General features: G+C 41.5%; 3 protein-coding genes and 1 long non-coding RNA gene across 7 annotated transcripts; 1 reads left to right on the plus strand and 3 right to left on the minus strand.

Annotated features, from left to right (window-relative positions):
* Positions 1–20,767: 20,767 nt before the first annotated feature.
* klf4 (Kruppel like factor 4) lies at positions 20,768–25,111 on the plus strand. Its single transcript, XM_026173638.2, has 5 exons — positions 20,768–21,074; positions 21,205–21,316; positions 22,017–22,872; positions 23,439–23,609; positions 23,991–25,111. The coding sequence occupies exons 1-5, from the start codon at positions 21,070–21,072 to the stop codon at positions 24,164–24,166; spliced, it is 1,320 nt and encodes a 439-aa protein (XP_026029423.1). The 5' UTR covers positions 20,768–21,069; the 3' UTR covers positions 24,167–25,111.
* A 2,077-nt stretch (positions 25,112–27,188) lies between these two features.
* On the minus strand, positions 27,189–39,867 carry rad23b (RAD23 homolog B, nucleotide excision repair protein). Its single transcript, XM_026173639.2, has 10 exons — positions 39,664–39,867; positions 38,733–38,814; positions 36,465–36,544; positions 34,770–34,951; positions 34,628–34,677; positions 32,117–32,244; positions 31,889–32,024; positions 31,616–31,743; positions 27,947–28,123; positions 27,189–27,719 (listed from the first exon to the last, which is right to left on the minus strand). The coding sequence occupies exons 1-10, from the start codon at positions 39,727–39,729 to the stop codon at positions 27,606–27,608; spliced, it is 1,143 nt and encodes a 380-aa protein (XP_026029424.2). The 5' UTR covers positions 39,730–39,867; the 3' UTR covers positions 27,189–27,605.
* A 7,986-nt stretch (positions 39,868–47,853) lies between these two features.
* znf462 (zinc finger protein 462) lies at positions 47,854–102,955 on the minus strand. 4 transcript variants are annotated; one of them, XM_080304199.1, is made up of 13 exons: positions 102,593–102,955; positions 73,829–74,079; positions 68,379–73,576; positions 67,596–67,730; positions 64,299–64,699; positions 62,236–62,354; positions 59,950–60,147; positions 56,535–56,790; positions 55,995–56,134; positions 54,571–54,794; positions 51,262–51,622; positions 50,584–50,725; positions 47,854–49,043 (listed from the first exon to the last, which is right to left on the minus strand). In XM_080304199.1, the coding sequence occupies exons 2-13, from the start codon at positions 74,037–74,039 to the stop codon at positions 48,824–48,826; spliced, it is 7,605 nt and encodes a 2,534-aa protein (XP_080160325.1). In that variant the 5' UTR covers positions 74,040–74,079; positions 102,593–102,955; the 3' UTR covers positions 47,854–48,823. The 4 variants fall into 4 exon arrangements, with proteins under 4 accessions (XP_080160325.1, XP_026029426.2, XP_026029428.2 ...); XM_026173641.2 differs by having other exon boundaries at positions 64,299–64,702; XM_026173643.2 differs by lacking the exon at positions 102,593–102,955 and adding an exon at positions 97,744–98,212 and having other exon boundaries at positions 64,299–64,702.
* Positions 102,956–110,748: 7,793 nt separating this feature from the next.
* On the minus strand, positions 110,749–111,355 carry LOC145429857 (uncharacterized). Its single transcript, XR_013910190.1, has 2 exons — positions 111,028–111,355; positions 110,749–110,945 (listed from the first exon to the last, which is right to left on the minus strand). It is a non-coding gene; the product is annotated as an uncharacterized LOC145429857 (long non-coding RNA).
* Positions 111,356–117,332: the final 5,977 nt, after the last annotated feature.

The following is a 117,332-nucleotide window of genomic DNA, read 5'->3' on the forward strand; positions in this document are numbered from 1 at the left end:
CAGCCACTATTTGACAGATCAGTGTGAAATGTAGTACATGCATAATGCACAGCATTTAAGAATGATGATGGTAGAGTTATTCAGTAGCACCATAGTGATGATGATTTATAGCCTGTGCTGCGGACATTACTTTAAAAAGTATTGTATTACACATTACACATTAGTTTTCTTAAAAGTAACGCAGTGCATTACGTAGGACCACTACTTGTCACATTACTATAACATTACTGAATAACAAGAGCGGAAATACACTGTCGCATGATTGTCAGTCAACAAAATACCTGAGGCTATAGTCCCAAGCACCAACACATAACAACACATCAAAAGTTGTTGATTCTTTTCCTCCTCCCTGCATATGAACCAAAATCAGCTAATTGTAGTGCAAGTGTGGATTAATAAAAACACATATTTTATGTTTCTTTAATGAGTGTTATGCAGATAACTTAAGAATCCTTGTGACGCAAGTTAAAATATAATTATGATATTGAGTTCGATTGTGAATTACATTAGAGCATCACTGATGCAAAATTGTAATATGATTACAGTAACATGGACATGTTACCCCAAACACTACTTATAGCTGTACAGAGTTAAATATACAAAATTATTTTTATTCAGCTTGCAGAATGCTATAAGGGCAGACCTGTCCTTTCCATTCAAGATTTTAAAAAGATTCGTGTAGCCATCGTGACATCACGCACCGGTTCATGATGTCATGCTGCATTTTAAAGGCTATAAAAAAAAAAAGAAAATGCATGACATATGAATAGACTGGATTGGCACACTGCACGGTAACAAACCAGCTTCCTAATCAGCATTAGTATATAGCCTAATTCGTTAGCTTTATGCTATAACAACATTTTTGGTGGGCATTTTAACATTGAAGTCAGCGCACTTGGTATAAACACGCTATGCCTTTAGAAGTAGTTAGATTTTGTTTCAGGCATACTTACTTGTGTTACTGAGTGCTTTTGCCTTAATGGATGCCTTGATTCTCTCGAACAGTGTTTTGAACTACACTCACGTCTGGCTCAAATGGGCCTACATGAACAAAAATTACATTATGACACCTTCCAGCTTCAACTTCTCTACTTTTAGACTGGTGCCTGCAATCGGCGATAATATGAGAGTGTGTCTTTGTGCTTATCAGTGGAAGCATCAGTGAACTCAAACAGGAAATGTCTTTTTAATGACCACGCTGTCCTTGTACCGTAACGCTATGCTAGCCAATTAGTTGCCAATAATTGCGTGCTTGTGTGTGTTTAAGAAATGGACCTTAGCTCTGAGCACATTTATTCGTTTTGTTTAGACAGTGAAGTCACAAACAGTCCCTTTGAGAAGCTCCTCAGGTGTATTCTGTCACTGTGGTCTGTGAGGCCAGCTTTCTGTGGTTGACTTTAATGTTTCCTATTGCAAAATTGTAACATTTTGTGCCGTAGCTGGCCACGACATAGAGTGGAGACCAAGTGGCGCACTGAAATTGCGATAAGCATCAAATTGCTCCCGTCAGTGACAAAAAACGCCTCTGTTTCTCAACTTTTGCGGCTCGGGCAATGATCCTTAGAAAAAGGACGCCCTTTGAAAAGGAGCTGAATAACATATTATGGAGGAGTGAATAGAAAAGGAGAGCTATTTCAGCGTCTAGTTAGGGAATGACAAGTGGCTGAACCCTGTAGCATGTATATTAATGTTTATATCAACATTTTTCAGACAGGCAGCACAGCTAGAGCACTTGACATGCGATGCAGTCTGGCCTTAAATGCATATTTATTTACCATTTTATTCATTTTTAAAACTTTCCGTGTTCACTAAAGATGCTCCATCAGCAGTTTCTCATTGCTCTGTGCTGTTAGTTTTCTGTCTGGTCACCATTACAGAGCCTGTGTGTGTATAGTTTAAGATAAAAGGCTCCTCCTATCTGTGGGCAGAGGGTGTGTACTCCAGATCAGCACGCACGCCATCGTCAAGTGGATATTTACCCTCTGGCACGGTTCCCTAGCGTTTTTCTCACAATGGCATGTGACGTGGTTTCTGTGCCTTCGTGCTTGCTGAGCATGTCCCAACAGTGGCCGGTGCCACACTTTGATCCGTGCTCAAGCAAATTTTCACATTCGTATATGCCATTTTTCCTCTCGGTTTCAGACACTGACCAGAGCTGTGTCTAATATTGTCATACAGAAAAGCTGATACAGTGACAGGTTTGATATTTTATGAAGCCAAGTGTAATAGTATTGCTGGCAGTAGCCACTGTGACATTATAATTTAGGTAACACCCTCATTATAGCTTAATGGAGCTGTAAGAGTGACATAATACTACAGAGACCCTAAACTTCACTGGAAAATCCCCCTGACGCAGTCTTTCTTTGACCCAGAGTAGAGTTTCTTCGTCCTCGGCACCTGCTGATTGCCTTCGCTGGCTTTCTCCTGGACTTCACATCTTCACATCCTCACTCTTTCACTCCAAATATCCCTCTCTGCTTTCACATACTTTTGCCGCTTGTCACTATGTAGTTAGTGGATTGTTTTACTACCCAGACTTAGCAGTCCAATCTTAAATTGCACTTTAAGAAAAAGAAACAAATTCAACAGCTGAACATTTCTATGAAGGTGCAACCTAACCCGACTGCTACATCTTTTTGCATAGCTGTCAGTTACAGCAGCTTGGCTCGGGGACCCGGCACTACAGCAACACCAACCATGATGATGATGCCGGTGAAGACGACATGACGGTAGTAGATAATGGCAGGAGTCATGGAATACTACTCTATGGCATGTAGCGGCTGCTTACGCTCTTATGAGAATGAGTCACAGGGAGGGGAGGGTCCTTCCTCCCTCTGCAGCTTTGTGGTTTGGTATTTAAGTAGTGAGGAGAAAAAAAACTGGTTTGACAGACGGTTACACAATCAGGATTCTTCTGTTATGGAACGAGGGAAAGTAATTGTTGATGTGCTGGTGAGAGGCAACCGTGCACATGCCTGTGCTGTAAATGCGAGGACAAACAAGGCGACGTGCAAGTATTGTTTAAAGGAGAAAAATAAAAAGACAAAAAAGTCAGTGTGGTATTTGAAACAGATCACATTTTTTATTACATCCTCCGTCCTCCACTTTACCTTAAGGGAGCCAAACTGGAACCTAAAAATGACTTTGGTGGGAACATTTAGGACAAATATGTCTTGGCATAATGTAACCTGCATGTGTGAGCAACTAAATACATTTCGGTGTCACTGTATATGCAGAGTAGTTTGGTGTAAGAAAATAGTGAAGTCTGCAACTTGATGTTTAGAGTAAACATCTTGGGGTAAATCTTTACTGCTTGCTTTTATTTTTTCAAACAATTCGAACCCTAGACTTTGTTTAAAATCACCATTGTCAAAAGCATTGTCTGTCTTGACCCATAATGCTTCTTTTAAGCAGTGCTACTGGCAAGGATTGGTCATTTGAAGGAGGCTGCCTATTCCCAGATTGGAGCAAATAACTTGATATGTATAATTCGATTATTACTTTGGATGGTTCTGAGCCCAAGCTATGTTTAAAATCCTTTGGGGGAGTACTGAAGCCTCTGACTGGTCTGTTTGCCTGCATAGAGTAGCAGCACACACCCTTTGAATCAGGTTGCATGTGCCAGCTTTCATTGACAATTGGGTTAAAATTGCATGTAGTGCATGGACTGTGCATGTAGACTCCACTTTATTTACAATTTGTCAGCTTAGATAACATTAAACAACAACACAAGGCTTGCAGATGGATTCTTTTCCCCAATTTTTCATAATAAAATGTGAGGGTCACACTTTAAGTTATGGGATTTGCCTAAGAAAAAAAGGCAAAAATACTGGAGAAACCATGGACGGACAGGAGTGTTGGCAGGTATAACACAAATGAAGTGAAGACCTCTTTGACATGCAGTACCATTCGGGAGACAATGTTATTCATTAAACAACTCTATTACAATACTCTAAAAACTAGAACGCAGCAGAGGCTTCAATTTCAGCGCCTCCATTAAGAGCAGAAGAGTCGTGGCAGATGCTGATTGGCTGCGTCTAACTGAAAACCTCTCCCTTGAAGCAGCCATTCCTCTTATGCAACCCTATTCACCCCCTATGGACACATTATGAAGGGGAAAATAGGGGAAAAGCCAAAGCGTTTTTTATACCAGGATGTAAACATCCATTTTAATGTTGTAAAGCTAGACATTTTAATATAGGAGTCTTTTTTGGGCTAGCTTACTTTTCTAGCCAGCCTCAGGTGGCCACTAGAGAAACTTTCCAACTTTTTTTGGTGCTGTATTGGCTTCTTTTTTAACTCCCCAGAGTCTGATGCTTGAGTGAAACCACATATCGCATATAAATGTGGATTTAGCCTTAATGATACACAGTGGATGACTGGCCCTGCCTAAGGTTCTGTCAGGGGGGTTTTCCTGTTGAAATGGGATTTTCCTTCCCTCTGTCACTACGTGCTTGCTCATAGGGCATTGCATAATTGTTGGGGTCTCTTTAATTTAAAGAAATACCTTCAAAAAGTAAGAAATTAGCTATTTATACAACCTATCCAAATCCGTTTTGGAGGGCCTTTCCCCAGCAATCTCTTCCAGCACATTTGAGGGTGCACTGAGGAATTCCCAAGCCAGCAAGAGGTATAATCTCTCCATCATGTCCCAGGTCTGACTCTGGACCTCCTCCCAGTAGGACATGCCAGAAGTATCTTAGCTGCTTCTATTCAATGTGGAGGAAAAGTGGCTCCCTGTATCTGTGACCTCGATCTTTTGGTCACTACCCAGAGCTCATGGTCATATGTGATTGTGAATATGTTAATACAATAATACCTTTAATTAACAAATAGATTGTAACCAAAATACATCTCAAAATCTGTATACCTGCATATGAAATGCTGACTCACATCATTGCGTAACATTTTTCTCAGATGAAGTTCTGCCCACTTGTCACCTGACCTGTGTAAACTTTTTGACCCCCTAAAAAATGTTTCACTTCAACAGCTACTGAAAGTCAAACACAGCCAGAGGGACTGAATGGTGACTGCTGTGTTTACTGCTGTGTTTCCTACACAGGATTCACTTTTGCCAGTTATATTTAAGCTATTTTTAAAGTTTATTTGTAATTTATCTTTATCAAGAGCATCCATGACCAATGAACAGACTCTGAACATCTGTCTCTTGGTCACTCTGTTATTATATTAGAAGACATGGACACTCCACATGGAGTGTCCATGTCTTGACATGGAGCTCCATGGAGCTCCACCACAACCAGAACCTCCAGTGTGAGCTCTGAGGTCACAGATGCCTCAGAGTGGGATGAGATGCTCGCCAGTCATGCAGCTACCCCAGGGACCACACCTCTGCCACAGTGATACTCCACCAATCCAAGTCTAGTGTGTCAACTTGAGATCAGACTCCCAGGACCTCTGCCCCTGAGTGCCAACTGGTCTACAAAGCACCGAACGCCTACAGTCCTTTCAGTGAGGGAGTCACTGGAAGGGCGGGCCCATTTAGCGCTTTCAGGCCATGCCTGAACTGGAACGATGGGCTAAGGACCCAGCCACGGGCTGGTCTCCTGCAAGCACCCCCCTCTGCCCTATCCTGGGCATTGTCCCTTGGTTTTCTTAAGCAATTAGACACTGAAACCAACAGTTTTATTTATATTAGGCTGTAAAAATGTTTATATCTGCTATACAGTTGGCATTTTAACATGGGAGTCTATAGGGATTGATCCACTTTTGGAGCCAGCCTGAGCTGGCCAACCAATGAACATTTAGCTTTTGGCACATGGACCTTGGCTTCATTTTTCAGCCCTGGAGGTTGCCACTTCACCGAAACTGATGGTGTAATCATTTTAAGTCCATACAGTTGTCTTCTTTAAGGATTGTTTTCAGACACACACAACCACATGTAGAAACAGAAAATGAGGATAGTCATAGCTCCTGGCTAACTCTGAGCATAAGAACACCACCGTTTAGTCTCAGTGACCTCTCCGTCACAACAGGTACACAAACTGCTGATTGTTCCTGTCTTCACGTCATTCTGCAGACTGTGGAGCCAGCTCATGCACTTATTTGCTCTAGTCAGGAAGGAGTCCCTAACCTATTTAATAGGAAAATACACAGGTGCACTTTAAATAGCAGCATGACTTTCGTGCAGTATGTGAATGTGGCGAAACAGGTGCTGAAGCCTCCAAGGCAAACAAAAGTTGTATTTTTCCTAAAGCACACAGAGTCGAGGTGTGTGAAAGTGTGTGAAGGAATATGCTTACATGGCGTTTGCATGCTCACGTCATACTGGCTTTTTGTTAAGTTCCTTAATGTTGACAGCACAGACCCTGCATCAATTTTTCCCTGCTACAGATGTAACTAGCTCATGTCTGCCATGTATGTGAGCAGGCATACATACTGTATCTTGGCATAATGGAATAAGTCCACACGCTCTCACACCATCAACAAGCTGGAGAGCTTCCACTCTGACTGTAAGGGCTATAAACCAGTGCAGGGGCAACAAGGTCACGTAGCTTGAAAAAACCACAGAGTGAGTCTCCCAGTCCTCTTAAAGAGGTCGGTGACTGTATTGTTGGAAAAGCATTTAAGGTAAATTGTGCTAAAGTACTAAAGAACTAAATATGTTCAAGGAAAGACATCTGAACTGTAATACATATGCACTGTATACAGTAGCTGAAAAATATGTTTGAAAAATGACAACTGATTATCTGCCTTCCATTTGTGCTCAAAGCAGACCAAGAAAGAAAACTGGCTTAAAGCACAGTAAATAAATAATACCATTAAGTGTAAGTTGTTTTGCTGTAGTGAAATCTCTTTAGCTCTTTCTCAGTGTGCACCCCTAACAGTGTTCTTGTACGAGCAGCTGACGCTAATGGGATCAGTGCTTTATCTTATAAGTTCCATCAGTTCCAGTGGTTTAATGAGTGCTTTTTGCAGTGTTTCCTATACAGTAATGAACACTGATGTGGATTTTTTTTTCTAATCCATCTTTCTTATTAAACATCAATAAAATCTGTGCGCAAAAAATACTGTTCAGAGTGACAAAATGGCCAAACTTTAATGAGTGCCATGCTTTTGTCATCTTTATGGCCATTTATGTGGAAGGTTCTGCCAGGGAAACCCTAATTTAATTCTTAAGGACGTCTCAGTGTTTTTTCTTCTTCTATTTGCTCACAGTGCCATATAGTCTCCATGCTGTGTCATAAATGTCATTAGCAGCTGGTGAATTTACTTTAATGCCTTCTAAGTGCACAATTGATCACAGTTGGTATAAAATCACAAAGCCTCTGATGTCTTTTCAAAAATGTCTGCAAATGAAAGTGCTTTGCTAATGTGGCAAATTTCCCATTTTGGTTCTAAAGAAATTCATGTGAACCTACTAATTTAGTGCACTTCTAACATCCAGTTTTCTCTTCAGACTCATTAAATCCATGTGTCTAATGAACAGCCTATGCAATAGTTCTCTCTCTTCCTCTCTAACAGTGCATGCACATGTATACTTTTACTTTGGGCTCAAAGAAGAACTTTGACAGTTTGACATTTGGAGAAATGCACTTATTTTCTGTTGTGCTGAAAAGACTGACACCACCCCTGAGACTGTCTAACAAATAGACAGCGGAAACCAGAGGAACCAGTTAGCTTAGCAAAACAGAATGAAATCATGAGAAAAGAGTTAGCCTCAGTGCAGATGCATAAAGTACAGTGCAAAAATCTGGAGCCACCCCACATTTTGTTATATATTTATATTTTCTTTTATAAAGTGGTGTTCTCCAGGCTCCCCTAAGGTTTTCCAATTGTTTCTATAGACACTGGCTGTGTTTTTGTTCATTTCTAATCCAGTCCTTGTACCTGACCATTTTCAGAGAAAAGGCACCTAATATGAGGAATGAACCAGTCTACACATGACAGTCACCTTAGCAAGGAACCAGTTTTAAATTGTGTCTTTAGGCACTTTGTTACCATCAGCCTGTTGCACAACATCACATATTTGCACTTCCTTGGTTGAATCTACAAAAAATGTCAAAAATAATATAGTTTGGCAGGCATGCAACAGAATTTAAACACCAACGAGGTTATTCCAAAAGAGCTACTAGGCAACCTGGCATATCTCGGTATGCTGTGCAGTGTATCATTAAAAAACTGGACAAGTGGAGAACAAAAGAAGAAGTGGGAGGCCTAAAACTATCTACAGCATATAAAAAAATTACAGAAAGTCATAATCTTAAGGAATTGGGGGGGGGGGAGTCCAGCAAAGACCTGACGCAGGACCTGAGAGGTTCATCTGGCTCTTCAGTTGATCCATCTACTGTTCCTTTAAGAGTGGCTTCTTGACAGCCAACCTTCCACTTATGCCAGTTCTGACGAGGCTTTGGCAAACAAGGAGAAAACACTGATGCACATAAATTACTGCAAAATAACAACTGGACTGTGTTATGGAGTGATGAATCCAAATTTAGAATTTCTGGTTCAAATCCAATCTCAGCATGACAATGATCCCAGACACACTGTCAATGCAGTAAAAACATACCTGGATAGAAAAATACAGAGTTGAACACCATCAGTCATGGATTGGCCTCCCCAGAACTTAGACATTATCAAAGCAGTTCAGGATTGTCTTCACAGAGAAGGAAAAAAAAGGCACCAATCCAAAATAGAGATTTAAATGTCTTTTAAGAAACCTGAAGAACTATTCCTGCAGAATACTAAATTATTTTAAGAAGGTTTGCTTCACCTAGTTACCATTTTCCTAGTGAAATATAAAGAAATTAGGGGTAGCTCGAGAATTTTCAACAGTACATCCCCCCAAGTTTGTTGTGAGACATCAAGGGGACCATCTACATGTATACTGGAAAAACAAATGCACTGTAATAATGCATTAAGAGCTGGTCTTTATATAATGTTCCCAGACTTTCAAAAAAATAATACAGTGCTTTCTGATAGACTGCAATCTCCTGAACACACCCTCCGAGCAAACTTGAAAGTAGCAGGCTAAGAGCGAGCTACATGTTTATGGTTCCCTCAGTAGTCTGTTTGTGTGTCCACCACTAAAGTTAACACATTAACATATTATACCTGGTTTATCCTACAACCAGGTCAGCATATAGCCATAAATTAGTCATAACATCATATTTAGAGATGCTGGTACATTTATTTCACAGAGCCAGGCTAGATGATTCTTGGCTTTTCCAATTTAGAGAGTTAAGCTAAGCTAATGGCTATAGGAGCTATAGCTCCAGCTATATTTACCATATGGTTATGTGATTGGTATCTAACTGTTGGCAAGAAAACAAAATGTCAGACTATTCCCTCAAGGGGATTCATTAGTCTATCCTGGCTGTTCCAACAAGAAAATCTGATGTAAAATCAGAGGATTTTAAGATGAAAAGACAGTACTTTCGCCATTTACCCTGCCATAGCGTCTTTATGATAAATGGCATAGTATCAAATTCCTACAATCAGTACAAATAGGTCAGTTTTACGACATTTTATTTCATAGTTAAGTATTTCATTGAGCCAGAGTAGCCCTGTAAGTGTAAGAGAAAGAGAAAGCCAGCGAGAGAGAGTAGAGTTGGGGAGGGGGGCTTTAAGTTCATGAGCTGGTGGCCCATCTGGTTTGAGTTACAGAAACCCCCCTTCTCAATTAGAGGCAGCATGATGTCAATAAAACGTCAGACTGGAGAAGCCATCACTTAAATTGTGCCTGTCAAGTTTTGTTCTTTCTTCAGCATTCCAGCCGGGCCGATGGGTCTGAAATGATTTGTAGTTTGATTAAGGTTACCACAATGTGCCATTTCTGATTTGATTTGGGTGCTTGCCTCACAAAAGTTGCCACAAAAGTTGTTTGCCTGTTACTGGAGATGCATGCACAGAGCAAAGTGAGGAAGGAAGGTGGCTTCCCCAGTCAACGTGCTTTTTGAGCAAGAAATCAGCTTTTGCTTTTAACTTTTAATTAGTTTTCCAACTCTAATTTTTCCATGTCTTTGCTCTTCACAACAGTTGTCTTTTTTCCAACTGTTACAGAGTTCTGCCCTGCACCTCTTAGATTTATGCTTGAATATTAAACCATGGGGAGGTTTGGAGACGCAGTCGTGACATTTATGTTTCTCCTCTCTTATTGCACATAAAATTTATTAGGAGTTCCCTGGTTTTTCAATGGGGCTTTCCCACCAAGACAGTTTTCTCTCTTCTACAAACCATGGATCATCCAGCAGTATGTACGTGCTGATATTTTGGATTATTAGTGTCATTTTAATTCTCAGAACGTTACTCACTTGCAGGTATGTTTCCAGCACGACAATCTGAAAAACCTGAAAAACAGCAATACACAAAAGGGGTCAAACATTCCCAACCACTCCCAGTGGGAAAACTTGGTGCACAAGGAACCCAGGAGCCTGCTACCCTCAAATCTGAAAACAATTATCATATGAATTTCAGGACTTTATAACACTAGAGAGTAAACCTGTAGCCAAAGGTGTTCATCCAGTCTGGAGATCATCAGGATGTGATGTGTTGGCAGTTTAGCAGTTTTACATGTAAAGCTTGTGCATTCAAATATTTAGCCCTCAACCACTCTTGAATTTAATCCACATCATAAAAGCTTTAAAATTCCAAGTGCAATAGCATGCAAGCTCTAAGCCGTGTAAATCACAAACTTTTGGCCCCATTTCTATGTCGCTGAACCGCTGAGCGTCTATCACATTGCATCTTAGATTCCTGTAAGCCTCACAAACATAAAGATTTAATCAAGCGATGTAAAAATATGACAGGTCTGGTTTAACAGCACTGCATCAAGAGGATCGACGACCTGTTAGCTGCCTTTGAGTCAATGCCAGTGTTCTTCTTAAGCATTTGAAAAGTGCTTGTGATTGGCATATTAGCTGCGCAGGGTCTGATGCACTCATACAGTGAAACAGAAAACTTTAATACTCATATGGAACCTCTCTAACATTGTAAAGATCCTGGTTTACTCACTGAACTGTACACTTAGCTTTTATGGTACAAGCATGACTGAAATTCCTCGTGTTAAATTAGACTGTTTTGTATAGCTCATGTTCCCCTGGCCTGTACTTTAAAAATCATAGTTACAGGTTGGACAAAATAAAGAGAACCTTTTCAGAAAGATGCATGGCTACAGATGTGTACAGATGTGTGTTTCTGGTTATGAAACAATGCATCAATGTCTTTGTAAACATGCTATAGTTTGTGCTCTATAGTTTGTGCTCGTGCACTGAAGACTTGGCCACTCTGGCTTGGTTAACTAACTGCATCCTGTTGTCTACATGCTGTGGACAATGTGTGTGCCTAGCCACAAACAGTGTGTGTGTGTCTGCCTATTTTTTTTTTTATAGACTTTGCCTTGTTTATGCAGACAACTCAACCCAAGAGTGACCCTCAGCAATGCAAAATGACCATCATGTGACTATTTAACAATTTTTTGACTATTCTATTAATCCTAAACCATATACGCACGATTTAACTTGATGCCATTTCAAAAATCATAGTGACACTAACAGTATTAAAAACATTGTATTTAAGTCTGATATTAAATGGATTCAAGGAACCTACAGCACTGTGCAGAACTTTTGAGTCACCCTTCATTTCTTTAGATTTTGCTTCCAAGGAGCCAGACTTTTTAAAGTGCTCTTGAGCAATAGTTGTCCAGGCTTTCTGAAAGCCTTTCAAAGTTTTTCTTTGAACACTGGCTGCTCTCTCACTCATCTTCATTCCACTCCATGTCGTCTGGCAATTTTCAGAGGAATGGGTTTTTTATTTGTTTGTTTGTTTGTTGAACCACTTAAAACCGACCGGTCTAACAGAAGGGATGAACCAGTGTATTTTAGGCACTTTGTTGTTCTAAAAACTCACAGTTGAATGTGTGATAACACATTTTGACAGAAATAAAATTGTGTTTTTCCACCAAAAAGGTGATTCCCAAAGAGCCAGTGGCTGAAAACCTTGCATATCTGAGCATGGCGTCCAGTACGTCCATATAAAAAAAAAAAAAAAAGAGGAACATGTACAAGTGAAGGAAAAAAGAAAAAGTGGCAGGCCTAGAATTTTTAAAAAGGACCCAAGAGATGCATCTGGCCCAGTTGATCCAGCTACTGTTCAGTGAAGCCTCATCAAAAATGGTCTTGATCGGTGCTCGAAAAGAAGACATTCTTAAGGAAGGGGAAAAAAAACCTTAAGAGAATCCAAAATTGGACAAAAACTGCCCTGAAAGTCAGTAGCAACAGGTCTCATGAAAAATATAAAATTTTTGGTTCAAATCAACATTGGAGTGTATGGAGGAAGTCAGGAGTACAGAGAGGTTCAACAGTGAGTGTTCACAGCCATCTGTGAAACAGAATGGAGGCTCTGCCAAGGTTTGGATCTGCATTTCAGCCAGTGGTGGTGGGGAGCTTGTCAAAACTGATGGAGTTATAAACACAGAAAAGTACCACTATCAGATTTTAATGTGAAAAGTATCAGATTAGAAACAGCTTCATTTTTTTTATGCATGACAGTGATGTTGATGACAATGCAGTAAGCATACCTGGATGGAAAAACACACGTTGGAACACTATAAGTCATGGATTAACCTCCCCACAGCCTGAACATCAACATTACAACATCCAACAGTATGGGATTGTCGTGACAAAGAATGTAACAAAAGGTCAAAGGAGCTTGCAAAGAAAAGCGTCTGGACTTCTTTAAGTTGCTTGAAGACGTTTCACCTCTCATCCGAGAAGCTTCTTCAGTTCTAAGGTCAAATGGTGGAGAGTCCCAGATATAAACCTAGTGGGAGTGACCCCCCACAGAGGGACAAAAGGACCCCCTGATGATCCTCTAATCACCTGAGCCAAGGTGGGAAACTGCGTGGGTCCCAATCAACCAGAGTTTCGGGTGAGTTCATTGTGAAACCTGGCCCTACCTTATCATGCGAATTCCTGAGGTCAGATGACCCAGGATGTGAGTGGGCGTTAAGGCGTCTGGGAAGGGATCTCAAAACTGGATTATAGATGGCAGAGAGTTGGTGTCGTAAACCCCCGCCTCTATTCAAAGATGGTCGCTCACAGTGGACATAGATGGCTTCTTTCACTCCTCTTTCAAACCATCTGTCCTCTCTGTCCAAAATGTGATCATTGGCATCCTCGAAAGAGTGTCAAGCAACTTAAAGAAGTCCAGACGCTTTTCTTTGCAAGCTCCTTTGACTACGATGACCTGGATGACTGAGAACCTTCACAGACAATGTAACAAAAGGCAGCCAGCAGCCAAAATAGAGCTGTGAATGTCCTTCAGGAAGCCCGGAAAACTATTCCCTACGTCTATTTAAAGAAATGACAAGAAGGCTTGTCTGAGAGGTGAGGCTATTCTGAAGAATAAAGGTGGTCACACCAAATATTGACTTTTCCCATTTTCCGAGCAAAAACTGAAGAAATTAAGCGTCTCTTGACTTTGTGCAGTACTGTACTTCCAAACAAAATGCCTTCATTTGCACTTTATATAATTACAGTACTCAAGGATGTCATTCATTTCTAAACGAAAATCCCTATTTTCCTGCCATTCACAAAGTTTATTGGAAGCTATGCAAACACCTTTAGGGGCTTTAAACTTTAAACAGAGTCAAATGTACACAGATTGGCCAGATCATTGAGTCACTAAGCAAACCTAAGATAACTGGCTTAAAAACAAGAAAGAAAGCCAAGCAAGCATGGGCAGATATTTGAGTTAGTCCTCATGCTCAACTGATGTTAATCCCAAACAAGCTAAATCGTTGTTATAGTTGGAAAATGTTCCCACTTGAAAGGACCTGCTTGAAGGACACTCCCATTAACGATCGGAAGCAAAAAGTGATGTCTAAACTGAAACTATGTGGGTGCTCAACAGAAAGGTTCACAGTAAAACCCTGTATTGGCCTACATTTCATGCTGGACAAATATTAAACTGTATTATATCGAGTGACTGGAAAATTAAAAACCAAACATAAGGCCCAGGGGCCAGAATCGGCCTGGCAAAGACTCAAATCCGGCCCACTGGGTGGCCTTGGAAAATGTGAAGGAGAACATCAATTTTGGACTTTTAACTGTATTTTCATAATTTTCCAGCTTTTCCTGAGATAAAGATCTCCCCTCATGGTCATTCATTTTAGGTCAAAGTAATTAATATATAGATTTCTGTAATTTCACGCATTTAATTCTTACAATTTAAGCCTAGACAATTTTCTTTCCAGCCCACATAATATCCAAGTGGGTTGTATATGCCTGCAACGTAAAATTAGTTTTAAGCAGAAACCCAAAGATCACCTACAGGTCACATGACCAATCTTGTCAGTGTTTGAAAGAAAGCCTTATGAGTCTGTCTTTTACTGGCTCACTAACTCACAAATATCCTGCAGTCAACCTGACTACAATCTAGACTCAGGTAGTTTCTGGCTGGTCACAGTTACAGCAGTCCCATTTATGTCTCACTGGCCATACTTGATCAGGGAAGCTGTTTTTAAATCTCAAAGAATGAGCAGATAAGAGAACAGATGTGTGCAGGGAGGGAAGTGAACTTAAGTGTGTGTTTCCTACATGGGAAATGTTCACCACAGGCAAAATGTTTGTAACATCATGCCACTAATTATATGTATTTACATTAAATTAAGGCAGACATATTTTATATTATCATCTAATTAACTGAGCCCCATTTGGATGAGACACAATATAAATCTGACAAACATCACCGGCTGTAATGTGAGGTTGGTAATGATTTCAGATTCCAGATTGAGACTCGAAGCGGTCCAAGTTCTCCATATGTCAACAAGGTGAGCTCATGGTAAGTCCCTGATTCTCCCATGTCAAACACAGAAACACATTCTCTCCAGCTCTGGCAGCCCAGTCCCAGGCCTTTTCTTTTTAGAGGCTTCTAATCCTGGTGGGTCCCTGGCCTGACGTCACACGGCCCTCTCCCCACCCCTCTGTCTGCTGATGTGCTGTACCCACGCTCTCATTTCCTTTGCAGCTCACGAACACCAATCACTGCCCCGGTCCTTTTGACTTCTTACGTCTGAGCATCTGATTAAAACAGACTGCCTCATCCGACGCCTCATTTGGCCAGCTGAGGCGTTTAAACCTTACAGAAAGGAGGCGCTGAGCGCTGATTCTGTGGGCTGGTGTGAGTACAAAGTAGCCAACCAGGCTCCCTCTCCTTCCCTCACTCGCCCTTCCCCACTCCTGTTGCATGTTCAGCTTCTTAGGCTTGATCACGTGACCAGGAAGTGTGGCTCTCTTCCATTTCCCCTCCTGAAGGAAAGAAAATATTTAAAAGGGGGCTGGCGCTAGGCTCTGTTACGTGGGCCTGGTTAAAAATAACTTAGATATTTAAGGCTGGAATCCCAGGGCAGGCAAAGGCTGGACAGCTTGCCGCCCGACAGGAGCTCTCGCCTCCCTCTCACTCTGTTTCTTGCTAACTTCTTCCTAACAGTGCTCCGTCGTCTGAAGCCATTTCGCCTTACCCACGATCAACACCCTGCACCTCAGAAACATTTTCCTACAACCAGTGGATGCTCAGGTCTACATTATTAAATGTTATGAAAATTCAGTTGGTGCTTCTCAGCCCAGCCGCAACTTTGTTTGGCTACTGAGGTTTGGCCGGAAACGTCCAAACAAAGCAGCCGGACAAACCCAGACTTCATCCATTTGCATACCATGACAGAACTGTAAACCAACAACTATCCATCAACTATCAAAAATTTTCACCACTGCAGTGATTTACATACAAGGCCACAGCACCACATGTGATATACTGTTGATCTAAAATAAGTACTGAACTGGACACCAAATCTAAATCCTTCAATAATTTGATTTAGCTTTAGATGATTAGAAAATGAATGCAACTCATCAGATCTGCCCCTAACCTAAGGTTATTTGAAAGAAGCACATCCAGTGAAAAGATGCTATATTGCATATTATTATAATATTTTAAACTGTAAACATATATTTTAATTTGGGAACAACTATTTGAAACAATGTTAACACCCATAAACTAATATATTAAGTACATTACATAATAATAATATTACTCACATAATATTTCAGTCAAATAACTAATAACAATTAGCCAGCTAGCAGAATAGCAATGCCTCAATTCCTTTTTCAGCTACAACTGCATAAAATTAACTGAAAATGTTTACGGTAATTTATTATTGTCCTTTCTTTCAGGTCTTTTCCACATTTGGGTTTTGGGCTGTAGGTCAGCAATTTAAATATAATCATTAGTGACATTTTTCTGTAAACCTGAAATGCTCAAAGAGCAGTTTGGGATTTTTGAACAGATGCTGTTGTCAAATAGTGCGCTGTAAGGGTAAGTTTAGCTGCGAATGTTACAAACATTTGCTGCTTTTGTGCCGCTTTTTTTCTTTTGTGCAGCACCAGTGAAGGAATTGAGACTCGTAGCTGTCTGAGTGCTACAAACCACAGCGATAGGGGAAATAATTTGATTACAGCCACAGTCAGTACCTCGTTGCTCGTGCTGTTCGAAAGCAAATAATCAGAAAGTCATCTGAACTTGAGTTCCTCTCTGGCTTTGCACTGGCTTTGCAAAACAAAAAGTTCCTACATATATAATTGTATTAAACCTAATGCGAGGTGGAGTAGTGGGGAAAGTACAGCGCTGAGATTCAACAAAGCTTGACTCAGCTTTCAAGAATTAGGGAAAGAATGAAAGCTATTTTTTAATTACTGAACAGCATCTGGAAGAGAGCACAGCAAACCTCAATATCTGGAGTTATGATCCGCTGATACTCATATGCACTTGGGCGCTTTCCAGGAGGGGGAACTTGACTGAGGGACACCAGTGGAAACAATGCCAGAAAAGCTCAAATTCTCCAGTGATAGGCAGTTAAGCGTTTTGTTATTCAGTGTTCACAAGTGTGTTGTTAGACTATAAAATACGTTTTTTTTATTTGAATAGCCACAGATTATGTCAGCAAACATTTTAGAAACAAAACCAAAAAGAACCCCCTCTCAGCACAGCCAACAACAACACCCCCGTTCTTCTTCAGGTAGGCATCATAGCACTCACACTTTATCCATGTTGATAAGCAGAAACAATACCAGGACACTTGTTGAAGTTAATCAGAGGGAAATATTACACCGTACAGATACTAAACAGTTATGCTTGCTCATACAAAAACATTACCTCAGTCTCACCACCTCCGATTCTTATGTCATCAATGCCTTGCAAAAAAAAAAAGTCTAAAACTGGGTATTGCAGATTTGTCTTTCATATTCTCAGCCGATACTGTGAGTGTTACATTAACATGTTCTATACAAGCGTCTGGTGTGAGTTACTAAATCACCACGACTTCATTGTGTCAGAAAAAGAACACAGCCTACAGTGGTGTCACCTTCTCCTCCTTTATCTCTTTCCTCTGTTCCTCCTCTGCCTGTCATTATTGCAAAAGCAACTCAGTTGTCAAAGCCAGGCCTTTGTTTTCAGGATCACTTTCACCACCATTATCTTCCATCATAAAGAATATGGCTATATTCACACAGGTTCCTTTATCTTCCTACCTGCTGTAGGAAGCAGGTCTTGAAGAACAAAAGATGTAGTGCAAACGTTGTTGGTGTGAAGCCATCACTTCCCACCGCACATTTACAGGCGTTAAAAGACAACGCAGGTTCGGATTTTAAGTCTCATAGTATTAGTATATCAAATTATTGCAGTGAGCTAACCAACAGGATACACTTGCTATTTACCAAAGAATATTTACATTTTAGTCTGCAATTTTCCCACGAGACTTGTTTGCCAGCCCAAGCGCTGTGCATTTGTGCAATTTCAAACGGTGAATGAAGATATTCACTGAGATGTGTCCTGTTGAAATGACGGCACATTTGTTGACATGCCTAACAGACAAGATCCTGATGCAGCAGGATCAGCAGCGAGCGCTTTGTTTGCTCTTGCATTGAACTCTTGATTCAATGTGTCTAATTATGCTGGATAGAGAGGTCTGTGTTAGTTCTCCTGTTCTGTGCAAACACTGCTGAGCCCAGTTCAAACGCAGCTCAAATGAGAAGTGTACTTTAATGCTTGCAGGAAAGGTTAAGTTTACAGTGCTGTTTATAGTTTTTCATGTGTTTTTTTTATGGGTTAAAAGTGACAGCAAGATAATTATTATGTGTCGTTTCTTGAAGAAACGTAGTAAAATGTTAAAAGGGATTTAATTCTAGTTGCCTATATTTCAAGCACACCACATAGCATTTGTTTCAGAATGATAACATATTTTGTATGTTGAAGGCCCATTTAAGGATAAGCATTGCACGTTACCTTTGGCTTTGGTGTGTAGCATGGCTAGCTCTCAGAATTTTGGCCATGCATAAACTGCAGTGTGTTTGCAATACAGTGTAAACATTCTAAATAATTATTAAAAATATTGTCCTAACATAATCATATTATTTTATAAATAATAAAATGATACATTTTGCAGAGCAGTGGGAACATTTGTTGCATGAAGGCTGGCCATAGACTGTATATAAAAGACAGGCATAGTCACCGTGGTCTCATTGATTTGTGGAGTGCCATTTTTTAAGTTTTTTTGTTTGGTTCTTTGATGTAAACCAGACGTCATAATTTAGAAAGGGAACTGAACATACCAGATGCTCATATAGTAGTGATCTGTCAGTGTCAGCCACGCCCTAAGGCAGGTCACAGGTACGTCACAGTTCACACTGATTCACGTCAGGCTTCAGTGCTCTCTCTTCGCAATCATTTTGAGTTGGGCAGTGTCACGTGGATCTATTTCTTTGTTCTTCATGAATAAAAAACAGAACAAAACGTACTTTTATATAGTGCTTAGACAGTCATTAGCCACCCAGTCAAATCAGTTTAATCAAATGCTCCAGCCAATGAAATCATGAAAAATATTCCTGAGAGAGTGAGATGGTTGCAGGTCAGAATGAAATTTAAAAGAAGATGGCTGTTACTTAGCTTTTTATATACAGTGTCGTGTGTAACATGTTACAAAGTAACGTCTTACATGTTTCAGTAACACAGTAGTGTAACGTGTCACTGTAGTAATTCAGTAACTACACTACATTTAATACTATGTCGTTACTTGTGTTGCAAGTGTTCTTTAGACATCTGTGTGCTGGGCGAAAAAAAACACATCCTGCACAATCCTGCTAGAAGATTATAGCTATAGGTTTATATTACTGGTGATAATATGACAGAGCATTTCCGGTCATTTGATCTCTTAATAAATTAGTAATGCAAGAAGTAGTGCAACAAATTACTTTCTCAATTTAGAAATCAAGTAATATATTTCATTACTTAATACATTACCTTTTCTTGAGTAACAACTCAGATGCTGGTTATGTATGAAAAAGCTTTGTAACAGCTAGATGGTCTCATGGTAACTGCTAATTAAAGATATGTTAACTTGATTTGTGAGTGATTGATGGTTGGTGCTCCAAAAATTCCTCTTGAAGACACGTCGATAAGTAACAGGAGTATATCCTACCCATGGCATACTGTCTTTTCATCTATTTTAACTTAGACTAATTTATCTTAAACTATAATTTACAAATAATTTACAAAATGAAACCTGAGTTGGATTAAATACGATGTTTCACTAAGGATTAAGACCATGCACTGAATAAGAAGGTGTCTACTGAGATTATAAATCAGGTGAGCAAGATAAAATCTGACATATTTTTTAAAAACAGAAGAGTCGCCTGCAGGACTTTGGAAAGACAGCAGGGTGCAACATTGGATTTACTTGCTTCCAGCATTTCCGTCATTTATATACAGGCTGTGTGAAGCAACTCAGTACTCAGTATGTCCAGGACTAGATAGTGTTTTCACTGCCTTACAGGTCTGTCCGAAAGCAAAGTATTCAACCCTCAGTATTGTCTGTGATTTATTTTTTGTGTTCAATAAAGCACTTTTTAATTATGTTTTTAAAGTGCTATACAAATGAAGGTTTGCATTATTAATTATTATTATTTCACAAACTATAAAGCCATCATGCATTATTCTGAAGATGAAAAAAACGACCACAAAGTTGATTAATTTGGAAGAAAAGCACTCAGCATAATATTTGCTTTAATTGCGTGACACAAATTAGATATTTAATGGGGGATATGAAACGACTCCCTATGCGGTCCTTTACACAGAGCTCCCTATTTCACAGTGAGTGGGGAGTAGTGAGTGGCCGAATGATTTCCAACACAGGGTCCTTGTCCCGGCTCGTGATGTAACATAGATAAACATAATGTTTACCCACAATAATTTGCATATTTACCTGTCATGGGATAGGCCACCGCTTTTGGCACTACTCTGTGCCACTAAATAACAAATCCACAATTACGACGGGAAACAAACGCAGCAATGACAAACACAAATAGAGTTGTTGTTATTGGATAAATACGCCAAAAGCAGAGGTACCTGGTGTTTTTACAACTCAGGGTTAGCTAATGAAACTAGGCCCTAATATCACCTGCTCACGTCAGGTGACTCTCCAGTCGTTATTAACGAAAGTCTCAGGTATTCCCATGTCAGCCGTGTGCAGAATTTAGAACAACGCGGTTCTTCAACCACATTTCGCACGACTAACAAAAAGTAAGGAGAGTCACGGTTGCTATGAATACAAACAAACTTCTCTCTCCAATCTTTCGCTCTCCTTGCCTCTCCCTCCAGTCCCCTCCCCTCCTCCCCCTTCCGCTAATGTTTTGTTGCCGGGGCGACAGAGGCGGTTCCCTTCGCTCCAGTGATTTAAGACGAATACCTCTCACGCGCTTCCCTCAGTTCAGACTGCCGGTCCCTGCATGGCAACAGGAGCAAGGGATTCCCCCCCTGCCCCGTCGCCCCAGTCTATCTTCCCGTTTAGCATCGTTTCAGCTTTAAAAATGCAGCAGCCCGGCAGCTTTTAACCCGTTCGCGGTGGCATGTCCTGGAACCAAAGTGTAATGCGCGACGCGGAGCAGAAACTTTAAAATCCGGGGGATATTCAAAGCAGTGCAGCCGCATCCTCAGAAGAATCTTTTCAAACGGGACTCCGCATATATATACATTTATATATATGTGTGTATATATAAACTCTAAGCGATGAGGTGTGGACCTGACAAACTTTTAATGACAACATCTGACTGACTAACATCTCCTTGTTGGACTACAACAGCCTGCGCTCGCCCCAGGGATCAGCCCGCGAGGATTTACGTTATTTTTCTGTTTAAATTTCAGGCAGCCTCCAAATGACGTCGAGATGGCATTAGGTGGAACCCTTCTGCCCTCCATATCCACCTTTGCCAGCGGCCCCACTATCAAGAGTAAATCTATAGGAAACGCCAATTTAGTGAGTATCCTGTGGTCACTTCATATTATGCGCGCATGCCAAAAAAAATAGCACTGTGTGGGGTAAAAAACAAAAATAAAAAAAGCATCAAAGAATTGGGTGCAGTGTATTTCTAGCGTGTTTGTTTTTCCAATGTGTCTCTCCCATGTTGTTACACTACAGCCAGGGCTTGACACCACGCTCCAATGGGGCGTGCACCAGTTTACACAGGCTGCTTTAGCGTGGAGACAGTGAGACATGCACGGGAAGCGCACATGGGCTACTGTATTGCTCCGTGGAGAGCATCCAGCTCGATTAGCTTTCCAATTAAATGCAGTTCAAATTCAAAATATTGAAAGGAAGATTATTCTGAGTCTGATCATTAAAAAAAGGGCCCACTCTTTATTCACCAGATATACCTGTGCCTCTTCTCGTGCTTTCAGCTACAAATCAGTATTCTTGGGAAGTGCTTACAGCCAAGGACACTTTCTGCACCACACTCAGCTCTGTAGCTAAGCTGTCATAATAATCAGTCTCCATACTGCAGATCCAGGTTCCCTTCACTCTAAATTACCCTGTTTTAGGGCTGTTTTCAAGCAGGACAGACAGGATAAAACCCTAGTGTGATTTTCTCGACTCTGTGCCTGTAAAAACAGCAACATGACACAAATGATCAAATTGTGCCAGCACACTCATAATTGCCTCTATAACTTTCCCGTAGAGATGGAAGGAGGAGTTGTCCCATCTTAAGAGATCCAGCGTGCCAGACGAAAGCAGCTGCCCCGACCCAGACCATCCCACTGCCACCAGCATGTCCAAGAAAGACACAGAGCTGGACCTGGACTTAGACTATGACTTTATTTTGTCCAACTCTATTCTGCAGCAGCAACAACTGCAGCAGCAACAGCAGGAGGATGCCATGGCATGCACCTCTGCCCAGGGACTGTCTCCTTCCCCTGGGTCTTTCACCTCATCTTACCCTCTCCCTTCCCCTCAGGGAACTGCCAGCGAGCTGCTCTACACCATTCCAGACATCAACGATGTTTCGCCCTCTGGAGGCTTCGTGGCCGAGCTCATGAGACCCGAGCTGGATCCGGCTTACCTCCAACCCACAAGCCTCCATGGGAAGTTTGTAGTCAAGACAACAATGGACATGGGAGATTACAACCAAAGCATGAATGTTAGCAAGGCCTGTGTTAACGCTGTGTCAGACCCGACTCCCTCACGTGCCTCGACGACCTTCGCGTGCCACAGGATAAAGCAGGAAAACCCCAGTAATTGCACCATCTCACAACCCATGGACCTACACCTGGCTGGAGTAAACTCCCATGGACGAGGAAGCCAGCAGCAGCAGCGTCCCAGCCACTTGGATCTTGGGTTCCATGGCAGAGGGCGCTCCATGACAAACAGCAGGTTATCCTCATCCTCTTCCCTCTCCCCGGACCACCCCTTGAGCCGGGAACACCAGGTGTTGGGCCATTCCCACTCTCAGATCCCTCTTCCTCCCCAGGGATACCACCATAGTTCGCCACCGGGATACACGTCCTACGCCCAGACATCATCCATGCAGTACCAAGGTTAGAGAGCATTTATTATAATAGAGAGTTCTTAAAACTGTGTTTTCTTAAAATCTGTCTAAGAACACAACTTATACAGAGTCAATGGTTTTAAACGAGCCATTGGTTCAAAGTATTGCACTTAAAAGGATCTTGTCCTCGTAAAACTCTTTAAAAGTCTAGCCCGCATACAGAATTTGAATTTCTATAGAATCTGTGTTGTTTGTTACTTTAAAACATTAAAACGAACCACTTCTCTGTTGTGGTGGGTTTTTTTTAATTAATTGTGGCACTGTGCAGTGTTTTGCAGAGAAGTATTAAAGCTTTTAGAATAGCAGCTTTATTTTGCACAAGCCTTTTATATGATTTAAGAGAGGCTGATGTTTTCTGAGTCCCTTCAAAGTTCGAGACAGAAGATACATTCTTTTTAAACAAATATTGAATTTTTATGCCTCTGTTATATCGGCTATAAGCCTACCCCACTGTTCAGTGACCTCTGATATAGTTATAAGTTTTCTCTGCTCATGTGGAGTATGATTAGGGACCATGATAACAGTTATTGTCACCTCTGTTTTTTGACTCCACAGAACCCCTCATGATATCTACTGGTGACTGCATGCCGGAGGAGCCAAAGCCTAAACGTGGTCGACGGTCCTGGCCGAGGAAGAGAGTGGCGACACACACGTGTGACTTTGTCGGCTGCGGGAAGACATACACAAAGAGCTCGCACCTTAAAGCGCACCATCGTACACACACAGGTATGCAGATGGGTGTTTGACGCTTCTGGCGTCCGCTTACACTAGTGTTAGCTTTTAGCCTTAGCACGCTCTCATTAAGCTTATTCTCTTATTTTCGTGATAGTTTCCTTGTTGAACATCACTTGCTCATTATGGACAAACATGTTTGAATAGGGGCTGGAAGGGTGGGGGCTGGGAGGGGGACTTGTTTAGCAGGTGCAGTAAAACAGGTTGATACTGATCCCTTTTCAAATACAAACCCCAGGCCGGATGGTTTGGCCTTTACACACTAGCTGCAGGACAGGATGGACCTCTTTTTCTCCTGAATGTGGGGAAGGCTGGGCCATTTTTAACCTCAGGGCCAGTGCTAACCGCTCTGTGTGTATTGTGTTTCCATCAAAGGGGAGAAGCCTTACCACTGCGACTGGGAGGGCTGTGGCTGGAAGTTTGCGCGTTCGGATGAGCTCACCCGCCACTACAGGAAACACACAGGCCACCGGCCGTTCCAGTGCCAGAAATGCGACCGGGCGTTTTCAAGGTCAGATCACCTAGCTCTCCACATGAAGAGACACTTATGAGACTTGGATGGTCGGTGGATGAAGGCTCCAGTGGGCGGGGAAGGGGACATATATGTACGTTAGCAGAACCCTGAACAAACCTGTGACCTACAGTTTTTTTTTTCTTTTAAACCACGATTTGCCTTCAAACTGGCGTCAAGCAACAAGACAAGCTGTGGTGTTCATGGCAAGAAACAAAAATGAAAGAGCGCTGGATCTTTAAGAGCCAAGAATTTCTCTCAAGACTGATCCCGTGCTCGCATGTTGTGCAGGTGACTCGACAAGACCTCTCAGCCAGGGTTGTAAACTTTTTTATGAAAGGGACCAAACTGGAATTTGTGTTATTTAACCGACAAAACTTGGAGGACCAGGTGCCAACTGTTTTTTTGGGGGTTTTTTCGAACTGGAAGTGTATTTTTGTCAGGGAAACCAGGAGCAACAGAAAAAACATCTCCAGAGGCCTTTACCAGCAACATGTCTTCATAGGCCCTGTAAACGACACACTGTACAATTAAATACATATATATTTATATACACATTTCACCTGCAATGCCATTGATTTCAGGTACAATGTTAATTTATACAGAATGGTGCTCAGTGACTCTGAAGGGTTTTTTTGTAATAAAAGGTACCAAAGATTATACAAAAAGGGTGAAATGAAAAAGTGCCATATGGTTTTTGTGTTTCTTGGAAACCTCTCTTCCGCAATCTGACTTAAATCAGGTAAACACTTCATTTTTTTTAAAGGTGATGGCAATCTTCAATGCACTGCAGCTGCAAAGTGCAATAATTTATATGAGACGCTTGTATTTTTGTATTGAATGAATAACTCTGAACAAATATTTGTTTGTTTATAGCCAAAATATGTAATATAATCTTGAACTTTGTACATTTGTAAATAATAATTCTTTGTTATTGTTTTGTATTTTACATTATAATAAAATGTATTTGGTATAAGAAGAAAAATCTTTATGACCTTTATGCCATTTCATTGACAACCTTTGATATCTAAAGACATGAACAGTTGGCAGGATGAAAGACATTAGTCCTATAAAAAAAAGTTTTACAGTAGGTTGAAGATTACTGCACTGACCTCTGTGGTAATGGTGAGATCACTCCAGGCGACCTAACACAATGTTGCCGTTAAAAAAGGTTTTCCAAAGAAAATTCACTCCTACAATGTCGCACTTCCATGGAGTTCTCTTTCCACCTGTCAGGCGGATGAATTGGGAGGACAACTGAGTTGGTGGCTGACGTTCAAGGGTGACACCAAATCTGACACCGATGTGCACAATAGGAGTACAAGCACTCAGATATGCTGCGGTGAGATAGATGACCTGAGACTTACAGCACTGAAAAGAGCTCAGTAGAAAGGTGATGTTGCTGAGCCGTTAAGGCTCTATACCTATACTGTGCAGGCCTCACAGTGTGACCTCGTAGAGATTTGGACTATAATAACCGTACTTATTTTTATGTATGTCAAATAAGTTTAAAATACAGATGGTGATCATTTTTAGATATTTAAATAGCCCTTCATTTTGACAGGGGATGTCAAAATGTAATAAATCTACCACTGTATCTAACACTGGGTTTGCAACAGCTGTGTTATTTATCACTAAGTATTTGGATTTGTAGCGTGATGACATTATAGCACCTTGCAAAGAATTGTATTAAATTTATCAAGAAAGAAAAAAGTAATTTACATCCTGATAAGAAAGAAAAGGGTAAAAACATAAGAACCCATGTATGAGTATTTACTTGTGTATTTAGATGTTGACACATTTGCTGTATAGTTACATTTATTAAAGTGGCACTTGGCAGGTGGGTGAAGCCTGAGATCAGATGTTGTGGTGAAGCAACGATAATAACAAAAACCCATAGAGACTCACCTTAAATTAAATCCTGAGTGAATTTGTACTGTGGCCTCCATTGGATTTGTTTTCTTTGAGGATTACGTGATCGCCTGAGTGGTGCTGCTGTGTCTCTGAGGTTTACTGCTCTTTGAGAGTGTACAGCCTTTGAATAATACAAAATTTTTATTATAATTTTTTAACAATATGAATTTATAAGATGATTCAAAACATCACATACTGATTACAGGGAAAAAGCATCCTATAGTTAGGACATTACAGCATTCTTTAGAGACTTAAGTACCACAGCACAGGGATGACAAGGGGAAAAGAAGGATGTGGACCATGCAGGTAGCATTGCTTTCCATTTGTTGTGAGTAGTAGCCCCCAGTCACACATCTTCAGGCTTGGAAGTTGGAAATATATTGTGGTCTATGTTGCCCCCTATAGGTTTATTTGGTTCAAGCACAGCACGATCCCTTCAGAATCTCCCTTTTAATTAAGAATTACACTTCTTAAACCAGACGGCTATAATTGCAGGTGTCATTTGTAGTGCTTGTTGCTACAGAAAGAATATGCTAATTTTCAATGTCTTTTAATTCAGCATTTTAATGACTAAAGTGTCAGACGGATTGTGGATTTCTTGTGTATGTGTGTTTATTTATTTTTTTACATATAGATGTAAAAGTGAGTATACACATTTATTAACAGCAAAAAAAAAAAAAAAAAGCACTGTATTACTTCTCCCAAAGCTTTGACCCTCTTTATACAGTGCTCTGAAAAATCATCTCCTCCAAATGTGGTACAACTGGTTTTCAGGCGTTTTCCTACACCAGGCCTGGCAAGTTTGGGAACATTAACATTTTCACATTAATAAATGAAAAACTGGATTTTGTATTTATTCAAGTTACCTCTAATATTACATTTGTTTGATTATTTGAAAATAAAAAAATAAAAAAAATAAATCAGGAAGAAGGCTAATACTTCTCCATAGCACCACACATGTTAAAATGCATGCATATCTATCCATCTATGCGTATTGCAGATTCACCAGTTTAGTGTACCCTACTGGGACAGGCTCCAGATCCACCTCCGAAACACAACACTAACTCAGATAAGCAGTTAATCGTGGTGTTTTTTCATGCTGAAAAACAAAGATGAATAAAAAAAATAAATACAAACAAAACTCCACATTGCTTGTGTTGAACACTTTAATTTTTCAAATCTCCATTTTAAGTCAACTCCAAAAATCAAATAAGAGTGCATGAATACTGTCAGAACCTTTCAGATGAACCCAGAACTCATCTCACATAACAGAAAAAAAACTTAACATAAAACATACTGGTCTTAAGTATAACAAATAATAAACAGATTATTTCTGATGCAAAATTATTGTAATTTAATTTTTACTTCATTTTTAACCAATAACAAACAAAATCCTCCCCTCGTACAGCAGCCACCAGCTGATAAAGATCCAGTGTTACAAAGAAAGTAGAACGTGGAAGTGGTGAATAAAATAGTTTTTTTGGAAACTAAAAGGCTTATTGTGCACATTTATCAAAAAAAAACTGCAATCAAAACATAGAGAAAGTGGTATGAAGATGGCTTGTTTAATCCTCATCAAAGTTCTGTTGTAAAAGGAAGTTGGCAGCCAAGTTCTCATTCTTCTCACAAGCAAAGTAGGCTTGTATAACAAGTCCCTCTGGAAATCCTAAGGCTTTTAGCTGGAATCAGAGAGTCATAGCTTAAAGTTAGTCAATCAATACGTTAATACATACTCCCCAGTCAGTAATATCCCTTCATTTGACATTTTGTTGAGTAAATGTTGCACAAATGTGACATGTAAGGGAAACTGGTTCACATAGATAGTCCACCATGTTTGGTAAAGGAGCCTTGAGCTTTGCAATTATGGAAAATGTGTCATGTGTCATCCATGTGTCGTTCTCCTCACCCTCTCAATGGCCTCCTTCTCCTGTGGTGTGACCTGGATATAGTTCATTTGATTTCCGCCGCCGCCGCCACCACCTCCTCCTCCTCCTCCTGCTCCACTGCTGCCACCTCCTGGCACTGGCTCTGGGACGGGTTCATTTAACATCTGAATGAACTGCTCTTGGTGGCTGCTGATCTCCTAGTGTGGTAGATAAAAAGAAGACTCCATAGCAATGGAAACTCTCTACTGCAGAAATAAATAATACATTAAAAATAAAGACTACAAACGATAATTTTATAATTAGAAAAAAATAGGTGATTAGGTATAGTAGTTTCCTAGAGTCACAAGACTCGCAAACACCAAGGGTCTAAAGGTTTATTTGCACAAAGCAGCTGGAATCTCATGAATTTGCTGTGCAGTCACACAACTCAACACAACATGAAGCCAGAAAGTTTCACTTCTAAAATAAACAAATTCAAAAAAAATACATATTTTCTGACTTAAAGTCAATTTGTCTGCGCTCCCCTTATAAGTAGTCTCCTCATGGCAGCACTCCACTACTTCCAGCGCTTTTGCTACTACAGCCCGTGTCACAGTTTAGGTGGTTTGAGTTTAATGTTCTTCCTCAGACACCCCTTTATGCTACAGGCTACAGCAGAGCTGTATGTTTATAGTTTATAGTTAGAGACAAATTCATGCCGTAAACTCTTTGTTGCATTCTTAACTCGATGAACTGACTCAGACCTTGGTCATCCATGGTGAAGTGGTGCAAGTAATCAGATTTGGAGTCCTAGGACGCGTACTAAAAACAGAAACTACTCTGGAAACGGTCCAGAGGTGCCTAAGGAGACAACCTGGAAGGGGAGACAATCACTCTACAATTTGCTCTCAATGTAGAGCAATTTTGATATAATTTTTTTTCTAATCTTATGGTTAAACTTGTTAATATGCCAAGTTAGGAATGAACTGATCTGATATATGGACAGTATATCAGACTATTCCCCACTTGAAAAGCCAGATTAGATATGCTCACAACAGGCTGAAGCAATTCTTCATTTCTGTGTTCCTTGCCAACTGTGAGTCAGCAGCAGTGTAACAGTTGCTGGCAGGAGTGATACTGGCAGCACCGGAAACGTGCTCGTCATCTCCGAGCATGATGTGAGGAGAGCCTTCAAGAGAGTGAACACCAGGAAAGCAGCAGGACCAGACCCCCAGGTCGTATCCTCAGAGACTGCGCATACCAGCTAGCTCCTGTGTTCACTGAGATATTCAACATCTCTTTATCTCAGTCAGTGATCCCCACATGCTTCAAAGAGTCCATCATTGTTCCTGGCCCAAAGAAACCCCACCCTGCTTCTCTCAATGACTATCGCCCTGTAGCCCTCACCTCAGTAGTGATGAAGTGCTTTGAACGCCTGGTCAGAGACTTCATCATTTCTTCACTACCAGACACACTGGACCCACTACAGTTCGCTTACCGTCCAAATCGTTCCACAGACGATGCCATCTCTCATCTCCTCCACACATCACTCACTCACTTGGACACTAGAAGGGGGAATTATGTTAAAATGCTCTTCATAGACTACAGCTCTGCATTTAATACCATAATTCCCTCCACACTCACCACCAAGCTGGAGCATCTGGGACTCAGGTCATTTATGTGTCAGTGGATCTCCAACTTCCTAACTGGTAGACCACAGGCAGTAAGGATGGGCGGACATGTCTCAGCCTCCACCACTCTCAGCACTGGAGCCCCCCAGGGGTGTGTTCTGAGCCCCCTGCTGTACTCTCTGTACACATATGACTGTGTGGCCACTACCAGCTCCACCACCATCATCAAGTTTGCTGACGACACCGTCGTGGTGGGCCTGATCTCTGATAACAACGAGACGGCCTACCTGAAGGAGATTAGGAATCTGGAGAACTGGTGCCAGATAAACAACCTCCTAAACGTCAGTAAGACAAAGGAGCTGATAGTGGACTTCAGCACTAAGCAGGAGAGGAACTACCAGACCCCCGTCATCAACGAGTGCCCAGTGGAGAGAGTGGACAGCTTCAAATACCTCGGAGTTCACATCACGCAGGACCTGTCATGGTCCTGTCACATCAACACCGTGGTGAAAAAGGCCCGACAGCGTCTCTACCACCTCAGACGCTTGAGAGACTTCCAACTGCCCTCCAAGGTGCTCAGGAACTTTTACTCGTGCACCATAGAGAGCATCCTGGCGGGAAACATCTTAACCTGGTTCGGGAACAGCACCATGCAGGACAGACGAGCTCTACAGAGGGTTGTGCGGTCAGCTGAGCTCACCATCCGCTCCGAGCTCCCTGACCTGCACTCAATCTACAGCAGGCGGTGCTGGACCAAGGCCAGGAAGATCGTGAAGGACCTCAGCCATCCCAACAACAGACTGTTCTCTCTGTTGAGGTCAGGAAAGCGATTCCGCTCCCTGAAGACCAACACAGAGAGACTGAGGAGGAGCTTCTTCCCGCAGGCGATACGGTCTCTCAATCACACCACCACACAGTACTGACCCACACATATGGTTCATACACACACACTGAACATTCTGGACATTGTTTTCACTTCATCACTTAAAGCATATTTGCACTGCACAAGACATAATGTGGAGTGCACAACTCTGGTCACTATATTCTTCATTTCCAGTTAATACTTGTACAGCTGCTGTTATTGTGTGTGTGTGTGTGTGTGTGTGTGTGTGTGTGTGTGTGTATGTATGTATGTATGTATGTATGTATGTATGTATGTATGTATTTTTTTATTTTTTTATATTACTTCATACATTCTTATATAGTTCTATACTGTGTATTTTGTTGTACAGTTGTTTCATTTTTAACCTTAATTTATATTTTATTCCTTCCTAGTTAAATTTACCCTTTTTAATTTTTCATATTTATTTCCTATCTTATTCATAGCCTTTTCCTTTTTTTTTTTTTTTCCCCCCCTTTAGGTCACGAGCAGTTGTCTAAGCATTTCACTGCATATCGTACTGTGTATGACTGTGTACGTGACAAATAAAATTTGAATTTTGAATTTGAGTGCTAACAGCATAGCAGAAGCTAACAGCAAAGTGTGAGCAGTTTGAGCAGAGGTATTTCACATCTGCCATAACTGAAAATCTCCAGTCATGGTGCTTTTCAAATTCCCATTATGTAAGCTTGAGGACTCATCTTCTTCAACTTATACGATTTCGGTTTCACGGTAAAGATGTGCACTTGTGATAGTGATTCCCAACTAGCTAAAAGAAAGCAATGCAAATACATACATTTGAACTGAGCAACGCAAAAAAAAATGTTAAAAATACCACTTCACTAAATTAGAATTATTTCATTAAATTATTTGTTGTAACGCTTAAATTCAGTCTGATGCTTCCTCAAATATAAAAGAGTGATTCTCTGAGCCCCTCCTTCAGAGTAAGGGATATAGCTTATCAACTTAACACTGATATCAGGCCTTCCAAAGGGAAGGTGTATTCTATCCAAACTGGAAAAACAGTTAATCTTGCATTGAGTAAGTAGAAGTATGAACTGGTCAAGTGACCTGTTAAGTGAAATGTGACTTTTTAACCCCTTAATTATATTAAATAAGAATTATGTTAAAAGCCTTTACTACATCCATGTTTCCAACAACATTTTTATTTTTTGACACATAAGGCTCTGTCCTGTCACCTGCAGCAGCTCTGGATTTTCCCTGCCGATCTCTTGCAGCAGGGCGGGAAGAAGGGCTGCGTTCTGCTGGATCAGCTGTCGCATCACCTGGAATTGGGGCTGATTTCTTAGGAAGTTCAGTGGATTGCCTACAAGTATGAGTCACACAGCGCAGGCAAAAAATTGAAAGAAAAAAGACACAAAGACAAGGGAAAAAAAAAAAAGAGCCACAGGAAGAAGAACAAAGAAAAACATTTTTTCATTGAAGCTGCAGAACAATATAAGGCCATTTACCTCCCCCAGCACTTGGTGAAGACCTAGTATTGGCAGGAGCACTAGCATTGCCTGCAGGTACAGCTGGAGCTCCACTCGCTGGAGGCGCCGCTGCATCACGACCTGATGCATTACCCTGATTTCTGCTTGGGATACCCTGTGGGGAAAATTGATGACATACACCTGTTTGTTTGCTATGACACAGTTACTGAATATACAATACTCTGTTAAAAATTTCACTGCTCTTACTGTGAGGAGGTATTCCATAGCTCTGTCGGGGTTGTTAAAGCTTGCTCTCAGAGCAGCCACCACCTGCTCCCTCTCGTAACCCATGAGCATCATCTCATTCACCATGGCATCATATGAAGAGCCTGTCACTGTACGGATACAAACACAAAGACGGAACATTTCGTTATTACAAACTGAAAGTCAAGTTTTGCTTTCCGACATTTAGTACGTCATCAGCCACTTCTAGAAGAATGTAGTAAACTTAGGAACTTCTGCTCAATGGTGCAACATTGTAATGACCCAATATCTGCATATATGTTCGGTTTCAACAGGGACATGGGCTGTGCGATATAGAGATGGACCGATCCGATATTACGTATCGGTATCGGTCCGATACTGACCTAAATTACTGGATCGGATATCGGAGAAAAATAAAAAATGTAATCCGATCCATTAAATATCACGAAAGCACCTCACAAAACTTGCAACACGCCGTAACTCGCGTCAGAACGTTAGCACGTCGGAGCAGTATGCATCACGTGATAGAGCGGCTGTGGCATGCGGGACCTGTCAGTGGTCTGGATAGCATGTGGAGCTTCGCTAGCAACCCGGCATTTCATCTCCGACAAAGTTATCCCGAGAGAAGTAAAGCAAGTTTGTAAGTCCATCTCTGAATGTTTGCAAAGCATTCCTGCGTTAAGCTTAACAAGCGACTGCCTCTTCTTGCTGCTACTTCAATCATGAAACTGCTTAATGATCAGCTGATCGGCTTTTCTGTCGCGAGTCCGTGTCTCTAGTTTGCTTTTGGCACACTTTGCACCAGAAAGAGGAAACCAGCGGCTGAGCAACAGCAGCACGTTTAAGCTTGATAAGCTGTTGTTAGAATTTATTTAATATTACTTTCTACTCCAGGATCTTTTTCTACGTAGCTGACGCTGGTAACTGTGCAGGGGCGGATCTAGCAAAGTTTAGCCAGGGGGGCCGATAGGGCATTAACAGGGAAAAGGGGGCACAAAGACATACTTTTCTTTCTTATTCTCATTTAAAATGTCTAGCTTTTAATAAATAATTATCTGACACCCAAAGTTTTAATTTGATGCAAAATGTATAGAAGTCCATTATTGTATATAGTAACTGTTAAGTCTAATATACCCTAGTAAGCTATAGTACTTTTTCCTTTGGGAAGGTACCATCTGTGCAGTCTGCAATTTTGTTGAAGAAAGATGTTGAATCTATTTAATATTTCTTGAAAAATAATTGATTTCTGTGTATTTTTTTTCACACTGCATCAAATTAAGGTTGATTACGTCGATTAAGCATCATGAGGTGGAGCGTGAGGGGTGGTTCCCTATTTTTTATTTATTTATTTTTGTTGTTGCTGGGAGTTGCAACCCTATTAGTTAGGTTGCTTAATATTTATGCTAAGTACTCTTTAAAATACCAGAATAAGGAGGATGGTGTAGGTTTAAGTTTATTAGATTGATCAGTATTGCTGAACTATGAAATATTTTTTTTTGCATACAGGTATAACAGAATAGCTTTAGTGTAGTTGTTGTTTTAAACTTGAGTATGAACTTATACAAAATGCAGCAAGATATTTAAAAAAACAGTTTTGTTGATTAAAAAACACTATATCGGATTCATATCGGTATCGGCAGATATCCAAATTTATGATATCGGTATCGGACATAAAAAAGTGGTATCGTGCCATCTCTAGTGCGATATGACCAAAATCTCATATCCTGATATAAGACATCTATCGATAACGATATTAAAAAATAAAAAATAAAAAAAAAATAAAAAATTAACATTTTAAATTCTGTGAATCTCGGGCAGCTCGACTTGCGTGAAGTGTTTCCAGCTGCGCGTCATGTAGCTGGAGTCGAGTGTTTTAACCGATGCATGAAACGATACATTTTTAGACATAAGTTGTAACAGCCGCTATTTTCTTTGTGAATATTTATTGCACGGCGTGCTGCGGGGAAAAGCCCGTTCCAACGTTTGAGTCTAGGGTTTATTTTTTAGCACCTGGCGGCTCTTTTTTGCTTCTCATCCGTAAACACTGCATACTCTTTCATGTGAATTAGTTTATTTTGAAAAGTCTCAACAGTATCTTGAACTTTATTGTGAAAGCTTTATGTGGAAAATAAAAAAGCGGACACGCGATGGTTTTACCGTTGTTGTTGCTAACGACAACGCATAAAACAGGCGCTTGTCCGTCCGTAGTGTGGTTATATTAAATATAAGAGAAAGAGAAAACTTTAAGAAATTAATATAGCCACTACAGTGACCATCAAAACGATGAAAAATTATTGCCGTAAATGGTTTATTTTGTGACACCACGAAACAAACGATAGCGTAAAAGGAAATGATAGACGTTTTTATACAGTCATCCGATATATATTGTTATATCAAACAGCCCTACTTTAGCCATTATAAAATCTTTCCCCTCAAATACAACAACAAGAAAAAATAGAAATCCAACAACAATAGAACGCAATAGAATACTAAACCTCACAAAAACAAGCTTACCTAGATTTGAAACTGCTTCACTGATTAAGTTTGTTGAATCTCCAGAGCGTCTGTAACAGAAGGAGACCTTGGATTAGGTCTAAAAGTCGTTTCTCAAAGCCACACACTGAACAGTTAAAGAGAAGCATCAGCCCGTCTTTACCCGACAGAAGTGGAAGATGCTTCAGTTGTTGAAGGCTGGCTCTCCTCTGGTTTGTCGTCTGTAGAAGATTGCTCTGCTGGTTTGTCTGAAGTGGATGATGAATCAGACTGTGCAGCTGGAGCTGTAGTGCTGGGAGCAGGCACTGCTGTTGAACGCTGTGAGGCAGCGGGGGCTTTTTTAGGCTGCAAAACAAATTTGTAGTTTTTTTTTTTCCTCTTTTAGTTGTAATCAAAATGGTAAATTTGGGCTGTATTTTACTTAAGGCTGCTCTCTGCTGGATCAGCTGTCGCATCACATGGAATTTGGGACTGATTCCTTAGGAAGCTCAGTGGGCTGCTATGGGTCAGACAGTGTGAGCAACAAAAAGACAGCCTCAGGAAATATCCAGCCAAAGACAAGGATTTGCTCACTGAACAATTGCTTGGATATAAAAAGTTCTAAGGTTGTAGCCGATTATGTGACTATGTGAATCCTTAGAAGGCCCAAAACTTCACTATTGATGTAGGTATTTGGGACAGCCCTCATTTTTTAATACCATAAACCTATAGCTTCTAGATACATAAGCAACAATTTTGGCACTGCAGTCGCTCCTCTCTCATTATCAGCATTTTACCTCATGGATCTTAAACTTGGAACTACACCATTCTCCAAAGTATAAAACTGTAAAAGCACCTGCTCATACCCAAAACAACAACATGTTTTAAATACACAAAGACATTGCCTTCATTTTCTGTGGCTTACAACTCAGCCTCAAACATGAATCAGAGCCCAAGTAATTGTGCTACTTTTACGTTACTCATCATTAGGAGAAACTGATTTTCATTACCTTTGTTGGGCCTACTTTTGCTCTGGACTGTGCAATCTATTTCAGTTGTGGCGGCTGTATTCCTCAGGACTCCAGTGTGAAGTTTGTGAAGTGATGTAGAAGAGGGGGTTCTGATATTTTGGGCAATATTTGGCTTCTTATTATCAGTATTTTTTCTAGACTACTCTGCACTGCTGAGCAAATAAGATTAGAGGCCTACAGACACACAGTGTAAACTGCACATTCTCTGCGAAACAGGGAGCACAGGAGTGGAGAGAGAAAGAGTACAGTAGCTCACATGAAAGTGCAGATAAAAGACCCAATTAACAAATTAAAACTTTTTGTTTTTGTTTTATGTTTTTCTGCACTTTATTTTTTAATCTATTTTAAGTTTGGTTGGAGAGTTTACAAACTTATTGAAGGCTACAATCAGCCTATTTCTTATAGACACATTTTCACAGGCAGGGGACCATTGTGTAGCACAATAGAGTTAAAAAACAAACAAACAAAAAACACCCCCCCCCCCCCCCCCCCAAAAAAAAAATAAAATAAAATTTAAAAAAATTTTAAAAAAAAAAAATCGTAAAAAGTAATTCTTGTACGTTTTGAGGATAATCCCTGCTTGGAACAACTAATTTTCCATGCAGTGGAATAGACAGCAGAGCTAAACAGTGACCTTCTATCCATACTGTACTGATCATGCTGTGAGCACTCGTTCCTGTGCAGAAGAGGATATTTAATAGCAGACAAGTGGTTGGAAATGCCGAATCATAGTCGAGTATGAGCTTGTACTCATAATATGCAAGGACATGGCGTTCTACAGAAACATCACAAGATGTGCTTGACAAAGAACACCTGCAATTTACTAAAACTATTCCTAATTCCCAAACCTTTGTCACCATGACGACCACAAAGTTCTTCTCGTCGATTTTGTATTCTTTGAGCGGTGAGTCATCACTGAGGATTTTTCCTGTAACACAAAAAAAAAAAAGTCAAAACTTCAGGGCATTCCCTCCCTTAACCTCAACAACAGATAATATCAAACTATGTCAGTAAACAGATGAATCATCTGAATTTATCACCACAACTTGTTCTTCATGATATGATTTGCTACACGGCTTTTGTTTTGTACTTTATGTATGTCGGAGAATTTTTTAGCAGGTCAAGCAAAACCCTGAGGTCTAAATGGCAATACAGTATTGTTATATAGACAAAGCTTCTAAAGTACAATGAGCCCCCGATGGTTTTCAAAAACACAAAAGCTCAGCTGTGTCACTTAAGTTTGAGGGAGACAAAAATCTATATTTTTAATGCAGCTTTTCCCTCTATTGCACTTTTTGAAATATAGACACTAGCAAAAATTATTTAAACAAAGGAAAATTAGCATTTGTGGTGACTTCAATTGCAACAGGTTCCCTGAATATACTTGATTAAGGACTGAGTCACATAGCCCTAGAGCCTAGTCAGCCCAACAAAGGGTTGGCCAGTAACCCTGGAAACCCTTTGAAGGCTAGGAAAAAAATATGTATTCATTCACTGGTTGACGAGCGGTTGTTGGAGGTTGCTGACTGCACCCTCATTATTCTTTTGTTTGCTAGCCGACTATCATGGTCGCCAAAAGCTCACATGGAAGATACCAAGTTGTCCGCAAACACTCGATTGTGCAACGCAAGTTAGAAACAGAACATTCACCTTCAAAGTAAAAGCAGTGCTTTATTGCAACTCCAACGTGTTTCAAAAGACACAACCTTTAGTTTGAAGATGAATGTTTTGTTTACAGTTCGCACAGCTTCTTTAACACACAGCTTGTACATCAAGTGTATTTGCAGACAAGTTGTTGTCTTCCATATTAACTACAAGCAAACGCAGCAGTCTGCTAAGACATGACTGATGTAAAGACCAGGTTACAGATGTGTTCACGCACACTGGAGATGTGTGAGTTAATCCTATTATAGTATTTACAAGCCCATTTGAAGGTTGTCTAGAGGACTTGATTTCACATGAGTAGTTGCCTGGGGGTCTACGTATAGCGGAAGTACAGGCCCTCTACGACTCAATTCAAAATGCCAACATTGATGCTAAGGGCAATTTCCCTCCACGAGTTGTTGCACGTGTGACCGTCTTTGCATTATTTCAAAGGGGAATTGTACAGATGTGGGTACCATGGATGGATAAATTGGTTCTTAACAAAATGGATAAATTTAGTGTTCATTCTGCCCTGGTCGCCTTGCGATGCTGTGATTGCCCAACTGTTTTTGACGATTTGCTAATCACCAGACAGTCAGGCATGTAGACATCCGCACAGACCCTCAACTCTCACTCACAGTGTGACAATGAAACGTCATGAGGACCTGAGCGAACCCTGAGACTATAATCAACGCTTTAGTGTCTAAAGTTCAAAGGTTTTCAGGGCAGCACTGAATACCTTTTTGTGACCAATTCCATATAGCCACTACTAGTAACTTCCTGCAACCACTTGACAGCTGGTCAGGGAATGCACATTTTCCCTAGCAACAGGGGATAACCAGTGGGTCGCTGACAGCAGGTTGCTAACTGGTCATTAGGGCTGTGTGACTACAGCCAATAATACCAATAATGGTTTAAAAGCATACATACAAAAAGCAACAAAAATTGGGACAACTTCAGTCAGTTCAATGGCTCTGCAATGGTCGTCTTTCATTGAACTGTAAACCTAAAAAAAGCCCTAGCCTACAACTCAAAAATACAAATAAAAAAATCAGCTCCTGCATATATAGCAACACTACTGAGACCTTATAACAGCTGTCAACCTCTTCGATAATCTGATCAGGGTCTTTTAACAGTTCCCCGCCCTCATTTTAAATCTCAAGGTGATCATACTTTTGAGGCTGTAGCTCCTAAATTCTGGACCAGTGTAGTTTAAACAACTGTTAGTGTTTTCTTAAATGTTCACTCATGTTTCATTATGCGTTTATTGGAGTTGTGTGTATGTAGGACTGAATGTAAGCCAATGTTGGCATGTTTGACGCTTTTCTTTAATGTGTGATTTTATCCAAACTTTGAAGCACTTTGTAACTGTGTGCTTAAAAAGGGCTAAAAGAATAAAGTAATTTTTAAAAAAATTAATATTTCCTTGAAGAAAGAAAGAAGTTAAGAAGATACAAGAGCATATAACATACCAGCATAAATCAGTTTCTGTCCGGCAACTGAAAAGATTTCCTTCCCCTTTTCCTGCTCAATCCTCTCTTTCAATGTCCTCACCTGTGAAATAAACATATGCATTTTTACTTCATATTTTCATCCCTTACCAACAAAACCATTAAGATGTTTTACTGGCACCATTTTGTCCAGCCCTGCAACGCTAACAGGAGTAAAAGTCCAAAGTGTGACCCAACTGTGTCAGCTGTGTCATCGGTGATTATGCAAAACCATACATTTAAAAGCAGTGCAACTATAATCTGGCGACTAATATGCATACAAGCACGTCGAAAGTAAAAGTAAAGTGTCTGCACTAAAGTTAATCATATTAGAATGAGATGTAATGAGATGTGCTGTAGCCAGCCGGCCTTCAGTAGCCGACGGTTAAAGCTAACGCTAGCTCAAAGATTTATATCTTTGCCCAAAGACAAAAGGGAGTTTATACAAGCTTAATAACAAGTACAACATGTTTTAATTACTTTAAATAACACTACTTTCTCTAAATGGCACCAATGTTTTCTTGTTTTACCTTAACCCAAATGTTCCAATTACAATAAGTTTTACAAGCTAACATAAAAAGACTGAGAAACACTAAAATGGTAAGGTTCAAGCTAACCTGTCAACCCCACCCCGCCCCCCGTAACACTCACATTTGGAGCCTTAAGTGGGCTACGGCTAAATGCTGAAAACAAAAACAATTTCCTGATTGGTTTTTAAAAATAATGCGCATCTGCATTAAGCCGAACTTCTAATGCACGTCAGACGCATCCAAAAAGAATCTTACGTTATAACCCAGACTTGCCTATAAAACGCCAAAACTGGAAATGGTCAAAACAAATCATGTCGATTTCAGGACATACTCAACTCCCATTCCACTCCCCTGTCACAAAATGCATGATTATTAACTCTCACCGTCTCCTCTTCATCGATGTCGATTTTGAAAGTCTGCTGCTGTAAGGTCTTCAAAGTTATTAGCATTTTGTCGGTGGAGTTTTATTATTCCTGCGTCCGGTTTAAACGCTTTAAATCCAACTTGCACGAGTCTTTACTGTTTTCGTTAAATCATCGTAAACTGTCAGCCGCCATGACGTATCGCTTTTCTTCTTCTATGCTAAATACTTGACGGACAGCGCTCCTGCTGGATTGCTTCGGTACTGCAGTAAATTGAGCATTGGTCACAATGCTCAGGTGTGCTCGTTGATGAGTTTTCCAACACGCTTGATTCCAATGAAGTATTACAATGCAGAAACACTGCGAGCTGATTAACTGAAGGCACACAAGTATAATCGGCAAAATGACGCAGAAAAACTTAAGTAAGCCAAGAGTCTTGTGGATTATAATTTCAATAACATGCAAAAACATATTTTATAAGCTGATGTTTTATGGCTATTTATAATACCTGCAAATCCAGCATTAACTGGAGATGAATGTGAATTAACAGAAAACAGAAATTCTCCAGTACAGTTAAGCACATTACTTAAGAACATTTTTACTGCTCATCATTCATTTTGTTTCATGTGATGCATAAGGGCATACACAGAAAAAGCCACTCCCCCAGCTACTAGTCCCCAGGTGAGCTTGCAAACTTTCCTTTCTTTTCTACTCATTTATTTGTAATACAGTACAGGGTAAGGTACTGCGCAAAAGTCCAGAGTCACCTGTCATTAGTTTATATTTTGCTTCGAAAGAGCCAGACTTTCTTGTACTTTTTCAAAGTGGTCTTGAGCAGGTCTTGGCTTTCTGAAGGTCATTTAAAGTTTTTCTTTGGACAATGGCTGCTTTTTCACTCATGTTCAGTCCTTTTACGTGACCATTTTCAGGGAAATGTTTGCTTGTTTGTTTCTTGAACCACTTAACTTACGTATGACTCACTAACCACAATAAAACACTTAACTCGAGCGATGAACACAGTGTCTTTCTACACATAACAGACATCTTGGCAAATTGTATTAAATTGTATCTTTAGGCACTTTATTACTAGCAGCCTGTCACAAAAGCACATCATTTGTTCCCATTTCTTTAGTTGAATCTACAAAAAATGCCAAAGATAACACAGTTTGAAAGGCATGAAATAATATTTCTGTACCAATGAGATGAGTCCCAAAGATCTATGAGCTGAAAACTTGGCATATCTCAGCATGCTGTGCACTGTGTCCTTAAAGATTTTGATGAAATTAGACAAGTGGAGGAAGAAAAAACAAACATCCCCCCCCCCCCACACACACACACACACACACACACACACACACATCAGCAGATGAACAGTATCTGAAAGTCATGTTCCTAAGAAATAGGAAGTAAAAATCATAGGTCTGACACAGGTCTGATAGCTGTTGATCCATCTACTGCTCACTGAAGCCTCATCAGGAAAGAGGGAGAAAAGACTGGACCGAACTGAAAATCAGCTGCAACAGAATATAGGAGAGAGTATCTACAACCATCTGTCAAAATTGATGAATTGAATGTGAACACAGATAAGCACCACCAGATTTTGATCCACTGTGCAATACCATCTGGAAAGCATTCATTCAGCAGGCTTCATTTTTCAGCATGACTATGATCAAAGAAGAGCTTTGAGTGTCCTTCAAGAAGCCGGGAGAGCGATTCCTGAAGGCTACTTCAAGAAAGCCTGCCTAAGTTCTGGCTTTGTTGAAGAAAGAGGCAGTCATACCAAATATTGACTTTCAAGGTTTTATTTTACAAACTCAGTTTTCGTCTCATATACTTTACTGCTGGTTATGTCTGCATATGTTTCAATAAATTGCTGCATTTATTTCCCATTTTCCTTGTAAAATATGAATATAAATGAGGGATAGTTCAATAGACACAAAAACAATTTTCAGTACAATAGTGTTAACAGCTCTTTTTTCATGGTATGCATTTTGCCTTGTCAACACAGGACAAACACATGAAATTAAAATAGTAACAAACTAAGTAACCAAGTAAGCCATTATAACAAGTCAAAAAGGCCTATATCTTCAATTTAATCCTTCAAAGGTCATTGTAGCCTGTTGCATACACTCGTATTCTACAGTACTAACCTCTTCAAATTAGATGCAAATTGTTTTCAAAGCAGGGACAGCATCATCTGAGCAGATGCGAAGGCTTGCAGTATGTAACCACTGACATGCAATGCATTACTTGAATGTTTTTGCTGCTTGTTCATTACATTTGTCTCAAGACTGACGTTTTAGGAAAAACTCTCTCTCCTTAGTAAACATGAGCTGGCAGTTTATTCCGTTATCAACCTTTCAACAATCCCAGGTCCTTCTGGCATGCATAGAGGAATTTCAATATCACCCATCCAGCACTCAGCATTCAGAGGTTTTATTGGCTTCTATCGTCCAGCTGCCCAGCCCTGACTTTAAACAGGACTGTTGAGTGCAAAGATGATATGCTGGAGGCCGATGGGGTCTCTTCCCCAGGTCATTTCGCCCTTATTCTTATATCGCTCCCTCTTACCTGCAATGACTGTTTGTATGACTCTGTCTGTCCTTATCTACCACTCCTCTCAACTGCCTTTGTCCTTCTGCCTTCCTTGTATCCTGCCTTCCCCTCCTCTTTCTCTCCACTCAATCCTCTCCCTCTATCATCCAGTTATTACGACGGGGGCAGTGCCCTCGCCTGCCTTGGCCCGAGCGCTCATCAGGCATTCCTTATGTTGCTCCACTCAGCAGCGGCCGCACGAGAAACAATAGTGTCCTCCTTTCCCCTCTCCCACTGTGGCTGTGACTCTTGCTCCTGTCTCCAGGGGTCGTCAGTCTGCCGTCAGCCCCCCTCTGAAGTGAAGAGCCACAGAGATTACAGTCTGATCCCTGGTGACTTCAAGATATTTTTAAGAGATGATGTTAGACATGTGAAATCAAGACGTTGCAGGCAGGAGAGGAAATGCGGCAAAATAAAGGCTTTCTGGAGGAAGACAGCGATAATGGAGTAGTCAGAGTGGTGCCTCTTGGTCCAGCGTAATGGTGAGAAAATGAGGAGCTCGTGGAACATGAAAGCGTAGCTAAATGTACCTTTGGTGTCGGTGACTTGTGACATCCAGAGCTGCAGCATTTCATGCATGTGCAATAAACAGACACAAGGACTCACACAAGTACACAACAGACACAACTGGTATTTGCAGGAATCTGTGGTTTTGGTCAGCGGAGCTGTTGGAGGGTGTGGAGTGGTGTAGAGAGAGAGAGAGAGAGAGAGAGAGAGAGAGAGAGAGAGAGAGAGAGAGAGAGAGAGAGAGAGAGAGAGAGAGAGAGAGAGAGAGAGAGAGAGAGAGAGAGAGAGAGAGAGAGAAAAGGGTGGAACACAGACTGAAGGCCACTGAGATGCCTTCTCAGCCCAAAGCTATTTCCTGTGAAAAAGGTGTAGGCACTGTTATTGGCTGGTACTGGGGAGATGTGTTACACTGGAAATCCAAAACATTGCTGAGTACATTGCTCTAAAGTTAAGTGCCAACCATTAAAGTTTTACAAAGTACAGAATATAACTGGAATCATAATTCACCAGATGTGTGAACAAAGAATCCAAACACAGTCTTCCATCTGAGCAAGTGAAATGTCTACTGCTGGTGGTTTCCGGATCTGGGTGGTGGCTGGTACCGTCAGATAAAGCCAACACGCAGTGTAAGCTAAAATGCACACAGTGATGATGCTGACATAGCCACTGCATTTTTTAAACAATCTTCACTATTTCAGTGCAGCATGTACTGTAGTTGTGCCAAGTTTTGCTAATTATCCCTAAGCACACAGCCGGGGCTGATGGCAGCATGCAGCCTATTACAATAAATCCTGTGCAAAAAATAAAATAAGGAGGAAAAGAATGCTCTGACTAGATCAGCAACACCAAAAAGGGCTGGAAAAGCACAGGAGACAAGTGAAGTGGGATGATCGCAGAATTCTTTCTTTGGTTAACTAAAAAGACTTCATGAAACCAAGATGGACATGCCCTTGAATGATGGGAAGAGGAAAAGTATGGAGGAAGAGTGAAATGCTTATGATCCAAAGCATATTACATTATCTGTCAAACATGTTGGAGGCAATATTGTGGCATAGGCACTCTGGCAGCCAACAAAAGTGAGTCACTCGTGTTTACTAATGATGTGAAAGCTGATAGAAACAGCAAGATGAACTCTGAAGTGTACAGGGCTAGGCTCTGCTAGGTTCAAATGAATGCTGCAAAACTGATCAGACAACACTTCAGTGTAAGTGAAGGATGACCCAAGGCAAGCTGCAAAAGCAACCCGAGAGTTTCCCAAGGCAAAGAAATGGGATATTCTTCAATGGCTGAGTCAGTCACCTGATCTCAACCCAACAGAGCAGCTTTTTAGTTTCTGGAGACAACGATTGCAGGATGTCCCACATACAAGCAGCAACTTCAGGGATTTTGGTGTCCATAGGTTCTAGAATTCAGGCAGGTTGAGAATCCTTAGACTGCAAAGGATTCTCAACCAAGTAATAAATATTCAGATTGTTTTTGGAGCTTTTTGTTTTTTCCAATTACTTTTGAGCATCTGAAAATGGGGGACTGTATAAATGATAATAACAGTTAATGAAAAACCTTCGTAAAACCTTCCCATGAATTAAAGCTGAAGGTCTGCACTTCAGTCACTTTAACACCTTTAAATCAAAATAGTTGAAGGAGACTGTATTAGGGAAACAAAATTTTCTTTGTAGTTCCTTTGGATTCACTTAATCCCTATTGTCCATTTGCATACTTACTTTAAACTTTAATAAAGAAAGCACAATTCTCTGATTTAAATAGCTCCAAAAAACATTATCAAACATATCAAGTCAAATGTACAAAACTAATAAAGTTGTTTTTAGTTCAAGTTCCACAGCTCTGTATTTTAACTAAACCTTTGTGCTAAGCAAGGAAAATTGGAAAAAATAGAAAAAACCCAACAATTAACTGTTATCTGATAACTTTATTATCAAGTTAAAAAAAGACAATGAATTACAATATTTACAGAATATCCAGAGATAAATGGAATAAAATTGTAAACAATCATTCTAGGCAACATCACAACCCACCATCAGGTAATCAGATTTATATGGGGAAAGGCAAGAAGGAGAGATTCTAGTGTCAAACTATGGAGACAACAGTCTGAAAGGAGAAATGCATTGGAAACAAACTAAACATATATACAAGTATCCAGTGTGTTGTCAGCAGGGGCGTAACTTTGGGTAAACTGGGAACATTACAGTCTAGAGACTGCACACAGTGAGGGATTCATAGTCCTTCTCTATTAAAATGATCACAGAACAACAAACAATTTTGGGTCGACAGCTTCATCACCCACATTGTCCCAGATTATCATCTGGTTTAACCCTGGGATTTCAAGCTGGGTAACAAGCTGCCTTACAAAGCTTATTTCTACAACAACTATTTTCAAAGAGTTTTGCTTTCAAGAAAAAAAGGATACAAGCTGGTTCAGTAAAACAGAAAAAAAGGGCTTTGAGATTCAGCACCAACTCAACTGGTTTGAGGGTATTAGAAGGACCGGGGAGTCCGACTCTCAGAGTGCCACCTATGGTACTGTTGAGTGGGTAGATGATGGAAGGGTACACTTGGAGAACATGAGCTGGTGCCCCTACTTGCCATGGACAGAAGATAACGGTGTGTCAGATTTGGGCTTGGACAAGAATAAGCTAAATCTTAGAGCAGGTCAAGAGGCTCACTAGGAACTGGAATCCAGATGTTGATGATGGTCAAGCCCAGAAATAGAACAGTTTAGGTAAATGCTCCCAAAGCAAACTATTCTTTACTTGTCTCTTCCTCAACAGTAAAAGCCCTGGCCATCAATCAGTAGAGAATTGCATTAATTTCCTTTATGTTTACTATTGTACAACCACACTGTGCTTCCTATCTGCTCATTCCCATTACGATACAAAATAGGGATGCATTTCCATTGGAACCAGACATTGCACAACAGGATAGTAATGTTCGATTGGGGACTCAAAGCCCCCCAAGGGTTAGCTATGATCTTTAGATTTATTTTTTTCCCTTTAAAAAAAAAAAAAAAAAAAAAAAAGAGTCAACACTTAAAGAAAAAAAAGGGTTAAGTTATCCTTTCTGAAACACCACAGTTCAAAACACTTAACGAGTAGTTTTGTTGTCTATACATGGCTGCAAACATGTACTTCGTCCAAGTTCAACCCATAGAACAAGTCTATGGTTCAAACCCAGATTTGCCATTTCCATCAACAGTTCAATGCTTATGAAAGCCGATTCCAGCAGCAAACACATCAGGCGTGGTAAATATTTTGGTACCAAGAACACATTGCTTTATTACGTGTTCCTCTTAACATTGGAGTTATTAGCCATTCTTTTTTTCCCTCTCCAGACTGTTTAATTGTTCTTGCTGGTCTTATTGGAGTTGGATGCAAATTTGACTTCATTGCTATTCACTTCTCATAAGGCTTATGGGCATTCAAGCAGCAGCTTCCAACAAATACAATCTCTGCCTTTTGTCAATATTAACAATTATATAACAGCTTTGTCTAACAAGAAGCACACAAATGCAGACTATGACAGGTGCGTCAAAACAGAAAAAAAAAAATTCCAGAGGTCTTTAAGATCAGGGAATTTGAGACCTTTAAAAACAGTGAATCTTTAACATTGTCTCATATTTTTCCTATAGATTTTTCCTATACACGTAGAAACAAATGTTTTCAGAGCTTCCTGCTCAGGTTACACTTGTCTTTTCATTGTATTTTTTTAAAACTGGGCCGGAGACTATAGCAAAACAGGGCCATTCCCTTAGCCTCAGCCATGTGTTTCTGAAGAGACATTTCAAAGCCTATGTTTGAATGCTCAACGCAAGCACATACAAATACAGTAGAGCAACCTTTCCATAATCTAATCAACAGAGGTGACAGTGAAAGGTCCAGACATTTTTCAAAGAAACAAAGAAGGCTGCAAACATACTCAGTTTAGCCCGGGATATCATTTGTGGTGCGAAAACATGAAACAAACACTCAAAAATAATCAAAAGCAGCTTTTCCTTCTATATACACACCATCCTCCTTATCGAACTCTCAATAATGTGAGCATAACTAATTAAATCCCATGTGCTTACAGTGGATCGGGGAGGTCAAAAGAAATAAAATGCACTATATAGTTGAGTGACTAAAACTATATCTGGCGGATTAGATTAGAATAGGTTTTTTTTGGTAATCTGGTTACGCTAAAAGTCTCAATATCTTTGCGCTACATGATAAATCACATTTTACTTTTCTGGTACTTGCTCTGTGCAATTACAATAAAGATAAATTTAACTCGATCTGATCTGATCTTAATTATTGCCAATAAGGCACACATTGGAATAGATTCATATAGAGCAAATTCTTGCGGAAAAACACACAACTTTAACTTGAAATTTTAGAGGGACGTTTGGTGTTTTCCTTATTACTGTTAAAGCAATCAAAAGCCATATAGCGGCCGTAAGGGGAGCTGCATTTTAAGGCACTTGTGCACTGGTTTTGAAACACAGCTGTGGTGGGTTGACACTTGGCGTGGTCCGATCCCCCGTGCACAGTGTAATCCAGTGAACCAGACCACTCCAATACGGTTAGAACCTCCTGATCTCGGCGGAGGCGTGGACTCTTACTCCTCCGCAGAGGACGAGGAGAGAGCGGGATTTCAGGCACACCTGATTACACATTTTGCATTGAAAAGACAAGTGTAATCTTTGTCTCTCAGAAAAGTTGCCATTGATCGTAAAACTGGTAGTTGCAATCCAGGCTAATCCTTAACGGACACAGGTAAGGTCATGACACATTAAACAAATCACTAGGTCAATCCATGTTAAAGTCACTTCCACCTCACAATCAGCCTTTTTTGGTATAATAACTTCAGTATATTCAATGAAGCAATGCAAAATCGTGGTGAATGACAAATGGAGTGGTACTTATACATTGCTTTTCTTTTTTACCTTCATGCTATGGAAATCAATTTAAGTAATAATGATAACTTTATTCTTCTGTAAAGATCCTTCTGTCCCTTACAGGTTATGGGGGTTCAAAAAGGCTAGAATATGAAATAGAAAGTGGCAATAGCAACCATCGTGTACTTGGGGAGGCTGTAACTCGGAAGAATTTCAAAGTATGAAGGTAAAATGTTCCACGGTTTCATTTAATATTCTAAAATTATTGGACCAAAAAAAACAATAAATCAGCTGGCTGTGGAGAGGCGTTGTGGGATCTGCTGAGGGCAAAGGAAAACCCGGACTACACTCAACATAATATCTTACAGGAGATTAAAGCCGATCCCATTATTTCTATGATTTTCACAGTGAATTTCTGGACAATAAAAAAAACCCCCAAAAAAACCAAAAGGAGTAGAAGTAAAATGCAAAGGGTGCCACAGGCCAAAGATTTATACATAGTATAATACTAAAGGGACCAAAAATTATAGCAATTCCGATCAAACGTTGGGGCAATTTGCAGAGGGAGAGAACAAGATTTGTGATTTTACTCAAATACATAAGGTGCCACTATTTCTCCAAAAATACTTCCACACACTTCACTAAAAAAAAACAAAAAACAAACCTCTGAAATTTTGATAAAATATAAGAAAAGCTTGGTCTACAGTGGGTCACAGCTGTAAATGCTTTCACGCCTTTTTGTTTTAGGTAAAATTTCAGTACCACTGTGTTGAATCAGCAGGGGAGGAGTGTGAAAGGTGCTTCAAATAATAAAATGCTAAAATTTAGTTTCTCGTTTTGGACAACATTCTCTATAAATAGTGGAGTTTATCTAGGTGGGAACTTTTACTGTGGATTTGACCAGAATGTCAGCAATAAAGAGTTCTGTTCACTATTGGTTACCAATATATTAAAATCTGTCCTAGGGGACCGCCCATTTAAAGAGCTTAGCCGTTTTATGCAGCACAACCTAATACTTATATATGTAACATCTAAAATCTAATAATGCACCAACTCATAAAAACTCTTTTTTTTTTTTTGTTTCGACCTTTTGTTTCCTTTGACATCTTATTTACTGATCCCACTACTCGGCGCTGATCCTACCCAATCTTATCACTTCCTAGCACAGCATCTCAAGAGGCCACAATCGCTTCAGCCGAACTGTTGATCCTTTTTGGTGTCAAGCTTTTCTTTGTCTTCCACATACTGGCTTTGACTTGCCAAAGATAGATCAGTGGGGTTCCCGTCCTCTTTTCTGTTGCTGGACAGGTCCAGTCTTGTGTCTGCAAACACAGAGGAGCTGGTGGAAGATGAAGCTGAGGCCTCTATTGCTGAAGTGGTGCTGGTGTCCAGTCGACTGTTGTTAACCATCCTAAAGCCAGAGGAACAATGCACAGAAAAACATCAATGAGTGTGTGAGTTTGCAAAAAATACAGCAATTAAACAAAGTGGTGTGCACCGACAATGACACTAGCAGCAAAAGTGGTAACATATCTCAGTTACACTACAGTCATATTATGGAAAACAGTAGTTTGTGACTGTGGCACAACCAAAATTATTGCGACTGTTTGCAAGGAACTTTGAAATGACTCAAAAGACAAGGCCCCCGTTTGTGACCACTTGCAGTCAGTTGTTGTATTTATAACAATTTTAGTGCATCTAGGTGGTGGTAAACATTCAGACTCCAGCCAGAACACCATAGATTTGACAGATTTGATCATAGAAAATTCAGAGATTCCTCTGCAAATGAGTCTTGATTCCAGTAAGGAAATCCTAGGAAGTTGATTCTGTTCATCTGGAGCCAGAGATTGGTTTTTGATCAGTTATTATACAAATTGTCATGACCATTGAACAATGACCATGTGTCTGATTCACAGAGAGTTGGGGAACGGTCATGAAACTGATCTTGTGGCTCAGTGTTAAGCAGTGGTGCTGGTTTCAGTCGTTATGCAAAAGTACTGTTTGTAAGTTTGGAGAAACTTGCAGTCAACTGAGACTGAAGATGTCACTTGGATAAGTAATGAAAATTTTCTCCCACTGAAAACACTCTATATGAACAGAATTGGCTTCTTGCATTTAGTTACATTCAGACTTTAGCCAGATCCTCAGATTTAATTCAGATATAGCTTCACAAATAGTGACATAGTTGCTGCAAGAAAGCAATTTAACTGCAGACTGAAATAGGTACTAAGCAACGTTTGTCATACAGTATATGAATATTGGCAAACAGTTCATGAGTTGAATTCTGTGCAGATGAACTCAGATTGATTGCAATTTGTAGGCAATATTTCTGCATTCATAAGTTAGATGGCAATTATTTGCAAACAAGACAGGTTGCCTCCCATCCCATCGGTGCAACTGCCTTGAAATCGAAAGTCAGTCTCCACAAACGCATGCAACTGCTCTCCAAGAACAAAAACAATTCAAAGCAATTGCTGGGCAGCTACAGATGTAAGATGAAGAGCTCCAGCAGAACACAGGGAGAGGCAGCCATTTGCTGAGACAGGTTTGGGTTGACCTTAAGTAACATTAACGCTTGAATGCAAACATCTTTGAAAAGGATGCACCTGGTGCTTTACCAAAGTCACGTTTCTCCACAGCTGCACACCAAAGACAAAATATGGAAAAACCTCATTTTCATCAATTCATGTCAACCATGTCAACAAACATCTTAACTCTCGAATGATTTGTCAACTTTTTCCTTAGGTTTTGTATCAGCACAACCTTTCATCAGTTGAACTGAATGCAGATTTTTTTTGTACATAAATGACAGCAGAGAAATGGCTAAAAAGGGCCACAGAGGGCATTTAAAAGTAGGCTGGAAGAGCTGACTGGGTAGGGAAAGTATGCAGGCTCACACACAAAGAGACAGTTACGAAGAAGAGAGAGAGGAAAAAAAAAAATAGACTTACATGCCATGTCGAAGGACATGTCGTTCCCATTCGAGGCTGTTTGTGAAGCAGCGGCCGCAGAACTCGCATGGAATACGCTTCTCTGCACTGCTTGGCCCAGAGCTGTTGCTGCTGCTGTTGCTGATGGGAGATGCAAGGACTTCTGGGAAATAGAGTTTCAGAATACAGCAAATTCACACATGTTTAAAAACAAGCCTCCACATCCCCATACCTACAGATTGATCAGATTTTTTTCCATACTTAATGTACTTTTTGCAGACATACCAATATAGTTAAGTACAGCAAAATAGAAGCTAAAATGATAAAATAAGAAAATCAGCTCAGAATGACAATCTGGTTTCTGAAAGCTGGACTACAAATAAAGAACATAAACATGAAAAATTGACAAAGAGATAAATGTTATGGAATTGAGATAAATCATACTTCCAGAATATTGTTGCATGTCCTACTTATGGGCATATTTACTGAGATCAAAGAGCGACACAGGAGATAATGTATAGCACAAACATAGGTCAGCTATACTTCACATAATCCCTTGCACTGTGGTCCCCAGTAATCTTCGTCAAAGAGTCTATTCCGCTTTTATAGTCTAGTTTGTTTGTTTTTTAAAGTCATAATATAGAGTTTTGGATTTGACAGGCCAGTCGTAAAATAACAGTTTTTTGGATATGACGTTACCTTGAGGGGCAGGCTTCCCTTCCCCCACTTCCTGGACTTCCTCTTCGTCCTCCTCATCCTCCACTTCTTCTACTTCTTCCACCTCATCGTCTTCGTCTTTGACGTTTTCCTCCATCTCTTCATCGTCCATCTCTGTCTGGCCCTCCACCATGTTCTCAATGATTTCCATTCCCACATCATTATCGTCATTCTCCTCCTCCGCTTCCTCCTCTTCCTCCTCCAGAGCCACTTTTCCATCTGACACCATCTCCATAGTTTCTCTCTCCTCCTCCTCCTCCTCCTCAGCACTGCTGCCTTGATCCTTTATCATGTCCAGCTGGTCCAGGTTGACCCGGCCCATCAGTTCAAAGTTGCGGATTACCTAATCGGACACAGGAGATGTGTGTTTTTCAGGTTAGTGTGGTGTTCGTCAGCCAGGGTTTATTTCAAGGAGCTCCCCCTGCTTGCTCCCCAAAATCAGAGTTGAAACTTTCCAGGCTTTGACAACATCAGAATGTGCATGTTTGGCCTTCTTTGTTTGTTTGATTTTAAGCAGGAAAATGAAAACCTGTTAGAAATTCCAGATCTGGGTTGAGACCACAAAGCTAACTGTTTCTGCTTGGATTTGGTTTTTGATGCAATTTTTCCTCCAGCAGCTATGTTTCTCTGACCTATATTCATTCACTGTAACACAAGTCCACATCCTGCCTGTATGGGATACGACAGTCATGGTGAAAGCGGTATATTTTTAGCACAAGCACAGAAATTCCTGGTATCAGTCAAAGTGAGTTTTGGTGGTTATTTATAGACCAAAGTGCTCAAACAACTGAAATGTCTGGTTTTTGTAAGACCTTAGCAGGTGAACGCCTGTCTTTTTTTAAACAGTCGTAGCTTTTGCTGAACGCTCTACTTCTCAGTCAAAGTCCCGTCTGATTCGCAAGAATTATGCAAGGAGATTTTTGTATCTCTAGTTGACAAACTCAGATAATCTAAAATAGAACATTTAACAAAGGAAGGAAACTTGTTCCAATATCTCATTCATCTTGTCACCTATTATCTCACACTTTCTGAGTAATTTCCTCCTCCCATACTCCCTGAAGACACGGAACAGCAACCCTCCAAACCTCAACTCACATCATCCTTTAGCATGAATAAGCTTTAGCCTGCTGCCTCACCCAGGAAGAAACCTGATCTGTCATGCTTCCTTCTAACAGTCTGAAAGTTTTTCAGAACTACCATTAATCTGAAACAGGAAAAAACAAAACAAAGATGATCTGAAATAGCTCTGAATTCATATAAATTCATAGAAAAACTCAAAACTGACTTTTTATATATAGTTAAAACACACAACAACCAGTGAAGAGGCAGGGGAAAAAAGGTCGTACTGACCTCTTCCATTGTAAATAAAACTATCGCAAACGTCAACCCCAAAAAAGTATTTATAGGCGTCTGATAAAAAGAGCATCGCACGGTTTAATCAAAGAGATATGATTATAAATTATATGTGAAAATCATGGCTCTGAAGCAAGCAAATTGTTTTTCAACTAAAAGCTGGGTTTGACTTTATCCCAACAAGCACTGGGTGAAATCTCAGGTAAAGGTTGAAAAAGAACTTAAGAGGGTGCCCTTTAAAGCTCTTTCCACCTACCATCGCACATCATCTCATCATCTTATCCCTATTAAGAGAGAGTAACAGATGAACTCTTTTTCCTCTCCTGGACTGATTTGTAAGAATATATTGAAACTGTAGCAATATGACACCTACACAATGTATCAATGCACTGCCCTTCTTTAGTTTTGTTACACCTTGATAGATAAAGGGAGACTTTGAAATGGAGCCTATTGATAATATGAGAGCATCTACATATTTTTATTCGAATTGCAGACACTCCAATCCTCTAGTTTATGACCAACTAAGGTTTCATGTAAAAATAAATGAATAAAATCGCAGGCGTAACAAATGTCAGCAGAATCACTGAGGCAGTTTTTTTCTACCTTAAAATGAGCAGATTTTAATGTCAAACCCAGAGCAGCCTCTTTACAAATTTTACCCCATGCTGAGCTACTATTTGGAAAAATGTGGCTCTTTTGATCTGAAGGTCAACTTGCTAACAACGTGTCAACAATGCTATATAGAGCTATTTAAACCTGTGTGCAAATATAGGCATAAAGGTAAAGATCTATGGGGATTCTAAATATGACGTAACCTTGACCTCTGACCTCTTCTCGAGGTCAAACTTTCATAAAATGCATTTTTTATTTTTAAAATTGTGCTTATTGCCTTTACTTGTATTGGCAACATTACAAACAAAGGCAATGTATTGGCAATGACACTGGCATTTCATTTTACATTTCCGCCTTTCTTTCAATATGACCCTAAAATACGGTACATATATAGATACCATTTTTAGAAAGAGAAGGAGCTGCCTAGTTGGTTAGAAATATATACTGTAGCATAATATTATGTAATAAGCTCAATTTATTCATGCCCAGTTATTTACAAATCAATACTTATTACCATTACCTACTCCTACACGTGTTTGTGTAATCAAAGTAAACGTCTGTCAAGTTGCCCTTTTCTGATTTTTACTGCACTACAAACGTCTTAACGTACATTTAAAAAGAACAAAGAAAACAGAATGAGTATATAAAAAATACAACAGTACTCCCTTAAAAGTAAATACTGCCTTGAGCGAGCTGCCTTGGTGGTAGTTTGTGCTCTCGAGAGTGCTTCTTGTTACTTAAAAGTACGTTTGTAAATGTTTTACAAATTACTCGTGCTTTGAAAAAAGAAAAAGACAAAGCAATGCAGTATTTTGCTCATTTCCTCCCTTTAGGAGGTACAGTACTTTTATGCAACACTGCCTGGGGTCCAGAAAACTGCCAACTGTACAGTGTTCCCCTGATCTGTTGCTTTATTGTACTGTAAGTACCATTTCCACTGGATTTTGGTGCGTTAACGTGAAACTCCTTTTCTTGCCAAATAACAATCTGTATTTTAAATGCTTAATGTGTTTTTTAAATGCTTAATTTCTTTAAATGTAATGCTAATATTTAAAAAAATGAATGTGTGTTTGTGTGTAATGTTTTTGTAATACTAGATTTTCCGTCTTTACACATTGAGAGCGAGTAAGACTATTCAGTGTTTCAGTGATGAACATCTCACGTTACACCAAGTGAGAAGAGCAATAATTAAATACAAACATGTTTATTAAGACACTCTTACAGTGAAAAGCAAGACTCTCTCGTCTGCCAAACGACACCACGATTCAGAACTACTAGTTTGAATTTACTTGAACACCACACCATTATACGTGAACTCCAACCGACCTTGTGCTCAAGGCGTAGATGGTCCTCTAGCTGGATCCGTCTATTGGTGTCATAATAGCAGAGCTGGCACTGGTAGGGCTTGATCTCAGCGTGCTTTTGCAGGTGCAGCTGCAGGGCCTGGTCACTGGAGCATGTGAAGGTGCATTTGTGACAACGGAAAACCAGGCCCTGAAGGTGACGCGACAGCTTGGAGCGGCTGACCTCCAATGGAGCCACGCGCTCCTCTGGTGGAGTGAGAGGAGAGAGTGACGGGGAGAAAGTAAGGAGGAAATACAGGTAGTGGATGGTAAAAGCTTTCTATCATAAAAAGTACCCGAACACTATAAATGCAGTCGCACTTTCTTTGCTTGCTTTTGTTATCTGTCACTTTAAACGCTTTCATTTACAGAAAGTGATGCTTTAACTATTGAAAAACAAGAAAAACGCTCCACATAACATGTAAAGACCGTTGGTATCGCTTGTGTTACCGTTACTTTTACTGGTGTGTCTTTATTCCTCGTGATAAAAATACATGAAAAACATTCTTGTCAGGAGAAATTTAAATGTTTGCCTTGTCCATCAAGCCGAGCTCAGCTGCAGTTCCGGCAGATCAGCTGACCACAGTGCTAGCCCACATCAGCTGACGGCTCAGATGAGAAACCTCTATGTATCAGATTGGCAAATCTGACATGGGGCGTGTTTATTTAAGCCGCTTTAGCCTGCCTACAATTCGCTGTGGCTGCAACCCACCTCCACACCAGCTCCTTTCATGTTGGGTCTCTCATCAGTGTCATATCTACAGACGCTAACGCCTGCTCTCCCCTGCACGGGGGATCTGTGCTGTCCTACTCCACAGCCGAGGCATACCGCCAAGTATAAATTACAGCAGATGGAAATAACAATCTTCCTTTGACTGTAGTAGTCCTGACTCAAATATCATTTAACCGTCTCCCTCATGTTGAACACTGCAAATGCCAGCACAGGCAGTATGACGCCGACTTTGAATCTAATGGCGTTTGCTGTAAAAGGAATGTTTTGACATTTTAGAAAATGCACTGTTTTTCGGTCTTGCCGGCAGTTATATAAGATGATTGATATCTCTGATGGCTCATGTCTGTTTACTACACAGAAAGAACAAGAGCTAAAGAACAACTCAAGAGCTAGCAAACATTCGCCAAACTGGCCGCAGCGCCGACACCAAAGGTCTTCAGATCTCACCACAACACACGCCTTTCCTTTTGTAGCTGGTTTCACTCCTAAATGGTAAGTGCTAGAAAAAAAACCAATATTCACGCGGACTGACCCTTTGACCCTGAGGTTAATTCTACCACCTGAGCCACAGCATTGAAAACCAGTCTCCCACAGCATGACCCACCAATAAAGTTGACTTGTAAAAAAACAGAAAAACATGCTATGTGGCCGGTTCCATTTTGAAGGCAGCGTACCTCTGTGCAGAACAATGTGGTCGATCATGTTGCTCTTGCGTTTGGTGTGGTAGAGGCAGAGAGGGCAGCGCAGGTCTTTAGCGAGGTCCTCTGGCATGTTGTTGTAGTGACCCGCCTCTACGTGCATGGTGAAGGTATTCCTGAGGCAGATTAAAAGACAGACAGACCCTGTAAGGTTTTCATATTTGATCCGAGAGTTTTTGTGAATTAAGACGAAAGTGAGATTTTTGTTTTCCTGAAAAAGCTGAATACATTGTAGAATATGTTTTTAAGCAGTAAACTGCACAAAAGCGCCAACTGTGGCAAAAAATGATGGAAATTAAAACTCATATATGCAAATATTTAATTTCTTTAAAAAAAAAAAAAATAGTCAGAAACTTCAGTAAACACTCCAGTTTCCAAAAAAAAGTGAATTTTCAGGCAATTATTTGACGGTTCAGACTTTATGAAGTTAAATGAGCACCTGCAAATGTGCCAATACTAAGTGCAACGTGTGCACATCTTTCTACGTTTCTCTGTTAAATTTTGTTTTTCACTTACTTGTAGCAGGTGAAAAAGGAACAGTCTTTGCACTTGAAGAGCTTCTTGCCACCGTGACGGTCCCTGTAGTGACGCCGTAGACTCTGCATGTATCCGGAGCTGAACTCACAGAACTCGCACGTGAGGATATTCTCAGGACGATTGTCGGCCACCGTTGAGCCACCAGGTGTCGAGCTGGAAGACATTTGACTGCGGGAGGCCAGCTGGTAATGACTGAGCTGCTGACGAACATCCACTGGCTCCAGGTATGACGGATCTGAGGGAGAGGCGGAGGCGTTTAGACAACCTCAGGGTTTAATAAAAGGTGACGCAGTGTATGCGGACATGGGGAAAATGTAACGTCTGGCAAGTAAGATCGCTTTTTACACTGACGTTTTATCTTTAGATGTTCTATGTTTTACCATAGGACAGGATTTGTATACAAGGTGGCAGGACTTGATTATTTTCTTCCCTCACCAAGTAACCCCTCCAACCACAACTCATCATCATCATCATCATCAGTCACCGACTGACTCCAGCGCACGGTGAAGTTGTCGAGCTGATGAATTTTTTTGCACAGCAGGGTGGAGTTTAACCTACTTTATCTACTTGGATCAATTGATCTCCCAGTTTTGTTCAGTTTATGTAAGAAGTCTGATTACATTTCATTAACATTTTATTTTTTTTAGAGTAAACATTACACCAGGGAATTTATTATGAGCGCCATAACTAACACTGGGAAAAGCTTCGATTTGCTCTCGACAGACCCTCAGTTATTTGCAGCACAGATTCCACAAATGCTGGAAACTTTCCTTTGAGATTCTCCTCCACGCCGACATGATTGCTTCGCATAATTTCCGCAGATTTGTCAGCTGCATGCTATGAACCACACTTTACGCCACATCCCAAAGGTGTTAGACTCGGATCTGGTGACTGGGGGGGTGTCACCGAGGAGCACGGTTGTGTCATTTTAATGAAACCAGTGTGCAATCTTTTACTTACTTACTTACTTACTTACTATGCTTAAATGTCGCTATTAGAGGGTTAACTGTATCATAAAGGGATGTGTGAGGTCAGCGACGGTCCTCCGATAGGCTGTAGCATTCAAACAATATCCGACTGCCATCGAGGTGCTCAGTAGTGAACTCTAAGAGACTGTGTAAAAATCTCATGAGATCAGCAGCTTCGAAAACACAGCCCGTCTGGAACTGACAATTATGCCACTAACACAAGCTTCTAACGTGTATCAGCAAGATTGTGCTACTACACTGCTGGAAAATAAGTGTCTGTTTAGATACACATACGAAAAGGTACGTGGTCCTAATAAAGTCTTCAGTAAGTGGATAGAAAGAATACATAACGTTGAATAAAAGGGCCGTATATGATTCATGCCTCTGTAAAGAAGAGGTGTTCAGATGTGCTTACACCAAATGTCCCTCACACCCTCGCCGAAGTGTAAATGTGACTGTTGTCATTTTGTACCCTGCCTCTTTCCCTCCTCTATAATATCATCGAGCCGGCTCATATTCTCGTCCTAGTTTGAGCCTCCAACACATCAATAAATAAACTACAGTGACACTAACAGAGTATCTCTCCGTGCGAAAAATACCTCATTCAGCACTAAGAGTAGGCGAAAGCAAGCAGGGAATGGGGGAAAAAAAAAAAACTCAACAACTTTTCTTTGAAACTTTGCTGTTACAAAATTCTTGAGATCCATTTTTTGACTTAGGCAGAGGAGACGGAAGAGCTCTATTAAATTAAACAGCGCCACGCTTGATTAATTCCTGTAATATCTTCTCCGCGATGTGGAGGAGGTATGGAGATGAGACGGAAGATGAAGAGCAGATTCTGTAGTTAGGTGGGGACGTCGCTTCTTAAATTGTTCATTAAGGGCTAAAACTATTTATTGTACTGCATTAGAGATGGAATACCTGTGTGGGAAAGTTAAGGGAAAGGAGGAGAAAACTTTACGATAGCGGCTGTCTACACTAACTGCCAAGCTGTCGGCCTCAAATTGGAAAAACTAACACGGAAGTCATAAAGGAGTTACCTGCAAGCTAACACACATTGTAAGTACAGCTGAAACCTTTAGAAACTCACTCACTTTGCAGGTATTTGGTCATAAACTAAAGCACAGGAAAAATTTAACCTAATCCTTTGCTTTATAGAGTTCCTAAAGCTATTAATTATACATCCTGCGGGGATGATGAGCGTGTATAGCAGTTTAGTAGTCACCGAGATATGGTGTGGATCAAACTAATACGCCTGCTCTGCCATTTTGCTAAAAGCGATGATGAGGCTGGATTTCAAAGACCTTTTGGTTTTATTTTCATAATTCTGCCAGGTACAACTGTTAAGAGGAATTTTCCAAGAAATTCAAGTAAACATTGCCGCTAATAACGGGCGATCAAATGGAAATCTTTTTCAAGACACCCTGCCAACAAGACAAACTCCCTCTGTTTGAATTTCAGACATTCAGCTGAAGGTAGCTAGTTTGGCTCAGTAAAGAGACATTCAATATGTCAGCCCTGCTCTCTCAATGCTTCATTTGTCTTGGTGGGGCACAGCTGACAGTGGTGGATGGTGCATTGAGGAATGCTGCCCCGCTTCAGCTCCAGGGAAGATTCCACAGCTCCAGCAGCAAGGTGACAGCTGCTGCCAAGAACAGTCTGCAAGCTAAAGCAGCCGCTGCAAAGCCACTATAACACCTCAAACATGGGATTACATCAAGGGGTTTACTTCTACACCAGCCTAGAGTCACGGCGCGTCCCCGTCTGAACATATTCTGTGGAAAAACAGTGTCTTACGTAGTCAAATCTAAACAGCCACAGTACTACATTAAAGCATTTCTCCAACATGAATGCATGACTCACGAATACCAGACTCACTTCTACAGATGGCTATGCTTGTTAGGCATCCCCGCTTAATTTTATTAACACTATTCCCCCTCAATGTGACGGCACTTTCCTGCCTGCATATCCAAGCATACATTGAGAATGTCTGATACTTCGGGGATGGGAGGATCGTGACATTCAAGTGACTGAAATGTGTGTTTCGACAGACGTGATTGGGTGTGAGAGGTTGTTTCCCAATGATACCCCATATAGACACCTGAGATTACCCTGGCAACCAGTTATACAGTTAAATGCATACACCCTCAGTGACAGCTACTTCATGCTGACTCCTATTTGACTATAAAAAAAAAAAAACATTACACATGAGCTCCTGCAGTTTTCTATATAACTTCTTTGCAGTGAATTTCATTAAATGTAAGATTCAAAGCTGGAAAATGCTGTAGTCGACTGTGGTGAGCCAGGAGCATGCTGCTTACCAGCACCTATAAATCTCACTAGATAAAATATTATAATTTGTTCCTTTTACCCAGAGACAAACCGAGGAAAACAATGCTTAATGAAGATTACGCATGATCTCATACCATCAGGTGCTATGGGAGTCTGTTCTGGATTACTGGCCGGTCGGGGGGGCCTGAGGGTGGCATGCGCAGCCTGGTTGGCTGCTCGGAGTTTGGGAAGGGTCAAGACTTCACCGTGGTCTCTCAGAGAGTGCTCCTTCAGCTGGCTGATGGTCATAGAAGTGAAGGGGCAGGACAAGCACTTGTATGTGTGCTGCTCACCTGGAAGAATATTGAGGATCATGAGGCGTTGGACTTGATTTTTACATCAACACAGAAGTATTATACATACCAGGCTTGCAAAGACCTGCACATGGTTCTAGATAGCTAATTAGGGAGCATTTGTTAATGAAAGCGGTGATGATAAACACATCCCCGACCACAAACAAAGCCCTTTGAGGAAATCTGGAGCAAATGTAATAACCTATTGGCAACAGGGCTCCTCCTGCATTACAGCGTTTATTAAAGCTTCTTAAACTTCAAGCAAAAATGCTGAAGCTGGTCCCATATTTTAGACTTAGAAGAAATTTGATTTGATTGCTATTTGAAAGTTTGAATTTGCACCTGAACGAAGAGCTCATAAAAACTGTAATCCTTGGTTCATTAAAAAGCGTTCAGCGCAGGTTAGTGAGCCAACAAAAAGAGTACTTCATAAAATACAAAAGGTTACAATGAGGTTATCACAGCTTATCTCTCATTTACAAATTGAAGCCCAATACAGTGACCCATTTTATTATTTTATGCTCTATTATAGCATCTAACTGCACACTGGTGCACGCTTTACTTTATAATTTTTGGTTTTGATGTTCTGAATGTTCCCATGGGGATTTCCAGCCTTGTATTTCCTGCTTCTGTTAAATGTATTTGCTTAACATCTTAAAAGGAAGCAGCATCCTGATCCAAATCTAACTCTAACACTGGCTTGCCACACAGCACTGAACTATTTCTAGTAAGAATATCTTCAATATAAATTCCTGGTAGCTTCAATACAAAAGCAGTGTGAATGGAAACATTCAATGCTGATTGTTTTCACAATTCCACTTATTGAATGTAACTAAACATTGGTTTGCCTCAAAGATCTAGAGCGGGGAAGTCAGACTTTGATCTTAACCAGTGAACCTGCTCTTTCTGTCAGTGTAAAGAGGTTTAACTACACTTGCAGCCATAACAAATTAAAGGAATCTTTGGGCTTAAACTGTAAGAAATAAATTGTAAACTATGGACCCACTGTAAAATTTCTGACCTTTACAGATCAGATTGACTTATTACAAACTGAAAAAAAGTTAAATCAGTATACATCCATCCATTCGCGTCCGCTGGAGCCTATCCCAGCTGTCATAGGGCGAGAGGCGGTGTACACCCTGGACAGGTCGCCAGTCTGTCGCAGGGCTAACACACAGAGACAGACAACCATTCGCACTCACATTCACACCTATGGGCAATTTGGATTAACCAATTAACCTATCCCCACTAAGTGCATGTCTTTGGACGGTGGGAGGAAGCCGGAGTACCCGGAGAGAACCCACGCAAACACGGGGAGAACATGCAAACTCCACACAGAAAGACCCCGGCCTGATGGTGGAATCGGTATACATTTTTTGATTATTTTGGTGTAGTGTGAATGCATGTGGTGGAGGTCTTTATCATTAGGAAAACCTATAAAAGATATGAAAATACATTTCACATTTTCCAGAGCCTCACAGGATTGGAGTCTTTGCTGGACAGATTCTGGCCCCCGAGCCTTATATTTGACATCCCGGATATAGCACATCTTAGCGATTTTTCTTCAAAGTATTATTCAAATCCTCCGTAGGACTAGCTTATCTGCCTCACCAGTTTCAAGGTTGCTTCATTTTGCTTGTGTTTTGATAGCTCAGGTGGAGATTTTCCACATTTGCATTAACATGAATTCAAATTGCTGTCTGCTGTCTGGCTCCTTCGACAACAAAAATAATCTCATTATGCCACAACGGCCAGTAAACCTTCACTTTTGTAGCATGCTAGGTTCCCCAATGAAGAAAATGTTAATAATAGAATTAAATTAATACATAATATTAAAAATACAAATGCTCACTTGGCCTTTAAGTGTTAAAATAGGAATTCAAACTAAATCCCTGGATTTAGTGAATGGTTAAAATGCTGCTAAGGCTAACCCACTAGTTGAGTTGTGCTCGATAATCACACAGAACATCTTTTTGGAGAAGATAAACAGGAAGTTGGTAGGTATATGGGTCTAGGAATAGCTTGTTAGTCAGAGATACAGCTGTATGTGACAATGTTCTGTGTCTGCTTGTGTTATTTTTTATTTACCTGTGTGTGCCTTATGCAGGTGGCTCTTCAAGCGGCTCACGTAGGCAGATTTAAAGGGGCAGAGCTTACACCTGAAGGGCTTGTGGTGCCCGTGGTGAGACTGCACATGTCGGTCCAGACTGGCAATGAAACAAAATTTAAAAAAAGAAGTTAAAAACAACAACAACAGCAAAACACAGAAGGGAGGATATGAGATAAGAGGATAAAATGAGAAAAATGGATGAAATGAGGACAAGAGAGAGAGACGGTGACAAGACGGGAGTACGAGAAAGAAAGAGAAAGCAGCTCTACAGCATCCACTTTGATGATTTCAACAGCGGGGGTTTTTTCCCTTCTTCTTTTCAGCGGCGTCTAAAGCGCTCGATTCTGTTTACCTCGCAAACAACAGCCACACATTTCCAATGACTACAGAACAAGGAGCCGTGGGGTGAACTCATCTACCCACAATCCCCTGGTGGGAATGAGTGTGTGAGTGCCTGTGGGGACGGTAGCTGTGTTTTTAATGCCAGCCTCCTAGGTGGCATGGGAATGCGGCTTCTTTCTGGGTCAGGGCACATACAGTACAGAGGGATTACACCTGGGAGCTCAGAGGAGATGAGGACTCTCTCTTTCCCCTCTCGCTCTGTGTCTCTGTGATGGATAAAACAAATCACGCTACCAAAAAAAATAAAAAAAAATGTCTGCCTCGCTTGTAATGCTTGTCTTTCTCTCCTAGGAGGCAGGAAATCTTGGAGAAGATTGAAGATTCAAAGGGATTGTGATAGGGTAAACAGAATAAGGTGTAAAACTGTGCTCTGTACAAAATGACTTTAACATCTAGTTGATCTAAAGAGCAGCTGGTGTGAAGGCTGGTGAGGCGTTTAGCTTAAATATACACCGCTTACTGGGGCTGCAAAGGGTTCAAACCACTCATCCGTTTTTAACTGTAATTTTTAATAGATTAATGTCTGACTCACTGCCTCCTGCCAAGTGACTGCTAACGCAAACTAAACATTTCCAAGTAATGCTGCTTCACAGTCAGAGCATTCAAATACCACAGGGTGCACAATGTGTATCGCTGAGGTTAACACTGATCGCACTTCCTCAAGGCTGCATCTGCTAATCCAGCCACTTAGCCAAACAGCACTAGCAATAGCCAAATAACAGGAAGAAGCTTCTCAGCAAGAAGTAGCTGCATGTAAGAGCTCCCCATAAAGCTGGACTGACATCTTAAAGAAAATGGTCTTTGCATTCATCCTGCATGCATGGCGATCGTTATGAAACTTCCCCTGCTTAAGGGCTAACATTAAGGCAATTTTTCTAACGACAAGTGGCCATTATCTGTCTAAATACATGACAATTTGCTTTTCCAGAACCTAATTCTGAACATCGGACACAGGCTTCGTTTTGGTGGCATGCAAGAGACCGTATTTCTTCTTTTACAGAGGGATTGTGGCATGTTTTTAAAATCAATTCACAGATGTGAAAAACTGATTAAAAGCCAGAAAATTCTAATTTTACACATATTTTGAGATTGTAAATGTTTGATAGTCACATACTCCTCTACAAAAAAAGAAAAGAAAACACTAAAATTGGAAAGTTTGGTGTATCCAAGTCACACTAAAGCACTGATTCCTGGATATAATTTTAATTAATTTTATTTATCTAATATCACTCTAATTCATTTTTTCTTCCTGTCCCTTGTGTTGCAGTAACAAGTAAATTCCCCCACTTAAATAAAGTCTCTGTCTTAAAAAATCTGCACCTATGTGTATATAAATGCGCATTTGGATTTTCTTTGCACTATTCTAAAAGGAGACAGAAGCAAAACAGCCACTAAATCTTAAAACTTCATCTTAATGAAAAGCAAAAAATCTAAAGAACTGGAAAGTGAGGAAAGATAAAATGTTCAAAGGAGAGTCAACAGATAACACAGCAATATGGTGACTATGTGCTTGCCTCAGCCAAAGTGTCAATTTACTGCGCCCTACTCTTTAAAAACAGTACCACAGTACACACAAGGGACAGCACTGTGGAAGCGGTGTTAAAGGTGTCAGTCACAAACCCCGATCCTCCCCACTTACTTGTGTCTGAAGGGCGAGACAAACTGGCAGTACTGGCAGCTGTATTTGTCTTCTTTGCTGAACAGTGCCATGGCTGAGTGGCTCCTCTCATGGGACCTCAGGCCCTGCATGGACATGAAGACTCGATCGCACTGGGCGCACGGGTGACCCCCTGCTGCCAGCCGCTGCTTCAGCTGGCCCTCTGACACTACGGCCCTGGCTGCGGCCACCAAGGCCGCTGCCCTTCCTTCACCAGCGTCTGTCTCAGGATCCAGGTTCTCCACGGTAACAGCGGCATCATCAGAATCTTTGGGCGTGGCTCCGGGTCTCTCCAGGCCGTCGACTTCGGCAGCTTCATCCCCCTCCATGTTGCCATTAGTTAGGCTCTCGGAAGGTAGGATCAGGGGGACCTCGCTGACTTCCTGCTGCAATGCAAAAAGAGGAAAGGTCTCAGATGTTCAGCAACCTCTCAGTTCATGCTGATTTTTATCTGCCAACACCTTTTTTCATGTGGTTGCTGAATGCTGAAATGAAGAGATCGCTTTAATATAAATATCGCTTCAAGTCTAGCACCTACAGTTATTTTTTACTACATTATCTGCATACAGGCGACAGTTAAGCAGCTGCCTAACACTTCTGCTTCCATCCATGCAGTCACTGTCAGTTAGGCCTCAGTTACAGTTTCTCACACTCTGCCTTTGACCCCCCCTGTTTTTCTTTCCATCTCTCTGTGTTATCTGAAGATCAGCACTTTGGTTAACTTTAACTCAGACATAAAACTCTTCAGTGTGTTGGTTGAGAGAAACCGCACTTGGCTTATATTTAGCAGAATATGACAGAAAAATTCCAGCCCATCCCCTCGCCTCATGCATCAAGTGTGATAACTGTAACCAACCATAAGCATTTATTCGGGGTGACTAATCGAGACAAATTTTTCTAAAAACAAAGATCTTGCAACCGTGCAGTTCTACCAACAATTACTGAAAGGAACTGGAAAAACATTTCTTTCCCCCCCTCCCTTCATCTGCCAGAGTGCAGGCTGCTTGCAGCAGTCATCGTGAGCAGGCAGACGATCACCATGACTTTTTTATTGCCTCAAGGAAACTCATTCTTTCTGTGGAAGGACCTGACCCTGCACTTTGTGAATCCATAAATAAGATGTGGCATCCACAGCCCCAGCCTTACCATCCAGTCCCTGAATGCACCGTCAGTCTGCTCTTCACGCTCCCCTCTGAGAAACCAGCGCTGTTCTCGAATTTAACTCCCATCTTTGAACACTATGACCTCGTTACCAAAACGAATACAGTGCTTTTTCACTGGATCACTCTCGTTGGTGGAAAACATGGCGTCTTAGACACATAAAGAGAGACCGAGTGTCTGATGGAAGATCCAGGCCTCCATTTGGGTGAGGCATTGGGTCCTTAGGCCTGTTCCCCTCACTGGCAGCCTCACTGGAATACTAATGTTCGAATGGTTACCCGCCACTGCCCTAAAAGTTATGGCTCACCACTCCAACCCCCCTGCTTCTCTACAGCAATGGGACAGCACTGCTTGTTTTCTCTCGGGGTAGCTGACAGACTGTCTACCCAGAAGCCTCTGTCAGTAATAAACAAAATGGGAAACAGAACCCCAGTCCAGTAAAACAGATCACTGCAGTGCTAGGAGGATGAGAGATGGAAAATAATACAGAAGCACAGGGGACCGGAAAAAAAATGTGCCTTTGAAATATAGTTAGGAGGATATTACACTGATATCACATTAGCACAGTGGAATAAATTACATGTACTGTATATGTGGTCACGATTTATAAAAGGAAAGGTTTAAAAGAGTCATAACATCACAATAAATATGATGCTGCAGATATTTGATGTTTGGCTCATCATCTCTAACCCCTAAAGCACACTAATGCCCTGCTGCCCAATATGAGAACAATAAGAAGAAGGCAAGATATTCTTATAAGAATATATTCTATATTCTTAATAGTAAAATAACTTGTTTAATATATTTGACAAACGACTTACTTCTACTGTTGCCACACATTTTAAATAACGACTTATTTTATATAGGATATGGATAGTGAATATACACTATAGTATTTATTTGACGCAAGAAATATAACTATATATTATAAGCACACAAACCACCTGCAACTCAACACCTCAAAGACTAAGGAACTGGTTGTGGACTTCGGGAGGTCTAGAGCAGGTCCACTGCCGGTTCAGATAGAGGGGGAGGAGGTGGAGGTGGTCAACAAGTACAAGTACCTCGGGCTGTGGGTGGACAATAAACTGGACTGGTCATGCAACACAGAGCACCTGTATAAAAAAGCCCAAAGCCGACTGTACTTCCTCAGGAGGCTGAGGTCTTTTAACATCTGCAGGAAGCTCCTGAGGATGTTTTACCAGTCGGTGGTTGCTGGAGTACTTTTCTATGCTGTGGTGTGCTGGGGGAGCAGCACAGCAAAGAAGGACTCATCCAGGCTGGAGAAACTGATCAGGAGGGCTAGCTCTGTGGTCGGCATGAAGCTGGACACTCTGGTGACAGTGGCAGAGAAAAGGACATTAAAGAAACTGATGGACATTATGGACAATGCCAGGCATCCTCTGCACACGGCCATTAACAACCAGAAGAGTCTGTTCAGTGACAGGTTGCTTCTCCCAAAGACAAGAACTAACAGACTTAAAAACTCCTTTGTCCCACACGCCATCAGACTGTTTAACTCCTCTCTGGAGGGGAGAGGGAGGGGAAACAGGAGGACAAAGGAGGGGGGAACAACTAAGCTGTAGTGCCTCTTCACCTCACTGTGCAATACCTTTTGTGCAATACCTTTTGTAAATAGTCAACGGTGCAATAGACTCAATACTTGAAATGTGCAATTCACTTGTATTTTTATTTTTATTCCTATTTATTCTATTTATCCCCTTCGTATATTTTATTTATATTGTCTCTGTATGTATATGTATGTGTGTGTGTGTATATATATATATATATATATATATATATATATATATATATATATATATATATATATATATATATATATATATATATATATATATATATATATATATATATATATATATATATATATATATATATATATATATATATATATATATATATATGTGTGTGTGTGTGTGTGTGTGTGTGTATTTTATATATATATATATATATATAATATTCTGTAACTCTGTAACTTCTGTCGGTGCTGTGCTTTTTTGGAAATCGAATTTCCCAGAGGAACCCACCCGAGGGATTAATAAAGTTCTATCTAATCTAATCTAATCTTTAAGAAGCTTTAAAAGCAGCTTCTCTTACCTTGACATGCCCCTCTTTGACCTCACCATACTGGACATGCTTCCTAAGGTGGTTGCAGATGGCTCGGAGGGTTGGGTGTATCTCTACACAGAAGTTACACCTGAATCCGATGGGAGTTTTATTTACAGGACTCTCCTGTGCACAGAAAAGGAAAGATTTTCTTTTTTAAATGTCCTATTTAATAATATATAACAAAAATACACGCCATTAAAGCACCATAACTACCTAATTTAACATGAGTTGTGTGAATGGTTTCCACAAGCCAACATATCTGCCACAGTCAGACGACGGCATTATTTTAGTCTTGGTTTACAATTTTCACAAGAAAAACTACAGAATATTACCGTTCTATAATTTAACATGAAGTTAATATGAAACTAATTGGCAGATCATCAAATCACCCCATCATGCACAGTTAGCAGCTTGCAAATTGGCTCAATGAGCGAAAGATCTCTGGTTCAATCCTGGAAGGAGACACAAAATAGCATCTTCTAAAGGTAGCTTCTTCTACCATTACTTTTACCGTTTACTGCCAAAGTGCAGGGGCAAAGCCACCCATTAGCTTTAGCACAATGCCACAAATGGTTGTTTAAAAAAAAAAAAAAAAAAAAAACAGGAGGAAGCTTCCATCTTACAAGAAGATGAAGAACACAGGTAGAGCATTGGTATGTGACTCTCATGTAAATCACAGTATGCCATCACACACATTAATGGTAGGTAGAGAATTCTATTACGCCTTAATTCTTTCTTTGATGAGATTTCGGGACGACTATGTTTGCTCACCTTCTCCTGTTTGCTCTCAGGCAGCTCTGTGGCTTTCTGCTTGCTGAGGAGCTGCCTCCTTCTCTCGTGCCTCATCGCCTTTTTCTGAAACTCCTCATTGTGCTTCAGGAGATGTTTAGCAAGAGCGGGGAGATATAGGAACTTAAGCTCACAGTGAGAACACCGATATAAATCGGGATCCTCGTCCCAGAGACCAGGAGATACCACAAAGTCCCGCTTCAAGTCGTTGCAGTGGTGGTTGTTGTAGTGCATAGAGAGCAGCTCGCCGGTGCTAAAAGACAACCTGAAGCATTTCAGACACTTGAATGGCAGCCAGTCCACATCTCCATCCTGCTCAGGTTCGAGCGGGACCTCTATCACTTCCTTATCGTCCTCTGCTGATGCACTTGCGGCAGTCTTTTCGGGTTCTTTGGCATAAATGACAGTGAAGTAGCGGCCGAGTTTGCTCGAATGCTGCTTCTTAGGGAAGACACCCGGGTGGCGTTTAATGTAGTGTGAGACAATGCTCTTCCTGCTGAAGGCCTGGAAGGGGCAAAGAGAGCACCTCCGTCTCTCCACAGCTAATCGCAAATCTTCACTCATTTCTGAATTGTCCCCTTCAGTCGGCGGGGGTGCCATCACTTTGTTCACCTTTTCATTCATAGTCTTCGAAGCAGCCAGACAGTGGGTGTAATAGGCATCGATATCATGCCGCTTCTGGTAGTGTGCTGCCAGGCCTTTGCGTATGGGGTTTGTGTATGAGCACAGAGCACATTTGAAGACGTTATTTTTACCCTCCGGCTGAGCACGGACGTTGTTGTGCTTGATACGGTAGTGGCGAGCGATGCCCTTCCTGGTCGAGCAGAAGTATTTGCAGAGCTGACACTTGAACACAGCGTGTTTTTCTGTCTTATTGATGGGTAACTGAGAGAGGGCAAGGTCCAACTCACTGACCTCCTGGACTTTTGCTGCACTTGATATATGACTTGCGCTGCACTCACCTGCTAGCTCTGTTTCTTTACCAGAAGAAAAATGAGTCAGAGAAGGAGAGAACATGTCGGAAGCAGACTGATTGTGATATTTCTCATAATGGATTTTGAGTTTCTCCAGAGTCCCATGTGTATACGGGCACATTTTGCATCTGTACGCGCCGTAGCCCTGCCTTTGAGTTTTGAACTTGTCGTCCCCTTCGTGCAACTCTGTGATTTGCTCTATGTCGTCTGCAAAGTCTTCCGCTGTGACTTTGACCAACGGGTGTCTTTTCTGATAGTGGGTGAGGACTCCGTGGATCCGGGAGTTCACATACGGACAGTGGCGACATTTATACACAGAACTGGGGTTGAGGTCTGCCTCCTGTGCAAAATCTGCAGCTTTCACTTTCATGCCAGGGTGCTTCTTTCCATAGTGGGTGAGGAGGCCATGCAGACTGTTGTACTCTGACAGACATACAGTACACTGATAAGGATTGTTAGAGATGGAAAGGCGTGGGTGGTGAGGCTGGGAATTGCTTTCTTGAGGTGGGGTGGCAATAACCAACGGGCCGTCATCTTCAACAGTCTGGCAATTCAGAGGCGTCTGCTCTTTGGAAACCTGCTGTTGGGCTTTTTCAGTTGAGCCGTTTCCTTTGATTATATCCAAAAGCACGGATTCGTCCCCTTTGATAGCCCAGGGGTGGACCGCCTGATAGTGATTGGTGATGTCCCATATTGTGCAAGCCTCAAAGGCACAGTCCCTACACTTGTAATGTTTTGTCTCTGCATTGCCTCCCTGTTGGGTTGTCTCAGGCCCAGCCCACAGCTTGCTGGCCATGTATGTGTAATCAACATTATGCTCAGGGTGGCGTCTTTGGTAATGGAGCAACAGACCCTGGGGTTCAGCATGGGAGTAAATGCACCACTCGCAGTGGTAGCCAGCCTCCAAGATACCATCTTGATAAGCCCAGTGTAAAATTGTCATGGCTGTGGCTTTCACAGTAGGGTGCTCTTTCTTTAGGTGCTTCTTCAGAGCATAGACGTAGGGAGATGTGTAGGAACAGTGCCTGCACTTCAGGGAACGCAGAGGTGTAGTGTTTTCAGGGTCTGGAGGAGCTGGGACAGCGGCAGACGAGGCGACACTGGACTGAACCATCTGCGCTCGCTCACGTTGACTCCGGACGACTGCAGTGTGGCGGCGCACAAGGTCAGCGTTGGCCTTGGTCTCCCTGTGCTTTTTCTGATAGTGAATAAGCACGCCTTTTACAGTGCGGTTGCCGTAATCACAGTGCTGGCAAAAGAACAGCTCATCCTCGCCTTTCTCACCACTTCCGGGTTTGGGGCTCGAGTTATTAGATCCGTCGTGACCGTTATTTTGAAACTGCTTCATAAACTGCTTGGGTGCTGCAATCTGTAGCTCATCCATGAGCTTCATCAATCCAGGGGTAGGAGCGCCATGTTTGATGTATTTCGCTGTCACTTTCACCTCCGGGTGTCTTTTCTGATAATGGACCAAAACACCAACAACAGATCTATTGCTGTACACGCAGTGCTTGCAGTAATACATTTCTTCATCTGATCCATAAACTGCTGCACTTGATTGTTTTGGAGTCGAAGACATGCTGGTGTTAAACGAAGAGTTGGCTACAGGCTGTGACTGATCCACTGAGATGACCTTCATGGTTTTCTGTATACGGAAATAAGACGCCTTTTGCTCTGGGTGTTTCTTCTGGTAGTGGACCAGAACAGAGTGCATATTGGGGCTTGCAAAGGAGCACACGTCACAGTCGTAGACGACAACATTGCTGCCTTCTTTGAGAGGTTCTGGGTCAGCGCTAGCTTCAGGGGATTTGGAAACCGCTTTCTGCACCGGGCTTGAGGTGGACCTGGACATCGAAGTGGGAGAGTTAAAATTTTTCGGTCCCGAATTGAGTATTTCCCTCAGAGTCTGTGATTCACTGCTTTTGTGGGACTGCTCTACAATATAGCTGGAAAAGATCATGGCGTTGTTGATTTTCACGGTGGGGTGCATTCTTTGGTAATGGGGCATTAGGCTCCTCACGTTAGGGCTCGTGTACGAACAAAACCGGCACATGTATAAGAGATGGGGCTGGTTGAAGTTGAGCACATTGCTTGCTTCAGGGTGGTGGTCCATGTAGTGTTGGTGCAGATCGTTGTAATTTGTGTATTCGATGTAGCACTCTAAGCAGCGGAAGACTGCACTCTGGTCTTCAGGGTCCAGGATGTACTTAAAACTAAACTTGATGTAAGGGTGCATCCTCTGGTAATGGGTGCTGACGCTACGAGCCGACTTGTTGTGGTAATCACAGTGTTTGCAGTAGAAGCGTGTAATTCCAGGATCCTCTGAATATTCCATGTTCTCTTGGATAGCACTGTCACTGGCATCAGCGGAGATATTTTCACTATCGTCCGAGAGAGTCAGCGATATGGGGATGTTTCTAGGCTTGGACCTAGGGTTGCTTTTTCTTTTCCCTATTCTGCTGCCCTCATTAGAGCTGGCAGAGTCTCTTGCATAAAGCTGCTGTGTGTTGTAAGCAAAGACAGAGTTGTTTTCATTGTTTCTCCCCTCATCAGCGCTGGCATGATTTTCTCCCGCGTCTTCATCATCCATGTCATCCAGATTAATGACGGTGTCCTGCTGACTTTGGCTTATCTTGCTTTGAAGGTTACTGGCAATTTCATCAATTCTGGTTCTCTTTTTGACTGAGGACAAATCCAAAGGCAAGTCATTAATGGACTTCCTGGCTCTTTTCCCTGTTACTAAGGGCTTTTTGGTGGCAAGCCCTAAAATGGGGGTCTGGGTTTTTTGTAGGAAGATTGGAGAAGCATCTACTTCAGAGTCTGGCTGGTCAGACAGCTGGGCTTCAAAGACAGTGGAGTCGAGGTCATCACAGTAGGAATGCTTATGCTGCTGGTGGACCCTCAGACCTTTCAGGGTGGTGGTGGAGAAGCTGCAGAGGGTGCAGCGGTGAGGGTTCTGCTGGTCATTTGGTGTGCTGGTTGTCTTTTTCCCATTGACTTTAGAACTCACGTTACCCTCATTAACTGGCTCTGCTGCGCTGTCATTCTGAGGTCCTGGGCTATCACCTGTCAGGTCCAAGGTTTCTAAATCTGAAAAATTGTGGCTCTGTTTGTGTGTGCCTAGTTTCAGAGGGCTGGTGCAAATAAATGGGCACTCATCGCATTTGTACACCGTGGCTTTTCCAGAGAGGTGAATATTTTCAATGTGGCGGGAGATGCTCCGCCTGTGCATGGTGAGGAAGGAGCAGAATGGGCACTGAAATCGGTTCATGTACTTTCTGAAGGGAATTCCTTTAGTTTCCAATAATTTATTATCTTCATCTGTTAATAGCTGCTTTGCATCTGCGGACAGGGTTCCAGTGTAGCTGGGATCGTCCATATCACCCAGCTCTTCGTCGTCGTCATCGTCCTCTAAGCTGCTCCTCGAGTCTTCCTCATTGAGTAGGTTGGTGTCCATAGCTATCGCACTGTTGGGGACATCGGATGATGCAAACCTCTTGGATAGGATAGAAGAACCTGTGCTGTTGGGTGTAACTGCACTTATCTGTGCATATTGAAAGGATGAGATCTCTGAGGTGGACTTCTCCCCTGTGTTTTCTGGTGTTTTTGCTACAGACTCCTCCTTTCCGCTAACATTAGCACGGGAAGAGGAGGGAGAATCCGGTTTGGGGGAGCTTGCACTTGCTTGCTCTTCCACCTCCGCAATGCAGGAAACTATCTTGACCTTGTCACTGTGCTCCTTCACCACATGATTGGTCCAGCTGTCCTTCTGGTTGGTCTGATAGTCACACCACTCGCAGGCAAACGTTCCCTTCATGAGCTCAGTAGCAGAGTCCGATTTCTCACCGCTTTCATTGCACTCCGGGGGATCTCCAGCACTATCCGAAGGAACTTTGTTGTGATACATTAGTTGGTGTTTCATTATCCGTGCTTTCCTTGGGGACTTATATGTGCAATACTGACAGGAATACACTTTTGAATGGTCACTGTGCATTATGACAGTGTAGCTGGGCTGCTTTGCAGTCTTTGAGGAGACACTTGCATCCGAATCTGGCTCTATGACATTATGCACCTTTTTGGTGTGGTTTCTTAAGAAAGACTTTGATCTGAAGTAACGGACACAGAACTTGCACTGATAAAACTGCAGATGAGTTTCAGCTGTTGGCTTTTGTGATGTTTGGTTGGGACTGTCAGTAGAGTTGGGGCCTAAAAAGAAAGAAAAAGAAAGAAAAGAGAAAGATTATTAGACACATGCTGGAAAACAGTAAATTATTTTGTTGTAATTTCTTTCCCTTTCTGTTGTTTCTGCTGATAAAGTCCATCCACAACTCTTTACATTACCCAACTTTGTAAAATGTATGATCACCTTACTTTGTAGACTTCTTTATAACAGACACAGACATGATCCTAATCCTCAACAAAACAACAGCAACATCTAAATGAATGTGGTAGGCATACTCATTCCAGATTTAGGAGGCGTATAATCCTTGTCATCTTTATCATCATAGTCCTCTTCTTCTTCCTCGTCTTCATCTTCATCTTTCAGGGAATCAGACTCATCTGCATCTGCAGGCTGCAGAAAAACAGTGTGCACTTCCTGTATGTGAGTCTTCAAGTCGTCGTATGACTCGGCTCGGAAGTCACAGCCATCACATTGCAACACCTCCATTATTAAAACTGGGGAGAACTCCCTGGAAAATCAGGGAAACCTGCAAAACACAAAGAGAGAAAATCATGAGGACACAGAACCTTTTTTAAGAAAAGCCAAAGTAATATAAAACAATTGAGCTGACACTTTCACACGTGAGGTCAGGGCCCGAATTTTGTCAGACAGAAAGTATATACAGAGAGAGTCCAGTCCTAGACTTCAGGGCTGTCATCACCCTGTTCAGTGCATTAAACATGCTGTTCCATAAAAAATGAGCTCAGTGATGATCTGATATGATTATCAGTGATGATTACTGCTCCTTGAGCAAAGAATAATCAGGTGCAGGAAGGTACACACACCTTCACCAAATAACAACACTACGAAAGAAAAAAAAAAAAAAAGAGAGAGAGAACAGACGCTTATGTGTATCAGCTCAAAAGATATGCTCCAAATGCAAACCCTAATTTCATAGCTTAAAGGACTCAGCCTAATAGAACCTCCTTTCCATTTTCACCTGTTACACTGTGAGGGGATATGTATTGGATAAAGTGCCACCTTTGAATGCACCTTTCAGGACTGCTTTGAAATGACACAATTAAAAGGACCAAAATCAATGGAAATGCCACCGAATTATTATTTTTTAAAAAGCAAAAAAACTGCAATAAAACAAGTACAGATAACAAAAAACAAACCCCAAAAAAGACACCCCCCCCCACCCCCCCCAAAAAACAACCCAAAACCCCACAAGAAGCAAAGAAATAAAAAATTAATCTGTTCTCCTTTTGATAAAAACCCGCACGGATCAAGCGCCATAAATTCACATACAAATATTATCTATCGCTAAAATGACAGGAGATGACACAAAGCAAACAAAACATGACACAGAGGCAAATCAGCAGTCGCCGATGTTATTCTGAATACTAAGAAGGTTCCTTTTTTTTTTTGTTTTGCATAGCATCATTCCAAGAACAATGGAGGGACTGAGGAGGGATTATGGGCTGATTTGTCCCATTTTTATTACCTTGGGATAAGCAACAGCTGGAGAGCAGCTCCACAGCTCAGTATTTAGAGCAGACTATTCCATCAGATTGTATCAACTGCTCTGAAATAAGATTGAATGAATCAACTAAGAAATGATGGCTTTATGTCTTTGGGCTTCTCTGTAGTTTGGACATAGCCAGTAAAATGAAAGCTGACGGCGTGGCCGTTATTTCAAATCTCTGTCATTGTGGCTCTCTGATCACCAGCAGTGATTTTTCCCCCCCTCAAAACTACAAAAAACATGTAGCTGGCATTGGTTTTTGAAGAGCTGGTTAAAAGGGCAAAGTTTACAGCCTTTACTCTAGAATTAAAACACATTCAATCTGATTTTTTCTCCTGAACGCAGCAAATTACATGACAGCAAAGTTTTTCTCTAACATGTTACATTTTTTAGGATGAGCTTCAAAGTGGGTTCATCTTTTCAGTAAATGTAACTAATATGTGAGCTATATGGTGTTATGGTCCACATAACCCCAGAAAATCTGAGATTCTTTTTTAATATACAAGTATGGTTCATTCCATAAATGCCTGAATACTGTGGGCAGATAAGGTTAAAACTGAGGTTTACTACCAGAATAAGTATGCTTGGTGTTTGAAAAGGCAGCAATTGATTTAACAAAGAAAAGGCTGTGTGTCAGCACACGTAGACGGGAAAAACGGAAGAATTCGTCCATGAACTACTTCTGCTTTCATAAAACACAAGCTGAAGCTTTTGTCCTTTAACATGACTGCAAAATCTGTGGAGCAGATCTTAACATGAAACATCTCAGAACCTGAAATGAAAAAGAAAGGATTTCTAAAATCAAAAGACAGAAAACTTGTGACAAAACTGAGATAAACAGACCGTTTATCTCAGTTTCTCACTTATTAAAAAATAACTAGTTTTAATAAGTGAGCAAATAAAAGCAAACTATGCCACAAATCAACGGTTAAGAGATTACATTACTTTGGTACTAAATCAGCACCTCTGTGGCCTGATTTCAACAGGAACTGTATAATTTGAATTTACCTAAGCTGACATCTTTGGCAAGTTTCCCAACCAAACTGCTTGTGTCCAAGGACAGGGCACACAAAAAACACACAACCAACAAATGTCTAACAAGTATGGATGAGTAAGGTTGTGGTGTGGGAGTCTTTAGGTTTGTTCAACACAACCGGCATGGAGCCGTTTCACAGAACAAGACACACCCTGCTGTGCAAACAGCAGCTCCTCATGCTGTTTCTATATTTCAGGATGATTACACCTTCAAACCAAAAAGAGTTTCATGAAAAGTACCTGGAACATTTCAGGATGGATTAAAGCACCTCTGAAAGCACAGGTGGCCCTTCCTCACTGCCTGCTTGATGAAGTGCGATGAGTTCCCTTTGTTTTTCTACAGCACTGCATGTCCGCAGGATGGATAAAAAAAAAATAATTAAAAAAAAGACTAAAACAACAATGAAAAAAAAAAAAGAGAAAAAAAACCACACACACGGGAAGTTGTGCACACAAGTGGTATGTACACAAATGAACACCAAACACAAACACACTTTACGTACACTGCACGCCACTTCTGCTCGAATCTGTTAAAAGTGGAAGAGATGAGAAGCCCCAGACTATAACAAAAGTGCTCTTTTGCACAATTTATAAATTTTTTCCTGTCTTTATTGTACAACTTTGCAGTTTAATAATGACGAATGACAAGTGACGTTCCCCACACTACTCCCTGGCTCGATTCACAAATGGACGTCAGGGTTACAATGGACTGTATGCCCGTGTCTGACATCCCAGGAAGACTACTTTGGTATGCACTGAGTTAAATGTAACCCTTTTGGTCTTACCAACGGAAAAACATTTTCAAGCTGAAAATCAAGCCTCTTTTCCAAGACCCACTTCTTTGCAATGACTATTCATTTGTTTTCTATTAGGCGACGGCCAAAGTGTTTTGAATATATTCAAAGAAGATTAATGATTCACACTTCCAGTGTGACCCTTGTCGATCCCTTGTTGTTTTAATAAAATAAATAAATAAAAGAAAATAGTCTACACTGCACTGTTCTTGGATGTCTGGAATATGACTAAATCCTATCTTACTGCTGTACTTTTTGTCATTGAAAGAAATAAAAATATATGACTGGCACAAAATAAATAGTATCCCATAAACCTAAAGCCTTGAATCTAAAATTTTTTAAAGCAAAAAAATATATATAAAAACAAATAGACTAGTAAAATATTAATCTGCTTAGGCCTGTTCATTTGAATGCTGCAGTGCATTAAATGTCTACAACACGACTAAATTAGACCAAGAACACCACAGTTGAAATTTGTGGGCATGGGTCTGGAACAGATGACTAAACACCGAAATCAGGTCATGTCAACTAGCGATGTACTTTGGAAAAAAACCAAGACAAGTACTGTTAACCAAGTATTTAGAACAACGTGAATTTAAAAAATAAAGCACAGTCGAATCGTGCCTTCACCAGATGGAAAAACCATTCATGGACACTTCATCTGAAAGTAGATATCAGCAGCCAGAGATAAGACATCCGAAGCAACATTAGTAGCCTACAAATGATCACTAAACGCTCCACGATGTGAAACCATAGAAAGTCAAAAAACTGACCTGTCTTTCAGGTCTTAAATGTTACGGCAAAGCAGAAGCGCCTTAAACCTGCTTTATTAACAGCCACTAGGGGGCGATACACATGGTTACAAAAAGACATCCAGTTCTATGTCTGACTGTAAACCTGCTCTTACAGACTTTATAGACTCAGTCTCTCATTTCAAGTCATACAGATTTTGTTTTTCTTACAAAAAGTTCATATTATATTAAGATTTATCAAAGCCTTCATTGCACAGGCATTATTGCATGCAACTACCTGACAAGTACCAGTTGCGAGAAAAAGTAGCACTCACGAAGGCCAACAGACTGGTCAGTGACCCTCTGGTAACCTGGATACTAGGGACCAATGGGCACAATTAGTGGTCAGTGGTTGCTGGCAGTGGTAATATTAAGTTGGTTCACAAAGAGGTATACGAAACCACACCACAAACCTCTACACAATTGCTTTGGTAGCAGGTTGCACCAGTTGCCTGTGTGGAAGATGCAGATTTTGTTGCCAGCCAGTTGCAAAGGTCGCGCCAAGTGGAAACGTGAAGAGTACAATGCAAATCAGAAATGGAAGCTGTACGCTATTAAAGTAAAAGTTGCGCCTTTGGAAATGTTTTAGCAGTAAGGTACAGCTTTTACCTTGAAGGTGAATTTTCTGTGAAACTTATAAGCAAGTGTTTGCAGACAAGTCTGCATCTTCCATACAAACTACCTGCAATCACAGCACTGGTTACCATCTCTATGGTTTAGGACGTTAGCCAACAAAGAAGCAGTTTTACACTCAGGCCTGCCCGCTACATCCATCTTGCATACAGTGTGTGTATGGAACTGAGAGGGAAATAAAAAGCAATACACAATCACCCTATATTAACCTGTGTTAAGTGGAGAATTACACTTATTTTAGGAAAGGTCCAAAAAACCATTTGTTGCTATTGGTTTTTTCACACACCCCCCACCACCCATTCATGAGTTCAATTCTGAAACAACAACAATTGAAAAAAGACAAAAAAAGAAAAGAAAACTAGTATAAAGTATTTTAAGTGAAGAAAAAAAAATACTTCCAGTGTAACTGAACTACTAGAAGAAAAAAAAGAATTATACTTATTCTACTTATATTTATTATGTCAGGTTTAAGTTGGATAGCTATCTGTGAAATGTAGTTTCAGTAACACTATCGTTTTCAGTCCCCCCACTCTCACTCCCACTGCAATTCAAATGAGATCCAGCCAGAGACAGTTGGGAATCCTACCGTGCTTCCCACACCCAACTGACCAGCCAGTGGAGTGCTCCACGAGAGCCAGCCAAACTGCCAGCATGTCCCTGAGCAACCAGGGGAGCCATTGTTGTTCAGGGTCAGGTTACAACTTCACCACGTGGCCCCACCCTGCTCTCTTGGCAGTTCACTGCTGTTTTGAACAAAGTTGTCTCCTAATGAAGGGTTCCTTGACATGGATATCAAGAGAATCCCGTTGGAGAAGGAGGGGAGAGAGATGGCCAGGGAGGAGAGTGGGAGAGAAATAAAAACAACCCTTGTACACAACCAGAATTTGCCTCAGAGTTCACTGTGTCTTTTCAGGCAGTCAGTCCCTGCACCACACCAAGTTAATGGGTGAGATTGTGTAACTGCTTTCATCTAGTCAGCTGGGGCTCTAACAGACAGCGACTGAGCTGCTCAGATCCTCCTCTGAGCCGAGCTTCAAGGGCAGCCATTTTAGGAGCTGACTATGTGCGCTTAGGTGTTCAGCCAGCACACAACATGGACCCACAGATCTGATCCTCTTCCTCAAAGGCAGGCAGCCTGTCGCTGGAGAGCTGCTGACAGAAATCTATCTGCCAGATGTACAGTACTATACCCGAGCTCTCTGCCCACACGGCTCAGCAGAAAACATCTCACGCTCTTGCCAGCCTGACTTTGTGCAGTCTTTTCATTTCTCGGCGACATTATCTCTCACATCAAGAGATTCTCGGAGAAATGCTGGATGTCCCTCTCTAAAAGGAAGAAAGCGGAGGTCAGAGCAAGCGGCATCCACCGCCACTCTGCGGAGCAAAATACGGCAAAAGCATTTTGCGGAAGCCGCCAGCAACGTTCCACAAGGGGGTCTAAAAATGTGAGGCATGTCTGAACTTCTTTATCTCAGAGCGCTCTGCAACCCTGAGCCCTGAGGAGACAGGGGCACACAGAAGCAAAAAGGGAAGAGCAGATCTGAGAGGGAAAGGACGAGAAGGGAAGGGAAGGGTGGGAGGCGGTGAAAGTGCATGACGGAGCCACCTGGAAGACCTTCAGTGCAAGCAAAAGAGGACAAAGCCATCAGACTGGGCTCCCCAGATTCCAAAGTCTACTGACATTTGTTAATCACCAACCGGTCTCACTGCATTGGCAAGCTCTGCCAGCAGTCACACCCTCTACTCAAACTGGCTGACAGCAGCTGCTCTGTCTGAAAGAGGGCCTTTGAATAAGCCAGCATTAAGCTGATTAGGAGTACAGAGGTTTGTCCTTAACTGTTGGTTAGCGCAACCATCTCATGCTGTCTGGGAGAGAGAAGTCCACAGATGTGTTAAATTATTATATGGCATGCATCCTGGCGACAGAGAAGTCATCTGGCAAGCAAGGCAGGATGTGCATCTCGTCAACCTGCACATCCTCAATAATTAATGACCCAGTGAATGAAAACGACAGCCTGATTTTTTAAAGGGGAAAAAAAATGATAGTGGCAATAACAGCAGGTAGCCAGAATCATGGAAATGTATTTATTCGTGTTTTCTGCAGAGTTTAGATGACCACAACAGAGAAATATATCAATATGTTTAATTTTAGAAAATTTTAAAAGCAGAGAGACAGAAATGTGTAGGAAACCACACAATACTCCAAATCCTGATCTCTTTAGCCCGCAGTGCTTCACCAGGGTTTACCCAGAAGAAAAAGGAAAAGCCGGAGAAAGATCTCATTGTGTCTCGCAGAGGAGAAAACGTTGCGTCATGATACCAGTGAGAATTTGGCCTCTTGCACAAACAAGAGAAAGAGAGATCTGGAGATCAAGATGTCTACTCCCATCCTCTGATGTCAGCGGACCCGGAGAACTCAAGACACCGGATCAGAGTGTGTGCTTTAAGAGTTTCTCAAACACAAATAGCACGCAACATCTAACACAGCTATGAGTAACTCATAAAATAAACAAGTTACTGCCCGTCACAGGTTTGAGGGAAAACAAAGCAAGACGCTGAAATATAAACAATAAAATAAACATGGATTCAACTGTCGAGCTTCTCTATACAGATGTTTGTTTGCTACATGGGGCAAAGATTACAGAGATTATCGAGGCATATTATGTCATCTAAATCTAATTTACCATTAAAATATAGTTTTTTCCTGGTATTTATTATGAGACACAGTAAATGTAAAGTTTGATTTTCCCATTCGCACTCCAGTTGTGGAGGTAATGGACCGTGATTGCTGCTTACAAACCACCAGAAAAATCAAGAAGAAGAGCAAAATGTTAGCAAAGGTAATATTCACCAGAGCACACTCAGCAAATGAGTGAAAAACAGTGAATTTGTCAAACTCAAGCACGTTAATAGTAGTTAAGTAATGGCCAAACACAGCAGCAGCAGGAGCAGACCATTCACAGCCATGTCTTAGTTTTCAGGATTACAATAGTTGCTTTGAAAGTTTGGAACTAGCTTAAGAACCTGACATAAATCTTCTTCACAGCAGTGATACTTCAGTTCGTCTCATTATTGCTACCTTAGTGACTCTGTCACAACACCCAGCCAGTTTTAACAGCCTTTAGTAACTTTTTCTAAAAATGCACCAAGCGTCATATGTAATGTTTCCATCGTGTAATGGTTAGCACATTTGCCTCCTTGCCAGGAACCACACCCAGCCTAAGGGTTCACAAGGTACACCTAGCCACAAATCTAGTCCAGATAAATGGGACGTTAGAGGAAAAGGAAATAAAATTCAATAAAATCTGCGCCTTTCCATCCCTGCTTCATGAGCAGTCTTTCTACCCTGCCAGAAGTCACCTCTGAGAAGTAGACCTTTTTCTTACTCATTCAGCGTGCTGCAGCACCCAACACCGGTACAACAACATCACCAGCGGAGCTTTAAATATTCACAGTTAGCTACCACTTTAGCAAGCAGTAGTATATCGAAAATAATGGAAGAGACAGTGTACAAAATGTACCTGCAGTTGCAAGATTATATGCATTGAGCAGAAACCATGCTGAGCTGTCGCTGCTTAACAGCAACTTGCCAAGACTGTTAAGTTTACACCTAAAACATCAAAAACCTTGCATCAACTTGGACATATCGGGCGTACAGCAGACTGCAGTGACTCTCACTAATAGAAGATTAGTTCACCCAAGTGAAATCTTTGCTTTATTTTATGGGGGGTTTTTTCCACAAGGAGTCAAATTTTGCAGCTCTTTGCTATGATTGTTTTATCATAAAGCCACAGAGCCACAAGAGACAAGACATCTGCTGCACACCACTACAAAACAAGCAGGTTCATAACCAGCAGCGTCTGCATGCTGGCACACTGACTCTGTGAAAATAACTCATATTTATATCCAATGATAGGTTTTCACAAGGATGACAAAAAGACTGCCTTTACAAAAAAAAAAAAAAAGAAAGAAAAAAATCAGTAATCTCTTCTTCAACATTTTCCTCTCAGTAGTCTATACACACCTGTCTTTTGAACATTATTCATGAAATATGGCAGGTTGCGGCAGAGTGCTGCTGCAATAGAAAGATTTAATCAAGAGTATTAAACAATATGATATTCAGCCAAAAAGAATGAATCTGACAATGAGAACTTAAATTCCAACGTTTATCTCACAAGTTTGCCGTCAATCTTGATATATGCTTGCTTTTTTCTTTAAAGAGTTGGTCATACCAGATTTTGACTTTTAAGTTTGTTAGAATTACACAACTTGGGGTTTTTTTCTGAAATATTTCATTTTCATTTATATGTGCACATTTCAATAAGTCACTGGCAGAAGATAAAGAAATGAGGGGAGGCTCGAGGGTTCTGCACAGTACTATATAAATCACTGTAACTAGAACCTGAGTTGAATTGAAACAAAGTGAAGCTGCAAGCACATCATGCACACCGACATACAGCTGAAATAAACCTTTTTATTAGTTTATCTGTTTACTGATTGTTTGAACTGTGAAATCCAAGGAGAGCATGACCATCAAAATCTCTCTATGAATTTTAACACACTTTTCCCTGCATATCATGTCAGGTTCTGTGATATGTTTATGCCTTCTTGCACACACAGCATGTTTAAGATGTCTACCCAGAGACTTTGAATGTTCTTCAATTCAGGGGACTATGAAGGCCACTCCAAAGCTTCAGCCTGAGTTTCTTTAAGTAGGTCATGCTAGATTTTAAAGGTATGCTTTGGAAACTCGTCTCGATGTGGGAACCTGTCTCTTTTCAGTTTCACATTTATTTTTATTTTTTTTGAATGACTGCATGACTGACGCATCCAGACTGTTCTATATTTAAGTGCAATCCAATCGTCCTCATATCTGTGCAGTGTTGTCTGTTGCAATGGGTTACAGACAATGCTAAAGCAGAATATTTCTTCTCCCAAGCTAAACAATTGGCAAGCTATACGCAATTTAATCTTCATGCGTCCACCGTTTTCCAAAATAACGTGCTTTTGCAGGTGTTTTGCATGCTTCCCATGTCGATTTTTGTGAGGTTTCCTGCTGACTCTTCCGTGTAGACCCTGTTTTTGCAAGCAGCTCTATACAGAGGAATGGTGCCCCGATCTCATGTGGGAAGGTTCAGCTGACACATTCAATACAGATTTTGCTTTTTGCATTTTTCTAAGTCCCGACTTCCTCTGTTAAGAGAAACTACTCACCGGGCTTTTTTTTCAGATCCTCAATTATTAATTCAAATGACGATTCTTGAGCCATCTTACAAGTCTTGACAAGTCAATGACTGTCTAGTTATTCCCTAAAGCCTTTGGTAGTTGTGTTTGGGGGTTTTTCCACATGAAGAAAGTTTAAAAATGTAGTCAAATTTAGTCAAACACAACTGCAGCACTGTGAGGCCAAATGAACAAATGGATCAGACACTTGGGAGAATTATGACTGGCATATAATATGTAAGAAAATTTTAACTGCAGCTGTAACTTTTCATCTTGGTTTTAATTCAGGCAATACTTTTTAAACGATACCACCATTGTGTCCTCAGGCTTTCAAGCTTGTCTGATGAATTTAACTGTTAATCCTATCAGCTCTAAAAGATGTTGCTGACAGGCACCGTTTAAATAACAATAATGGGCTACAAATAACAGGATTTGATATTTAACAGAATTCTAAGTAGTGGATGAGTATGGGTCAGTTCATCATTTATTATCGAATTATGCCTTAAGCATTTTTCCCCCCTGCTCCTTTGCATGCTTTCCCGCTCATCTTTAATGGAACATATTTTAAGTTTAGTAAACATTGAACTACAACATTTGTTTCTGAATGGGGCACTTCTACTTACATGTCTAAATCGACACAGATAAAATATAAAAATCAAGCATGTATGTATACAGACTGCTTCTGCAAACATTAGTGAAAGAATGGGTCACTCTCAGGAGTGAATTCCACCTTGGTACCATGAAAGGATGCCACCTGTGTAACAAGCCCAGTCGTGAAAGTGAAAGCAACTGGGAAATGACAGCAAGTCAGACATGAAGTGATAGGCCGTGTAAAAGCACAGAGAGGGATCAGGGGATGTTGAGTGTGCAGAGGTTGCTGACTTCCTGCAGAGTCGGTTGCCACAGACCTCCAAACTTCATGTGGCCTTGAGATCATCTCCATGTGTAGAAAGCTTCATGGAATGAATTTCCATGGCTGAGCAGCTGCATCCAAGCCTTACGTCACCAAGTGCAATGCAAAGCGTTGGATGCAGTGGTGTAAAGCACTGCATCCGCCACTGGACTCTAGAGCAGTGGAGATGTGCTCTCTGGAGTGACGAATCACTCTTCTCCATCTGGCAACCAAATGGAAGAGTCTGGGTTTGGCAGTTGCCATGAGAACGCGACTTGTCTGACTGCACTTTGCCAAGTGTAGAGTTTGGTGGAGGGGAGCAGGGGGGTTAACGGTGTGGGGTTGTTTTTCAGAAGTTGGGCTCGTCCCTTTAGTTCCAATGAAAGAAACTCTTCATGCTTCAGCACACCAAGACATTTTAGACAATGTCATGCCTCCAACATTGTAGGAACAGTTTGGGAAGCATCAGCGCACCAAACGCAGCATCCATAAAATCATGGATGAGTTTGGTGTAGAAGAACTTGACTGGCCTGAGTCCTGATCTCAACCCATGGAACACCTCTGGGATGACTCAAGTTTATACAGGAATGAGGGCATTGTGAATGAATGTATGGTTCATGATTTTGCTTGGAAAAAGAAAAAGGATTTTGTCTCCATTTTCATCTCAGTACATACACATTAAATTTTTTTTTTTTTAGAAGACCTCTTTCCTGCCTAACAGTTCCTTAACATTGCAAGTCAGTCTTTATAAGTGGAGGCTCAAATTATCTTCGTGAAATCAACTGATGCAAGTGTGGGTCAAGTCAAGCAGCAGCAGGAAATATTTATTTTGGCACCAAACTGTTAAACCTTTTCTTTACCTGATACTGTGAGACTTTGAAACCAGAAAACCAACAATGTAAGGCCTCAGATTCATTTTTTGTGGTCATATTACACCTGTTCACGCACTGTAATCATTAGACGGAGTATTAGATCCCGTTGGTCTTTTATTGTTAAATTATTTACCAGCTGTTTTGACACAAACAGGAAAACCAGCTCGGCTGATGTAAAGCAGTAGTGACTTAATGAAGCTTGGCAGTTTGATGATGATGAACCATATTTAAATGGACAAACTTGATTTGGTGCCTAATGTGGTGGAGAACAGTTAAATAAAAAAAATAAAAAAAACATCTGAAGCTCCTATTTAAATTAGACTGAAACTTCCTGAAAGCAAATATTTGATGCTTAATTAAATAATTCAAGCAAAAATGCCAGTGTATATACCGTGACGATTTGCTGACTTGCTCGATCATATTTGAGATTATATTGCCTGAAAACAATGCAACCAATCTAAAAAATGTCACAATTTGCTTTTAAGAAACTGGAAAAGGTCCTTCTCACTTTTTTCTAACAACCTTGTAGACTAGAGATCGCCTAAAAGTGAAACAAATAATGGTTGTTATCTTTCAGCAATGTGCACACAAAAGTAGGGGGTATATTAATATATTAAGAGCTCATGTTACCTGGCATATGTATGTTGAAAAGAGCAAAACTGAAATGGACAGCTTTAATGAACCGAACATCCGAGAACTTTTTTTTTTTTTTTTAAATCTCTACAGACTTGTCAGGAGCACCTTTAAACAAACAGCCTTGTTGCTTACCAATCGGACATGGTACATACAGATGGACAATGGGATAAATCATGAATCAGTACCATGGTGTTGGAAGACTTGTTACAGCAAGTCTGATTTGCTTCAGCTGCTCCTTACAACTTAAAGGATTTAAAGGATCTGCTAAAGGATCACGCCGCCATCTTCCTCATGCCAAAATACAAACAAAGGCTGAAACAGGAAGTTCCGGTTCAGAGGAAGGTCGCGCGCTGGACGGATCAATCGGTGGCCGCGTTACAGGACGCACTCGATGACGCAGACTGGGGCATGTTCAGAAACAGCTCCGACGATGACGTCAACGTGTTTACGGAAGCGGTTGTGGGATTCATCGGGAAACTAGCGGATGATACCGTGGAGACAAAGACTATCACAACGTTTCCCAACCAGAAGCCGTGGGTGGATAAAACCATCCGCGACGCTCTGAGATCCCGCACCGCTGCCTACAACACGGGACTCATGACGGGGGACATGGACCCGTACAAAGCCGCGTCATATAACGTGCGGAGGGCGGTGAAAGAGGCGAAGCAGCGCTACGGGAGGAAACTAGAGTCACAACTCCAACAGAGTGACTCTAGGAGCCTATGGCGGGGACTAAGGACAATAACGGACTATAAAGCACCAACAACCGGTATGACGAACGCGGCCGTGACTCTGGCAGACGAGCTGAACACTTTCTATGCTCGCTTCGAGGCTGCAGCTAAGGTCTCCAACAATGCTAGTGTTAGCGGCGCTAACGGCTGCAGACAGGAAGATACTGCCAGCACCGGAAACGTGCTCGTCATCTCCGAGCATGATGTGAGGAGAGCCTTCAAGAGAGTGAACACCAGGAAAGCAGCAGGACCAGACGGCATCCCAGGTCGTATCCTAAGAGACTGCGCATACCAGCTAGCTCCTGTGTTCAAAGAGATATTCAACATCTCTTTATCTCAGTGGGTGATCCCCACATGCTTCAAAGAGTCCATCATTGTTCCTGTCCCGAAGAAACCCCACCCTGCTTCTCTCAATGACTATCGCCCTGTAGCCCTCACCTCAGTAGTGATGAAGTGCTTTGAACGCCTGGTCAGAGACTTCATCATTTCTTCACTACCAGACACACTGGACCCACTACAGTTCGCTTACCGTCCAAATCGTTCCACAGACGATGCCATCTCTCATCTCCTCCACACATCACTCACTCACTTGGACACTAGAAGGGGGAATTATGTTAAAATGCTTTTCATAGACTACAGCTCTGCATTTAACACCATAATTCCCTCCACACTCACCACCAAGCTGGAGCATCTGGGACTCAGCTCATCTATGTGTCAGTGGATCTCCAACTTCCTAACTGGCAGACCACAGGCAGTAAGGATGGGCGGACATGTCTCAGCCTCCACCACTCTCAGCACTGGAGCCCCCCAGGGGTGTGTTCTGAGCCCCCTGCTGTACTCTTTGTACACATATGACTGTGTGGCCACTACCAGCTCCACCACCATCATCAAGTTTGCTGACGACACCGTCGTGGTGGGCCTGATCTCTGATAACAACGAGACGGCCTACCTGAAGGAGATTAGGAATCTGGACAACTGGTGCCAGAGGAACAACCTCCTTCTAAACGTCAGTAAGACAAAGGAGCTGATAGTGGACTTCAGCACTAAGCAGGAGAGGAACTACCAGACCCCCGTCATCAACGAGTGCCCAGTGGAGAGAGTGGACAGCTTCAAATACCTCGGAGTTCACATCACGCAGGACCTGTCATGGTCCTGTCACATCAACACCGTGGTGAAAAAGGCCCGTCAGCGTCTCTACCACCTCAGACGCTTGAGAGACTTCCAACTGCCCTCCAAGGTGCTCAGGAACTTTTACTCGTGCACCATAGAGAGCATCCTGACGGGAAACATCTTAACCTGGTTCGGGAACAGCACCATGCAGGACAGACGAGCTCTACAGAGGGTTGTGCGGTCAGCTGAGCGCACCATCCGCTCCGAGCTCCCTGACCTGCACTCAATCTACAGCAGGCGGTGCTGGACCAAGGCCAGGAAGATCGTGAAGGACCTCAGCCATCCCAACAACAGACTGTTCTCTCTGTTGAGGTTAGGAAAGCGATTCCGCTCCCTGAAGACCAACACAGAGAGACTGAGGAGGAGCTTCTTCCCGCAGGCGATACGGTCTCTCAATCACACCACCACACAGTACTGACCCACACATATAGTTCTTACACACACACTGGACTTTCTGGACTTTGGTTTTGCACAACACTGGTCACTATATTCTTCATTTCCGGTTAATACTTGTACAGCTGCTGTTATTGTGTATATATTTATTTATATTTAGATTTCTTCATACATTCTTATATAGTTCTATATTGTGTATTGTGTATTTTGTTGTACAGTTATTTTATTTTCAACTTTAATTTATATATTTATCTTTATCTTATTCTTCCCAGTTAAATTTACCCTTCATTCTAATTTGTGTTGTACAGTTATTTCATTTTTAACCTTAATTTATATTTTATTCCTTCCTAGTTAAATTTACCCTTTTTAATTTTTCATATTTATTTCCTATCTTATTCATAGCCTTTTCCTTTTTTGTTCTCTTTAGGTCACGAGCAGTTGTCCAAGCATTTCACTACATATCGTACTGTGTATGACTGTGTACGTGACAAATAAAATTTGAATTTGAATTTAATTTCTCACTGTCAGATACAACAGGGCACCTTAAATGCCTTATAGAGTCCATGTGGGTTTGATTAGATTATGGCAGCACTTAATAGACCAACATCATACTAGGCAGAGGTGATTAGAAGCTACTAAACTATAGACAACATTGACTAGTTCCCCTTTTATTAAAAAAATTGAGTTAATTGTTTAATGGGAAGCACTTTACAGACAGCATTTAAGCTTTTTAAATTATGACAGTTCCACTTAAACTTGCATGCGTTTGAACGTAAAGGCAAAATAACAAAGCGCAAACAACAACCCAGTTTTTGGAAAAACACAAAGCTCCCACTAGCACTGAGACTGCTCAGTTGCATATAGAGCCACCACAGACACTGACTAGATGGTCAGGACAACTGACTCACTCCTTCCACATCTGTGGGAAATCTTAACATACTATTTTTATATTTTTGTTAGGGCTTTAGCAAATCCCATTAAAACGTATCCGTTAAAAAAGGCCTGTTCTGTGATGACTACCTTTTCCGCCTTAACACAGCTCCCTACTCAACTATTAACAACCATTGCTGCTTTTACCATGTGTGCGCTCATGGCGTCAGAGCGAAAAAAATGGTCCTTGAGCGACCTATTGTAGCAAGAACCAACACAAGAGCTAAAAGAGAGCAATCATTGGATTTCAGAATTTTCACATGGCTCAAAATAAATTGATTTGTTGTATAACGGGTGCATTTAGAAAAAAGTTACTCTTTAAGATAAAACACTTTATTGTGAGGCCCAATAAATATGGAGCTGATATATCGTACGATATTAGCTTTTAGACGATATTTCAATTTTGGCTTTTATAATGGGCGATAAATGAAAATTTTGAAAGTACATAAAAGACGAGAGAAACACCCTTCAACCATGCTATAAGTGTTGATATTAACACCACAAACGACAACCAGCGGCCCGTATACTGGATTTTCTTAATAATCAAATATCGTTATCGGTTTTAAAAATCCTGCATTTTGGGGGGTTTCGTTTATTTTTTCCAAATTTTTTAAATTAATGCATTGCAGTAGCGAAAACTGATTTGCTAAACGTTCATCGTAATGACTCAAAAAGGTGATATGTCACTGATATGTTGACAGCGTATCATAATAGCAGGTAAAATGTTATTTTAAAGAAAGGTTAACAGTGTTAACAGTGTGATAAAGCCACACATTTATCAGTTAATTTAATTTGTTAGGGTCAGCAAACACAGGATGCTACAGGCCCTGAGACAGCAGCCAAAGGGCAGCCAGGAAGCATAATTAACATTTGTACTGTCAGCTTACATGCACCCATATGCGTCTAAATTTACTGCACTGCACACACACACACACAACAATCACAAAGATTACACAGCATAACATCCTAAAATACAATGTGCAGAGTTCCAGCAGCAACTTGTCTCAGACTTTTCGTGGTGTAGCTTCACCTGAAGGTCTCAACAAACAATAAAACCATGGGGTGTGAATATGCCACAGCGCATTAATCCCCTGAAAAGGATCAAGAATTACTTTGCATGAGCGTTGAAAGTTGCCTTGGTTCATTTTGGAAGGGTGCCCTCAAATACAACCTAGAAATATAAGTCGGGCTTGAAGAACGAAAAAAATTTGCATGCAGCTTAGAGTTTTGTTGCTGCACAGTTGAAGTTTTATCTGTTGGCAGTGTAGCAGATAACAACACTGGCTCAAAACAGAAAGGCTTGTCCAACCTGACTGACCTTCTCAGTCCAATCACAGAAGATTTAACATACTGAAAGACAGAAAAAACACTGTATAGTAGTTTCCTTTTGCATAGTAAAACTCTAATGTAGAGATCCTGCATGTAGGGGCTGTGCATCGCTAATGTGGGATTGATTACTGATTGCTTGCACCTAAAGTTGCGATGTGCTTGTTGGTTCAACACTTAATCTAATGTGTTTCAACAACCACATGATTGTTTCTATTAAATCTGTTGCCATCATTGATGGTGCACATTGGAGGACTCTTGGCAACTTATCATGCAGAGTGATTGCATTTGTTTTTAGTCAAATGTCTCACCTACTGTTTTGGTATTTAATGCAATTTCTATTTCTCACTTCAGTAATCAGTTCAAACCTGGCATGACTTTTAACATGAAACAGTCCTTATTTTAGCACGGGACACTGTCATTGTATTTAGCTAAAAGTAACTGTGTGAAAGTGCAACCTCAGAGCTAACTCTTTCCCACCAATGTAGTCAGTGTTCAAACAATGTGATGATTTCCACCAAAAAAACAAAAAGAAAAAACTGGTGCCCAAAATCTGTCACCAGTGTGGCACCACAAAAAAGTGTTGAGTCCAAAGGTGGAATAATTCATCATTAACTATGGAAGGGTTTTTTTCCTACATTCAGCACCAGTTTAAATGACTGGATAGACCCAATAAGTGGGTGTGTTCAAATGTTTGACAGGTACCAACAAGCATGCAACTGGTTTTAGAAACTGATGAAGTGAAAGCTGGTTCTGAAAGACACCAAACGCTCCGCACTTGCACAGCTGCACCAATCCAAAGTTGGAAGAGATGTAATAGATGAAGTAATGAAGTAATCTCTTTTGTAACATATTTGTTACTAGTTTACAGCTTTGGGCACAAAAAAGGCACTAATAAATAACACAAAAGTGCTTCCAAATAATATTAGCACCAAATCATTATGGTGGATGACCACTGTTTGCTTTTGAAACAGTACCAGTGCTTAAGCATACTTTCTTTCTGGTTTGTAGAATGCCCTGAGCAACTTCAGGAACTTCAGCAGTCTTCCTGTGAATTTAGACTGCTTCAGCCTCTTCATGTAATCCCAGGCTTACTCAATGTTGTTGAGGTCTGGACTCTGGAGTGAGGTGGGGGTGGGGTGGAATGAGGTAAGTGTGCACTACCGTCTGTTGCAGAACTCCTTGTTCTTCTTGTTGCAGAAGATAGCTCGTTTATGCTCTGGCTGTATATTTGGGGAGCTGCAGGATATATTTGGGACTTGCTCAGATATCCTGACTGATTTCACAGTCTGGAGTTCTTGAATAGAAATACCAAAACAGAAAGTAGCAACCCCATATATTATACTCAAATTGGTGCTCCTGCTACTTTGGCAGTGTTGATAATTAAAACAATGACATTGATAGGTTTAAGCAACCTGAATCTGACAGATATTTATCTTGCCACTATATTACTGATGAGCATATCTGTCTCGTTACAACAGCTTGTGCGATAAGAGCAGTTAGTTGGACACTGACCTCATTCTTCTGTGCCTGTGATCAGAGCACAGAGCTTCCTTAAATGACGTGATCACATGATCCTACTCATTTGAGGAAGTCTGAATGTGCCGAGATGAAACATCGATCCCACCTGGCCGATCAATGAACCAGGCCTTTTCAGAGAAGATGTGAGGAATCAATAATGTTCAGTATGAACATTTTGTCATAACATTCATCAGACATCTGCTGGAATTGAATGAAAGGGATGGGGAAGGGTATGAAAGGCAACAGAAAAAGGGCTGAAAATACATCAGCAATGCCACCACGCAATGCTCTGCCTGTCGAGCATTAGCATATATTTGAACTTAAATATTCTCTGTCACATTTCTGTTCAGTTTTAGTTTTGGTTCTAAGAAGACAGTGTTTTTTTTAAATAACAGCGCGGTTTGACCAGCATTATTACTCAGTTTAGGAAAAACCAAAAAAAGAAAAAAAATACCATAATAGTCATGGCATTTCTATCATGTTTCAAATGAATCAGCCAACTCTGCAGAGTCTAAAAGTCACAAACATCTTCCAGAACACCAGAAATCCACCACATTGTCATGAGATATGATCAGCTATCTGACTAATAACTAAAGGAGAAGTCACAAAGTCAATGTGTTTTCAGACCACACCCATCTTTAAACACGGCTATAATACTGACCTCAGCTACCCACCTGTACATGGTGCCATCATGCTGACAAAATCTGTCGTCAGGCACACAGACCTATAAACACATGCCAAAGTACCCAGGAGTGGCCTTTCTACTAGTTCTGGCTCTTTTGGGCTACATTTTGCAACGGAGCCCTAAACACCAAAGCCTGAAAACAACACCATAATCACCATTGTGGCTGATAAAAATGCTGGGCGTAAAATCTGAGAAGAGATCTGTTTCAGGAGGTATATGGCATTCAAAAAAAAAAAAAATAAATAAATAAATAAATAAATATATATATATATCTCAACCATAACCAGCTAAACAGCATCTCTCTGACCAAAGACATTCTTCAGCCTTACTTGGTTTGATTTGACCGGCAGCTGATAATGACTAATATCACGTAATGTCCGCCAACATAAGACTGAGATTCTCCTGCCTTCCTAAAGTCAGTTTTTTCCAAAGACCCCAGGAATATTTTCAGTCAGAGTCATGATAAATATTTCTATTTACATTTTCTCTCAAAATCTTCTGAATTTATTCTCTCTTCCATCTACACAACAGCTGTATAAAGGTTTTGACCTGCACTCTGAAACGTACCACTCCTCCATATTTGGCGAGTAAGATCAAAACATTCAACCTTGATTTCATCGGACCACAAGTTCCATTTCCTGTCATGGGAATTAACCACATGCTTGCAACATTAAAATGTGCCTTTTGGAGAAGAGAAATCTTCATGCCGCTGCCCCGCAGAGAGTTCAGAAGTGTGCAGAACACATGAATCTCTTGCTAACTGCATGTTGTGGACAGACTCTGCTATATAGTCCTTCAGATATTTTTAGCTTGCTGCTGGCCTCTTGGTAGTTTTTCCTTTTGAGCTTCCTCTTTATAAGTGTCCATCATAGGAAGATGACCTGATCTACATGTGGTCCTCATGGTTCTATAATTCCTTCCATGACATCCATCTATGCTGTGTTTCAGAGAAAACCTTCATCTAATTTTTTACCTTTTTTCCCCCCATCTGAAACGTTACTTTTTTAGCATGCAGGCTTTTTATGCTTATTAACTGCACTATTTTGACGTTGGAAAAATCAGCTTTTTCTAATCAGAATGAACACAAGCAACACTGGACCGTACATCAGCACAAGTCTCAAAAACAGCAGACAAAGCAGAAGTAGCCCATTTTTGCATAGACAAACAGCAGTCATTTGTGTCTAAACTTTAACTGCAATTGAGCAGAATGAATGAAAAGCAGTGAAGATTTTTGTGAACATCCAGCTCAGTAATCCTGGTTTGTGTCAGAGAGACTGCTAAATGCAGGTGCAGAGCCTTTCAGACGCTGCAATCCAGCAAGCTTTGCTGATCTGCCGCAGCCTGACCTTCACGAGTGTCACATTCAAAGGGCGTAAAAGAGAAACAACTCATCGCAGCAGGATCAGGCAACCCTTAAGGATTCTGGGTAACTGAGAAGATCATGTAGGCTAACCGCCATACCGTTAAGATGACTAAAGGGAAACCAAATGAAACACAAAGATATGTTTTTCTAGTGTCAGTTGATAAAGGTTTAGAAAATCGTTACTGCTCTTCAAACTGATTGCTATTGCAATACACTGCACGCAGTTACAATAGTATCACAATACAGCATGATATCTGTGTAACTAAAGAAGAGCAAACAACGTTAAAAAACTGCAAAAGCCCGAATTGTGATGTTATTCAGTGGCTTCTTCACATTTTCCCTCTGTGAGTTTTACTTCTAAACCGCAAGTTAGTTAACTTTTTTGCAAGCGGCACCGTATCAGTTATAATGCACCAACTCTGAACAATAAAACTGGAGGAACAAGTTTTTTTTATACAATTATTAATACTGGCCTGCACATTTATATTGAAATCGTGCTGAAAGAGGAAGCTCAAGAATACAACATCTGGTCCCAACTCGCCACACGGTCAAGACATTAAACAAAAGGAAGACACGCCACCTTTGTAATAAATGTCAGCAACGCCCCCCCAGTCCAGAGATTTTGATCTCTGGACCTCAAAGTATTTGAGTGACTGAAGCCTTCAAGCAAATCCTCACATCAAAAAGAGGAAAGTTGGAATTCTTTTAGCACGGCACCTAGTTGGAATGCTATGATGAGCCCAGAATAACTTTCTCTTTCAAAAAAACTAGAAGGAAAAAAAATTAAACAAACACATGCACATTTATAGCAAAAAGCTTGACCAAGAACAAGTAAACATAAACTGAACCACGAAAACAGTTTCAAATGCAGACCTCAATAAGAAGAATAAAAGAAAATATCAAGCATACTTTTTCTTCTTCCTGTTTTTACTTTCTAGTTTATGTCAGTCATGTATAATACAAGGTCAGACAGCGCCTGGATCAGCCTGTCTCTCTGACACGTTACCTGACATCACCCATCACCAGTCACTTGGCCTTTTCCATTTAACATCAGTGTACTTGCTGACCTCTATATAGACTTACTTTGCAAAGCAAGACATTCCCTTTGTCAATCAAAAGACATCCAACTTGCCAAATCCATGTCTCTCTAAAGCTGCATTTGAACAAAAAAAAAAAAAAAAAAAAAGCAAAAGAAGAAGAAGAAGAAGAAGAAGAAGAAGAAGAAGCAGCTGGCCATCATGGTACAAGTAACCTTGCACCAAGGGTAGCCTTTGTGCTTAGCAAAGGGCTCAGATTGTTCCTTCTGAACAGGAGGACGACTGCAGAGCACTCAGTAGTAACATTTGGTCCTTTTTTTTGCACAGATGATAATGACCGAGCAGATTAGGAAGGGACAAGCATTAATGGTTATCTGCTGTGAGGCTGCCGTCTTCAGGTTGTCATGGTGAAAACTAACCAACAAGAAAAAAAAAAAATACAAGTCCACTTAATATGCAGCGCTGACACTCTTTTAAATCTCGTGAATTTGCGTTTTAATCACGAGCCTGAGAGATATTTATGTGACCTTCAAGGCTGAAAGCAGCAAAACAAGGGTCTGGTAAATCCCTCAGCTTGAGCCTGCTGGGTGTGAAGGTTAGATACCGAGATACCGAACACTCTTACACAGACACTTTCTTCATTCCTACAAACGAAGCCAAAACATAAATCCCAACTGATTCCTTCCTAACCTGTTACAGGTCTGTTTAAAGCTAAAAAGCACCAAAATATATATTTTTAAATAGCTATTAATAGAAATCAGAACCCGGGAGATCAAGTAGGACAGCAGATTAGAAGATAAGAAACAGAAGCAAGCAGACACAAACATGGCTCGAGTCCTCTGCCTTCTTTTAGTATAGTCACCTCACTTGGCTGCTCTCTCGTCTCTCTCTCTCGAGGCTGACAGAATTATCTTCTGCATCAGAGCTGAGGCTGGGCCAACGCTCAGCACAGAGGACTCCATTTCACACAGCCAGCCCCACAGTGGCCAAGGAGACACGCAGCCAATCATGCTGGAGAATCAGTGGTATGGCCATCCACCATTTTGTGCTCCTCAAGGTCTTTGACTGTCCTGCTCAGCTGAGTGGAGCTGCCTCTGCTTGCTCTGCTATCTTGTTACACAGATGGAAGTGTTTAACTTTAAGAGCGCAGACCTGAGCAAGCTGCTTCCCCTCCTGTCGGTTCCTCTGCACGCTGTCATTGCAGTCAGCAAGAAAAGCAGAAGTGAAAAGCGTGGTTTTGTGAACTGCAAAGATGGCCTCCTGCGAACCTGCCTTTTGCTGTTCTTCCGAGGGTGAAGACAAGAGCCCAGATCTGATTGTCGTGCATCTAAAACGTGGCTCCTTCGACCGCCCGGTCGAATACACTTTAGAGGCGATGTCGCGTCCTGAACCTTCTGCGAGCGACATCATACTTATATGGGCGACCTAACGTGGTCTAATCAAGATTTCCATGAAAGAGGTTAGAGCTTCTTTTCTACACTGAAAAGCATAAGAGAGGAAAACTTGGGGCAACCCTCAGCAACACGATTAAATATTCCATCCAAAAATGATTAAGTGCACAATTTAATTAATAGCCTCAGGCGTGATTATTTTTACAATTTTATATGGGAATAAGTAGATATTTTTGGTTTTCTCGAGAGGTTTCTTCCCTTGAGCTTAAAAGAGAAAAAAAAAATCCTGACAAAAGATGTGGTGTACACAAGTAGGCTAGAGCAAAAAAAAAAGAAGTTGTTCTGCACACAACACATAAGTCAGACACATGAGCCTGAAGACATGCTTGAGTCAGATCTCTCCAAAGTGAAACATAAGGGTTCATGGGCTAAACAAACAAGAGTGGGGCAAGTGAAGGACAGATCTTGGAGAGAAACCAGGAAGTGTTTTTCCACAAGGACAATTAGGTCCAGGAAACCTTGCATTCCGTGCAGCCTTGAAGCCCATCTCTCCTAGGAAACCATTTCCTGACATAAATCAATCCACTGCTGTCTCAGATAAATCGGCATCATCTCACAAAAATTGTCCATAAATGACCCCGAAGTTTTGCTCTTGAGGTACCAAACTTTACAATCGAGGGAAATGTTTAGTATAACTGAAATGCCTACTTACTGTCAGGAAAATTACCCTCAGCTGGAGGCTGAGGCTGGAGGCAACAGGAATTTTACTCCTGTTTTTCCATTTTACACATCAAAATGCCTTTTGGTTGTATTCTATTCGCCCAATTCACAAAAAAAGTAAGGAAAGGGGGGGAAAGGATTACATGAAAGGACTGCAAGATGCACTGAAGGGTTTCTTGTAAGTAGTGCTCAGTGGACAAATGCCAGAAAAGCTTGCAATGCTGACTTCCTTGTAAGCCTGACATGGCAGTTACTACAGTTACAAGGACTGGGTGAGGTTACAAGCTAGCCAGGATGGAGTGTTTCACAGTGACCATGAGAGGACACAGGAAGAAGCTGAAAAAAAAAAAGGGGGGGGGGGGGGTGTCAGAAAAATTCAAAAGCCAGCTGCAGGAAACACTGCAAACAAACTCTGTGAAGGTTCAAAGTTTTTTAAGAAGAAAAGAAGGTAGGTTCCTCTCCAGACCTGCTAAACCAACCTCTTGAGTCAACTCAACAAGTTTGAGAAGGGAAAGATGAGACCCATCAATATTAACTTACCACTGAGACCTCCTTTCCAAGCTCTTAAATATTTAATCGTCCTTGGACAGTTCTGTTGCTTCGGAGGCTGAGCCACTGTGGATCCCATCTACAAGACCACTCCTGTTTCTGCTCAATGAAGGCCTTGTCTGGTGGCACCACACTGCCCAAGGAACGGGCGTCTCCAAAGAATTTTTTTCTCCTTTTTTTTTTTTCCTCCCCACCACAGGCAGCTCGAGACTGACAGAGCTGGTTCACTGTGTCTTAGCAGAGAACAGCACAAATCCTGAATTTAGGCTGGAAACCTGAGGACGCCATGTAGACTGCTTAATTTATCCCACCAGACGAGCTGTCTCTTCAGCACGGCCACTTTAGACCTTGAATTTCAACAAAACGAGTCCCTCACACGCCTAAAATATGCACCCTGAAAAGATCAGCAGATCTAGATAAAGGTAGGGCACAACTGCAAGCTTCACTGAGCTACACAAGCATTTTTTTCTCTTCCTCGGGACACAGTTGAATTGTTGATGTTCTGATGGAAAGCAGAGAGGAGGAACCAGTTTTGCAGCAGTATAACGTCGCAACTGACAACAGAAACTGGAATGACACCTCTAAGAAGCTACTTCCTTGTTCCACTTAAACCCTGACATGATATTGCCTTTTAGTTCTTCAAATATACCCGCTACAGTTAAACAGCATTAAATTATTCAGATGGGCAGAGCAGGTTTGGGCATATTGTAAGAGCATGCATGTGTTTGGTGGCTACTTATGAAGGCAGGAAGGTCAGGAGAAAATAGTGAGGGGTTTTTTCCCCCCTTGCAGCTGTGTTGTGATGACTGTGGTGTTTTGGATCTACACTTGCAGCCTGGCCCTGCTGCTACACTTGCATCTTGTGAGCCATGCATCACGTCAAGAAAGCACTCACTGGAGCATTTCAATTTGCTTTTGTGCGTCTCCTTAGCCTTCTTCAGTGCCCCAGGTAGAGAAGAATGGAGACGTGCATCACCCAGTGTGAGTGAGTGAGTGAGAGATGGAGGGAGGGGAGGGAAGGACAGAGAGAGAGAGCAGCTGTATGCATGTATGTGTGTTTGTGTGTGTAGAGGGGGGTGATGAGCTTCATGACCACTTCCTCCGAGCGTTCAAACCATCACAGAAGTCTCTCTTGTTTGATCCTCCGTCCTCTCTGTCAAGCTTTTCTAACATAATCCTGAAATACCTTGCAAACAAATCCAGTTATGTAATTCCTCCCCCCGCCACCTTAAAGCTGAGCTATGGTAACACTGAGTATTAAAATTTTCTTTCTATGCCGCGCTAAAATTCAAACAGTTTAATACGAGCGTGCGCTACATGCAAATATTCAGTCAGACAGAAAGTGGTCCATCAAAAAAATAAAATAAAACCCAAAACACTGTCTGCTGCACCACATCACAAGTGAGAGGGGGACCCGATCAGAGATGATCTTGATCTGCTTTTCAGACCATTTATTACTAAACAAACAACAGCACTGCCCAACTGCCATTCTCCACTTCAAACTTAATGCAAATTAAGGCAACATTCGCTGGAATTACTACAGGTCCTGGAGGTGTAGTCTCTTTAGAACAAACAGTAATCGAGCAGTGGAGGTCACAGTGTCACGGCGTTTGGTCGGGACTTTCAGAATAAAACAGGAAGAGTGAGACAACAGGAAGAAGGGAATGCGCATTGGGACATTCAGCGATAGCCTTTCAGTCCAACATGATGGTGCACATCTGCTCGTGTCATCACATGACTTCAGTTAAATCTTAGAAGATCATTCAGAAACATGCAGCTCAAAGACCCAACACATGTGCTCCCACACAGCCCTGCCCCAAGGTTTTCTGTACGTCACTGGTGATGATTACACCAGCAGAGAAATGCTTTTGTAGACACGAAGCGAGCAGAAGAGTGAAACACTAAACAGAGCAGCAGAAAAGTCCAAGATCAAATTTGAGTAGAGCATTCTGGCTCTGTGAAATTCTTAGTTTAGTCTCAGAAATACAAGCAGGAAAGGGGCACAAGATGTTTCCTCTTATTTACAGTCTAAATTCCAAGCCTATTTTGTTTACCAGCACACTAGTTTCCACTTACAAAATACATATTTCCCAAGGAAAGATTGATTTTCTTATGGGCGTTACAGATAGTTGCCTTCCAGGCTATGTAAAAATACAGGAGCCACTTTAAGGACCCTGCGTTGTTCAGTTTTTAATTCATATGTGTGGCACATATATATGTTACTGCCACACATGAGTGTCATTTGCCGAATTATAACAAAGAAATTCCTACAGGGAACTTCAGGGGCCCTCACGCAGTCCAGGGGGCTTTGGTATATGACTATAGGTCACCCGCCAGCGTAGTACGAATAGGCCACGAATGTGCTGGAGACTTGTGAAAGTTATTACAGGAACTGCAAGTGCAAAGAGAAGCACACTCTGAGCGGGAACAAAACACTGCGATCACGGGGGCTTGTTTCTGCAGAACATCCACCATCCACCTGACTGCATCCATTGCATTGCAGCGATGCAAATGTGTCGCCGCAGCAGATTCCTGCCCGTCTCTGTCCTCTATTGGCTCCTCCTCGAGAACCTGTTTGCCCTGCCACGCCGGGGAGAAGGAGCCTCGCCACCATTTTGATTGCTCCTCTCAGCCCCGGCATTGTCGCAGCACAGTGTGTCAAGCTCACAGTCTCCTTGTCAGCAAGATTTCACACAGTGGCCAGGGGAACTGCAGAGCGTAGCACAACCTCACACACTCCCTCTCTCTCCTTCTCTGTCACACACACACACAGAACGTCTACCCACACACAGACAAACACACTACAGCTTTCAAGCCCCCCACCCCCACACTCTCCTGCCAGGCTGGTCAACAGACACCTTTTGGATATAATGTGTGAAAAGTCACCCAAGGCTTGCAGAGCGAACGCGGAGCGCATTGCAACCGAGAGGCTGTTAATAAATGACCAACAACCTCAATCGCAAGTCTAAAATAAGTTTTCCAAAAGGACCCAGAATCTCAAATAAGTCCCAAATAAGTCTGTAGAGCCTTACAGTAACGTGCACAGTGGAGGCTCCTGCTTCCTTTGCAAATTATGGGGAAGCCATAAGGGAGCAAAATTTAAAGCACATTCATGACAGTATCTGAACCCTCGTCTGACCAGAGCACGGAGTAAAAAAAGAAGAAGAAAAAAAGAATCATCTTGAGAACTTCCTTTAAGAAACTGTTTGCGACAGTCATTACTTCACCCTCACACACTCAACCAGAAGAGAGAGAAGAGAGCGAGAGAGCATGTGTGAGTGTGTGTGTGTGTGTGTTGACTCCACTTTTTGTTGAACATTAACTACTTGCATGGTCAAAACACTGCATTATTGAGCCTTAGGATTCCTGTCTCATCCATGTGCTCCCCCCCAGCCAATCACAAGCGCACACTTTCCAGAAGCCTCAGCAGTACATCTCTAGCAAAAATAAAGAAATATTTGAAAAGCAAGTTTTTCAAATCAAGATGACTTAAACAAGCAAGCCAGGGGTTAAAAATGAAGAAGTTAACCTCGAAAGGCCCCCCACACACACAAACACACACACTGGAGGATCTAACCTCACTTTTTAGAGTTCTTCTGCTTCCTCTTAGACTAAAACTTCCGAGCTGAAAACGAAGCAGAAGAGGAGGAAGAAGAGGATGTGGCCGAGCTTTTCTTTTTTTAACCCCCCCTTCTCTCTCTTTCTTTCTTTCTTTCTTTTTCTAAACACAACCTTTGTTCTGGCGTGAGGTGGGGGGGAGGTGGGGGGAGATCCTGCCTATCTGACTCCAGGGCTCTCCTTGGATACTCATCTGCCTTCCTCCATTTTATGGTGAAGCCCTCACTAGTGTGACATACCTGACTTGAGACCAGTGACAGCAAATAGACATCCAAAACAGTGCAAGGGCACATGCGGGTTAAGAGTGTAGCAAGAAGCACCCAAGAAGAAAAGCAAAAGGAGGACCAAAAAAACCCGTTTGAATTAAAAAAAAAACATCTAAAAAGAAAGAGCAGAAGAAGAAGCCACACTGCGCTTTTAAATTGATTTCACGACCAGCAAGACGTGTAGTAGCTCCAGCACTGTGGACTCAAAAATCGCCACCACGTTAAGGTTTCCTTTTTAAAAATTGAGAGAAGCAAGGGGAGGTGGAGAGCGCATATAGCCTCCACATAGTGGACATGGCTTTTCATGGTGTGTGTGTGTGTGTGAGAGAGAGACTGGACCAGCGGCTATGCCAGCTCCACTGTGTCGCTAATGGAGGCTGGTTGGTAAAGGAGAGCAATCCGTGCAATGGCTTCTCCATGAAGCTAACGCGCAACAACACGCACGGCCGAAGAGAGGGGGGGGGTGCACAGCCGGGGCCAATAATTCCCCTGACCAGACATGTCAGAATAACAAAACACTGGCGCTCCGGTGCTGCCGAAACACGCAGGCGAGCCTCTTTACACCGCCGCGTCCATTTCCTTGTGTCACTTTGACAACAAACCGAAAGGCGACATAGCGAGGAAGCGCTAGGCTGGTTAGGATATTAACTGGGAAGCGAGAAGACCCACTTGACTTTGGCTGCACGGGTGCCAGCAAGAGCGACCACCCGATTAAAAAAGAGAGAGAGAGGAGAAAATCTCGCCCCGACTTCCTTCTCAGTGGTAGCATGGACCTCGACTACAAAAAAAAGGGGGAGAAACGAGGGGAGATCAGCTCTTTCCAGGTCATTCACGAGGCGCTCTCCAAATTATATCCCATGATCTACCATACCGACGTTCTCGCAGACCTTGAAAGCTCAGCCGAAATCTTGACGAAACTGGAAATATAGAGCAAGAGCACACACAAAAAAACTCACTGGTACAATCTTCTCCTCAAGCGATCCTCCCAAAAGTTGTCCTCCGTATTTCATGCGTGCGCTCGGTCGGTCTAGTGGATGATCGCCATCTTTCCTGCTTCTCCTTTGCTGCAGCTGCAGATGACCTGAGATCCGTCTGTCTCTGAATAATGAGCAACCACACAGACAAGGAAGACAATCTGCAAAGCAGGCTACACAAAGAAGTTTGGGAGACTAGCAAGCACCAGAGGGTGCACAAGAGTTTACGATGAGACGAGGGAGCATCAGCAGGATGGACAACGTCTGTGCCTGAGAAGCTCATCCTTCATCTAGACTGAAGTCAGATAGTCTGCAAAGCCTTATCAAGCGACGCAGACCACCACCAGATACATGCGGCCACCGTCAATTTTATATAGGGTTGCATACCATGTCTGCAACGTCATGAGGTTATCTGCAGTTCACTTTGGTGGTGATGCTGCTTCCCAAGTCAACCAAACACACAGATAGACACATAGATACACAGATTCACTATACACACCCCGATATTAAAAGATAGATATAATTTAAACTGTATATTTTTACACATCCCAATATATATAAAATATAGAATATAAAAAAATCTCCCAGTGACTGACAAACAAAATGTTTATTGTTTTCATCCAAATAATAAAAAATCAAGAATTCAAAGTATTCTATTTAAATTAAATTAAACAATTAATTATATATAATTCTATATATGTATATTAGATTTAATATTTTTTAATATATATTTTATGCTTGATTGATAGTCAGAAAAAAAAAAGGTAAATGGCTGATGAGATGCAGTTTTCTGTCACTTCCCTGTTACTGTAGACATGCGGCATGCAGGCTGCTGCTGCTGCTGCTGTGTCCACCAGCCACTAACAAAGGAGGGAGCCCAAGACAAAAGGTGCTGGGTCCTGCTCAGATGTATGTCAGTGTAAACGGTGGGTGGGTGGGTGAGTGGGTGGGGGTTTGAGCGGCAGGAAGGGCACGCATGGGTGGGTGGGTGGTGAGAAGAAGAGTCTACCTTGAGTGGTTGAGTAACTACAATGTGAGCGGGGAAATGTGTCTCCCTCCATGACTTTTTGTTGGGAAGAAGTGTATATTTTTACCTGTTATGTATGGGCTTTCTTTTAAATCGATGCTGTTTACATTATATCTCTGCACAATATTTCTGATATGGCAACAGCTTATTGTCACACACTGCATGTCTGAATATTTAAAAGCTTTGTATGATGTCAGGCACTTTGATTTTTCACATAAATGCAGTTGCAGCTGCAGAATTGGGCTGAAGTTGCAAGTATTTGCTTTAAAGCAAGCGTCTTTTGTCATTGGTAGTTTTTACTTATCAGTTAACCTAAAATGAAATGAAATCATTTTTTAAAAACTTTATTAAAAATGGAGATCTGTGTTTGGTTCGGCAGCAGTTAGGTGGCTCTGTGTATCTTGGAGACCTTGTTGTGGTTCTTCAGTGGATTTAGGCTGTCTCGTTTGCTTCTGTTTTTTCATGTAATCCCAGTCTGATTCCATGTTGTTGATATCAGGGCCCTGGGGGGGGAGGGGGGGCAGGGTAGGGGGTAATACCATCTGTTTCTGGACTCTTTGTTCTTCTTGTTGTTGAAGATCTTTGGTGCAAGCACTGTGTGTAAGCCATGCATTATACAAACCACCCAATAAAACTCAATTTCCTTTCATTGCATCTACTTGACTACACTTGTATATGTGTAAATGGTGGTAAAACATGCTTATTAATACTGTACAGTATATGTAATAGTTGCACTATGTTCATCTAAAGGCCGATGTGATTACTCTTTAATACTCACGCAGAGTAATTACTTCACTCTACATGATGTGCACAAGGAGATTGGTTGTTTGTTGTTTTGTCTTTTCAAGACAGAAGACAGAAAAGCCCATCTGCTCTGCCCTGATTGTTCAAACAAAGATCTGAGATGTTCTGTGTGCTTCAAGGTTTTATTCATTAAGCAAAAAAAAGGGGGGGGGGGGGGGGGAGTAGTTTGGATTCCAGAAACTTTTCCTTTCCTGTGACATTCAAACCCACAAAAAACCTCAGCCACAAATCTTGCGAGCATGCTCACTGGTGATTGTTGCCTGATTTACAGGCAGAGACACAGAGAGGAATTAAATTTGTGTAAGATACAGACGTAGTTAATCATGTTTGACAAGTGTTGATGTTGCCTCTTGCGAGGTTCGGTTATGAATTATGGATTGTGGAATGCATTTTTTTTTTGTCTTGAATTTAATAGAAAGCTTGGGTTAGCAAATTATATTCAGTCACTCTTTCTATCACCATCGCCGCTGCTCGTGTCAGCAGAGCTAATGCTCGAGTAGATTCTCCGCAACACTACTAAGCAGTGTGATACAAGTGGTGTCTAAAATGTGACACCTTGTGAGCTGAGTCATGTGCAAATATGAAATGTATACAGTGCTTATAAGCATAAGGTGACAGATGGAAACAGGACTCGGCCTTTGTTAATGCACTTCCATTGTGCCAGTTCTTCTGTCGCCGTGACGTACATAGCCCCATGTATTTCCCAAACACTGTGGCAAATGATCATTTGGCCCAAAAGTGACTTCCCCCTCCTTCAGGGTTATTGCTCATAACCTGTGTTATATATTTTCTTTTTAAGTCAGAGCATCTCAAAGAAAAAGAAACACACACACAAACAGAAAAGGCCTAAGATATTCATGCCAAGCATTTTTGATGTCTCAACAGATCTTTGAAGGAATGTCTCTGGAGTAAAAGACTTGTGAAATATACACACCTGCGCAGATGAACACACACTCTGTTGACAGTGAGTCCTTTGGGTGCCAGGTAGCAGCCGGGGTTTATCACGCTGCTTGGACATATGGCTGCTGCGGCAAATCTGATTAATATGGGATGGCCAGGAGACCAGCGTGCAGCGTGGGACAGACTGCGCCAGGACATCCCCACTGGTCCGGCCTCCCCCTCACACCGTGCCAGGCCTCCACCCGGCGCAGCTAAAAACAGACCCGTCGTCAGGGATTCAGATGGTCTGAGCAGTGGGAGAGCGGGAGCAGAGGAGGTGTTGTACAGATTTAGAAGGTGACCGATGACTTTTTGGATACGCTTACATCAGCGTGCCACCATTTCAGTGTAAATATTTACTGCTAATTAAAAACGAGGGTCTTCAGTTAATTCAGTCAATTATTTCTTAAGAGTTTTGCAAATAAAAAGAATCAGTTTAACAGATATTTTGTGTTGTATATGTTCTTAAATGCTTTTAGGAGTCTTTTGGAACTCAAAAACACTTAAATTGAGTCCTACAGCATTTGGGTCAGCAAAAGTTGCTAGATATGTGACCACACATAGACGGAGGTGATACAAGCGGATAAAGTGATTGCTGCTGTTACGGGACTTTTCATGGACATCTACCTTCAGCTACAGGTCTAAACATGCTGCCTGTGTCCTCTTAAATTCTCATTTTTCCCCTTTCACAGCATAACAGCACACGTACGTTCACAATGAGCACAACAAAGTGCACACGAACTGTTTGTGCCGGTTCTGTCGTGACGTAATTTTCTTGTAATCAAGCAGGCAATGAAATAATTATTTCAGTTGTCGGACAGATTTTTAAATATGTGCTCCGTTTAAATGTACGAGATTATGATGAAAGAAAAAGAAACTCATACAGTTTCTTTCTGTATGTATTTCCCAGAATAACTTCTTTTAAACTGTCATTGCATTTTTGATATATCTCTTAAATTACAAAACACACCATTACAATGTGTATAAAGTGGAAATAAATCCACTAACTGCTGCCTGCAAGGACCTTTAGACAGAGATGTTACATTCAGCAAATTACCACGGCTTAGGCCTAAATGGATAAATGATCCTGAATTATTAATGCTTGAACTACTATTTTATATAGTTAAGCCCTTTAACTGTCTTTATATGTCTTTTAAGGATTACCAGAAACTGTTGCACTCCTCCACTTTTTTGCGAATGTTTAACTTTCTTCCAGAAGCCTGAACATCTTTCTGGCAGTGTTTATTTTAAAGGAATATTATTATATTTTGTATACAATCTTTACGTAGGAGTAATGAATAATAGGTATTGATTTGTAAATAACTGGCCATGAACAACTTGGACTTATTACATAATATTATGCTACGGTATATTTTTTACTAACTGGGCAGCTCAATCTCTTTCTGTTGCTGTGACACATGAAAGAAAGATGAACATGAAAGGTAAAAGTGAGGTCAGAAGTTAAGTGTGACATGATACTTGGATGCAAAGTATAATCCGATATTTAGAATCCCCATATAAGAAGGTCAGTTTTGAAATGTTGCTAATACAAACAGAAAGTAATTTCAAAGATAGGTTTTTTTTTATGACGGTTTGACCATATTTGACCTTGAAGAAGAGGTCAGAGGTCCAAAGTAATGTCATATTTAGAATCCCCATATATCATTGCCTTTGCCTATATGTTGTTAATACAAGTGTGATGGCTGCATGCAACCACACAGTTGAGATACTTAGGCAATATTCATTTGGTCTTTTGTCTTATGTTTACGTTATGCTCTAAAGCTTCTATGAGCATAAGTTAACTAATTTGATATTTTGAGTTTACCTGTAATGCATGACAGCACTAAGCTATAGCCCAAATGGTGGCATAGACTTTGCTTTGCATTGTTTGTTATTTTATATAGGTATGTCAAATTCAAATTCAAATTCAAATTCAAATTTTATTTGTCACGTACACAGTCATACACAGTACGATATGTAGTGAAATGCTTGGACAACTGCTCGTGACCTAAAGAAAACAAAAAAAGGAAAGGCTATGAATAAGATAGGAAATAAATATGAAAAATTAAAAAGGGTAAATTTAACTAGGAAGGAATAAAATATAAATTTAGGTTAAAAATGAAATAACTGTACAACACAAATTAGAATGAAGGGTAAATTTAACTGGGAAGAATAAGATAAAATATATAAATTAAAGTTGAAAATAAAATAACTGTACAACAAAATACACAATACACAATATAGAACTATATAAGAATGTATGAAGAAATCTAAATATAAATAAATATATACACAATAACAGCAGCTGTACAAGTATTAACTGGAAATGAAGAATATAGTGACCAGTGTTGTGCAAAAACAATGTCCAGAATGTCCAGTGTGTGTGTAAGAACCATATGTGTGGGTCAGTACTGTGTGGTGGTGTGATTGAGAGACCGTATCGCCTGCGGGAAGAAGCTCCTCCTCAGTCTCTCTGTGTTGGTCTTCAGGGAGCGGAATCGCTTTCCTAACCTCAACAGAGAGAACAGTCTGTTGTTGGGATGGCTGAGGTCCTTCACGATCTTCCTGGCCTTAGTCCAGCACCGCCTGCTGTAGATTGAGTGCAGGTCAGGGAGCTCGGAGCGGATGGTGAGCTCAGCTGACCGCACAACCCTCTGTAGAGCTCGTCTGTCCTGCATGGTGCTGTTCCCGAACCAGGTTAAGATGTTTCCCGCCAGGATGCTCTCTATGGTGCACGAGTAAAAGTTCCTGAGCACCTTGGAGGGCAGTTGGAAGTCTCTCAAGCGTCTGAGGTGGTAGAGACGCTGTCGGGCCTTTTTCACCACGGTGTTGATGTGACAGGACCATGACAGGTCCTGCGTGATGTGAACTCCGAGGTATTTGAAGCTGTCCACTCTCTCCACTGGGCACTCGTTGATGACGGGGGTCTGGTAGTTCCTCTCCTGCTTAGTGCTGAAGTCCACTATCAGCTCCTTTGTCTTACTGACGTTTAGAAGGAGGTTGTTCCTCTGGCACCAGTTCTCCAGATTCCTAATCTCCTTCAGGTAGGCCGTCTCGTTGTTATCAGAGATCAGGCCCACCACGACGGTGTCGTCAGCAAACTTGATGATGGTGGTGGAGCTGGTAGTGGCCACACAGTCATATGTGTACAAAGAGTACAGCAGGGGGCTCAGAACACACCCCTGGGGGGCTCCAGTGCTGAGAGTGGTGGAGGCTGAGACATGTCCGCCCATCCTTACTGCCTGTGGTCTGCCAGTTAGGAAGTTGGAGATCCACTGACACATAGATGAGCTGAGTCCCAGATGCTCCAGCTTGGTGGTGAGTGTGGAGGGAATTATGGTGTTAAATGCAGAGCTGTAGTCTATGAAGAGCATTTTAACATAATTCCCCCTTCTAGTGTCCAAGTGAGTGAGTGATGTGTGGAGGAGATGAGAGATGGCATCGTCTGTGGAACGATTTGGACGGTAAGCGAACTGTAGTGGGTCCAGTGTGTCTGGTAGTGAAGAAATGATGAAGTCTCTGACCAGACGTTCAAAACACTTCATCACTACTGAGGTGAGGGCTACAGGGCGATAGTCATTGAGAGAAGCAGGATGGGGTTTCTTCGGGACAGGAACAATGATGGACTCTTTGAAGCATGTGGGGATCACTGACTGAGATAAAGAGATGTTGAATATCTCAGTGAACACAGGAGCTAGCTGGTATGCGCAGTCTCTTAGGATACGACCTGGGATGCCGTCTGGTCCTGCTGCTTTCCTGGTGTTCACTCTCTTGAAGGCTCTCCTTACTTCATGCTCGGAGATGACGAGCACGTTTCCGGTGCTGGCAGTATCTTCCTGTCTGCAGCCGTTAGCGCCGCTAACACTAGCATTGTTGGAGACCTTAGCTGCAGCCTCGAAGCGAGCATAGAAAGTGTTCAGCTCGTCTGCCAAAGTCACGGCCGCGTTCGTCATACCGGTTGTTGGTGTTTTATAGTCCGTTATTGTCCTTAGTCCCCGCCACAGGCTCCTAGAGTCACTCTGTTGGAGTTGTGACTCTAGTTTCCTCCCGTAGCGCTGCTTCGCCTCTTTCACCGCCCTCCGCACGTTATATGACGCCCGTCCCCCGTCATGAGTCCCGTGTTGTAGGCAGCGGTGCGGGATCTCAGAGCGTCGCGGATGGTTTTATCCACCCACGGCTTCTGGTTGGGAAACGTTGTGATAGTCTTTGTCTCCACGGTATCATCCGCTAGTTTCCCGATGAATCCCACAACCGCTTCCGTAAACACGTTGACGTCATCGTCGGAGCTGTTTCTGAACATGCCCCAGTCTGCGTCATCGAGTGCGTCCTGTAACGCGGCCACCGATTGATCCGTCCAGCGCGCGACCTTCCTCTGAACCGGAACTTCCTGTTTCAGCCTTTGTTTGTATTTTGGCATGAGGAAGATGGCGGCGTGATCAGATTTGCCAAACGGGGGGCGGGATTGTGCCTTGTAGCCGTCCTTGACCGTAGTGTAGCAGTGGTCCAGTGTCCTTTCACCCCTGGTGGGGCAGGTGATGTGTTGATAAAAGTTCGGCGCTGCGCGTTTGAGGTTGGCGCTATTAAAGTCCCCCGTCACAATAAGCGCAGCGTCCCGGTGTTGTGTCTGGTGCTGTGTGAGTGCCTCATGCAGCTCGCATAAGGTGGTGACCGTGTCCGCTTGTGGTGGAATATAAACGGCACTTACAATGACCGATGTAAATTCCCGAGGTAGATAAAAAGGACGACACATGATGGACAGTAGTTCCAGATTTGGTGTGCAGGAGCGTGTGAGAGGAACAACTTTCGCACTGTTGCACCAGTTGTTGTTCACCATTAAACACACGCCGCCTCCCCTTGACTTCCCCGAGTCCCGTGTCCTGTCCATGCGGTGAACCGAGAAGAACTCGGCCGGCTGGATGGCATGGTCCGGCACCGCTGGGTTCAGCCATGTCTCGGTGAAGCAGAGGAGATTGCAGTCCCGAATGTCTCTCTGGAACTTTACCCTGGCCCTGAGGTCGTCAAGCTTGTTCTCCAGTGACTGGACGTTGGCGAGCAGGATGCTAGGCAGAGGTGTGCGGTGTGCACGAGCTCTCAGCCTGTTCCTGACGCCGGCTCGCTTACCTCTAGGCCGCCGCCGCTTCCCTTTGTTCTCCCTCGAGATCTCACTCGGCCAGCTCGGATCCGGAGTTAAAAACTTCGAATTGTGAGTACATTGTATACCAATAGAAACAAGAGTGTCACTGTCATACCTAATGTACCCAATGGTGATGATTTTGCCGATTTAGAAACGCTGAAAACTAACTTAAAAAACAAAGACAAAGAAAAAGTTGTTAAGGGGTTCCGAAAGAGACTCAGGCGCAGGCCAGGGTTTTCCTTTAAGCGAAGGACAGTGCGTTTATTTACAGTGAACACATACACCAAGTGGCTATATACAACGTGCAGGGGAAACGGGTCCGGGTCGCCAGGGTCCGTGGGAAACAGGGTTGGGAGAAGGGTGTTCCACACTTTCTGTACAAAAAGTTCCCCCTTCAATCACTCCTCTCCGCATCGGGTTCCAAAAACGATCTACACAAAAAACGTCGGGTTAGCAGGATAATAATAAGAAATTCTCAAGGTGAAGGTTAGCCGAAACACAAGTCTAACTGACACTGATAGCTCAACGATCCAGCGAAGACTAGTGCAGACTCGCCATCTAAGTAGTGCAGTAATCAGCTGGGATCAGCGGCCGGTGTGGTGATGAGCAGGTGTGTGGGCCAGCAGCGGGAGCCCGCAGTGAGCATCGCCATGGCGAGAGAGAGAGTGAGAGAGAGAGGGCGAGAGAGCAAACAAACCACAAACATATTGCCCAATAGAGGATTGACCAGCGGGGCACAGGGACCATGACAAAAGTGGTCGGAGCAGTCGTGACGGCAGCCGACCTCCCCGGTGCCATCTTACTCACTATGTTATATTGATTATATTTCTGCTCTTTCTGAGTTACCTGACCTCCGCTCCAGTCCTTCCTGGTTTGGCTGAGGGTGGAGCTGGTTTAAATGCAGAAGCCAATAAAGTGGACTGGACCATCTATTGTGATCATGCAGGGGGAATGGGGTTCTTCTTGAATGATGGTTAGCTGTAATCTCTTTAGTTTTCACCTTTGGTGTATATAATGGTTTATTCATTTGCTATATAACTGGAGCTGTTTCTCATTTGGGCAGGTCAGTTTGTTGAGTTATGTTTTTGTTAAGTGGCTTTTGAGTAGTGTTCTGTTAGTTAACCTCTTTTATGGGCCCACTTGGTTCTTAAAAACTTTATTTTTGTTATTTTGAATTTTTGTAATCATCTTGTCCTTTTTGGGGGTGTAATAAAACCCATTTTTGAAGATTACATTTGTGCCTGTGTGTTCCTGGCTGCTTGGATCATGACAACAAGTAATGGGAGTAAGAAACATTTTTAAATATCTCTGTATAGCCTTATTATCACTTTAGATCAATCTATTAAGAGATCAGAGGTCAAATGTACCATGATATTTCTAATCTTTATGTGACACTTTTTATATGTTGACATTACAGGTGTGTAGAAATCATAATTTCTATGTTATAAGGCTTTTTTTTTCTTCTTCAAATTTTTAATCAATAACAGTATTGTGGCATGGTGGTTATGCCAGTACTCTTACTCTTGCCGCACAGCACGAAGGTCCTCAGTTCAATTCCACCATCAGGCCGGGGTCTTTCTGCGTGGAGTTTGCATGTTCTCCCCGTGTTTGCGTGGGTTCTTCCTGGGTACTCTGCCTTACTCCCACAGTCCAATGACATATAGGTTAATTGATCAATCTAAATTGCCCATAGGTGTGAATGTGAGTGCGACTGGTTGTTTGTCTCTGTGTGTTAGCCCCCTGACAGACTGGGGACCTGTCCAGAGTGTACCCTGCCTCTCGCCCTATGACAGCTGGGATGGGCTCCAGCGCCCCTGAAAAAATGATAAGCGAATGGATGGATAACCAATAGCTTATTAAGTAGACCTTGGTGGATGTAAGCCAAGTTTTAATAAATTGTCAACACGACCCAACTCTGCACCCCTACAAAGTGTAATCCGAATTCTCCAAAACATTTTGCCTTATTGTATTTTCAGACAGAATGATTCTCACGTAAGCGCGCAGGTAAACACTATCAAAAACATATCATCCGTGGTGGCAGTAATCAGGAAGGGGGCAAATACTTTTTCGCAGCACTGCATCTTCATTAGTATTTGCATTAGTTTCCCCCTCCTTGTCTTTGTGATTCTTTGTCTCATTCTTGTTAAGTGTTAGGATTTACGCTCATGGTATACTGAGTTCATGGTCAGTTCCTTAACTGCAAGGTGATCCCTCTCCCACCATGCTTGTGAATTTTGGCCAAACATCTCCACGTTGGTCTGTCCAAAGGTTTTGTGGTTTAATTCCTCATCTGTGTGTCATGGGGCTCTTTGCGCCTAAATCGTCCTGTCTTCTCCTCTGTTTTTGAGTATCTATTATACTCCCCAGCTGTGCCCCAATCCCCCGCTCCTTGTTTCTGTGAGAATTTGGTTTTTGCATTTAATATTTGGTGTATTTTGATCAGCCTCAATAAATGACTGACTTTTTGTTAAGTTTGAATCCCATATTTGGATCAAAACTCTGAATCTCATGTCTTTGGGACAAAGAGCATTTTAAATTTTGTGCTTCCTAGCAATTTCTGACAAAATAATGGACTGATGCAAACATTTCATTAAAGATATGAAAGGTATAACATGCTAAAGGTAAGAGGAACTAGACAAATAGTATGCAATGTGTTTACTTCAATTAGCATTTAATACATATAAAGCAATTTATTTTGGTACACATCTAAGTAGATTGAAGTTTTTTCATGTTGACCTACGTACATTGTTTGAAGAAGACATTTATTTGTCATCTGAACATGACAGAACCACCTTGGCATTAGACTGTCAGAAAACTGCTGCCCAGTGATTTTCATAACCTTTCCATAACTCATTTGGCTATGATCTCCTAATCTGTTGATGTTATCAGTGAATATATTACCTTTCCAAGGGCTGAAGGATTGCTCCGCCATTCTTGCTTATGCTTCACATTCCTCATGGTTGACTGACTGACCCGCTGATGGCACTGAAGTAAGAACAATCTGTGTATTAGGACTGGATGCAGTACACATGGGTAGATCCTGTGCGATTTCTCAAATGATTAGCAAGTAGGCAAGTCATCGGTTAAAGCACAAAAAACATCCCAAATGCTTGCTCATAAATGGTATTTCAAAAACACGATTCAGTCTCTATCAGCCACCTGACTCAGCTGGTCAGCTAATAGTAGCACTTGCCAATTTTAATCTAATGTCTTTTTTGTGTTCACTTTTGCACAAATGAAAAGGTTTTGTTTGATATTGTTTAAAACCTGATTAGATGGGTTGTTATATATTTTTGAACAATAGAAATATCATTATGGGTGTGAGTGGGTGATGGTGGTTAATTTCTCTTTGTGATGAATTTTATTGCTTTCAAGATCTCATTCTCTGACCTCACTGAAGTGATTGTATCTGATAATGCCATTAACCACTGCCCTGCAATTCTCCAGAGAACAATCAGGCCACTAGAATAGAAAATACTTTGATTTCTGAAAGAGGTGTGGATTTTTCTCAGTCCTGATTTATCAAAGGAGAAGATTGACTGCACTATATTTGCCTCTAAGTAACTAAATCATGCATTGATCTGTCCACACCTGCTAAGCCTTTCATTAGTATGCCAATGGCTGATGGAAAGAACGAGAGTAAAATTAATTGGTAATAATAAAAGACTCACTGATGTTTCATAAGCCCTTTTGTCATACGCCATTTGTTGTTGTAAACAGCAATAGAGCAGGGCATAAAACTATTCCTTTGATATTTAGCCATTATACAACACTGTGAAATCGTCTTTAGCCACCCCTCATTTCTTTAGATTTTGATGGGAAATGGGTTATCTACTGAAACATGCAAACATGAATGGAAACAGACTATATAGGGTGACTGCAGAGTTCTGAAAAATACAGTTCTACAATTCTAAAAAGCCTGAAAGTCAATTTGTCACCTTTACTGTTCAATGCAGCCCGAACTCTTAGAGCCATGCTTTCTTGTCATTTGTTAAGTAGTCTTCAGGAATCATTCTCCCGGGTTCTTGTAGGACATTTAAAGCTCATCTTTGGATGTTGGCTGCTTTTTGTTCTGTTCTCTGTCACAGTGATCCCACTCTTGCATCAATAGCGCTAAGGTCTGGGCTGTGGGAAGGCCAGTCCATGACTGCTAGTGTTCCACTGTGTTTTTCTATCCAGGTGTGCTTTTACTCTACTGGCAGTGTGTTTGGGATGATTGTCATGATGAAAAAATGAAACTGAATAGTATTGCATATTGGATAAAAATCAGAAACTGCTTTTCTGCATTTATAATACCATCAATTTTGACAAGATCCACAACACCACTGGCTGAAATGCAGCCTCAAACCTTTACTGATTTACTTTACAGATGGTCATAGACACTATTGTACCTCACTGTACTCCTGACCTTCTACTATGCACTGGCAACATGGATCAACAGAAGGGCCAGATGCATCTCTTAGGGTCTGTGTCAGGTCTCTGCAGGATTTCTTTCCTATGTCTTAAGGACATGACTTTCACATACTGTTCTACATGCCATGCAGATATATGCAAAGTTTGCTAAGCAAAGTAATAATCTGAACATAGTAATGTAGCAAATATTACACCTGCTAAACATCAGTATGTTCATCACATGCTGCTATGCTGATGTTAAAGCTAGCATTTTTACTCAGTGTTCTTTAGTCTGTGACTCTTTGTAGCTTCATTTAAATCATTTTGAGGTACATCTTAAGCGCGAGAGGTGTTACACAAATACCTTCCACTGTTGTTAGTATTATATTATTATGTTGTCCTTGTCTCATAGGCCATCTCAATTACACATACAACTTTTGGCAGAAATTGATGTTGACAGTACATAGATGATGCAAAGGCAGAAAGTAAAGACATTTTGTGCAGCCAATATAAAATCTACGCATACTACTTCACCCAAATCTGCTTGCATCTTCTTTCTCTGTCGCTCCCTCGTACTTTTATCTATGTTTCTGTCTGCTGGCACAGTCCAAGGTGCCCAGTCTTTATCCCCATCTATGCAACAATAAATCTGCTCTGCCACAGGAACTTTAAAGTCCCCAGGTGAGAGCTGCGAAAGGAAGGCCCTCCTATCAGAGAACAGCCAAGCATATAGTGGACAGTGTCATCTCTGGGATTAAAAACTGCTGCATCCACTGTTCCCCTGGCCCATTGACTGATGGATAAAGCCTTGGACTTCACCTTATTGAAAGAAGGAGAGAGCGCCCGGGGAGCCATGAAATCCATAGACCCTTCTTTAAATGGGTTTGTAAGAGGCTTCCGCCTAGCAAACCACGGCTGAAAGAGCCCATTAAATAAAGCCCAGCTCCTCGCCGAGGAGCTGGGGCAGATTCATCAGAGAGAAGAAGGCAAAGATAATGATTGCTCATGGCCAGATGTGAGACGTTGGCTCCACTCACATGCCACGTGGGACAAAGTCAGTAACAGCAACAGACACACAAACAGTCTTTTCGAACTCATCTCTAGCTGAGAATTGTGTTTGCAGAAGCAGCTACATGCAGACAGACATATGGACACACAATATACCCACAGATCTGAGATATACAGAAGAGAATGGGGTTGGATATTTTTTTCTTAAGCAGTCTGAAAGTGTTTTATTAACCACCTTCAGCTGATTTAATCAGTGACCTTAGGTTAGTAACATGGAAATGAGTCTGCAAAGCACAAACCATAGCATAAGTCAATTTCATATATCCAACTGTTGAGTCAAAGTGGGGAACTTTTTTCCTCTCTCTTTGGTTTGGTTTGGTGAGACCTTCACGATGAGAGGAGATGGAACGCAGCCGGGGCAGATTTGAATATCAATGCGGTCAGATAGGATGGAAAGGTGCTGGAAGGAGGGAGGAAACAGCCAAAGAGGGCCTCTGGCAGGACAGTGGGAGAGATGGCGAGAGAGAGATTTGTCATTTGCTCTCCGTTCCACCTGCTCCCTTGTCATGCATCCTGCCGGGGGGGAAATACGCCCTGATGTCTGAGGGAGACATGAGGGGAAAAGGGTGAGTGAGGTGGGGGGATGGGGTGGAGAAGAAAAGAAGCAAATAGATGAGGAGAAAAGATGGACGGGGCTGAGAAGGAGACAAAGGAGGGTGAAATAGAAGAAGAAATGGACAGAGCTGTTGAAAAAAGGAAGAAAATCCATGCATACCCAAGCGTATCTAAGGTGCCAAGTCCTGAAATGCAGGAGCTAACTACAAGGGCTGGCAGGTATGCAAATAGAAGGATGTACCAGTGCGCCACCAGATTACTTTTCCTGCATTTGCTATTCATATATTTGCAAGGTGACTCACTTCAGACAAAGCAGGTGATCAAGAGCTCTTTCCTTTTCCCTCCAGCTCTCCTCTTTCTCTCTTCCTCCACATCTGAATAGCGAGGAGAAGAGGAGAGCAGGCAAGTAGTGATGGATCCACACCCTCAGCAGGAGTCATAAGCCTTGCAAAACCCGCAGCCAACAATTGCATGCCCTCAGATTTGATATGTATTCCGTCAGCAAACCCCATTTAATCCATTTTCCTGTCAGCCCTCCTTAAAAGCATCTCAGCTACTACAAGGAGAGTTCAGAGTGTAGGAGAGAGACAAACAAGGCACCAACATCCACGGCTAACAATCAAACCCCAATCACTGAGAAATGTTTTATGTTTTCAACTTCACACTCATCACTTTTGCTTTTGATGAATGATTCTTTTCACATTTTTATCTTTATCTTTTGGAGAGTCAAGAGTGTACATAAAGGGATGGCCTTCCTTAGAGCACCAAAGCATCCAACATATCTATTTTCTAATAAAAGAGGA

Source organism: Astatotilapia calliptera, chromosome 7 (assembly GCF_964374335.1).
Source record: "Astatotilapia calliptera chromosome 7, fAstCal68.1, whole genome shotgun sequence".
NCBI classification, from domain to species: Eukaryota; Metazoa; Chordata; class Actinopteri; order Cichliformes; family Cichlidae; genus Astatotilapia; species Astatotilapia calliptera.

Coding starts and splice junctions, on each gene's coding strand:
- klf4 (XM_026173638.2), top strand. Junction 21,317..22,016: donor CTATAGGAAACGCCAATTTA/GTGAGTATCCTG, acceptor ACTTTCCCGTAG/AGATGGAAGGAGGAGTTGTC. Junction 23,610..23,990: donor GCACCATCGTACACACACAG/GTATGCAGATGG, acceptor TTTCCATCAAAG/GGGAGAAGCCTTACCACTGC.
- rad23b (XM_026173639.2), bottom strand. CDS start 39,729: ATGCTAATAACTTTGAAGACCTTACAGCAGCAGACTTTCAAAATCGAC. Junction 38,815..39,663: donor ACATCGATGAAGAGGAGACG/GTGAGAGTTAAT, acceptor TTTATTTCACAG/GTGAGGACATTGAAAGAGAG. Junction 28,124..31,615: donor AAAATCCAGAGCTGCTGCAG/GTGACAGGACAG, acceptor CTACCACACTAG/GAGATCAGCAGCCACCAAGA.
- znf462 (XM_026173641.2), bottom strand. CDS start 74,039: ATGGAGGTGTTGCAATGTGATGGCTGTGACTTCCGAGCCGAGTCATAC. Junction 60,148..62,235: donor CCTGCATAAGGCACACACAG/GTAAATAAAAAA, acceptor ATATTCTTCCAG/GTGAGCAGCACACATACAAG. Junction 56,135..56,534: donor TCCTTTTTCACCTGCTACAA/GTAAGTGAAAAA, acceptor AATCTGCCTCAG/GAATACCTTCACCATGCACG.